Source organism: Homarus americanus, unplaced genomic scaffold (genome assembly GCF_018991925.1).
Source record: "Homarus americanus isolate GMGI-L3 unplaced genomic scaffold, GMGI_Hamer_2.0 scaffold16894, whole genome shotgun sequence".
NCBI classification, from domain to species: domain Eukaryota; kingdom Metazoa; phylum Arthropoda; class Malacostraca; order Decapoda; family Nephropidae; genus Homarus; species Homarus americanus.
The window spans coordinates 1,610,935-1,755,113 of NW_024746541.1; the positions used below are offsets into that span (position 1 = coordinate 1,610,935).

The window sequence follows — 144,179 nt, forward strand, 5'->3', positions numbered from 1 at the left end:
TTGAAACATAAATACTACCAAAATTTCCAATATGCACACTACCGAAAATTGTAGAAAAAGATTATATATATGTGTTGTTTATTGTTTGAATTGAATCAAAGGGCTGATCTAAGAATTGCTGTGTCTGTAAAAAAACATCAAAAATAAGTCACTTTAATGATCAGCTATGTTAATACACTAGGAGGTTTAGTCACTTAGTGACATTCTCCCCAGGTCTCTCCCATCATAATTTTTAACTTTAAATATTTAATTAAATAAACTGTTTCAAATGCTAAATATAAATGATTAATGTACCAGAATCGGTATGGACGGCGTTTTACTTGTGTTTGATTCAATATTTAATTTAACTCTGTAATGCAAACCATTTGCTCGAGTGGCTGAGGTTTAGCTTTGTGTGTGAACTTTGACACAAATCCATTTAATAAAGGATATTAAATCCCAATAATACCAAAAATGAGCATCATCTCTCATCACAAGAAACATAATTTCTAGCCAGCACGTATTAACAATTGTCAAACATTTTTTTTTTCAACTATAACAGGAAACCTGGTCATCAATTCATGAATTTTGGTGTGCCATATGTCTGATCTCGTGGGTGGTCGATCAAACGGGTCTCATAACAACATACAATTAAATAATTGGGAGTAGACGCTGTTTAAGGCCCGTCTAGTAAGGCTCAAAATGAGTTTTGTCTATTTGTTAACAACGTTGCCCACTATATCTACACGAGAAGAAGAGAAGAGAAGTCTCATTATATCGTGTGGGTGAGGCGACGATTCGCCTTCTTAACTCCTCCATGTTCTGGCTGGTCTTCATGAATTAGAGAAGGATAAGAAACATATCGTCGTAGGACCAGAGAACACAGTGCCGGTATAAGAAAACACTTGATAGGAAGAAATGGTAACTATGAAAATTGTTTTGAATCAGTACTCATTTTTCTCCTGGTTGCGAATGTCACTATATTAATTCTGTCCGCCTGAGAAAGCGGACGACGAAATTATGCCTCCAGACATTCGATATTCAATTTATCTTCCCCTCACCTAAAGTTCTTCATTAAATAGAAGGTGAGCAAGTTATATTGTTGCTCAGTTCCCACGTCCTACAAACGTTAAGGATGGTTTCTTTTGTTGGTCTGGAGCGTTATCGTTCTTTTGGCTGCGTCCAGGAAAATTGCGCCACCTTTAACCAAGCTATTGGTGCTGATGTAATTTTTGTGATGGAATGTTGAATAAGAAGATAGTTTCTTGTATTGACGGCAGTGACTTACTAATCATATTTTAGCATTTCCTGACCATTCTCAAGAATTTATTTGCACTCATGGACAAGAATCGGTTGTTTGGACGCGAGAAAATTAGAGCACTGTTTTCGCAAGTCAAACTTAATATGCTGAATGACGTTATTCAATTAACGGCATTAGAAGGAAGCAGTCAGCCGTTGTTTGGTGCATTGAGGAAGCCAAAGATATAATTTTGGTTATAAAGAATTTATGGCGGATCGCAGCAAGAACTGTTCTATGTAGCAAAAATTTTCTCGTGTGAGATTACACGCTGTATCCGACTATTCAAGCGAACCTGGAATCTAGAGTTCGGCGCATTTTACCGAAGAGCGAAAATGGTCGCATAAGCCAACGGTGAAATATAAATTACATGTTTCTGGTACCATGTCTACTCTTCTTTAATTAGGGAGATAATACGATGATCCATTGTGGTCTGGCAAGCTGCTTGCCTTAGAGTGAGGAGGAAACTAATCTTCCATGTTAATCTCCTTCCGCTCAGTCAGTTTGAATTACGACACAATATACCCATCGCCCGCAGATAATCTAAATGTATTGAGCCACATATCAAATTCGTCAGCATCGACATGTTGCAAAATGATTATAAAGAATATTCATGATGTTCTCGCCAGGACCACGGACGTGACAAATGCCCTATGGAATCAGAAAGACATTGGGGAATACAGTTTATCAAAGAAGGTAATTTCACATTGCCAAGGTTTGGCTGCGTGCCCAGCATATGGGTGTACCATTAAGGTCACCGGCTCCAATTCTACAGTATCTCATAATTGTAATGCCTGTTTGGTTAGTTAAAGTCAAGTGATAGATTCTGCTACAAATCAAGTGGAGCTGCCAGATCCTCGTATTGTCCTAGTGTGTGTGGATCATTTTCTAGATTTGTGGTTTTAGTCCCAATTTATGATGCAAAAACCGCTATCTGTGGCTTATGCCTTGCGATGAATCTTATATGTCCTTTTTACTACTCCTGCCAGTTCTTTTTCCTGAGTAACGGATTAGAGTTCAAGAACCAGCCAGAAAAGATGTTCTAGGGTAGCTGCCATGTAATTATGTCGTTTGTCACAGCCTACCACATCCACAGTGGCTAATGGCTTTGTTGAGAGAAACCAATATCCAAATTTAGAGATATCGTTCAATAATAGTATGTCAAATGTACTATATGGAGATTACACGTTGCTGACGTATTAAATGGGTCGATCATTATTTCTCCTGCAAGTCACTCCACATTAAGCCAGCAGGTATAGACAAACACTCACCGACAAGCTGTATGACCCGTCTAGCAATGGACACTGGCTGACCTGGATATTCCATTTAAGCACAGAAAATGATTTTAGCAGTTGTCACGTGCTGGGAAATGATTTATACAACATAAAACAAGTTGAAGCTTCCGTCGTGTTGTGTAGAAATAGAAAAGGATGTTGTTACAAAGTAGGAACTTAAATTGAAAGTCTGAAACCATTTAAATTTGATGGTCCATTTCAAGATACCAAAGAGGCATGTCAAAAATTTTTGGCCAATGCACAAAACCGGTAGATGTAGTAAGACAGACCTAAAAAGGGCTATACAGATTTATTAATATGTTGGTATTGTATACATCTTTTCAAACAGTAATGAAACCATTGATTTATCGCATAAATTGTTCTGCGAAACAATACAAGAGATATTGACTATTTGAGCAGAATGGCTTGGATCATTGTAGCAATGTCTGACTCCTTTGTGCAGGGACGCTGAAGGTCATTGAAAGAAGATGTGATGAATAGAAGTAAGATGCTGCACGGACTGGCAAGGTCAAGCTTCAGTGCCAGATGAAGTCATTAGATGCCCAGTTCTGTATGCTGTAGTCCTGATGATCTAAGCAGGAAGCTTCCAACATTTCTACAAATGGTAATGCAACCAAATAATCTTCAGCTACTTCGTCTCAATAATCTTCCCAAACTATCGTTTCCAGCTGGACGTCTATTCCATCTCAGGATGATTTGGCAAGTAATGATAATGATATTTGAATTTTGCCATCCTATATAAAGCACTTGTTTAAAAGGGCGATTGTCGAAGATGTAGCTAAATTAGGAGACTGCATAAAACGTTGTTAGTCAGTACTGTATTTAAACAAAATTGCGAGAGACCGACTTTCCATGCATGCGTTGAATCAAAAGTTAATGATGGTTGGAAAGCCCAACCACGGTAAAGGGTGTTGGTACCGTGCCTAATTCAGTCCTCATATTGAAGTGGGCCTTTTCTGAAAATTTGCATGGCAGAAAATCTCTAGCTCCAGCTTCAGCCATTGCAAAAACGGTTTAATTTTTATGCGTTGTAGATGCAGGAAGAGATTTATAAGGTAAAAGGCACCGCAGCAAAGATTCTTTTTCTGAAGCTACAACCAAGACGTGATGACGGCAACCTAATTTTCACAGATCATGAGGGGAACATTATTACCTTTCTGTTGAGCCACCCCTAGGCAGAAAAGCAGAGGATGCAAATTAATGTATGGTATTTGGAATTTCTCCCTTATTTTAATGATGTTATTTGAGTCACTTGATAAACTAAATCGAAATTTTAAGCACTGATGAAGATTATTTCCTCTTTGTTAAATTGGTGATCCTAGGTAATATCACGGTAAAAAAAACATTTTATTTACATTTACACATATGTCTAAATGGCGCATTGAGATATATATTCAGCCAGAAAAGGGATATGTGAATTGGCAGTCATACAAACCAATTACGTTGAAAGCGCTAATATTAAATGTAGTTATAGAATAAATCATTAGAAAACTGTGTTTCAAGTACCGATAATGCATTTTTTCTTCCCAATGAAACCTGGTGTCATTTTAATAAAACAGACGTAGTAATGCCAATAAAGTTAGTATAAGGCTCCGGATTACTGCACCAACGCAGTTCGTTGAAGGATCTTATTTCATCAGCATTTTGTATTAATTTCGAAATTGTCAGACGATCTCTTTCATCGTAAGTCTTAATTCCACCTATTAGTAAACCCAATATTGTCCTATAGCTTAAGTTGCCTTATTTATGGTCAACATTATCAGTCCCCCTGGGTAACACATGCTGGGTAGAGGAAATGTGGTTCATAGGTATGACGATTCTAACAGGACAGAAGGGATAATATTATCGATAATGAAACCCAGCCAGTCACAGAACTAGCACCGCGAGTACTGTATCCACTCAGCGGACGCGATCCTGACCATTATCCCACCCAGCACAATGATTTCTTTTATTGTTGAATCTGGCCAATCCAACTGTGAGAATAGATGCTGACGTTAAAGTGCATGAATACACTGCCAGAAAGCCGTTGCTTCGCCCGTAAAGCCGAAATTAATAAACCCTATGTTGCAATCCATGGATTTTTGCACAATCAGATTGAGTATTTCACAAAGAACTAATTTTGCTGTTGCCAGCCACACTTTTCCTTTTTTTCTTGATATTCTTCACCTTCCAATGGGCTGTTAATGCGAAACTTGATTTTCAATTCATTGTCAAAATCTTCGTATATTTACCCCAAATTTTTCAGGTTTTCTAATTTTATTAGCAACTATTATAGAATAGCAGCCTCCGGGCATCATCATTAGGCAATTTGCAGGACGCCCGGAGCACGCCCCACATTGTCTCACTGTTCAGTCCCCAAAACTTCTTCTTCCATCAATAGTTCATTGGCGGTGTATGTAAATTCCACGATGTTTTTCACTACAACGGTACAGCAGAGTATATTTTTTTAGCATCAAACTGTTATTATTTTATTGTCTAATCATCACTACATATAACATCATCCATCATCACTACATCTAACACCATCCATCATCACTACAGATCGGTAAAGTAGTTTCCGAGATTCTCGTGCGGACACGCACACAAACAAACACACTCACAAACAGACATACTTCTTTGTTTTATTTAGACTGATAGATATAGCAGAAACGATTCGTGAGGCCACAGTAGGACGCCATCCTCCGGGAGGCTCCACATTGTCTCACTGTTCAATCCCCAAAACTTCTTCTTCCATCAATAGTTCATTAACGGTGTATGTAAGTTCCACCATGTTTTTCGCTACAACGGTACAGCAGAGTATATTTTTTAGCATTAAACTGTTATTATTTTATTGTCTAATAATCACTACATATAACACCACCTGCTTGGCCAACACAAGCAAACAAATAAATGCTGTAGGATGTACAAAATGGAGAATCATATTTAGGGAGTTCCTTGATACTTGAAAAACATAATGAAGTTTATAGCCCTTAGGATTTTAATATTTCATAAACCTATATTACTGTAGATGTTGCCTTCATGACGTTGGTGTGTTTATGAATTTCGTTGCTGTTATTCCATTTGTAGCATGAAGCACCGAAGAATGTGCAGCTGGAGGGAACGAGGTGCTTGTGGAAGTGTGACAACCCTTGAAGAGCAGCCATACACTCTGGTAGGCCCGGGCACAGGGACGGTACACCACTCCCTCTCTTAAGTCCGTGGGGCTGTTAGGACCTGTCGTTAACAAGAAATCGTTGATCAATATTACAAATAATGTAAAATTTCGTTTTATGATACGTGAATAATAAGTAAAAAGAATCAATTTCATACAATCATACTAGTAGTGATAATGAAACAGTCTTTTTTATTTGGGGGAAGGAAATATTAAACTCAGAGTGGTGACCAGTAATTGATGATACAATATAGAAGCTGTGTCGAGGTGGTCATCTTAGGCCTGAATTAAAAAAACTGGTTTGAAACTGCATGCAGGTTTAAACCAAGGAACGAACAAAGATTGAAGATTGCTGGTATTCAGAACGCTGGCTTGAGCCAACACAAACATTCAAATCGGGTTTGAGATCGGAATTTTCGATCCTGGCGTTAATCTAGCCTGGATGCAGGTTTGGCGGTTTGACAGAGATCGCGCTTTTCGGTGATATCGTCAAATTGGAAATTTTGTAGAGAGAAGACTGATGGTAGTTAGGCAGAATCCTATAAATTTTTATGATGACACGCAATTTAAACAACGATATAGGTTCAGCAAGGGAGATTTCCTTGATATTTTCTGTGATATGGAGCATCTACTTGACAGACCTGTTGGCTATGGTTCACCTCTACCTCCCATTCATCAGCTGATGATTGCTTTGAGATTCTTAGCAACGAATAGTTTCCGTGTAAGAAAGATTCTGGTTACTGATTAATTTATGGTAATGTGTTGTCACACTTTCGTGTTTAGGATCCATGAAGATCCAGCAGGTAAATGTAAAGAACGCTGACGCTTCTTTATTTTGAGTGTTTTTCTTTGGGGAAAACTATTGTGATGTATTTTTAATATAATTGAATCAATGTTGAGTGCATTTTTACTTTAACGTATTAATAAAGGAATGTCTTTTTTTAACATTACTAACCAAACCGAACCTAGCGAGATCACTATGCCTTCCATTGATTCATCGTGCTTTGGTTATGAATAATGACACCTGTCCCGGATTATATCTACAATTTGTATGTAATTGTTCTTCCTCTATGAAATTCTTTGTTATCATATAACAACACAGCCACGTTGTAACACAGTACCATAATCATTATAATTTGATCATAATTCAATTGTAATTATAGTAATAAAAGTAACTTTTGATGCGCAAGGAGAGATTTCTTCTCCTCCGTGAAAGCTCATCGAGTCATAGTTGCCGCTATAATCTTGTAAACATTACTACTCCCGATGGTGATTGGTTGTCATCATGGTGTAACCGAAGCGTGATTCGCTGGAATTTCAGTGTTCAAATCCTTGCTCGTAATTGAAGAAAATGCAACAGATTACCCGATCCGGGGTTCAAGCTGATGTTCTGAATATGGATAATCCACTGCAGGAAATCTCGGATCGAGGAATTCCGATTTGCAAGCCTGAGCAGAGCTCAAATCCCAGGCTCAAACCACCATTCTGAATTCGGGTCTAGTGACCAGGAACATCTACAGTGGCGGGCATGAAAAAATTCTTACCTGTAAAAAGTGAGACGAAGGTGCTAACGACAAGTGTTATCGCAACACCAGTAGGGCCGGCGTAGCAGTAGGATATGTCGTAGATGGTTTTGGGTTCATACCTTTAGAGAAAATGTAATTGTAATGAATAATTGTAATCGACATATATTCTAATATGCTGCCTACTGGTGTCCCTTTCCCACCATGGCAGTCTATGACGACGCTTATACAACATTTAATTTGATCACTAACTATGAGCTTCCAGTGGGATTATAGCAGTTAGTCAAAACATCAAGGCAAACATAGAAATGATTTAATATGGGACTGCTAACAGAGAGAGAAAAACAGCACTGGACAAGGGATGAAATACACCTTGTGACTTAATAAACCAGCAGAGGAAACTCATAGGCTACTACACAACCCCCCCCCCCATAGCCTCCACCACCAGAGAAAAAATATATAAAATATCTAAAGTTGTACAAATGATCAACAGTGTACCAAATATTGTTGATGTATATTATTGCAAAGTAAACTGTACTTAGGTGAGGTACGTACAGTAAACTAGTAGACTGTCTCACCTTGAAAGGTTTTCCACATAATAAAGTGTTTATGTGGGTTAGAAAGTGTTATTGTCAGTGTGTGTGTCAAGACTACTTCTTGATAGTATCTACACTGTAAAAAAATGTTGGGCAAAAAATAGTATTTTAGGCAAAAGGGGATATATTTACTGCATGATACTCCATCGTTTGTAAAATATCCTTTTTTCGGTCATGATAGAGTGTCTTACTGTAGGTAATATCTTTATGTTACTACAGGTTCTAACATTCTCGTCTGCAAGTATCTCTTTCTGTCTCCAGATTTCTTCGATTCATTCTTTGTGAAATACTTGGAATATAATACTAGTTATGTACTCAAACATCAATACCCATAAATTTTCCTTTAAAAGATCTAAATCGTATTTTATTAGAATACAATTAGTTTTATTGCGACATGTGGCATAATTATCAATTAAAGTTGACAGATACCACTTCCATCCCACAATGAGTTTTGATGACATAACATATACTGTGTTCTGTTTTTCTTAAATTTCTTTGTGAAGTAATGAGCAGTAAAAAATAGTTTGGATTGAAAATTCTTTCTGATTAATTGCATGCGTTACTTGAGTCATCTTCGCAGAGTATAACCATAACGATGTGTGGAGAAGAAATGGTAAAAGTAAGATAGTAGTAATTTGATGACTAAATTTAACACGTAACTTCCAATCTTAATGATCATAATTAAACTAAATAACTACGGTACACGTGTACGCCACGAGGATGAGAGATAATGAAGTAAGACGGGAAAGAAAGATAAATGCGATAAGGGAAGATTTTCAAAATACCTTCGGTTTAGAATATGCCAAGCACCCTAATGGGCGCCATGCTGACCCTGCTGCGGAATCTATTTCTTTGCCGTGCGAAAAACAAAAAACAAAAAAAATCTTAAGTGACATTAAGATCGTCAGAGTGATAGTGTTGTGAATAGCGAGGACTTGCTGGAAAGGAAAACCATGATATTTCTTTGTAGAAAATTACTATTGTTAAGTCGAAAAGTGATGTGGTAAATGTGCAGCCAGCGGTCAGGGGTCTCATAAGACAAGCACCACGTCATACTCAGTTGTGTACATTTACAAAACTTATAGTGTTTACAGTACTGCTTTTTACAGCACCCACGGTAAACCATCTAAACGTGTGAGGACCGCCTTGGACAATACAAACGCTAATGTGAAGAATATCAGTGCCGAGTTATTTTCAAATGACTTCTCTTAATCTTGATAAACCCTTTTGTAACTTGAAGGTTTTAAATGTACTGACGTACCCTTTGTCTGATAAAGTCTTGGAAAGCTTGAAAAATTTTGGCATGCTAAAGGTTTGGAAGATGGTTGTATACTCTTTGTTGAGTAAGAATTATGAGAATGATAAGATACACATTGTTAAATTTAGGTTTTGAAAATGATAATATAACCTTTATATCTGCAAGGGTTTATGGGTAATCAACCCTTAAAAGGGTTTGCCTTTATGGACACTCAGAAAACACCCTTCATAACTCCCCTCCCCTTTTTTTACCGAGTACTTCAATATCATCGTTGTATCGGACACAGAAGAAGCAGATGGGCATACAGGATTAAATATGATTTATACGGTGGGCATTATTGAAACTTAAGTTTGGTGCAACTAACATCTGGTCAACAGTGATGTTGGCGAGAACAACGTCAGGTAAGGCTGTGGTCATCAACGCAATGTCAGTCAATGTGGTGTTGTTAATAAGGCTGCCGATGGTGGCGTTGGCAAGGTTGTCCTGGCACCCCACGGTGGACAATGGCATTAGAGTTGGGGTTCCTCCGACGGTCAAAAACTTCCCAGTAACTAGCCAGATATTGAACCCAAACGCCACAGTGAATCCAGTCACGGCCCCCTGCAATAAAGATTAGTAACTAACAGAGAATGAGCATTATCATGCATAACCAGAACAGTCAAATTAATTTGAATAAAATTGTATTAATTTACTCATTATTTTTTATTACCGTGAAGGAAGAGACTAACTTTACCAGGTTATTTTTACCTTCCAGTTGACCCATGGTGCACAGATACCAGTAAGATAAATGCCAACAAGGGGACCAGTCACCGCTGAAATAATGCTGTTATATACGTAAAGGATGCTGCCCATGTTCTCCAATAACAGACCAATACATATGGCTGCCACACCGGCTAGAAAAGCTGAAAATTTTAAATGTTAATACTGATCCTCCTGACGTAGAGTATATTTTAATCTATCTATGTAAAACAAAGAGGTATGTGTGTTTGGTTGTGTGTGTGTCCACACGAGAATCTCGGAAACTACTTTACCGATGTGTAGTGATGATGGATGTTGTTATATGTAGTGATGATGGGTGGTGATATATGTAGTGATGATGGGTGGTGTGATATGTAGTGATGATGGATGTTGTTATATGTAGTGATGATGGGTGGTGATATATGTAGTGATGATGGGTGGTGTTATATGTAGTGATGATGGATGTTGTTATATGTAGTGATGATGGGTGGTGATATATGTAGTGATGATGGATGTTGTTATATGTAGTGATGATGGATGTTGTTATATGTAGTGATGATGGATGGTGATATATGTAGTGATGATGGATGGTGATATATGTAGTGATGATGGATGTTGTTATATGTAGTGATGATGGATGTTGTTATATGTAGTGATGATGGGTGGTGATATATGTAGTGATGATAAGTGGTGTTATATGTAGTGATGATGGATGTTGTTATATGTAGTGATGATGGGTGGTGCTATATGTAGTGATGATGGATGTTGTTATATGTAGTGATGATGATGGATGTAGTGATGATATATGTAGTGATGATGGATGTTGTTATATGTAGTGATGATGGATGGTGATATATGTAGTGATGATGGATGATGATGTAGTGATGGGATGGTGTTATATGTAGTGATGATGGATGTTGTTATATGTAGTGATGATTGGTGATATATGTAGTGATGATGGATGATGTTTATATGTAGTGATGATGGGTGGTGATATATGTAGATGATGATATGATGATGGATGTTGTTATATGTAGTGATGATGGGTGGTGTTATATGTAGTGATGATGGATGTTGTTATATGTAGTGATGATGGGTGGTGTTATATGTAGTGATGATGGATGCTGTTATATGTAGTGATGATGGGTGGTGTTATATGTAGTGATGATGGATGTTGTTATATGTAGTGATGATGGATGGTGTTATATGTAGTGATAACGGGTGGTGTTATATGTAGTGATGATGGATGTTATTATATGTAGTGATAATGGATGTTGTTATATGTAGTGATGATGGATGGTGTTATATGTAGTGATGATGGATGTTGTTATGTGAAGTGATGATGGGTGGTGTTATATGTAGTGATGATAAATGTTGTTATATGTAGTGATGATGGATGTTATTATATGTAGTGATGATGGATGTTGTTATATGTAGTGATGATGGGTGGTATTATATGTAGTGATGATGGATGTTGTTATATGTAGTGATGATGGGTGGTGTTATATGTAGTGATAATGGATGTTGTTATATGTAGTGGTAATGGGTGGTGTTATATGTAGTGGTGATGGATGGTGTTATATGTAGTGATGATGGATGGTGTTATATGTAGTGATGATGGGTGGTGAGATATGTAGTGATGATGGATGATGTTATATGTAGTAATGATGGGTGGTGTTATATGTAGTGATGATGGATGTTGTTATATGTAGTGATGATGGGTGGTGATATATGTAGTGATGATGGATGATGTTTTATGTAGTGATGATGGGTGGTGATATATGTAGTGATGATAGGTGGTGTTATATGTAGTGATGATGGGTGGTGATATATGTAGTGATGATAGGTGGTGTTATATGTAGTGATGATGGGTGGTGATATATGTAGTGATGATAGGTGGTGTGATATGTAGTGATGATGGGTGGTGATATATGTAGTGATGATGGATGTTGTTATATGTAGTGATGATGGGTGGTGATATATGTAGTGATGATGGATGTTGTTATATGTAGTGATGATGGGTGGTGATATATGTAGTGATGATCGGTGGTGATATATGTAGTGATGATAGGTGCTGTTATATGTAGTGATGATGGGTGGTGATATATGTAGTGATGAGTGATGATGGGTGGTGATATATGTAGTGATGATGGATGGTGTTATATGTAGTGATGATGGGTGGTGATATATGTAGTGATGATAGGTGGTGTTATATGTAGTGATGATGGATGTTGTTATATGTAGTGATGATGGGTGGTGTTATATGTAGTGATGATGGATGTGTTATATGTAGTGATGATGGATGGTGTTATATGTAGTGATGATGGGTGGTGATATATGTAGTGATGATGGGTGGTGTTATGTAGTGATGATGGTGGTGTTATATGTAGTGATGATGGATGGTGTTATATGTAGTGATGATGGGTGGTGTTATATGTAGTGATGATGAGTGATGTAGTGATGATGTTGTTATATGTAGTGTTATATGATGGATGGTGTTATATGTAGTGATGATGGATGTTGTTATATGTAGTGATGATGGATGTTGTTATATGTAGTGATGATGGGTGGTGTTATATGTAGTGATGATGGATGTTGTTATATGTAGTGATGATGGGTGGTGTTATATGTAGTGATGATTGATGTTGTTATATGTAGTGATAATGGGTGGTGTTATATGTAGTGATGATGGCTGTTGTTATATGTAGTGATGATGGATGGTGTTATATGTAGTGATGATGGGTGGTGTTACATGTAGTGATGATGGATGTTATTATATGTAGTGATAATGGATGTTGTTATATGTAGTGATGATGGATGTTGTTATATGTAGTGATGATGGATGATGTTATATGTATTGATGATAGGTGGTGTTATATGTAGTGATGATGGATGTTATTATATGTAGTGATGATGGGTGGTATTATATGTTGTGATGATGAATGTTGTTATATGTAGTGATGATGGATGTTATTATATGTAGTGATGGTGGGTGGTTTTATATGTAGTGATGATGGATGATGTTATATATAGTGTTGGTGGGTGGTGTTATATTTAGTGATGATGGATGGTGTTATGTGTAGTGATGATGGATGTTGTTAAGTGTAGTGATGATGGGTGGTGTTATATGTAGTGATAATGGATGTTATTATATGTAGTGATGATGGGTGGTATTATATGTAGTGATGATGAATGTTGTTATATGTAGTGATGATGGATGTTATTATATGTGGTGATGATGGATGTTGTTATATGTAGTGATGATGGGTGGTATTATATGTAGTGATGATGGATGTTGTTATATGTAGTGATAATGGATGTTGTTATATGTAGTGATGATGGATGTTGTTATATGTAGTGATGATGGATGTTGTTATATGTAGTGATGATGGATGTTGTTATATGTAGTGATGATGGGTGGTGTTATATGTAGTGATGATGGATGTTGTTATATGTAGTGGTGATGGGTGGTGTTATATGTAGTGATGATGGATGTTGTTATATGTAGTGATGATGGATGGTGTTATATGTAGTGATGATGGGTGGTGTTATATGTAGTGGTGATGGATGGTGTTATATGTAGTGATGATGGATGTTGTTATATGTAGTGATGATGTATGGTGTTATATGTAGTGATGATGGGTGGTATATGTAGTGGTGATGGATGGTGTTATATGTAGTGATGATGGATGTTGTTATATGTAGTGATGGTGGGTGGTGTTATATGTAGTGATGATGGATGATGTTATATATAGTGATGGTGGGTGGTGTTATATGTAGTGGTGATGGATGATGTTATATGTAGTGATGGTGGGTGGTGTTATATGTAGTGATGATCGATGATGTTATATATAGTGATGGTGGGTGGTGTTATATGTAGTGGTGATGGATGGTGTTATATGCAGTGATGATGGATGGTGTTATATGTAGTGATGATGGATGGTTTTATATGTAGTAATGATGGATGGTATTATATGTAGTGATGATTAGACAATAAAATAATAACAGTTTAATGCTAAAAAAATATACTTTGCTGTACCGTTGTAGTGAAAAACATGGTGGAACTTACATACACCGTTAATGAACTATTGATGGAAGAAGAAGTTTTGGGAACTGAACAGTGAGACAATGTGGAGCGTCTCGGAGGGTGGCGTTCTACTGTGGCCTAGTGGATGAGCCGCCCAGAGGGCGGCGATTCTGCTAGTTTTCTATAAATTAAAAGAGTCTGCTTATTCTATCTTATTTATTGTAAACTTAATATGTAATTTTAAATCAATTTATTTGTATATACTCGTCTTTTCTTTGATATGTGATTGTATAGACTCGGACATTTCCACGTCAGACACTCACTCACATATGTTATGCAAGTGAATGTCAGAATAGGAAATTCGAAGTAACAGGCAGAGATTCATTTATCTAATGACAACAATGCGTGTGTGACGGGATTGGGGGGTAGTGGAGGTGCGGGTGTCACTGGGTTTTGTGGTGCTTGGAGTAGCCTATACTGTTTTAGTGTATGATGGATAAATGGAAATGAAAGAGATTGATTAGGATTTAAGAATACGGGTATGCACTTGTATTAAATTATTAATATGAATAGAGAATGTTTGCATAACTGATTTATAATTGTGAAAAGCAGAATTTAGTGACACTTATATTTGATCTTCGATCTTTCTTTTCTTCCTTTTAACCATAATTTATCAATTCCTAACAAGCAATGAACCTCAACTGTTATAAAAGTTTTGTAACGATCGATTCATTGTACATGTAGATGTTACAATGCTGAAGAAAAAAATCCTAGATGAAAATGACCAATATGTTAGACGAGATGTAGCAAGGAACATAAACAAACCTTGGTAGAAGACAATACTCACAGAGGAGTTTGATGACGTTAGTAGCGCCAGCATCACTCAATCTGCTGAAGTAGGGCCTCTCCTTCAGGAAGTCCTCCCAGATGAGACAGGCAACTGAGTTACCGCATGACGAAAGTGTACTAGTGGTGGATATAGCGGTGTTCAGGAACAACAACAATAGTGTATTAGAGGTGGATACGTCACTATAATGAGGGAAATCTCATCTGAAGATAAATTAAGAATTTATAGTAGAGTAAGAAAAGCTGGTCGCAGGATCATCGCACTACTACCGGCTACACAGCCAACGCTTACTTTGACGGACGAGATGAGTAGATGGCACGCCGTCGATGGACTAGGTTGAGACCTCATTGCATTTATTGTCGGTAATCTCGATGCAGCTGGTGAGACGAGACACTGACCTCAACGGGGGAGACGGGCGGGACTGGGGAGTGAGTGTTGCTGGTCCCTTCACCGTTATGACTGGCCCTCTCTGCCTCTGTTTGCCTTCTTTTATTGGAGGTTTCAGGGCACTCTTTCCGTGTGCTTATCGTCTCCTAATTATCACTAATATGAGAATGTTTAGACCTGTGTGCTTGATCAAGTGTGCGGTCATGTCACTTATCGTGGTGTGCCGGTCGGTAATGCTTCTTAATTATTACGACCCTGGGTGTGTCTGGCCAGGTGTGTCTGGCCAGGTGTGTTTGGTCAGGTGTGTCTGGCCAGGTGTGTTTGGTCAGGTGTCGGTGTACTGGCTGGAGGGCAATTTCTTGAATTGACACGCTAATGTCGCCGGTTCTCTCATCATGGGCTGGCGAGAACTTTTTTTTCCTTCCTCACCATGACCTTTGTTGGGTCAGGTGTTCATCTCACTTTAATTACCGTAGAGAGGCTCAACTTACGTGGGTGTATACCTGCTCCTCAAGTTACTGCTATGTGTAAGCTATTTTACTGGCTTGGATGCTTTGGTCTGATAAACATTATACCTCCCGAGAAGACCAAAGCTTCCATGTCATGAGCAGCCGAGGCTCACAGTGAGTGACAGTTGCAAGTGCCCAACCTGAAGAAATAGCTACCGAGGTCAAAAATATGCACTTCACATCCTACCATACTCTAATAATGTTTGCATATTTTAAGCGGCTAACTAATGATACGGAAAAGAAAAGATGAATGGAGATATGAGGAGGAATGACAGTGCCCAAGCAGGTTCTTGCAGGAGAGCATAACTAGAGGAAGGTAGATGAGAGCACACCGTTGGAGTCTTGAAGGGTTATGTAATGGTGCTTCTTGCCCTAGCTTATCCTTGCTTAGCTTTCCCTAAAGTTAGCATCTCTGTGAAGCTTGGAACAAGCTTGGAACAGATTAAATACGTGTTGCTTCGAAGGCTATACTCTTGCTCAGGGCAGCTCACACAATATATACAATATGGGATACATGGCCTACGTGAAGGGGGGGGGGGTGGTAAGGGTTAGATACAACTTGTGAACAAAGAAAAAGATTATTTGTACATACTAAAAGAGCAGCAGATGTTATTAACAAGCTTCAATAACAAAAAAATACTCGTGGTCAGTATTTTTCGAGGTTCAGGGTAGTGCCTGGTCCACCTCCATCAGTCAAGGCCGGCACCAGGGTGGCTGGCGCAGCAGATGCAGTTGTTGACGTTTCCAGTCCTGTCCGGTAGTTTGCCTTAGTGTTTGTTGCGTGCTTTATTTCCTCCACGTGAATTTCCTCTATGTACAGAGCGTCAGTTCCCGACGTATTCCAGATGGGTTTTTCCCTCTCCATCTGGCGTGTAGGGCAGGATACGCGTACCTAGGTTCGCCCTCTGTCCACGAATGTCGGCGAGACCCTTGACTGCCCTGTCCCATACCCTTACAGTGGGGAATCCCTCCCTGGATGGGCTCACCAGGGTTTGTTTCTTCCTCCACTTGTAGTCAGGCCAATGGTGAACACAGGAGCGACGGTGCTGATTGAGAGGAGGATCTCGGGAAGGGCCGTGATCTGCCATTACTTGTCTGGTACCTGGTGGTTCCATTCCAGGTGTGGAAGTGAGTAGGGCCAGTTGACAGGTCCTGGAACGTAGGGAGCTGTCGTCTGCGTCGCCACTTGCACCTCTTGCTGCTTGCTGCCACTGCAGTTCGCAGGTCGGGGTTCCGAAACTCACACCCGGGTTCTAAGGGAACGACCTGATTTCCTGCCTAGAGCTAGTTGCTGCGCTGGTCTGGCGTGGCGTAGTTTGTTCAGGATGATGGTAGTGGGTGTTGCTATGTAAAAGTAGCCGCTGCCGGTCAGTATTGTGGGTTGTGAGACCATAGCCTCGGTGCGTGTCTCATCGTCCTGCAAGCGAGTGATGAGACGTTTCACAGTGTCGGCAACTGGATCGAGGGCCAGCATTGAGCAAGACCCGTTTCACCTGGTGCTGGTGGTTTTGAGGTGTTAACCATATCCGCCGCGAGGTTGACCGCTGTGTGTCCCGCCCGCGTCGGGCATCCATTATTGACTACGGATGAGTTGGCCTCAGCTCATCTTGTAGGGGTTCAGCTGCAGTCGGAGTGGTGCCATTTCCACTGTAAAGATAGCCGCCGAATTGTGTGCAGTCAGGAAAACCTCATCCAGGTTCGCGGAGAGCAAGGGCGGTACTGAGAGCCATGAAACTGGGATACGATTCGACTTTTAGAAGTGCCACTCGTAACTTGTTATCTTAATCTATGTTCTGTGATCTGGTCTTATATCTATGAGCACTAATCTGATCAGGTATTACTGGGACAGGCGCGGTAGTGGTTTGGGCAACTCTCTGGTTATTACTTGGAGTGTGAGCACCTAATTTTTCTGAGGGAGATGGTCAGCCGCTGGTAGAGAAATAGGGTGTTGGGAAGGGAAGGTTACTTCTAGAGGGGGTTGGTTTGTTGGGCCTAATTTGTTTAAGACGTCATCGTCGACAGTTGCCAGTTTCAATCTATTTACATACACAGTTTCCTACGTCCCATCTGGTAAAGCGGGGAAATAGGAAAGTTAACCTTGACGGATTGGGCGGTACTCTATATGCAACTTAGAAGGGGTGTTGGAGGAGGGAGATTCTTTAGTAGGTAGCGTTGTGTAAGTGGCCTTTCCTGTTTAGTTCCTGGACCCGAGTAAAGGCAAGATAGAAGGATAGTTCTCGTCATTGAACAGGGGTGGGGGATTGATGACACATGAGGGGAGATTAGGGTCCCTTCCAAAGTGAAGAAAATAAGGAGTGTTATGCAGGGTAGTATTAATTGCAGTGTTCATGGGCAGTTGTGCAAGAGGTAGCAGATCGTCCCAACCGCCGCCCTGATTATTAACCAAAAACGACAAGTGATCTTTCAACGTGCGGTGGGAACGCTCAACCATGGCATTAGCCTGTGGGTGGTAACTAGTGGTGAGATTTGACTTAGCCCGCAGCAAGTCGCATGCCTTCTGGAAGATGCTAGAGGTAAACTCTGTCCCTCGATCACTGACGATGACCCGGGGACACCCATGATTACCAGTGTATTGTAACAGAACTTCACAAACCGTCTCCGCGCATTAATCAGGGATGGTTATATAGGTTGCAAAGCGTGAATAGTGATCGGCGATTGAAACCACGTATCTATTTCCTCGATGTGAGCTTGTTGTCATGTCAGTTAGATCGATCGATATCCGTTCCAAGGGTTGGGAGGCTGGTGGGAACTCCTGCAGCTCTCCCTGTCTCTTTGGGGTACCCTTCCTTAACTGACATGGCAGACATCCTTTGACAAACGTCCCAACTCTCCGCGCTAAATTAGGCATGAAAAACATAGAACGTGCACGTGCAATGTTCGACATTCACCCGGGTGGGCTGAGAATTGGGAGGAGTGAGCTGCTTCTCGAGCCGCGTTTTCTAAGGATGTGGGGACGACTACGATTTCCGTGGGTTGTTCATCATCATGTCTTATAGTAACAAGATAAAATACTCTGTTTTAATGACTGAAGACACAAAGTGAAGCTTTGTTTACCTTCTTGGGGAACAGACCACCTTTAAGGAAACCAATGAAGGGTCCCCCACTGTGGGTTTTCAAGTTGGCGTTGGCGCACCTGATCAGGTGAGAGGTCACCAAAAATTGGCTGTGTAGTGAGTGTCGTGACCAGTACAATATCTATCTGTGATTCCCCTAAGTAGATATATTTATCAATTTGCTGGTGAATCTGTGTCTACGAAGTGAGCTGTAGGCCCGCCAAGCAGCTCCCCTCATTGCCACGGCTTGTAATCGTAGCCCTGCCCACCCCCACCGTCCACCCACCCCCACCATCCCACAGGCCACCCAGCTGAACCACACAACTAGATCCTCCAACTTGGACTTCCCACCAACATTGAAAAGTTGCTTTGCAACTTTCTTGACGGCACGAATGCCAGACTGAGGGTAGGACAACACACAGGAGAGACCTTCCCACTCATGAGTGGAGTCCCTCAGGGTAGCGTCCTCTCCCCCACCCTAAATATTATCTACACAAGTGACACTCCGCCTCCCACTAGAATTGGTAACGAAGAAATTATGTATGCAGATGACATCACTCAAATAACAACACATCAAGGAAAATCGCGAGCGCTACAGGCCGACAACACCAGGCGGGAATTAGAAAGGGTAAATAATTACGAAAAACAATGGAAAATCCTAACCAGTCTCCCGAAATTCACAGTGATACCCTTATGCAGAAGGAAAACCCATCCATTAGTAACCAATAATGCCCAGATAGAATACAAAAGCAGAGGCACCCTCCTGGGCCTGCATATATATCCACGACAGGTTACTCCCATCATGTCCACACCAGGATGGAAAAGCAAGAAGAGAGCTGAGAAAACTATACAGCTTTAAAGCGCTTCCTGAGAAAATAAAACTCCGCCTAGTGACATCATTTATCACACCGATATTAACTTACCCAGCAATACCTCTTCATACTATGAGCGCCACTCAAATATTAAAATTACAGGTGGTTCAAAATGAAGCCCTAAGATTCGTCAGATGTGAAAGATACCCTTTCACCAGAACCACAGCCGAGATACATAGAGACCTGAGAATGAAACCCATCAACCAGCAGCTGCACACCCTGGCCAGCAGAATCTGGCAAAAGATAGAACGATCAGAGCAAGAACTCCTTCAAAGACTCCCACCAGATAACGACAACAACCATACATGGTTCCCAACAAGTTACCAAATCTCAAAAGGTCCATTACCACCCCCGATCTACACGGCCAGGCAATAGACAACCTCCCTAGACCAGCATCCGTCAGTAGGGTCGGCGGAATATGAAATAAGGCCCTTAAAACACCCATATATGGGACAGGGTAGGATGTCTAGTGCCTGTACCGACAGACAATAACTAACCCATGACACAACCCTAACACACTATTCGCATATATGGATGTGCTTGTGGTTATCCTTGCTTGTATATGTGATTATGTTTGTGTAAATGTGTATATATATATATATATATATATATATATATATATATATATATATATATATATATATATATATATATATATATATATATATATATATATATATATATATATATTTCTCTTTCAATTTTGAATGTGATATATATATATATATATATATATATATATATATATATATATATATATATCTGGGAATCACCCTCAACAGTACCGGTCATCCTAATTCTGTTGGTTGTAGCACTTGTGAGTACGTTACCTCCCCCCCCCCACTATTATAATTTTCATAGATCTTCCTTTTTCACACCTCAGTGACCCTGAGATTTTACTATTCCTGAATCAATAACAATGTTCCCACATTGATGATGCTAGTGTCATTCCCTTAGATATGCTAGATCGTATGTGTTACACCCCATTTACCCATGGTGTCGACACAATACTCCCTCATATCGATCATGATGCCTTTCTACAAAGCTCACTAGGTTACACCAACCCCAACTGTAACTATTACTTTCCCGACTCCCCCGACTTTAGTTCTCGTCTCCTACTACAACATTCCTTCTCCTTGATTCGCCATAACATCAGCAGTATTCCCCTTCATCTAGATACCATTTTAGATCAGTGTTTATCTTCTATTGCCCACAAATTTGATGTACTTGGATTCTGTGACACCAAACTCACAAACGATATTGACCATTTGTATAACATTCCTAATTATAATAGACACTGCGTCAACACGTCACCCTATATGGTGTCGCCCTATATGTTGATATCAAGTATAACACTTCTGTAAGAGATGATTTAAAGGTTCAGGAGGAGTACATGGAGAGTGTTTTCACTGAATTACGTAACAACACACGAAATATCCTAGTAGAAGTAATCTACAGAATACCCCACACTAATGTAAGGAATTTTCTTGATAAATTTTCGGAGCTTATCTCTATCATAAGTTCAGAGAGGAAACATTGCTACATTACAGGAGATTTCAACCTTGATCTATTAAAATCAGAAACCGACACCTTACTATTAGACCATCTTGCTACCTGTCATTCTAAACTCTTCTTCAACACTATAATCAAACCCACTAGTCTAGAGTAACTGCCACCTCTGCCACTGTGATAAATCATATCTGGACTAACAACACTCCTAACAATTTTGCAAGTGGAATTATTTATAACAATATCTCAGATCACTTCCCACTTTTCGCCATGTATAAAACAGCCACAAGACCTGAAAGGTCTAGTAGAGTCTCAATACAATACAGAGACTACTGCACCGACAACATGCTCCTTCTTTAAAAAACCGAATGAATGCTAACTGGGATCTTGTCTATGCCTCCGACAACCCTAACGTGAACAGCTGTAACTTCTCTAGCATCTTCAATGCTTGCTTTGATAAATGCTTCCCGCTCAAGACTAAGTCAGTGAAAACTGTATCCATTTCCAAACCCTGTAACACAAAAGAAATTATAATAATGATAAAGGAAAAACACAAACTCCAAAGGAAATTTGCAAAAAGACCCATAACTTTCGGTGATGCTTACCGAAGTATCAGAAATAGAGTAACTCAAGCAGTTAGAAATGCCAGACGTAACTATTATACAAATAAGCTCCAGTCAGCATCAGGCGACAGTAAGAAAACCTGGAATGTCATAAATTCTATTCAGAACAGGAACACTCAGCCTTCGGCCCCCCACTCAGCTTTTATGATAAACGATTCAGTTATAACGGAAACCTCCCTCATTGCCAACCACTTCAATGAATATTTTATTAATGTTGGGAAAATCTTGCAGAGAGCATCCCTGATCACCATGAGGAATTTAGAGCCTACCTGCAAAACAGACAGCAAAATGAACTATTCTTATTCCCTGTCACAGTAGATGAATTACTGGCCATCATAAAAATGTCCAAAGATGCAGCAGCAGGCGAAGACAATATACCAATGAGCATCATTAAAAAAGTGGCCCACTTATTACTACCTGTTCTCCTACACATTTGTAACTCCTCCTTCACTAGTGGTGTCTTTCCTGATAAACTGAAAATTGCTAAAGTCCACCCGGCATATAAAAAATCTGGGGACAAAGGTCTCTTCAAGAACTACCGCCCCATATCAGTCCTCCCAGCCTTGAGTAAGATACTGGAAAAGCTAGCATGTAATAGACTAAATTCCTTCTGCAATGCCAATAACATCTTTACAGACTCCCAGTTTGGATTTAGAGCTAGAAGGTCGACTGAGAGTGCTCTGCTATCCTTTACTAATGACATCTTAAATTCCTTTGATGACAGTCAGTTCACAGTCGGTATATTCTTAGACCTCTCTAAAGCCTTCGATACTGTCGACCATACCATCCTCCTTTCAAAGCTTGAACATTACGGCGTTAGGGGCCTGTGCCACTATTGGTTTACCTCATATCTGTCCAACAGGATGCAGCATGTCTGCTATACTAATCACCAATCTGACTCCTCGCCAATCTTGTATGGTGTCCCCCAAGGTTCCATTCTCGGTCCAGTACTGTTTTTGTTGTACATAAACGGCATAGTCCACGCCAGCACACTCATAAAATACAACTTATTTGCAGACGATAAAAATCTCTATTCCAGCAATTCAGACCTCCATTCCTTGATGAGAACTATGAACACTGAATTGACTAAAGTCAGGACCTGGGTAATACGTAATAAACTGACCTTAAACCTTGACAGCACCCACTACACGATCTTTCACAGAAGAAAAAACTTACCTCCAGACTTGAGCCCTCTGTACCTTGGTAATATAGTCCTCAAACGCGAACAAAATACTAAATTCCTCAGAGTTATTGTTGATGAGAAACTTAACTGGAGAAACCACATACAAGCCATTCACAGTAAAATCAATAAACAGTGCGGTATCATGTATCACACTCGACAGTCACTCACTCTCACAGCAATGAAAGAAATCTGTCATGATCTTGTTTACCAACACCTGATACACTGTCACACACTATGGGGGGCCTCTGGCTCTTCAAAAACACAATCCCTGGTTACTGCATAAAAAAAAAATTACGGATAATGACCTACTTGAAAAAAAAAAAACAGATCACACAAACGAAAAATTTGCTAAATTGAAAATGTTAAAATTCGAAGATATTAACACCGACTGCTGTGCCCTCTTTGTTTACAAATCTATCAATTATTTACTTGACAATAATTATTTCCAGTTTCGGAATAATCAGAGATACAACTTAAGGCACCAAGAGCTACTAAGACCACCCCCCATGCGCTGCTCTCAGTCCCAGACCTTCATAAAATATCACGGTGTGAAGGTGTGGAAGAACTTACCTCCACCCATCCGAGGAAAGACTACGCTCCCTTCCTTTAAATCATCTCTTAAAAAATATCTGTTGTCTAAGTATTAATATTTCTTGTAACACTTACTATATTTACAGTACCTGCTTTTATTGTACCATAAAAACCGTTTGATAGGAAATTATCATGTAAATAGATAAGTAATTACCATTGCAATAAACATAATTGCCAACTAGACATAATCCTGACAGCTCTGTCCTCTTGGTCAACTTTAACACTGTACAACCCAGGTTGTACTGCTCCCCCATTATACTTATGTTTTTCAATTGCACTGCGATTTATGTATATGCTTTTAATAAAAAATAAATAAAAAAAATAAAAAAATAAATAGATATTGAAGTGATAACCGTCGTAACATTAAGAGATGTTCTTATCACCACCATGCTATTGTACTTTTCCAGATGATACTAAATGTTACATAATACTTCCTTGAGATAAATGTATAGTATATATCAGGTGCCTCAAAGAGAGCTCAGGTTCTCAACTGGCTCAGCCATGTTATTATTGTTATTATTATCCGCTCTGTATCTGTGTTTTTCTGGCTAAGTAAACTGTTTCAATTCATTTCAATTCAGTTTGAGAGAGCCAGCCAAGGTTGCCACCCCAGCCCTAGACAAGTGTACCCCATTCCTAGCATAAAGGTCCCTTCTGCCGTAGAAGTTGTCCCAGTTGTCAATGAATGTGACTGAACTTGATTTGCAATATCTGTCAAGACGGCCGTTGACAACAACTGTTCTTGACAACCATTCATTGCCAACTCTCCTTCTAGGCAGGACACCACATATGATAGGGATCACTTCCTTCAACCTAACATGTTCTATAGCTGTCTTGAACTTATCAAGGAGCTCCTCACTCCTACACCGGCCAATATCATTGCCTCTTGCACTGAGGCAGATAATGGGTTTGTTCATATTACCAGACAAGATATTGTCAATCCTGTCAACTATATCCTCCACTCCAGCTCCTGGCAAACAAACCCTCATTACATTTTTATTGTTACCACGAAAAACTCTATCGAGGTACCGTACCTGGGAATCGCCAACAATTAGGTTTTCGTACCTTCCTTGTCAGCCCTGACTATGTTAACGTCCAATTCGTCTATCAAAGGAATAAAAGAGAGTTTTTACACTTAAATGTTGTCGTTTTGGTGTCTTTTCTCACCACCAGTTTGATCGTCACAGCCCTCACAACCCTCCATTCGCCTGTGTCCTCATCAGACACGGGCTTTCCTTGTCTCGTGTCTTCTTCCTTCATCCTCGCAATCACTTCCTTTAATTTCAAGTTTTCGTCCTTGACCTTCACTAACCCGGCCACTAACTCGGCCCTCAAAAGGGCACAGCCCTGCTCACAACTAGCACTAGCCATTACTGACTTATTTGACTTACGTTAACAAAAAAAATCCAAAAGACTTTCTTTGGCACTTAGTGGACTTGTCTGACTGTGAACCAGTAAGATAACTTCTATTGGATACTTTTAATTAAATATATTTTCAGTTTACCTGTCGGTTTTTCAAGGTGTTTTTATTCATAATGGAGTTTGTAAACCATAAGATGGGTAAGAGGATTTTTTCGGGGGGAGGGGGAGGGAGGGGGGGGGCATTACATAAGATCTGCTGCGGATGCGATGGTCATACATCTAGCAGGCTGATAAGAGGCATTGTTGGTGAGGGAAAATATTAACATAGTGTATGGTTCCCGTCACTCCCTGCTCCCTCTCTCACATGATCAACTCCCCAAATATCACCTTCCGGACACTCCTTGGGTATATGAACATCTTCATGTAAAATCCCAGCTCTCTGTTTTCAAAACTGTAGCCGTACAGTCACCCAAAAAAGTCCTGTCGCCTTTCACCCTAAACCACGAACCCCGAGATTCAGACTCTTGAATCCGAAGCATTTATGGGCAGAATATATTATCAGTGTCAACTGCTTCGGGTTCACGAGTCTGAATCTCGGGGTTCGTGGTTCAGGGTGAAAGGCGACAGGACTTTTTGGGTGACTGTACAATAGCGAACAGACAAACAAAATATTTTTTTTAATAGTACAATAACTTCAATATTCATGCTATGTAAAATGTATTAGTACAGTACTTGACCATCATTTCATTTCATTTCATTTCGCTCAATTTAGTAATGGGGATACAGTTAAAAGCTATTTATGTTACACATAAAAAACTAACCGAATTTGACCGAACAATTCATTCCAGAAACATTCCCGCCTGAGTGTTGAGAAGTGAGGAACATGAATGCTATAAGGATCTGATAATTTTGCCTTGATAGAAAAAATGATGTAATCGTTAATTAAGAAGCACTAGATTAAGAAAAATGACTTGGTATTTTGTCATGGTTCTGTACAACTCACAAACAATGTAGCTGGTTGTCTCGTGAGGGGGTAAAGACGTTGTCTGCATCCCTGGAGCGTGAAATTGTAACTCCGAAAGGGGGGTTTTGCCAGTAGAGAGAGGTCGGGGAAAGTGGGAGTCAAAAAACAAGCAGGTCCTGGGAAGTAAAATTAGTTGCTCAGGACAAGGGGTAAAACAGGACCAGGGAAGGGTAGGTTTAAATGTATACTATACAAACAGTAGGAGCGTTAGAAATAAAATAGACTTGCTGAGAGCTGTTGTATGTACCGAGAATGTAGACGTCATAGCAATCACCGAAAGTTGGATGAATCTGGCGAGCAAAATTTTTTTATCAGAGTACCACATAGAAGGGTACAACCTTTTTCACAAGGACAGGGAAGGTAGGAAGGGGGGAGGGGTCGCACTCTTCGTCAAGGATACATTAAAATGTTGTATTAATAATTCAATAAAGGGTGAAATAGGAACCGAGTCTGTATGGGTAGAAATCACGGAAGAAAGAGAAAAACTAATTATGGGAGTGATTTACAGGACCCCAAGTCTTGGCAAAGAAGCAGCTCAGCCAATATGGCAGGAAATGAGTAGGGCAGCAAAATATAACAACCTATGCATTATGGGGGATTTCAACTTCAGTATTATTGACTGGGACAACATTGTAGGTGTTACGAACCCCTCCACCCAGCACTACGAAGCACGCCATCTATTGTCCTGATCTACCTACCCAGCACCACGAGCAACGCCATCTAGGGACGAGACACGAGTATGACTCGTCTTAGTTACCACTCCGAGGTTTCCCTTCTCCCTATCCTGGGTTGCGTCACCTCCTCAAAGTCTTCTTTGTCGGCTCCAATTCGAGGAGAGGGACTTGGCTCTGGGAAGTGACCACAGGATCATCTATCCTCTAAACCTACGTGCAGTGACTACCTACCGTCTTCTACAATACTCAGCCTTACTCGTCAGCCATCTCAGCTCCTCACTTAAGTACTAGTATCTTGTATTAATTTCCCCACGTCCACTTGCTTCGAGATTGTTTTATGTTTATTAATATGTATATACTGTTAATGTTTAGGTTAAGTTTGGTTAAGGGTAATTTATAAGCTGAATATTTTGTTAAGGGATTTATGGTACTTTATTATATACAACGAAAACTCGCATCCTTTGTCTACCCTTTTATAGTCCGATTGTCTTTGTTTTTTTTTTTATTGTTGTTACCTGTTGGGATCTGGGTAGACGTATAACTATATTCTAAATCCCCAACTCGTAACAGTAGGTGACTATGAATATGAAGACTTCCTAGATGCAGAACAGGACAATTTTTTGAAACAACTAATTACAGAACCTACTAAAGGTGACAATATATTAGACCTAGTATTAACAAATAAAGAAAATATTATCAGAGATATCACAGTAGGGGAAGAACTAGGTAACAGTGATCACAGAGAAATCAGGTTCACCCTAAATTGGGAAACGAAAAACAATGACAATATGGTCAGAGTCCCAAACTTTCGGTTGGCGGATTATCAGGGGTTAAGAAGGTACCTAGGTGAGGTCACCTGAGAACAATCACGTCAGTCCCCAGTAGGAAGGGGTGAGGTCATAGATGACACAACAATTGATCATGACTATAATAAATTCACAAGTATACTACATAAAGCATAAGAACAAAATATACCATACAGAAAAATTAGGTCAAATAAGAATGAGCCAAGGTGGATGACCAGAAATCTTAAACATGTCATAGGAATAAAGAAAGGAATATATAAGAAATTAAAGGGAGGAGAGGAGCAGCTCAGAAATAGGTATGATGAACTATCTAGGAATGTTAAGAAAAGTGTAAGGAAAGCAAAGAGAGACTATGAAATCAAAATAGCAAGAGAATCCAAGGCGAATTCCAAGGGATTTTTCCAGGTATATAGGACAAAGGTCAAGGACAAAGTTGGGCCTTTAAAGTCAGGGAGGGGAGAAGTGATAAATGGCAGTGAAGAAAAAAGCAAAGCATTGAACAGCTACTTCTTATCAGTTTTCACAGAAGAAATTTGAGATGAAATTCCAGAGGTGGAACTGATATTTAAGGGAAAAGAAGAAGAGAAATTAAAGAATATCACTATCCGAAAAGAGGAGGTTCTTAAGAGGATAAATAAACTAAAGAAAACAAAATCCCCAGGGCCAGATGAAGTTTTCCCTCGAGTCTTGAAAGAGTGTAGGGAACAGATTAGCGGACCCCTCGTAAACTTATTTACAAAATCATTAGACACTGGAGTTGTGCCAGACTTGTGGAAACAGGCAAATGTAGTACCCATATTCAAAAAGGGAGACAGAGCATCAGTAGTGGGGAAATTTCTTGAATCAATTATAGCAGATAGCATCCGATCGCATCTAGAGAAAAGCAAATTAATCTACGACTCTCAACATGGGTTTACAAAGGGAAAATCTTTTCTAACAAATCTGCTAACGTTTTTTAGGAAAGTCTCCGAGGTAGTAGATAATGACGAAAATTACGATGTTATTTACTTAGACTTTAGCAAAGCATTTGACAGAGTACCGCATCAGAGGCTTCTGAGAAAAATTAAGGCTCATGGTATCGAGGGGAAAGTTTTAAATTGGATAAAATCATGGCTCACAGATAGAACGCAGAGGGTCAGCGTAGATGGTGTTAAATCTGAGTGGGGCCGTGTAACCAGTGGGGTTCCCCAGGGGTCAGTACTAGGCCCATTCTTGTTCATAATCTACATAAACGATCTAGATACTGGGATCAGCAGTGACATAAGCAAGTTTGCGGATGACACCAAAATAGGGCGGCAAATTAATTCAGGGCAGGATGCAAATGCATTACAGGAGGATCTAAATAAATTGCAGGGGTGGTCTGAAAAATGGCAAACGAAATTCAACACCAGCAAGTGCAGCGTACTTAATATTGGAAGAACAAATACTTATAATGTATACAGACTTAACAACATCAACCTAGAGAAGTCGACTTGTGAAAGAGACCTAGGGGTACTTGTAAGCCCGGACCTACGGCCTAGAAAACAGTGCGTTAATGTTCGAAATAAGGCAAACAGAGTATTGGGTTTTATATCTAGAAGTGTAAGTAACAAGAGTGCAGAGGTCTTATTGCAACTATATCTTGCGCTAGTCAGGCCACACCTCGATAATGCGGTTCAGTTCTGGTGCCCCTATTATAGAATGGATATAAATTCACTGGAGTCTGTGCAGCGAAGAATGACAAAAATGATTCCGGGACTTAGAAACCTTCCATATCAGGATAGGCTAAAGAAACTTAACTTGCATTCCCTAGAAAGACGAAGAGTGCGGGGAGATATGATAGTAGTATTTAAGTGGGTGAAAGGAATCAATAAAGGGGATATGGATAAAGTTCTTATAATATCCGAGCAGGATAGGACTCGGAGCAACGGATTCAAGTTGGATAAGTTTAGGTTTAGGAGGGAGATAGGAAGAAACTGGTTCACAAATAGGGTGGTGGACGAGTGGAACAAGCTTAGCAACTTTGTAGTAAGTGCGGGAACTCTGGAAAGTTTCAAAAGGAGGTAGATGGATTCATGGATGATAGAGAGTGGTAGTAACTCTCGACAGGAGCTGCCATGCACAGGCGGCCAACCGGCCTATTGCAGACTCCTTATTTTCTTATGTTCTTATGTTCTTATGAGTCTAACTTGTTTTGTTTTGATATTTACAGCTGTGGTCAAGCCAGTACTCATAAATGTCATCGTAATTTTTGTTATAAAAAAGATATCCTTAACACAAACTAAGCAATGGTCACGACACTCAACCCTCGATAAACCACCTTACAGGAGGCTTGTTAACTATCCTTCATATTAAGGGTTCCTCCAGCTACAGAATGAACAATTTACTACTCTACTAAACATACACTAGAAGTACCAGTCTATTTGCACTGATGAACTATCTACCTTCTTGACACAGAACATACTTAACAATGAAGCAGTTGAATTATAAGATCATGTGTCTTCTAATTTATTTTATTTGTCAGGTGATATTAGACAGAAGTTAATATTGTTTTGTACTAAACAAAAAGTTGAGAAATATGGGTATTGGGCGTGTCTTTAATAACGACTAATAGAATTTCTAGGAATTTAAGAATTTACCAATAAGTGTAAATATCCAACTATTGGATAAAACCTAATGGACTAACACAAAACCTTTTTCAATTTCACATCAGTATACAGTGTCTGGTCTTCAGTCAGGGGTACGATATTCAAAATATGCTACAACAAAATTCTCTAAGCATTTATCAATTATTGTGAATAATAACTCTAAAAGGTTTCGTACTTCTTCAATAAATTAGACAACACATATCTACTTTTAACTGTAAATATTTCTTAATTGACAAATTACTTTAAATAAGAAGACATACCTGAGAACACCGCTATATATGGAGGCCACATAGATCCCAGCCATTCCAATCAAGTGACTCAACTTGTCAGTCACCAAGAATGGCAGAATCTGGTCAGGTTTTTCGATCTTACCGGAGGTGAGTGGATCACAATCAGTGTAGACAGCGAAAGCAACAAGTCCCGAGAAGAAGTACAATGTTGATAATACGATTATCCCCAGAATGAAGAATGCGACCAATCTGACAACAAAAATGATGGTTGTTATTAATGAAACTTACCTAATACATCATATGAAGCATTACAATGGAGATCGTTTATGACTAATGTCAAATTTATAATGCATTTTTTCTAGAATGCCCTCTCTCCCGACTATATTACGGCCTCTCTACCCACTGTATTATGGCTTCTCTACCCACTATATTATGGCTTCTCTACCCACTGTATTATGGCCTCTCTCCCCACTATATTATGGCCTCTCTACCCACTATATTATGGCCTCTCTACCCACTGTATTATGGCCTCTCTACCCACTGTATTATGGCCTGTGTACCCACTATATTACGGCCTCTCTACCCACTGTATTATGGCTTCTCTACCCACTGTATTATGGCCTCTCTCCCCACTATATTATGGCCTCTCTACCCACTATATTATGGCCTCTCTACTGCCACTTTTATTAGCTCTCTCTACCCACTATATTATGGCCTCTCTCCCACTATTATGGCCTCTCTACCATTATGGCCTCTCTACCCACTATATTATGGCCTCTCTACCCACTGTATTATGGCTTCTCTACCCACTATATTATGGCCTCTCTACCCACTATATTATGGCCTCTCTACCCACTGTATTATGGCCTCTCTACCCACTATATTATGGCCTCTCTACCCACTATATTATGGCCTCTCTACCCACTATATTATGGCCTCTCTACCCACTATATTATGGCCTCTCTACCCACTATATTATGGCTTCTCTACCCACTATATTATGGCCTCTCTACCCACTATATAATGGCTTGGGCTAAATGAAAATAGATGTTTGATCCCTTCACTGCATGTGGTGGTTCATAAATTATATCAAGATTGGAATTTTAGTTCTCCTTATTTATAAATACTGTACACACGGAACCAATGGTTTGTAGAGGACCTTAAATGACTACTACTGTTTCTGTGGTGTGTCCCGAGTCCTAGACGTGTTTGTGTCAAGACACAGGGCCATTAGATGACATGTCCAGTACCTGTCCAGTTTAACGCTCACTCAGCTTAGCCAGCTGCACACACATCAATACTTATTAACCATTCAGGACTTTTTATGCTAAATTATCCATTGAATTAAGAAGCATTAACAATTAATTATATTTTAATTTGAGAAACAGTAATGAATACCACCAGAGAAAGTTCCGATTACAACCGGTTATTTTACTGAAGTTCCGGACGTATTTATTTTTTTTATTTTTTTTTACGGGGATAAGCCCACCCAAGCATATGTAACTGACCCAGATCGGGGCCCGGGGCGAAAATGTAGTACTACTACTACTACTAGTACTAGTACTACTTTTTTTTCAACATGGCCTCCAGCCTCCCCCAATAGCCACACCTTCGCCGCCATTTTATTACCTGCTACTGCTACTACTACTACTACTACGTGGCCTCCAGCCTCCCCCAATAGCCACACCTTTGCCACCATTTATTTACCTTAATATTAAATATCCTAATACATAAGAAGCTATCCTATCTGTGTTGAGTTAGTTGAGCCGCAGATCTATGCGGCATTCAGTGACTGTAGCCTCATAGTCAATATCTGCAGCAGTTGTCGGAGTAGGGGCGGAAGCTCTCGTTCCCCTGAGGCAGAGCAAAGCCGACCGAAGGAGAGAGAAGGACAGTCGACATCTCATCCAGGCTGTAACATAACTTCTGGGCTGCTGCTTCTGTTCGGAGATCAGCTCCGCGAGTCTGGCGTAGAAACATCTTGCACTTGGGCCCATCCCACCCGAGGTTGTGAACACTAGAGGAGTGAAGCTGCCTTGATCAACATTTTGTATTCTCTCCCCGTATGCCCTTCTCTTGTCGTTCTCGTTCCTCCTATGCGCAGCATCGAGAGCTAGGTTACGGTGACAAACGGCCATGGGATCAAAAATCCTGATGTCGAAGAAAGCTCGCTGTCCCCGCGTCCAGAATCCTCGAGCACTGACGTCCACACGGGCTTCGTTAGAAGTGTTTGAAGTCCTATGTTGGAAGATCTCGCCATCCAGTGGAAGGAGGGTCGGTTCTACCATGACGTCCCGGCAGATTTCCTTCAACATATTTGCTGTGAGATCCCTTACCTCGTCATGCCTCATGCATATGAAGCCCCCCTTCTTGCAGACCATGGCGTGATCGCCATCATAGGGAGAGCCACACACGCATTGGGAGGGCAAACCATCTACTGGCCAACCGTACCTTAGAGCAATGGCATCTGTAAATTCTTGTTTGTTAAGGCTGAAACCATTTGCCCTTATCGGTAACGTAGTTAACCAGTTCGAGGCGCCCACCTCCTGCGCTATAGCAACTTTTTTTGTCAAATTTTCTGGAACCAGCAGCAATAGTTGCTGCAACATGTCATTTTGGCAGTGCTGCCGATCTGTTGTAATGGACCTACGGATCTTATTAACTTCGCTGGTGTCCACTTCCCCTGTTGCATTCTGGGCTATTATGTGGTCAGTGAGGGCTGCCGTGAGCTTAAGTGAATTTTGATGTTCAGAGTCAGCAATCTCCTCTGGATTAGTTAGTCCCATCCCTCCCAGTCTTGGTGGAAGTGCAAGAAGTGTTCTTTCTGCTCGGGTTAAGTCAGGGTGTTTCACTAGTTTGGGAATGAACTTGACACTGATTGCTTCTTCCAAAGGGTGGAGGAGGGGTCCGATCTCAGGGATGGTACGCATCAGGTAGTTCCAACGATGCTTGACTCCATGGGTGAATGCTGCAAAGGCCGCATGTGGCTCTGTGTTAGCGATCTCCGATAGAGCTTGGATTTCGCTAACCCACTCATTCACCTTTCCCGATACGTACTGGGTCTTGAAGTCCGTAGTGCCAATCACTGCGCCTAGATGTCTTTGGCCGTCCTTAGTTATTTTGACCTCACTTTCGCCGAAAACCTCCAAAGCCCGATCATAATGATCTGGCTTCACGATGAGGAAGGATTTACTGGCGTTTGGGTGGTACCCTATTTGTGGACCTCGCGATGTTACCAGGTCCCACCACTTTTTGATGTCCTCCACTTTTCCTGCTCCTGTGAGGTCATCAGCATATGCCACTTGTTTGACCCCAGTTGTTTCAAACTTTATTTCTTGTTGGAGCACTGATAGGCCTATTGCATACATTGCCATTGCAACGGGGTCCCCCTGTGTTGTTCCCTCAGTCGACTGCAGGATGGTATCACCTCGTAGAGCCTTGTTGTTTACTATGTAGAGGTCTGATGGATTCCTATACGAATTTTCAACATACATCGCAAAGCTAGGACACTTGATCTTGATGTTGTGCAGTGCAGCCTTGCGGTTAAGTATGTTGAATGCGTTTGAAGCATCCACCAGGAGAACGGCCTCACAATCACGCTGCTCGAATATCAATCTCATGGCGTGAATGGCCGCCTCCCCACCAGCCTGGTGGCCAGCACACACTTGTAAGTTCCCTGCTGCTGCCCTGACATCGTCCTTTACCACCTCCATTATGCACTTTCCGATAATCCGCCTCAGCACTTCCCCCACCCCTATAGGTCTACATCCTGGTTTCTTTTCCAGAGGAATAAGGCGGCAGGCCGTCAGGGCCTGGAGATGATGGCAGCAAGAGGATGCAAGCTTTCTTGCAAGGGCGGCAATGGCAGTGCAGAGATCGCTTGCTACAGGGCCAAACTTGTTTGTGCTGAGGATGACTCTCCAACCGTTTGCATCCAGACCTGAAGGGCCGGCTCCTCCACGAGTCTTCAGTGCCTTTTTCCACACCATCTCTCCTGTTATTTTCTCGAACAGGACAGCATTTGGTGGGATATAGTCACCATGGAGCCTGATGCCTTCAACTTCACTTGCAGGGGGATGTTTCTCTTTCAGTAGGTTTAAAGTCGCTCTGTTTATTGGCATCACCCCACCGGAAGATTCCTGAGTGAGAGATCTTACCGCGAGAGACACTTTTCCCACACGCATTTTGTTTCCAAATTTTCTTGCCACGTCATCGGTGTTTTGCTTTCCGTCACCCGTAGATTTTAGTCTCTCCTGCAGTGTTCTTGCTTCACATAGGAGATCATCTAGGGCCCCAGTCCGCCACATTGTCGATCTTCTCTTCATTGCTGCCACATTTTCTTTGTGCTTAGCCTTTGTGTGTGTCCTCTGACAAAATAGATGTGGTATTATTGCCAGTATTTGAAGAGCTAGGGGGGCGAGGAAGCGGTCCTGAGTGTAATCGGTCATGAAGAAAGTCATCTCCCGAATCATTTCTTTGGTGGCCGCACACTTGGGTGGTTCAAATAAGTTACCGGGCGACCACTTGACAATTTCTGAGTAGGTTTCTTTGACCCATACGCCTGCATTTTCCATCGACATGCCTTTCCACTGATGCGGCAGTCTCTCATTCTCCACCTGGACACCTGCTACTGAGGGAGCAGCATTTATTAGTACTACATTTTCGGGTTGAGTAGACTCACTGCTATCATTTGGGATATCATCGGGTGGTTGGGTCCCGGCGATATCCACTGTGGCCGCCTGTGTCGGCTCCCTGCCACGTGGGTTCCGACACTGGTCTAGCTTCCTGCAATCCACACATGATCGATTGTTTCTCGCACAAAGACAGTTTGTGCAGTTTTGGTTCGGGCTAGCACAGACGCAGCAAAGAATGTTACCAGGCATAGTGACCAGCACCTTGGGCGACAGATACTTCCGCCTCCGACCTCTGCTATTGGGCCCATACGGACGAAGAAACTAGATCTTATGCGTATGAGGCACAGAGGTGACGGCCTGGCCTGTGGTGTCCGTTTAGTAAGGGCATACGCTCGCGTGTGGTTGTGTCGGGCACCCCCCATGTGGACGATAATCCACACATGAGAATAATCCACTGGGAGCAAGAATTGTCACACCTAACACTTGATTATGTCACTTTGGTAGAGATAGCCACCATTTCTATGGTCTCGCTGATGTAACATTAGTTATATATACTCACTTGGTCAGCCGACACTACATGGAGTGGCCGTTACTTGAGGCGACGAAAGCGCGAGGCACTTGGCCCCATAGGGGCGAGAGTCGCGATGCCACCCTTGCTAGGGTAGGCCTATCGACACACTGGCACTGACACTTGGCAACTCCAGCCACCCACCATTCAAACACTCACAGGCTTACTTGAAGATCGCCGGTGAACACGAGCAATATTTGCGTTTAATGTCGTAAGGAATGAGAAGAGCCGTCGGCGATGATGCTCAAGGTGACATCCAACGTTCATCGACACACTGTGAAATTCTCGCTCCCACAAACTGAGTATATCCCCACCAATAACACTTCAGAGGCTTGATGGCGAGTAATGGATCGTGACTCGCTTGTCCCTCCCTCCCCCTTCTCTACTACTACTTTTTTATTTTAAGTTAACATGGCCTCCAGCCTCCCCCAATAGTCACACCTTCGTCGCTATTTTATTACCTTAATAATAAATATCCTAATACATAAGTAGTTATCCTATCTGTGTTGAATTAGTTGAGCTGCAGATCTATGCGGCATTCAGTGACTGTTGCCTCATAGTCAATATTAGCACCAGTTGTCGGCATTGGGGCAGAAGCTCTCGTTCCCCTGAAGCAGAGCAAAGCCGACCGAAGAAGAGAGAAAGACAGTCGACATCTCATCCAGGCTGTAACATAACTTCTGGGCTGCTGCTTCTGTTCTGAGATCACCTCCGCGAGTCTGGCGTAGAAACATCTTGCAGTTGGTCCCATCCCACCAGAGTTTGTGAACACTAGAGGATGAAGCTGCCTTGATCAACGTTTTGAATTCTCTCCCATATGTCCTTATCTTGTCGTTCTCGTTCCTCCTGTGTGCAGCATCGAGCGCTAGGTTACAGTGACATGCGGCCATGGGATAAAAAATCCTGATGTCGAAGAAAGCTCGCTGTCCCTGCGTCCAGAATCCTCGAGCACTGACTTCAACACGGGCTTCGTTAGATTTGTTTGAAGTCCTATGTTGGAAAATCTCACCATCCTGGATACTAAAAGCAGTCCAAGACTCTGTTATATATCACACAAAGCCTGTTCAACGAGCTTATGGCGCAGTGAACCTCTAATGGGGGACTACCCGTATCACGTAGGTGGTCGGAGTAACGTTTTACCAAATCCTGGTGGTCCAGCGGTTAGCGTTCCCCGGTCACAGTCATGGGCTCGTGGGCCGTGGGTTCGAATCCTGGCGGGTTGAGGTGTTGATTGTATGTAGAAGTCTGCGTGTTTATTGGGCTAATGAAATATATATGGATCCTCGTGTTTCGAAGCTGGATTTGGTAAAACGTTACTCTGACCACGTACGTGATACGGGTAGTCCCCATTAGAGGTTCACGGTGTAGGTTATGCATCTAAGCTACTGTGCCGAGTAGCAACCTTGTAAATAAGCTACTGTGCCGAGTAGCATTTATATATATAATTACGTGGCAACACTGCACTCTTTATGTGGCAACATTGCCCCGAGGCTGCCATATGGCAAGGCACCCTCAGTCTAACTGTGTGAGCCGTGCATGGCACACGCGAGTCACCACTTGTATTTCTCTCATCCATAATAAACGGACTTCAGTGTTACACGGTGTTTCCCTACCCATCACTGCATTCTTCAGGGAACACTTGTAACCACCACACGGCGCCATAAGCTTGTTGAACAGGCTTTGTGTGAAATATAACAGAGTCTAGGACTGCTTTTAGTATCCTGGTGGTCCAGGGGTTAGCGTTCCCCGGTGACAGTCATGGGCTCGTGGGCCGTGGGTTCGAATCCTGGCGGGTTGAGGTGTTGATTTTATATATACATATATATATGTATATATATATATATATATATGTATACTTCATTTTTAGTCCATATAACACGCGGACTTTGAACATATAATCAACGACCTCACCAGCAAGGAATCGAACCCTCGACCTACTGGGTGTGACTAGGGAACGCTTACCGGCTAGGCCACAAGGACACTAAAAGCAGTTCTAGACTCTGTTATATTTCACACAAAGCCTGTTCAACGAGCTGATGGTCGTTGATTATATATATGTATATATATATATTCATATATATATATATATATATATATATATATATTCATATATATATATATATATATATATATATATATATATATATATATATATATATATATATATATATATATATATATATATATATATATATATATATATATATATATATATATATATATATATATATATATATATATATATATATATATATATATATATATATATATATATATATATATATATATATATATATATATATATATATATATATATCTTGATAAAATCACAAGAGAAAAGGGAAACAACGGAGCACCTTAGCTTTCGTCTTTATTCAAGACATCTTCAGACATCTTCTGAAGATGTCTGAAGATGTCTTGAATAAAGACGAAAGCTAAGGTGCTCCGTTGTTTCCCTTTTCCCGTGTGATTTTATCAAGATTTATCTTATCCACGTTTTCATTGTGGATCTACATGATATATATATATATATATATATATATATATATATATATATATATATATATATATATATATATATATATATATATATATATATATATATATATATATATATATATATATATATATATATATATATATATATATATATATATGTAATATTCAGAAACTTTTGTGTAATATCAAACGTCGCGCCATTGGAGATGCTGAGTTCAAGGTCGTCTGAGGGAAGACCGCGCTCCCGCTACATGCGAGAATTTGTGGAACTAGGCCTATACGATATTGAATGTAGTTTTCCGAATTAATAATGATGCGATTCATGAAGTTAAGGGACTATTATTGAATTTGAAATTATTATAGATCGTTTACCAGTCTGAAGAATGTTACGGGTGTCCCAAGAAAGTTATTAGTTAGGTAGAAAATATGTCACTAGGCCTAAGCTAACGCCTTGAGAGGACACAAGGCTCGCTAGTCCTCACTCACGCGTCCGTCCACAGAAATAGTCACGTGGCCTAGTCACCTGTGTTGCGCTATTGCAGTATACCAAGTAAGTCTCATTCGATCTCAAATAGGGGTTAGATAGGGCAGTGATAGAGTTATCAAGAGCTAACAGTGAGTTAATTTCAGGGTTTCCGTCAGAACCCACTTGACTGCAAGAATGATGACTGCGAGAGATTGACTGCCGTTTGAGACTGCCGTTGATGATTGAGGATTTGCGATTGTCGCCATTGGACCGATCAGTGTAGGCCTGTCACTGTTTAGCGGGGTATCAAAGGATCTCTTGAGTGAATCTAGCCGTCTGGGTGCCCAGCTGACGACGGGACGAGCGTTGGGGTCATCAGCTCTCCTCTACCTCGGCTCACAATACCACATATCTCAAGCAGCTTAGTGAAACCTTTTTGCTAACGGGAAGCTAAAGCTTCTCTCAACTGTACAAGGTCTGATTGGCTCACTCCCTTCCGCTTCATGGATGTACTGGGAGTAAAGTGAAGCCAGCTGAGTGATACAGGGTCGCACACTGGGGCCAAGAGTCAGTGGAGTTTAGAGGTACACTTTCCAAGGTGGAGAAAGGCTGATTTGGGCCTTAAACTACGGGTGCCTGTTGGTTGTGCCTTAAGCGACTACGGAGTGCAGGTGGAATCTGTGTGTGTGTTAGGTTAGGCAGCATGGTTCACGGGTATTGGTGGACTCAGTAACTTTTTAATAATAGTGACAATATTTTTGTGTGTAATTAATACTATTTTTCAGTTACTTATGTATGCTGTGTGCATTTAATATTTCTTTATAATCTCAATCTCGGGTATAACCTTTGTTCCCCAGAGTAGTGTTTAAGTTAGGTTAGGAGGTGTGTATCTGTTGGGGTAATATAATTTTGTTGAGCGCCCTGAAGGCCTATTCCGGGTGGAGTTAATAAGTTCTGATTTTTATACCATTTTCTCAGTGCTGGATATAATTTTGGTGAGTGCCCTTAAGGCCTATTCATTGTAGAGTTATTAATTTCTTATTTTTTTAATACCATTTTCTCGGTGATTGATATTTTGTTGAAAGCCCTCAAGGCCTGGTTCATGTGTGCAAGCAACATTTCTTAATACTTTAAACTTATTATCCTCTAATGAGGCATTGCCTGAGTTTCTAATAATTTCAACATCATGCATAACTTTTATTCCCCAGAGTATTATTTTAAGTTCAGGTTAAGAGGTGCGCATATTGGTGTACCATTATTTGATCGTGTCTGTAGTGTTGGAGGGAGTATAAGTGTAGATTTTACAGTGTGTCTCATTCATCCCAGTCACAGACGCTATCCTTCCACAGGTCACGGACAATTCATTTTGTTTAGTTAATTTAAGTGTTCTTGTGCTGGTTCGGGATTTCTCACTAAGGGGCGCTTCCACTGCAATAACCATCTAATAATCTTTAATAAACCCCAAGTCAAATGAGAAATTTAAAGTCCAATAAATTCCGACCAGTTACATATATATATATATATATATATATATATATATATATATATATATATATATATATATATATATATATATATATATATATATATATATATATATATATATATATATATATAATATATATATATATATATATATATATATATATATATATATATACACAATCATCACCTCAACCCGCCAGGATTCGAACCCCCGGCCCACAAGCCCATGACTGTGACCGGTACGAGTACGAAGTCTTTAGTTAAGAGGTGAAAGAAGATTATTAGGGGTTGAGGGGAAAAGTGGTGAAACTGAAATACAGCAGAAGTAGAAAGAATCTGGGCTCAACCAGATCGCTTCATCTTTCTTATTGGTGTTTTATCTTTGTTCTGCTCCCTTGGGTCGTCAGACCTTTGTATTAATATTGGTTTATTTATATAATGCTGCTTATTATTATTATTTTTATTATTGTTGGAGTTAGTGAGCCCGCCCAGGTCCTTGTGTAACTGGGAGGGTAGTCACATTTTTATATTTTTTTTTTTGAGGTGTTAGTTAAGTGTTAGTTGTGTTAGTCTAAAGGTACACTGTATGGAGAGGCCTGCCAGGTTCTTAGTGGAGCTGGTAGGTCACTCTCATCTTTATTCCTCTATTAATGTTTTATGTGTAAATGTGTATATTGGGGCAGGAGGTGGTTCAATTACTTCTTCCTAGCTGATGTAGCTGGGAGGGTAATCACATTATTATTATTATTATTATTTTTTTTTTTCGGAGTTAGTGAGCCCGCCCAGGTCCTTGTGTAGCTGGGAGGGTAGTCACATTTTTTTTTTTTGCTAAGATGTTAGTTCAATGTTAAATGTTAAATGTTAAATATTAGTTATGTTAGTCTAAAGGTACACTGTATGGAGAGGCCTGCCAGGTTCTTAGTGGAGCTGGTAGGTCACTCTCATCTTTTATTCTCTCTATTAATGTTTTATATGTATATTGGGGCAGGAGATGGTTCAATTACTTTCTTCCTGGCTGATTTAAACCAACTGTGTTCTTGGAATTCTTCGTTGTCTATATTATTTATCCAGTTTTGATATGTTTCTGTGTTAAGTTCAGTCACTTTTTTCCAAATATTTACAGCTTTGTTGTGTATATCTACATTGATTGCTAAGAGATTTGCTCTCTTGTGTAGCTGTTCATTATTGATGTGGTCTGTATATTTTATGTTATATATAAATCTAAGGGCTATATTTTGTACTGTTTGTAACCTTTTAATGCACGTTTTACTAAGGGTGTTCAATGGGATGGATGGGTAGTCCATAATTGATTTGACAAGGGCAATATATATCTTTCTCTTGTTATTAATGCTAAGGTTCTTAAAGCGTTTTATTTTTGATAATCTTATTCTTGCCTGTCGTTCTTTATCTTTTAAGTATGTTATATATCCTCTTTTTGTTAGTTTTAATCCAAGCATCCTGCCTTCAGTGTCGTATGGGTATAGTTCCTGGTCGACTATTACTGGACTTGTTTTAATCTTGGCTATTGGTATTATCTTGAATTTGTTCTTATTTGTCCTGATTTTCCATTTTTTCTCAAAATCATTTATGTTTTTTATCGCTCTTACCGTGTAGAGTGCCATAAATTGGGTTGATTTTCCTGGGTATGATACTATTTGAGTAATATCATCAGCAAACATTACATATTCGCTAAAGGGGGTAGGTTGAGGTGTGTCTGAAGTATAAATTGTATATAGTGTTGGAGAAAGGCATCCTCCTTGAGGTACTCCACTCTCAAGATTAAACATAGTTCCCAAAAAGTTTCCAATTTGAATTTGTGCTCTCCTACCATCTAAATAGTTACACAATATTCTTAGAAAGTATTCATTAAGTCCCAGTTTTAATATTTTATATTTTAAGCCTAAATGCCAAACCTTATCAAAGGCCTTAGAAACATCCCTTAAAATTATATTGATCTGGTTACCCTTGCTTTTTTCTATTGCAATTATTTCCGTTATTATAGCTATTGCAGTTAGGGTATTTCTATTGGGCATAAATCCATGTTGTCTGTTGTTAGTTTTCCCATGTTGTGTTAAAAAGGCTATAAGTCTTGTATTTAAAATTTTTTCCAATAGTTTCCCAGTAATTTCTAATAAAGATATTGGCCTGTAGTTTAATATTTCCTTATTGTCCTTACCCTCCTTCGGAATAAATATCATTTTAGCATATTTTAGTTTGTCTGGAAAGTAACCAGTTATTAAGCATGCGTTATAAATGTTTAATAGTGTATTTAAAATGTTTTCAGGTAGATTCATGATCATATTTCGTGTAATACCTGTGAGCCCAGGGGCTTTTTCCTTAAACTTCCTCAGACAGTGCATCATTTCTCCCATGGTTATTATTTGATTATTAGGTAATAAGTTATAGTCTATATATTGCCTTGGGGTGATTCTATGTATATGTCTTCCCATTTCTTCTTCTATCCTTTCTTCGTGTTCACTATCAAAATCTTCATTTTCCTCATCTGATATTTTAAAAACTTTTACCCATTCCCTTTTGAATGCTGACTCTTGTTCATTTTCCTCGTACAATTTTGTTCCATTTTGGTCTTTAATGTATGGTGTTTTTTGCTTGTTGTGCCCCATCATCTTGTTTATGGAAGTCCAAAATGTTTTTGTGTCTTTAGTCATGTCATGTAGTGCTATCTGTGTCGTATATAGCCATCTGTTACTGCCGTGCCTTTCCATATACCTGTTTATTTCATTGTAATAGGTCTGGATTAATTTAACTTCTTCTGATAGTCTGTTGTTGGGTAATGTTCTAAAGTGTGAAGTAGGAGTGTGTTTGGTTATAGATGTTTTTATTGCTGAGTGCAGTCTGTCCATTTCTGAGTCTATATCTTCTGTTGTTTTCCCTTGTAGGTTAATCGAGTGGTGATTACCTAAGTCGTCTTTGAAGCTGTCCCAGTCTGTTTTACTCATTTTCAGTCTCTTTTTTATTGGTATCTGTATGGGGCTTGTTGACAGTGTTAGTATAATTGGCAGATGGTCACTGCCTGTAAGAGGTCCCTGTATTATATGGTAATTGAAAAAGGCTTTGTTGTTGGTAAAAATTTTGTCAGGTGTCGATTGTGTATTGTGATTTCTCCAGGTTGGAAAGTTAGGACCCAGATGGTTGATTTTCCCTAAATTTATTAATTGATTAAGGGCGTTTCCCACGACGTTATTATTTGTATTGTCAAAGATCCTATGTCTGGCGTTAAAGTCTCCTAAGATGTACATCGGATGACTATTGTTAGCCAATTTTAATAGGTCTTCTATAGGTAAGTAGGGTCGTCTCGGTGGCAGATAAGTAGTAGCAATAATTACGTCTCCTTGAGTTGTATTTATTTTTATTGCTAGAAATTCATCCTGGAAGTCATCGATTAGTTTAAATTTTAAGTTTCTTTTAACCGCTATAGCTACTCCGTCATTTTTCTCGCCCGATTTATTTCTTTGGTTTACATAATAGTTAAAGAGTTTTATGTTGTTGTTTTCTGTCTCACCGTGACTGTTTATTAGTATAATGTCAGGGTCAATTTCTTGATATATATTACTTAGGTTAATTCTCTCGGTCTTGCAGTTTCTCACTTTGTGTTGTATTATTCTTAAAGTTCTTACTGTTTGTCTATTGTCCATTATTTCTTATACTTGGATTGTAACTGTTGAAGTGGAGACCTATCATCCTGTTTCCCGCTTCTGACTCTTCTAAACTCTGACCGGTCTACTATTTTAAAGTCATTGGTCGTAATCTTTAGTTTGTCCGTAGTAATTAGTGAGCAGACATAATCTTCACTTCGGGATTTTTCTTGATATGTCCACTTGTATATCCCTCCTTCACAGTTTTTTACTATTGTCCCTCCTGTTGGTCTCGATGTTGGGATTCCATGTTTTGTTGTAGTGATAACTTTTAATCCAATATCTTCAGCAGATTCAGGTTGTATATTGTGTTCAGTTTCCATCTTATCTTCTCTCCTCCTACTCCTTTGTCTTATAGTCTGTCCTTTTGTTATTTCTATCTTCTCTTTGTCACTTCTAGTCATTTGTCTGGGATCTCTATCAGTCGCTTGTGTTCCTTGTGTATCAGCTGTTGCTCCTTGCTCAAACCTTTGTTTGTCTAGCTGTAGTCTTTCTCTCAGTTCGCTTGCGTATGTTGCCTGAAATAGTTTTTCGGATTGTGGATTCTCTGGAAATATCATCTCTGGTAGGCTATTCAATTTAAACATTTTCCTTAATTCCTCATTGTATGATCCGGGTGCAATGATATTGTGCAAATGTGCGTGGATCATACTAATCATTACCTTATCATGTATTGGCTCACTTAAGTTTAATATGGTGGATTCTGGTCTATGAGCCTCTTGGACCGCTCTCTTGGCTATTTCGACGTATGTCGTATCCTTCTTGTCTTGTTCCTTTTTCCTTGTTTCTTGTTCCTTGTACTTTATCATGTGTTTTTTTTATTGGGCATGCCATTGCTAACGTCCTGTGTCCTATGTATACATTCCCGTTTCTCTTACAGTTGAGACAGCCAACATGTGTATTCTTACATTCAGTGTAGGTATGGTCGTCGCCTGCACAATCTGAGCAGTACTTTTTTTTCTTTTTCCGGACAGTCTCTCGTTGTGTGTTCTTCATATTTGTAGCAGGAGAAGCAAGTTTGCAGACTGATGAATGTCTCCTTCTTTATTTGATGTGGTGTGACTGACATGTTGAATATTAGAAAGCCCTGTTGTAAAACTTTCTCAGCCATTGACACTTCTTCAAAAGTAATCTTAAAAACATGAGTATAGTCTTTTATCTTAATGACTTCTTCAATCTTCATCCACCTGTTTTGGCGTTCCAGTTCATCTTTCAGGTCTTCAGATGTCTTCCTCCCGATCTCTTGGTCGACTTGACGAACGAAAACTGATCTTTTTGCTTTTTGTTCTGGTGGCATGACAACAACAAGGCCTTCATTGTAAAATATATCTCTGGCTTCTTTTGAAAGGATTTTATCTGAATCAAAGTCATCTTTACAGATTACTTTAAAACCTTCATTGGTGCTGAATATTCTTGTTAGTGGGACTTGCAATTTGTTGTAAGTGATTTCTGCCACTTTTCCCCTTCCAATAGAGTGTCCCTTATCTCTATGTTTTATTCTAATGCTTGTTGTCATCTTCTTGATTACATCTAATCCTACCTATAACACAGGGCTCCTGCCTGGGAGCAGTGACCCCGCCCCCCCCTCTTGGACGGGGGTCGGGCTCGTAGGGTTCTGCACCCAGGTTACCTGTGACTATAGTTATGTCTAAGAAAGTTGCCACCTACCGGTGACCCCCGGACAAGGGGTGCCCTGCACTATCACAGGTTCCCTTGCCGGATCGACCGTATCGCTAAGTCCCGCCTCCCGTTCAAAGAACGGAGTGCATGAGGGGGATGAAAAAAGGAAAGAAGAGGACTTAGAGAGTAGAAACAGCCTACCTACCACGCCACGTTCGGTTAGCCAATCAGAGCACCGCAGTAAACGTGCATGTATCACGCCACCGTGGGGCACCACTGATTGGCCAATCCAGGACGTAGACGCACGAGTAGTAGTCAAAATTTGGGGAGCCCAAATATTTGTTTTCCAGAAGTTGGAATTTTCCGTACAATCTGTGATGGTAATTACACCGTCACTATGTTGAGTAAGTACAATCACTAGGATTGAGTGTCCTATCACAACAAAGTTGCAGACTGCTCAAACATGCAGCAAAAGAGGCAGGTCTTCGCAGCTCCGGGTCCAGCAGTGTTCACTGTGACCGGGGAATGCTAACCACTGGACCACCAGGATACTAAAAGCAGTCCTAGACTTTGTTATATTTCACACAAAGCCTGTTCAACGAGCTTAAGGCGCCGTGAACCTCTAATGGGGACTACCTTTATCATATAGGTGGTCAGAGTAACGTTTTACCATATCCGGCTTCGAAACACGAGGATCCATATGGGTAATCCACTCTCACCTGTATTAAGCAACCTATATGTGGAATTCTTTGATACTGGGATCAGCAGTGACATAAGCAAGTTTGCGGATGACACCAAAATAGGGCGGCAGATTAATTCAGGGCAGGATGCAAATGCATTACAGGAGCATCTAAATAAACTGCAGGGGTGGTCTGAAAAATGACAAATGAAATTCAACACCAGCAAGTGCAGTGTACTTAATATTAGAAGAACAAATACTGATAATGTATACAGCCTTAACAACATCAACCTAGAGAAGTCGACTTGTGAAAGAGACCTAGGGGTACTTGTAAGCCCGGACCTACGGCCTAGAAAACAGTGCGTTAATGTTCGAAATAAGGCAAACAGAGTATTGGGTTTTATATCTAAAAGTGTCAGTAACAAGAGTGCAGAGGTCTTATTGCAACTATATCTTGCGCTAGTCAGGCCGCACCTCGATTATGCGGTTCAGTTCTGGTGCCCTTGTTGTAGAATGGATATAAATTCACTAGCGTCGGTGCAGCGAAGAATGACAAAAATGATTCCGGGACTTAGAAACCTTCCATAAGAGGATAGGTTAAAGAAACTTAACTTGCATTCCCTAGAAAGACGAAGAGTGCGGGGAGATATGATAGAAGTATTTAAGTGGGTGAAAGGAATCAATAAAGGGGATAGGGATAAAGTTCTTATAATATCCGAGCAGGATAGGACTCGGAGCAACAGATTCAAGTTGGATAAGTTTAGGTTTAGGAGGGAGATAGGAAGAAACTGGTTCACAAATAGGGTGGTGGACGAGTGAAACAAGCTTAGCAGCTTTGTAGTAAGTGCAGGAACTCTGGAAAGTTTCAAAAGGAGGCTAGATAGATTCATGGATGATAGAGAGTGGTAGTAACTCTCGACAGGAGCTGCCATGCACAGGCCAACCGGCCTATTGCAGACTCTTTATTTTCTTATGTTCTTATGTTCTTAAGATAAACTATTAAGTAATATTTTACCACCTTCATCAGTCTGGTTTAGATATGTAGATGATGTGTTATGTCTCTGGCCATGTAATGAGGACCTAGAAGCTTTCCTGCCACAACTTAACAACTTAGCCCCCTCGATCAAATTCACTGTGGAATTAGAGCATGACTGTAAATTGCCTTTCCTAGACTGTCTGATCCACAGAATAGGTAACACGTTTAAGTTCATTATTTATAGGAAACCTACTAATGTGTGTTCATACATTCATTATTATTCTGCCCACCATAATAGAGTCAAACAGTCAGTATTTTCAACAATGTTTTTACGTGCTTTGAGAATTTGCAGCCCGGAATTCATTGACGAGGAATGTAAATATATCTATAATATTGGCTTGAAACTTAAGTCCCCTAGATCTTTCATAGACGAATGCCTTAACATTACTAAGAAATCTTTCTATAGAACCGATCCCAAGCTCACCCATGGCCATAAGAATATCTTAGTATTCCTATTTCACAAAAATTTCTCTCAAATTCCTTTACAACTAAAAACCTGAAACGTCAATGTGGCATTTAAAAACACATGCACTGTTAAACAAATGTTAATCAAGAATTCCCCCAACAACAGAGTATTAAAGGAATGTAAGGAAGAGCTTAGTATGCCCTTAGCAAAGTTGTTTAACATGTCCTTAAAAACAGGTGTAGTACCAGAATCCTGGAGGATAGCGAATGTAATACCGATTTTCAAGAAGGGGGATAGATCACTATCCTCTAACTACCGCCCAATCAATCTAACATCAATAGTAGGCAAATTACTGGAAGCAATCATTTCAAACTCTATTCGAAATCACCTGGAGAAGCACCGATTGATCAATGATTCCCAGCATGGCTTCACAAGCGGACGTTCTTGCCTAACTAATCTATTAACATTCTTTTCATCAGTTTTCGAATCGGTGGACGGGGGGCACAATTATGATGTGGTATATCTCGACTTTAGCAAAGCCTTCGACAGAGTCCCCCACGAAAGACTAATTAGAAAGGTAGAAGCTCATGGCATCAAACGTGACATCCTTAAATGGATTAGGGCGTGGTTACAGGACAGGAAACAGCGAGTGAGCATTAACGGCACTAAGTCCCATTGGAGCAACGTCACAAGTGGAGTTCCCCAAGGCTCAGTACTTGGACCATTATTATTTATCATATACATAAACGATATAGATATCGGCATAGACAGCAACATAAGTAAATTTGCTGATGACACTAAAATAGGACGTGTTATCAAATCTGACGAGGACTCGGCAAAACTACATGAAGATCTAAACAAATTTTTCGAATGGTCTGAAAAATGGCAGATGAAATTCAACGTCGACAAATGTAAAGTACTCAGTATAGGAGATGTAAACAGGGAAACCAGATAACAGATGAACAACGATGCCATAGAGAAATCCGACTGCGAGAGAGATTTAGGAGTAATGATAAGTAGGAACCTTAAGCCAAGTAAACAATGTGTTTTTGCTCGTAACACGGCTAATAAAGTACTTGGGTTCATACAAAGGAGTGTTAGTTACAAGACTAGCGAGGTCATCCTAAAACTGTAGCTTGCTCTTGTGAGACCACACCTGGATTACGCAGTTCAGTTCTGGTCACCTTATTACAGAATGGATATAGAATCCTTGGAAAGAATTCAGAGGAGAATGACAAGACTAATCCCGGGCATTAGGAACCTTGAGTATAGAGACAGGTTAAAGCATCTTAATTTGCACTCCCTTGAGAGACGTAGAGCGAGGGGCGACCTGATTGAGGTGTATAAGTGGAAGGCAGGGCTAAACAAAGGGGACATTACAAAGGTACTCAAATTATCCAACCAGGAGCGAACTCGTAACAATGGTTTTAAATTAGACAAATTTAGATTTAGGGGTGAAATAGGTAAACACTGGTTTGGAAACAGAGTAGTGGATGAATAGAACAAGTTACCAAATATCATCATTAACTCGAATACGCTGAATAGCTTCAAACATAGGTTGGATGCTCATATGAGCAATAGGGGTTGGGTGTAAACGGGACTGCCCAGTATGGGCCAATAGGCCCGCTGCAGTTTCCTCCATTCTTATGTTCTTATGTTCTTAATACAAGTGGCTGCATTTATAAAGTTCCTTGCAAGGAATGTAATATGTTTTACTTAGGCCAGACAGGTAAAGATCTTGCAACTAGAATTAAACAACACAAATACAGTGTTAGGACAGGCCAGGAATCCAATGCTCTGTTTGTTCATTTTAGGGATAACAAGCATTGCATTGACTGGGATAATGCCTCCTCAATATTACCATGTAATTCAATTGATAGTAGGAACATCATAGAATCTAGTCTTATTAAACATACCGAAACATTCAACATGAATTTGAGTAACGGCATGTACAAGCTGGACAATTTTGTAATTAAGAAGATTTGTAACCAGGTGAGAAGGCCGGGTCACCTGACCATCTGACCTGACCACCAACCGTTGTGTGCTATTTAAAGATTAGTAGGGTCATTACCTAATACCTGACCATTGTGGACCTGGTCTCACCCTCCTCTGTATATATACACCTTGATTCGTATTTCTCTCTGTAGTCTGTACTCACCCCTGAAGATGTGAATTACACGAAAGCGCTTGGGAACTTCGTGTTTTCTTCTTTCCTTGTGGTTATCAGTATGTATCTAGATCAAGCGCACCTACAGTGATTTACTTGCATATATATATATATATATATATATATATATATATATATATATATATATATATATATATATATATATATATATATATATATATATATATATATATTACCTTTGTGATATCTGAAGTGTCCTCACGGATGCAAGTCTTTGGTAAGTGACTTGATCAACTCCAACGGAGCTGAACATCATATAGAAGCCGTATACCAGAGTAGACAGTAGAGTGTGACGCTCGTAGGGGCTTGTGTCAAGACTGTGGAAAAGTACACAACATTAATCCATCAGTTTTATTTTCACTCAGAATTTTTAGGCAGGTGAGAACCTGAAGGGGTACCAGCTAGTGTAATAAATTTTTGGGCTTTCACAAGCACAACTCGAGTATAGATCCCTGATCGTAGTACTTCGCTTCATGTGTCACCACACACTCTGGAGGTGTAATGTGAAGTATCTAATTTTATAGGAAGAACAATTGTGGCGTCACGGAGCCATCATAGGACACTGTGATGCACCTAGAGGACATGCTATCTTTTTCAGTATCTAGAAGGAGTCAAAGTTATTCTCCTTTGTTAGTGCTCAATGAAAAACAGCAGATTTGCATTGGAGATTCAGATTGTGAGAATTGAAATGATGCAGACTTTGGCAGGACGTGGGGACCTCCCCATCAACTAATGATCCTGTGGCACTAACCAAAGTCGGATGAGTGGTGATTTATTCCTTAAGTCAGATATAATGTCTCTGGGCTGCCAGATATTTTGCCTTAGTCCTACCAGATATAATAATTATAACAACCACGACTATGATCATAACCACAACCATGATTATAACAACCACGACCATGATTATAACAACCACGACCATGATTATAACAACCACGACCATGATTATAACAACCACGACCATGATTATAACAACCACGACCATAATTATACCAACCACGACCATGATTATAGCAACCACGACCATGATTATAACAACCACGACCGTGATTATAACAACCACGACCGTGATTATAACAACGATGCCCACGAATATAACAACCACGACCATGATTATACCAACCACGACCATAATTATACCAACCATGACCATGATTATAGCAACCACGATCGTGATTATAACAACCACGACCATGATTATAACAACCACGACCATGATTATAACAACCACGACCATGATTATAACAACCACGACCGTGATTATAACAACCACGACCATGATTATAACAACCACGTCCGTGATTATAACAACCATGCTCACGAATATAACAACCACGACTATGATCATAACAACCACGCCCATAATTATACCAACCACGACCATGATTATAGCAACCACGACCATGATTATAATAACCGACCATGATTATAACACGTGATTATGTAACCACGACTGTGATTATAACAACGATGCCCACAGATAACAACCGACCATGATTATAACAACCCGACCATGACTATAACAACCACGACCTTGATTATAACAACCACGACCATGATTATAACAACCACGACCATGACTCTAACAACCACGACCATGAGTATAACAACCACGACCATGACTATAACAACCACGACCATGATTAAAACAACCACGACTATGATTATAACAACCACGATCATGATTATAACAACCACGACCATGATTATAACAACCAGGACCATGATTATAACAACCACGACCATGATTATAACAACCACGATCATGATTATAACAACAACGACCATGATTATAACAACCACTACCATGACTATTACAACCAGGACCATGATTATAACACCTATGACCATGATTATACTTACCACGACCATTATTACAACAACCACGACTATAATCATAACCACGACCATGATTATGACATCCACGACCATGATTATAATAACCACGACCGTGATTATAACAACCACGACCATGATTATAACAACCACGACCATGATTATAACAACCCGACCATGATTATAACAACCACGCAACCATGATTATAACAACCACCATGATTATAACAACCCACGACCGTGATTATAACAACCATGCTCACGAATATAACAACCACGACTATGATCATAACAACCACGACCCGATTATACCAACCACGACCATGATTATAGCACGACCATGATATATGATTATAACAACCACGACCATGATTATAACAACCACGACCATGATTATAACAACCACGACCGTGATTATAACAACCACGACCATGATTATAACAACCACGACCGTGATTATAACAACCATGCTCACGAATATAGCAACCACGACTATGATCATAACAACCACGACCATAATTATACCAACCACGACCATGATTATAGCAACCACGACCATGATTATAATAACCACGACCATGATTATAACAATCACGTCTATGATTATAACAACCACTACCATGATTATAACAACCACGACCATGATTCTAACAACCACGACCATGATTATAACAACCACGACCGTGATTATAACAACGATGCCCACGAATATAACAACCACGCCCATGATTATAATAACCACGACCATGATTATAACAATCACGTCTATGATTATAACAACGACTAAAATGATCATAACAACCACGACTATGATTATAACAACCACGACCATGATTATAACAACCAGGACTATGATTATAACAACCACAACCATGATTATAACAACCAGGACCATGATTATAACAACCACGACCATGATTATAACAGCCATTCGATCATTAACAGACTGTGCGACACCGGCTCTTAACACACTGTCTGAGTGGCAGTGTGAGAAATTGGAGGTTGCCTAGAATAACGCTGTGAGAGTCACTGTCAAGGCACCTATGTGGACAAAAATTGAAAACTTACACATGGAGACAGGTCTCACATCTCTCCAAACCAGGACGGAACGATTAACAGCGTGCTTTGCAACAAAACTGATTACCAAAGCTCAGGAAAGTGACATCAAGAATGGACTCTTACGAGCATTAACAGAGATGTCTTTAACAAGAAAACATGGCTATTGTGCGCAGCTGAAGCTGTAAATCGACTGGAAGTGAAAGACACAATCCTCAGCAAGGGACCTGATACAATGAGTCCAGACTACAGCACCTCAGCACCGTGGGAGTCCCCGCCATCAGTCTTTAACATTCTACAAACTGGGACAAGAAAGGCTGACTGTAACCCACAAGAGCTCCGACAGGTAGCAGAGAGAAACATGAAGGCTCTAACACCACACAAAAGTACAGTGTATTACACAGACGGTTCAGTAGAGCCTGTAGGTTATGTACCTAAGCTACTGTGCCAAGTAGCAACCTTGTATATAAGCTACTCTGCCGAGTAGCATTTATATATGTAATTACGTGGCAACACTGCACGTGTTATGTGGCACATTGCCCCGAGGCTGCCATATGGCAATGCAGCCTCAGTTTGGCTCCGTGGGTCGTGCAAGGCACACGCTAGTCACTACTTGTATTTCTTTTATCAGTTAATAAATGAACATCAGTGTTACCCAGTGTTTTCCTACCCATCACTGCCTTCTTCAGGGAACACTTGGAACCTTCATGGCTCAGTGAGTAGGATTTGTTGACTTACAAGTGCAAAAAAAATGGCGACTGCCGGCGATGTGCGCATCGACTCTTAGTGTGTTGTGTTGCGTTGTGATTCGCCGCGATGTGCAGTGTTGCGCAGTCACAGTGCGTTTTAGTGACGGTGGCAGTGTTAGTGTCAGTGTATTAGTGTGTCCAGAGCTGAGAGTTGAGCATTGGCCTGTTTTTTGTGGTACCCACGGAGCACGCAGGCGTATACCCTCCTCGTGTGACATCCGCGGAGACACTAACGTCTTACCTCCGCGGCGGCTTTAGCCGCCGGCATTAAGGCCATCACGATCTGCTCTCTCAGACACACACAAACACACACACGCACGCATGCACTTACGGACAGAACAGTGGAATCTATGCATTATTTCTGCACTTTTTACGTCATATACATGTGGTTCGCGCTGATGAGGCGCCACTTTATATACTAAACAGCGCAGTTAAAGCATACTAAGATGGGTGGTAAGAAGGGACAACGTCAAGATGGGAGACACGACTCCCCACCTTCCCCTCTACCGGGCGCAGAAGCTCCCTCTCATCCTCCACCTCCAGCGACGGACATTGCCACAATTCTGAGGTGGATGGACGACAGGGACGAGAGACGCAGAGAGATGGAACTTCAGAGGGAGGAGATACGAAGAGAGGAGGAAAAGGCGCGCTTTGATGCGATATTGGCGACCCTGGTGCTAACCCACCCTCACTCACTCGCAGGTAGTGCGCACCAAGGCGCCAGTACCCTTCCTCTTCCACCACACCAGCTTCCTCCAGGCACTCTTGCTACTCCAACAGCTCCCAAGGCATCTGTTCAACCCCCACCCGCCCTCTCACCAGACGTCACGTTTCAGCCTTTTCGAGAGTGGAGGCGGCGGTGGACAGATTACTCCACGATGGTGGACCTTGATAGCATTCCTCCAAACAAACAGCTCATCCAACTGCGGATGTGTTTGTCGCTGGGGACCCAGAGAGTTTTGAAACACACGTTGCAAGTGCCTCCCGATTCTACGTCTTCAATGACAGATGTGCTCGACCTTTTGCAGGAGCACTTTAAAGGTCAGTGTCACAGTGAAGTCAGTTGGTGCAGGTATTGTGGCGATTACCGAGGCCTGGCAAATTGTTCCTGAGATCTGTGCCATAGAAAACTATGAGTTATTTTACCATCTTAGAAAGGACAGGAGAGGTGGTGGTGTAGTTCTGTACTGTCGCACTGCGACACTACACCACTGCGACAGTGTCGCAGTGACCTCAAACCATCAACCCTAGGTGTTAATGTACCTGAAGATGTAGAATAGGGTTGGTCATTTTTTCACACTTTTTTAAAATTGTGGGTGGGGGTGTTTTTTCCCATTTTTTTGTTACTCCTGAATTCATTGGTGCCAGAAATAATGAAATCCAACATGTTCTAGGGGTCGCGAATCCAAATATAAAAAATGAATTTTTGCGAAAAAACGTCAAAACTCAAGCTTTTTCTCTTATAGATCAGCAATCGCGCTGCTTTTCACTACTTAACCCTAATGGCTGGCTAGAGCAGCTATTCAGCTTTCCATTGACACCTAATTCGATTGCATGCACCTCTTATTTGACCTTCTAAGTCAGGTCAAAGGCTGTAGCCTACCTGCGTTAACGGAGTTATAAATTCACTAGGTTCACATTGGCAGCTTTAAAACCCTGCGCTTCTTTGCAGTGTTTTGACATGTGTTGTGTTGTAGTTGGTACTGTGGTGTTATTTTATAATTTACTCAAATCTGCAATATAGTGTGGCAGTAAATTTATGGTTATCTATTTATGTTGTATTTTCTACAGGTGATTAAATTGCTCTTATGTGACCCTATTTTGTTTGCCTATTTTGTTTTATTACAAAACGTTTTTTTCTTACAGAGTTCATCTGTTTATATACATACAATCATGGAAGAGAGTGAGTCGCAGTCGGGGGAGAATGCTAAGGGGACTGTCAGGCCAACATCATCCACTACCCGTTCTGCCACTGAAATCTATCTAGTAGGCCAGCCAGCATCGTCAATTAGAGGCAGTAAACTCCCGACGATGCGTCAAGTCCTGAAGTTCTTCTTTCACACAGTGAATGAATCTGATGACAGACAGGAGACGTTTAAAGAAACAGTGAGAAACGTACTCACGTTCTGGAATTTAGCTCGCATCAAGACTATCTCAGAGAGGGGGTGCCGGGAGAAGCTGACAAGGTTATGGGAGCACTGGAGAAGTCTACAAAAAAGTCGGGACAGGTCTGCAAAGGACAAGGTTGAAAACTTCAAGTCTCAACTTGACCTGTTGTGGGACATCGGAGCACCGGACGCCGTAGAGGACATCGAGAAGAACCGGCTGCTTACACCGGCCGACAAACAACAAGACATCGCCTTCTATCAAGACCAACGCGGAGAAAGAAAAGCGTTCATGAGTGGTAACGATAAGATTTTTGCCGCTAAGAAGAGAAAGCAGGAGGAACGAGTCGAGAAGCAAAGGTCGAAACAGGGAAGGTTCGCAGCCTGTGAACCAAGCAGCAGTGATTCGAGACCTCAAACCTCTGTGGTGGCTGACACCCCAACGGAAGTAGAAATGGAGAAAAAGGACACAGCGATACAACCTGGCAGGTACACATCAAAGCACCCTTATGTGACGGTTCAGCTTCCACGTCGCATTCTCCAAAAGCCAGCATTAAAGGAACTCGCTGACCGTCTTCGGATATCCAATAACGAAGTAAGTGTATCCATAAATGTGTTTGGAATGTTTGAAATTTCTGTTACTTATTTGATAAGCACTTAAACAGTCGACATTTTCTACTGACACCCTTGCCTGCTTTTGCTCGCAGATAGTTTCGGTGGTCGCAGCAGTGCTGCGCTCTGCTAACCCGCCAGGCGATCTGTCTGAGTTCCGGATCTCGAGAGAGACTGCGAGACGGGCGCGAGCTTCACACCGTCGTCAGGTAGCTGCCGCACAAAGGGAAGCCTTCACGCCTCCACCACATGCAGTGGTGCACTGGGATGGTAAGCTGGTTAAGGTGAGAACACGTTTAGGTACTACATTAATATTTTACCAAAGCCTAGACTATTGTAATATATTGTTAGAAATGTATCAAATCATTAACAAAAAGCTTGGAGAAAAAGGCAGCCTTGATAATTCTTCATTATCTGTCTGAATTTTTATATTTCTCTCATTTCAGAACGTCGTGGGAGAAGAAGAACACCGACAGGCCATCTTCATCTCAGGGCGCGGCCATGAGGAAGGGAAGCTGCTTGCTGTCTTGCCAGTGAAGGACGGCACTGGCCTGACCCAGGCACGCGCAACAGCTCGTGCTATCGAGGACTGGAGCTGCGCTTCAAACGTCAAGGCACTGTGCTTTGATACAACGTCGTCCAACACAGGGCGAGTCCAAGGTGCGGTTGTCCATCTGGAGGCGCTGCTGGAAAAACAGCTGTTGAGGCTTGGGTGCAGACACCACGTCATGGAACTGGTGGTGAGAGCCGCTGCCAGCAACATCTTCGGCAAAACATCGGCCCCTACGGACCCTCTCTTCCAGACTCTTAAGAAAAGGTGGAGTCAACTAGATCACTCTCAGTATCTCAGGCTCCAATTCGAGGAAAGAGCAGTTCACTCTGGGAAGTGACCACAGGATCACCTATCCTGGAAACCTACGGCACAGTGACTACCTACCGTCTTCTACAATACTCAGCCTTACTCGTCAGCTATCTCAGCTCCGCACTTAAGTATTTGTAATCTTATATTGCCTCCCCCACGTCCACTTGCTTCAAAATTGTTTATGTTGTATAAATATGTATATACTGTTAATGTGTAGGTTAAGTATGGTTAAGGGTAAATTATAGAACGCTGAATATTTTGTTTAGTAATTTATGGCACTTTATTATACACAACAAAAACTCGCATCCTTTGTCTACCCTTTTATAGTCCGATTGTCTTTGTTTTTTTTTGTTGTTGCCTGTTGGGATCTGGGTAGACTTTTAACTATATTCTAAATCCCCAACTCGTAACAAATGGCGACCGTGACAGGACCCGAAGATTGCAGGTTCGGGTCTAAGATCAGGGACCTTGATCTTGGCACGCCTCAGGGAGGTGTACTCAGCCCTACACTCTTCAATGTTCTCATGAACTCCATCTGCCGCCTCAACGACATCTTTGCTGAGCGCCCTAGACGGTCACATCATAAGCTACGCTGATGATATCCTCCTCCAAATTACTACAGTGCAACATGAACATCCTATACTCTCCACGTTCGCCCGAACCTGTCAAACACTCGGGTTAGTCATCTCACACACTAAAACCAAGTTCATCTCACGCTTCCGGCGTCAGACACCACTGATTCTGCAAGGACAAGACATCGATCAAGTACGCACCTACAGGTACCTTGGTCTACCTGTGCGAGCCACTACCAGAGCCACGACCTCCGCTGTCGCCGCCCACGTCATCTCCCAGTGCCGCCAACGAACGAGGCCCCTCCAGTCCCTCACTCACGGCCTCAAAGGAGCCTCTGTCAGGGTCCTACGTCTCCTGTACATTGCCATCGTCAGAGCTGTCATAGATTATGCCTCTCCTGTCCTTGTAGTTGCCTCCCAGCGCGAGAAACAAAGCATAGAGAAAATCCAAAACAGAGCGATGAGACTCATCTTCGGCTGCCCTATGACCACTAGAATAGAAGTCATGCAGCGCGAACTAATCCTGCTTCCCGTCTGCGATCGAATTACTGCTCTCAATGCCATCCTTGGTGTTAAACTTCTTCGCAGTGAGCAACCGACTCCCCTGTCGCGCTCACTGAACTCACATCTTAACACCCTCCTGTGCCGGCCTGTCCCCATTACTTTCCCCCCTCCCTCTCAACTCTGGCCCGTCCACACTGCTGCTGACATCCTGCGTTATCACCTCTACACCCCCTCGACCTCTCTCCCTCCCGAGTACACTCATCTGCCTCTACCGCCGTGGACCTCCCCGTGTGTTGATGTTGTCGTCCACACCTTTCTGGTCGTAAATCCACCCAACTGAGGTATATGCTCAAACTTAACTGCCTTGAGCAGATTAATGATGTCGCTTCCTCTCTAAAGACCTCCCACCCTCCTATACTCGTCTACTGTGATGGGTCTGTTACCACGCTGGGCAGCGCTGGGGCAGCTGTGTGGATTCCTGAGCGCCAGGCCTGCAGGAAAATCAGGGTCCACGACTGGGCCTCCTCCACTGATGCTGAAAGCATAGCCATCCTCGCGGGCATTCATGAGGGGGCGACCTATGCTCGCACTGAACGCCGGAACCTCCTTATAATCAGTGACAGCACTTCTGCGCTAGCGAGGCTCAAATTACCCTCCCCCTCCTCCCCTGCCGCCCAACACACCCTAGCCTCCGTTGCCGGGCTAGAACAAACTGATGACATCCGTGTCAAGTTTCTTTGGATCCCGTCACATATAGGAATAACTGCCTGTGACACTGTTGATCGGCTTGCCAAAGAAGCTACACAAGAAGAAGATACTGAAGCCACTCTCGCCCTCTCCCTGAATCATCTCAAATCTCGCATACACGCCACACAACAAGAGGCATTCAACGAAAATTGGACACACCTGAAACAACGGGGTAGCGTCACACTTTGCCACTATGACGCTGTAACCGGTGACGACAACCGCCACTACAAAGAGTATCAATCCCTGACTCGATCTCAACAGCTTATATACATGAGACTGCGCCTAGGGTACAGGTACCTATGGGAGTACATTGGCAACCCTGAGCCTCACCGCACTGTTTGTAAACTTTGTGGCCAACCCGGCTCTCACACCCTCTCTCACTACATCCTCACTTGCCCTATGACCTCCTCCTATAGGTCCCCAGCCGTTACCAACACCTCTTCCCTCCCAGACCAGATATCCCTCCTCCTAGTGACAGGCCTGGCATTTGACATTATTAGGGACCTGCCACTCTTTGCCATAAACAGATAAAATGTACCGGGAACTTTCCCCCCACACACTCATCATTCTCTCACTTTATGTAACTTGACAAAACCTATGACCCTTCAGGCTTTTACGCCCTTAATGTACGAGTCATAAAGGCAAGTATGAACTTTTCATACTTCCCTGTTGGGCGCTGTAAACGCTTCTGCGCTTCACCTTGCACAGGATGTAAGGGGGTGCCCATTGCCCAATAAACTAGCCCCCTCGGGGGCAAATCTGAATCTTGCCAACTCCCACTCACTCCCAGGGACTCCCCCCCCCCTCTCTCTCGTCCTGCGCCATCTATGGGTTAACTTAACGGCTGCTGCTGACTGACAACTCAATGAGTCTTGTGGTTCACGGAGGGAGAGGATGACCTGACTATTTTTCCAGCATGTACACACGAACACACACAAGCGCTGGTGCCACGTTAGCCATATCTTGCGTCCAGGTGAACCAGCCGGAACTGTTGCAGAGTGTACCTATGTCTTTAACATGTGTCTCAGTGGTGGAATGTGGTGTACCTGTGTCTTTAACATGTGTCTCAGTGGTGGAGTGTAGTGTACCTGTGTCTTTAACATTTGTCTCAGTGGTGGAGTGTGGTGTACCTGTGTCTTTAACATGTCTCTCAGTGGTGGAGTGTGGTGTACCTGTGTCTTTAACATTTGTCTCAGTGGTGGAGTGTGGTGTACCTGTGTCTTTAACATGTGTCTCAGTGGTGGAGTGTGGTGTACCTGTGTCTTTAACATTTGTCTCAGTGGTGGAGTGTAGTGTACCTGTGTCTTTAACATGTGTCTCAGTGGTGGAGTGTAGTGTACCTGTGTCTTTAACATGTGTCTCAGTGGTGGAGTGTGGTGTACCTGTGTCTTTAACATGTGTCTCAGTGGTGGAGTGTGGTGTACCTATGTCTTTAACATATGTCTCAGTGGTGGAGTGTGGTGTACCTGTGTCTTTAACATGTGTCTCAGTGGTGGAGTGTAGTGTACCTGTGTCTTTAACATGTGTCTCAGTGGTGGAGTGTAGTGTACCTGTGTCTTTAACATGTGTCTCAGTGGTGGAGTGTGGTGCCCCTCAAAAGACTTGATCTGATGCTAGCCACAACGTAAAGCCGATGCACCTGAGGGTCGAAAAACATGCACCAGAAGGAAGTGCCATTCTGAACCAATAGATGACGCACCGTGTATGAGTGGGATGGGGGAGGCGGCGGAGGGGTGAAAGAGAGGGAGGCTGTGTGTGTGGGGGGTGAAGAATAACCTAAGAAAATCTTCAGTTTGTGGTGTCGGAGGATATCAGAATGATAAGGATGATGAAAATTTAATTATAATAACTGTAATCTCATATGCATGACAAAGAACAAATATTACAAGTTGTAGCAGACAGGACCGGATTGCACTGATGCCTAGATCCCAGTGCATAAATGACCATCTTATCTATGCTGGCCATGTGCTGAGTTATGCATAGAGACACTCGGCAGTCATCTTTGCTTGTCCCCGTCGCCACTCGTCTGTCACCATAGGACTTTTAAGGGTGTAGGGGTGTTGACGATGACTAGAAGTATGATGAGCTGGATGATGGCTGTGCGTGAGTTGATTTATGTGGTGAGGCAGGAGCGCAGGCTGCAACCACAAATATTGGCTCTCCCTTTTCCTAATCCAGTGGTGCAAGTGTTGCAACGACTGGGGAGAGGGGGAGTTGCAGTGGACTGCCGATGCCCAGTCTGTTGGGGTTTACCTTAGTAGCCTGTCCATCATGCATTGCCTCCGTCTGGCAGTGTAGTCGTTGGGTTTCCGTGTTGGTCTTCTCTTCCGCCTTTACCGTCGTTTTTTTTTTTTTTTTTAGGTTAAGGTGGGGAAAGGATGGAAGGCATGCTGGGGCTCAATACTCAGCCAGACATAAGGATAGAGAAGTCACAACAGATAATCGTGGGGGTATTAGGTTGGAAAAGAAGTTTAATGAGTTATACATAGGGGGACGACACCCCTTGTTTTACATATTACAGAGTTTGTTGGCTAATTAAGCTAACCTAGGATTTAGGATGAGGTTGCACGATGGTTACTTTGGTAGACAATGACTAGATTGATTTTACAATTACAAGTTTATTAAAATCTTATACTGTATTACGTTTTGGATTCACTAGATTGTGACTTGTTAAATGTGAACTTATATCATCTAAGTTTTAATCTAAGGTGGATCACTGTGGCGGACATAGATGGGTCGCGGGTTGGGTTGTTGTAGTGCGGGCAAACTCCGTGGCCACCAGGCGTAGGGAGTCTGGGCTGTGAGGGTCGTCCAGGAGCTTATCACAAACATTCTTCCCAAGGAGATGGAACCTGACTTTGAGGGCCTCTGTTTTATTTCTCAAGTGGATGGTTTCCACAGTCTCCTGGTAGGGTGGTGGTTGGCCACTGGCTGACCTCAGTCAGAAACCGGCGAGCTAACTGATAACGACGGAGAAATGAGCAATAATCTTAATAAATATTTTTCAACAGTTTTCACCACCGAAAATTTAAACATGATACCCGAGGCACCGACTCTATTCAGAGATAGTGAAGAAAACAAATTAAGCGAGATAGTAGTGACGAGTAACGATGTTAGTAAGAAAATAGACAAACTAAAGCCTTACAAGTAACCTGGTCCCGATGAGATATTTGCCAGAGTATTAAAGGAATGTAAGGAAGAGCTTAGTATGCCCTTTGCAAAGTTGTTTAACATGTCCTTAAAAACAGGTGCAGTACCTGTAGGTTATGTATCTATGCTACTGTGCCGAGTAGCAACCTTGTATATAAGCTACTGTGCCGAGTAGCATCTATGTATATAATTACGTGGCAAAACTGCACGTGTTATGTGGCAACATTGCCCCGAGGCTGCCATATGGCAAGGCAGTCTCAGTCTGACTGTGTGAGCCGTGCATGGCACACGCTAGTCACCGCTTGTATTTCTCCTATCCGAATAAACGGACTTCAGTGTTACCCGGTGTTTCCCTACCCATCACTGCATTCTTCGGGGAACACTTGGAACCTTCCGTACCAGAATCCAGGAGGATAGCGAATATGTAATAACTATATTCAAGAAGGGGGATAGATCACTATCCTCTAACTACCGCCCAATCAGTCTAACATCAATTGTAGGCAAATTACTGGAAACAATCATTTCAAACTCTATTCGAAACCACCTGGAGAAGCACAAATTTGATCAATGATTCCCACATGGCTTCACAAGCGGGCGTTCATGTCTAACTAATCTATTAACATTCTTTTCAATAGTTTTCGAATCGGTAGATGAGGGGCACAATTATGAAGTGGTATATCTCGACTTTAGCAAAGCCTTTGACAGAGTCCCCCACGAAAGACTAATAAGAAAGGTAGAAGCACATGGAATTAAAGGTAATATTCTAAAATGGATTAGGGCGTCGGTACAGGACAGAAAACAGCGAGTGAGCATTAACGGCACTAAATCCCATTGGAGCAACGTCACTAGTGGAGTTCCCCAAGGCTCAGTACTTGGACCATTATAATGTATTATATACATAAACGACATAGATATCGACATAGACAGCAACATAAGTAAATTTGCTAATGACACTAAAATAGGATGTGTAATTAAATCTGACGAAGACTCCGCAAAACTACAGGAAGATCTAAACAAATTTTTCGAATGGTCTGAAAAATGGCAGATGAAATTCAATGTGGACAAATGTAAAGTACTCAGTATAGGAGATGTAAACAGGGAAACTAGTTCCCAGTTGAACAACGATGCCATTGAGAAATCCGACTGCTAGCGAGATTTAGGAGTAATGATAAGTAGAAACCTTAAGCCAAGTAAACAATGTGTTTTTGCTCGTAACAAGGCTAATAAAGTACTTGGGTTCATACAAAGGAGTGTTAGTTACAAGACTAGCAAGGTCATCCTAAAACTGTATCCTGCTCTTGTGAGACCGCACCTGGATTACGCAGTTCAGTTCTGGTCACCGTATTACAGAATGGATATAGAATCCTTGGAAAGAATTCAGAGGAGAATGACAAGACTAATCCCGGGCATTAGGAACCTTGAGTATAGAGACAGGTTAAAGGATCTTAATTTGCACTCCCTTGAGAGACGTAGAGCGAGGGGCGCCCTGATAAAGGTGTATAAGTGGAAAGCAGGGCTAAACAAAGGGGACATTACAAAGGTACTCAAACTATCCAACCAGGAGCGAACTCGTAAAAATGGTTTTAAATTAGACAAATTTAGATTTAGGCGTGAAATAGGTAAACACTGGTTTGGAAACAGAGTTGTGGATGAATGGAACAAGTTACCAAATATCATAATTAACTCGAATACGCTGAATTGTTTCAAACATAGGTTGGATGCTCATATGAGCAATAGGGGTTGGGTGTAAACGGGACTGCCCAGTATGGGCCAATAGGCCCGCTGCAGTTTCCTCCATTCTTATGTTCTATATATATATATATATATATATATATATATATATATATATATATATATATATATATATATATATATATATATATATATATATATATATATATATATATATATTTTGACAAGCATACAGAGGGAAAAGGGAAAGAATGGTACACCTTAGCTTTCGTCTTTATTCAAGACATCTTCAGAGGCAACCGAGTTACATGGACAGAGAGAGGCTTAAATACCCAGGGTGACCTTACCAAACATGAAGTCAGGTCATAAACATTACATCCACTAATCCGCACACCAACACCACCACACACGCAAAGGAGCTTAAGAAAAAGGGCGACGTGACTAGTCAAGTTAAGTCAGATAAGAAAATAAGGGACCCACTAATCATCTATCCTACGTCTAACGCCAATGCCTTAAAAGCATTTTTAACCTTGGGCCACTGACAAAAAAATTTGTGTAACATATTATCAGTTTTGTACTGACCATCACTCAGTACAATATAACAACCTATGCATTATGGGGGATTTCAACTTCAGAAATATTGACTGGGACAACATTGTAGGCGACTATGAATCTGAAGACTTCCTAGACGCAGTACAGGACAATTTTTTGAAACAACTAATTACAGAACCTACTAGAGGTGACAATATATTAGACCTAGTATTAACAAATAAAGAAAATATTATCAGAGATATCACAGTAGGGGAAGAACTAGGTAACAGTGATCACAGAGAAATCAGGTTCACCCTAAATTGGGAAACGAAAAACAATGACAATATGGTCAGAGTCCCAAACTTTCGGTTGGCGGATTATCAGGGGTTAAGAAGGTACCTAGGTGAGGTCACCTGGGAAAAGTCACATCAGTCACCAGTAGGAAGGAGTGAGGTCATAGATGACATAACCATTGATCATGACTATAATATATTCACTAGTATACTACATAAAGCACAAGAACAAAATATACCATACAGAAAAATTAGGTCAAATAAGAATCAGCCAAGGTGGATGAGCAGAAAACTAAAACATGACATAGGAATAAAGAAAGGAATATATAAGAAATTAAAGGGAGGGGAGGAGCAGCTCAGAAATAGGTATAATGAACTATCTAGGAATGTTAAGAAAAGTGTAAGGAAAGCAAAGAGAGATGTAAGGGCGGAAACGATCCTCCGGCTGGTTACCGCTGCTAACTCGCTCGTTTGCTGGTGCAGACGACACTTGGGGTGGTTGGACGGAGGTGAGAACTGCAGCGACTATCTGCGCCACCGGCAGATTCAACCCAGCCGCCATACCGTCAGTATCTAGCTACCCTGCTGTCCGTCAAATTCTGGCTGTGATCTCATCATAGGTCCTGGACTCGTGGGCTGTGTTCCCAGACCTTCACCTATCAACTGCCAACTCTCTGGTCATCTACCACTACCGCATACCACGACCATCAGTTCAACACATTCCGTCGGTGCCCCGGTGTTCTCCTGCCTTTTCAAGACGTCGCTGAGTGTGGAGTCGAAGTGGACGTTTCGTTACCCGGAGTGTGCATCACCGTGTTCCAGAACCTTCCCCCAGGGCCACTGCCGTAGGAAATATTTGTTCATGGTTTGATTCTATAATTGTTTGATTCCTTTAAGTGTTTGCTTCCTTTAATTGTTTGACTCCCGTAATTATTTGATGTTTGTTGAGTGGTGTCAGAGTTTTGTGTTATATTTTTATAGTAAAGAGATGCCAATCTCAAACGGTTGTTTGTTATTCCTCAGAAAACCATGGTCCTTGACTTTCCTTTATTAAGATCCTGATTAGCCTGGTAAGGGATTTCTATCCCTAAGTCCCAGGCCTTTACAAGAGACTATGAAATCAAAATAGCAAGAGAATCCAAGGCAAATCCCAAGGGATTTTTCCAGGTATATAGGACAAAGGTCAAGGACAAACTTGGGCCTTTAAATTCAAGGAGGGGAGAAGTGATAAATGGCAGTGAAGAATTATGCAAAGCATTGAACAGCTACTTCTTATCAGTTTTCACAGAAGAAATTTGAGATGAAATTCCAGAGGTGGAACTGATATTTAAGGGAAATGAAGAAGAGAAATTAAAGAATATCACTATCAGAAAAGAGGATGTTCTTAAGAAGATAAAAAAACTATAGAAAACAAAATCCCCAGGGCCGGATGAAATTTTCCCTCGAGTCTTGAAAGAGTGTAGGGAACAGATTAGCCGACCCCTCGTAAACTTATTTACAAATTCATTCGACACTGGAGTTGTGCCAGACTTGTGGAAACAGGCAAATGTAGTACCCATATTCAAAAAGGGAGACAGAGCATCAGCGTCAAATTACCGGCCGATCAGTTTGACGTCAGTAGTGGGGAAATTTCTTGAATCAATTATAGCAGATAGCATCCGATCGCATCTAGAGAAAAGCAAATTAATCTACGACTCTCAACATGGGTTTACAAAGGGAAAATCTTGTCTAACAAATCTGCTAACGTTTTTTAGGAAAGTCTTCGAGGTAGTAGATAATGACGAAAATTACGATGTTATTTACTTAGACTTTAGCAAAGCATTTGACAGAGTACCGCATCAGAGGCTTCTGAGAAAAATTAAGGCTCATGGTATCGAGGGGAAAGTTTTAAATTGGATAAAATCATGGCTCACCGATAGAACGCAGAGGGTCAGCGTAGATGGTGTTAAATCTGAGTGGGGCCGTGTAACCAGTGGGGTTCCCCAGGGGTCAGTACTAGGCCCACTCTTGTTCATAATCTACATAAACGATCTAGATACTGGGATCAGCAGTGACATAAGCAAGTTTGCGGATGACACCAAAATAGGGCGGCAAATTAATTCAGGGCAGGATGCAAATGAATAACAGGAGGATCTAAATAAACTGCAGGGGTGGTCTGAAAAATGGCAAATGAAATTCAACACCAGCAAGTGCAGCGAACTTTATATTGGAAGAACAAATACTTATAGTATATACAGCCTTAACAACATCAACCTAGAGAAGTCGACTTGTGAAAGAGACCTAGGGGTACTTGTAAGCCCGGACCTACAGCCTAGAAAACAGTGCGTTAATGTTCGAAATAAGGCAAACAGAGTATTGGGTTTTATATCTAGAAGTGTAAGTAATAAGAGTGCAGAGGTCTTATTGCAGCTATATCTTGCGCTAGTCAGGCCGCACCTCGATTATGCGGTTCAGTTCTGGAGCCCCTATTATAGAAGCGATATAAATTCACTAGAGTCGGTGCAGCGAAGAATGACAAAAATGTTTCCGGGTCTTAGAAACCTTCCATATCAGGATAGGTTAAAGAAACTTAACTTGCATTTCCTAGAAAGACGAAGAGTGCGGGGAGATATGATAGAAGTATTTAAGTGGGTGAAAGGAATCAATAAGGGGATATGGATAAAGTTCTTATAATATCCGAGCAGGATAGGACTCGGAACAACGGATTCAAGTTGGATAAGTTTAGGTTTAGGAGGGAGATAGGAAGAAACTGGTTCACAAATAGGGTGGTGGACGAGTGGAACAAGCTTAGCAACTTTGTAGTAAGTGCTGGAACTCTGGAAAGTTTCAAAAGGATGCTTTTTAGATTCATGGATGATAGAGAGTGGTAGTAACTCTCGACAGGAGCTGCCATACACAGGCCAACCGGCCTATTGCAGACTCCTTATTTTCTTATGTTCTTATGTTCTTATCAAACTAGCTTCAACCTGAAGTCTTTCTGTGACACATGGTGATTTATACATTTCTAAGCTGTTTTTCCAATCCATGGGATGATTATTGTTCCTAACATGAACGAACAGTTCACTGTTTTCAGATGTTGTTCTAATCTTGTACTTGTGCTGTTTAACTCAGTTGCAATGCTTTCCCAGTCTGACCTTCATAATTCCCATTACAGTTGCTATATGGAATTCAGTAAACACTTCCATTTACATTCAGTGTTGGGCTATTCTTGATTAATATATTGGTAATGGTTGAGTCATACTTAAAAACAACATTAATATTCAATAATTTAAGGGAATGAACTAACGGGACAAATTAATTGCGATAAGGCAGAGTCAAAATATTCTTAAGCGTAGGAATTTGCCTGTTTTGAGTAGCCCTTTTAAAACAATGATCAACAAACAATGAAGGGTACCCAAGTATATTAAAAAAAACTCACTTGAAAAATTGGATGCGTCCACCTTGATCAGCGATGGCCCACACGTTGCCAACGCCGCCCAGGTCGATACAACAGATGATCACCACCACCAGGACCCCGCCAAACATGACCAGTGTCTGTAACACATCTGTGTACACCACAGCCTTCGTACCTCCCTGAGGGGCAAAAATATTACATCATGGTCATATGAAGAATACTGCCTTTTTCATATCCAATGCACATCTCATTATCATGCTTACTAATTAGTCTCACAGTAATGCTCAATAATTGCATACTCAAAAGAATAAATTTGATGCACCTCTTCTCAATTTGTTTTAAAATATTTACATCACCAAGACTCCACTAAATTTTGATAGATTTTTATAATTTATTTTTTTGGGAATCCTTAAGTTTCTCTGCCCAATCAGTCCAAGTAGCTACTTCATAAGTTTATTATTCTATTTTTTTCACGTGTTTCTTTTGAGCGGCTGAAATAATTTTAGATACTTCGTAAAGTACCCTCATAATCCAAGTTGCTCATTCATAAGCTTTTTCATTTCTTACTTAATTTTCAAACATTTGTTTTTCTCAGACAAAACTTGCTAGGTTTCGGAGGCACACTACCAACAAGCGCAGGAGGAAATTAAGTTAAACCTTTAGTTGATGATAATCTAACTGTAACATCTAGATATCGTCTATAATACCTATCCATCACTGGTCTAAGATATGATTTTTTTTATTGAATTAGGAAACCAATTAATTTGTCTATTAGATATAAAATTAGGAATAATCAATGGGATGAAAGAGTAGTTCACCTTCATTATGGTAAGCTATAGTTTTTCAAGCCTCTCGTTTCCTTTGATCCCTACAGCTGAAGACAAGGGTACAGAGTCTGCCAAAGGCTTGAGATGCACATCTGATCCAATGTTGAATCTCTTCATCGATGTCCGAAGTGGTGGACAGGTGGGAGCCGAGATATCGAAGTGGGTAACATAGAGAGGGTAGTACCGTTAAGCTGGATTGATGGTGGAGGTGTGGCTGAACCAGGGGCAGGTTGAATGAGAATATAGGTCTTACGTACATTCACCTCAAGAGTGAAGTGTGTATACGCATCGTGCGTAGGTGTTCAGGATCCCCTGTGGGTGGCATTCAGCGTGAGCAATGAGGGCGAGGTAGTCTGCACACTGAAGTTCAGTAATGGAAGCTGCCGATACGTTTGTTTCTGCCTGGAGTCGTATTATGTTTAAAAGACCCTTCATCCGGTACTCATTAATGGTTACCCATTGGCGTCAACAGGCCACAAGCTAGGCCCGTTGAATTTAAAAGCCGCTGGTTATGTCATGTTTCGCCACATTGTACTAAAAGATGGAGTGGAGTGCTCGAAGTGTGTTTTCTGTTAAGAGATACTCTCCAATGAATGTTAGAAACCATCGAAACCACAAAGACACTTCCAACAGAAACACCTCACTAAGGCCATAAAATCTGTTGAGTTCTTCAAACGAAAAGAATCATCACTAGTCAGACAGGCAAATACATTCAGACAGCAAGCCAGAGTTCCTGAGAGGGGACTCAAAGCATCCTCTTTAGCTTCCTTTCGTATTGGTAACGATAAGAAACCACATATAATCAGGGGAAATTTCCTGTTACCAGGAACCAGAGACATTGTTCAGGAGTTATTTGGGAAGAATGCCGCCAAGCAAGTCGATGTGGTGCCCTTATCGAACAATACTGTGAGTAGAAGGATACATGACATGGCCGAGGACGTCACTGTACAACTTTTGGAGTAAGTGAGAGCCAGTGAGTACTTTACATTGCAGCTGGACGAGAGCACAGACATCGCAAACGAAGCACAGCTGCTTGTGTATATCAGATTTATCAGTGAGATTTATTGAAAAATACAGGGCAGGACATTGTTCGGATCTTAGATGAGTACATGGAGTATAATTCAATTGACTGGTCTCGTTGTGTGGGTGGGTGTACTGATGGCGCCGCTGCTATGATAGGTAAAAGTAAAGGAGTCGTTGCCTTCGTAAAAGCTAAAGCCCCAAATGTCGTCAACACACTGCATGCTCCATCGTGAGGCACTTGTTGCAAAATGCATTGCTGATGAATTGCATCAGGTTCTGTAGGTTGTTGTGAAACTAGTGAACTATGTAAAAGCACACCCTCTGAAACACAGACTGTTTGAAACACTTTGCCATGAAATGGGGGCTGACTTTGAGGTCTTGCTGCTCCACTCTAAAGTGCGCTGGTTATCACTTGGGACAGTTTTGAATCGTGTGTTTACCCTACAGAGAGAGCTGGCTGACTTTGTTTCATCGGAGAAGTCAGACTTTGGTAGCTGTTTCGAGGATGAGTCATTGATGATGAAGTTAACATATCTAGCAGACGTCTTCCAGCATCTAAATGTACTAAACCAGAGCATGCAAGGCCGTGAAGTATGCATTTTGTATGTGCAGGACAAACTTCGTGCATTCACGCAAAAAGTTTTCCTATGGGAAAGTAAACTCCAGGAAGGAGTCACTGAAATGTTCCAACTTTATCACCAGGAATGTATGACGTCCAGTGCAGACAGCATCACGCCCCTTATTATTTCCCATCTAGCGCATCTGCAAGACTACTTCAGGGACTGTTTTCCCTGACCTTGACAACTCCCACCTGAACTGGATTAGAGACCCTTTAGCAGTCGGGGTAAGTCCACATGTTGATCTGAAGACGCAAAAGGAACTCATTGAAATGTTAATTGAGGGGGGTATGAAAATCAAATCTTATGCCCATCCACTGTCAGAGTTCTGGATCTACGCAAGAAATATTTTGCCCTGGCTGAGAAGGCTCTGAAATACCTTTTGCTATTTGCTACAATCTACTTGTGAGAGGCAGGATATTTTACAGGCCACGCCTGCAGGTGGACAACAACATGCGTCTGGCACTCACTAATATCAAGCCCCGCATTGACAAATTCTGCAAGAGCCACCAAGTCCATCCACCCCACTGGACAGGATATGCCTGGTAGCCTGATTTGTGTTTATTTATGCACTTTTTGATATGAAGGTAAATTTGTTTACTTTGGGTTTTGGTGGTGCCACGATATTGTGTTTGTGCATTGTGGTTGTGTTTGTACAGAATTTACATTGCTTTGAATTTAAAACATCAATACAAACATTAAAAAGGAAAATGGTCTTATTTATTACTAATTACTTCATGTAAGAATAAGTAAATATTACATGTATAGGGTGGATAATTATTTTACTTTATTTTTTTTTTTAGGTGGGGGTCCTCGACTGGGGCTCATCTTATTTTGGGGTCCTTGATATGAAAAAGTTTTAGGAACCCCTGGCTAAAGCCACATTGAAATTATGGCAGGAAGTTTTCCGCCTCAGGAAGAAGTCTGTTCAGAAGGACTCAGGCGATAATCTTGCCAGCTACGGTGAGCAGCGATATCCCGCAGTAGTTACCACAGTCTGACTGGTGTCCCTTGTCCTTATAAATATTAACGATGGAGGCGTCTTTAGAGCTTGCAGGATTTCCTCCTTTTCCCATATATTCTCCAGGAGAGAGCGGGGACAGCTGGTTAGCAGAGGTCCTCCTGTTTTATACACCTCGGCTGGGATTCCATCAGGCCCTAAGTCTTTGTTATTCTTTTTTCTGTTTGATGGCAGTAGCTACCTCATCCAGGGATGAAGGATAGCTGAGGTTGGCCAGCTCTGGATGCTGAGGGACCTGCTGGGTAGTCAGGACATTCATATCGGTTTTTGGTTGAGCAGTGATTGGTAGTGCTCTTTCCAGCGCTGAAGGAGGCCTTCATCGTCTTTAATTAGGGAGTTACTGTCGGATGTGCGGAGGGAAGCTCCACCACGAGTAGCCAGCTGAGAGCAAACTGATAATTTGCCAGTGACTCGCCGGTCGACGTTCTTATGCGTCCACCTTAGGCTAAGTGTGGAGTAGTGGCCAAACACTATTGCCACTACCGCTTCATCACACCGTATTGATTTTCACAACTCTAATAAACATATTACAGGATGGACAAATTACATTCTATCCAATAATTCATTCTTAATTTTTTATCAATTAGTAGTGATTTTTTTTTCAAGAATGGTAGTTGTGAGAGGTAGAACTGGTTAAATAACAGCTTAGGTTAGTGTTACTGGTGGTGAGCAGGCCACGATCCCTCCTCTCATATGTTATCATATCAGGGGGTTTCCCTTAAGAAAGACAGATGCCTTATCAACGTTAAAGACACATTACCTACCAAAATCTCATTTGCATTCCTCCCCAGAATCTCATGCACGGGTATAGGTAATTAAGGGAAAGTTAAGTCCATATTACACCTCCCGGACACCCGCCCTCCTGGCTGGTTGGTTGTTTGGGCTTTAGGCCTATCAACTGCCAGGGTCATTAAGGCCGTCAACATCAAGCTACATCCACCAACCTTAACACCTTCTTCAGGAGTCAAGGATAATTTTAAGACAACATATAGTCTCACTACGTATGTGACCCATAGCGCCCTCCTACCTTACCCGAGTCCGCCACCTCAAGCTGTCTCCCCCACCTTCTTGTGATTCGTCATGTAGAAGCCTTGAGCTCACAAGTATGGCAGTAGGAAGTGAGGATGATTACTTTTGACCTCGACTTTATGTTTGTTATGAGTCCTTCCTTGTACTACTCAAAGACCTTCAGCTACTCAATCCTCCGATATATTATAGCACATATCCCTCTATTTTGGTTTACGAGCTTAATCAATCTCTCACTTATGTTTACATTTTTAATCAGTTCATCCTTGACTTTATCGTTCCTAACATTACAGGAGATATATACAACTGTCATTGATCTCAGAATCTAACATTTAACATTGTAATATTTTGGTATTTACATGTAAATATTTATTTGAACATTTATCTGTACATTACCATTTAACATCAGACATACATCACCTCATATCTTGCAAACATTTATTATTTACAAGTTATATGTTTAATATGATCAAATTATTATTCTAAAATTATTGGAAAATTTTTCCTAAAAATTTCCATAACTGCTGGATGTCTACAGTAGAAGTTATAGGAAATAAATCTGAGCATTAAACATAAACTAGCAGTTCAGTGTTTTCCTGAAAGGTTCTTTTGTCAGTTTCCTTTCAATATAACCTGCCATCAGTGTTTACCTTCCACGATGGCTGCTCGAATTAAAGATAGCTAAAAAATCAAAGGCATTTAATAGAAAAAAATTATCTAGTTGAAGATAAACGTGTTAGTGAACTCATGATAATCAGTAAATTTACCAATAAAGAACAAAACAGAAAGAAGCGGAACAGTAAAAATTATCACACTAACTGTCCTGTTGTTCATGGGCAGATGGAAGTCAGTTCTGTAACAACCGAACCTCATACACGGAAATGAAGCTCTATTTGTGGGTAATGGAACATAACTTTTCTCAAACCTATATTACTAATGAACTTGAATACACACCAGTATCTCCCAAATTCAGAAATGTTGTATAGGCTTTTCTAATAGAGGGTATTTTTTTTATTCGAGACCCTAAATTATTACAATATTTTAGAACGTGCAAGGATCAGATTTTATTCCTATTTTTAGGTTGGCCTATATTACTCGTCCTAAAACACGGTAATAATTTAGGGCTCTCGAATAATAAATGCCCCATTATATATATAATGTATCATTAATAAAAAAAAATACGTTTCACTACTTAGAAATGAAAGTCCATAGGTCAGTAAAGGGTTAGAGATCGGTTCGTCAGTGGAACTCATCGATGACCACAGATAGCGCTGTGACTCACCCAGCGGGTGGCGCAAACACGTTGTTTGAGTTGAATAAAAAATAAAAAGGACCATTTGAAGCGAAGAATCACTCGTCTTAAGTAAATTGAAAAACTCATTTAATAGTTGATGTTCAATTTATTAATGAACAACTATTGAACACAAATTAATTACCAAAAGAACAAAGACTAACGAAAATAATGCGAAATAACTATAACAAAATGGCGGAGTCCTGCAAACTTGGAGACGGTAAATTACATATGACGACAGATGCAATAAATGAGCCAAATCAAACCTAACTTAATTAAGAAATATTGTGAGAAGATTAGGTGTAAGGGCGGAAACGATCTTCCTGCTCGTTACCGCTGCTTATTCGCTTATTTGCTGGTGCGACCAACACTTAGGGGGGTTGGACAGAAGTGAGAACGGCAGCGACTACCTGTGTCACGGGCAGATCCACTCCAGCAGCCATACAGTCACTATCTAGCTACCCCGCTGTTCGTCAAATTCTGGCTGTGATCTCATCAAGGCTCTCGACTCGTGGGCTGTGTCACCAGACCTTCACCTATCGACTGTCAATTCCTGGACCCCATACCACTACCACCCCATACCACTACCGCAGCTGTTACGACCGTCAGTTCATCTCCTCCATCTGTGCCGCCTGTGTCTCTCTGTAGCAAGACATCGGCCGCTGCCGCTCGAGTGAGGAAGCCTGTCTGGACCATCCCCAGGGCCGCTGCCGTAGGAAATATCTGTTCATTATTTGATTCTTTTGTTGTTTGATTCCTTTAATTGCTGACTCTCCTTAATTGTTTGCTCCCTTTGTTTGCTTCCATTTATTGTTTGACCCCATTAATTGTTTGACTCCCGTAATTGTTATTTGATGTTTGTTGAGTGGTGTCAGAGTTTTGTGTTATATTTTTTATAGTAAAGAGATGTCAATCTCAAACGGTTGTTTGTTATTCCTCAGAAAACCTTGGTCCTTGACTTTCCTTTATTAAGACCCTGATTGGTCTGGTAAGGGATTTCTATCCGTAAGTCCCAGGCCCTTACATTAGGTTACTCTTTGGTTGGTTCGGATGTTTCATTTTGTCCACCATGACAATGGTAAAGGAAGGTAGGTGTGGCTTGACCAGGGGACATGTGTTGCGTGTACAGTATATAGAGCTGTCTCGGGAATCATAAACCATAAAAGTGTGTATCGGCCTCTGCTTCCCTACTGCCTGCTTGTAGCAACTCATCACTCGGATATTATCCCAAATGAGCTTCTAAATCATCACATGGCTCTTGTTTGTATCTATGAATTTGTCTGAAATATTTTACTTACAATTGTGATGTAGAAGGTACTTATCGATCCTGTGAGGATTGTAGACACCCAGGTAGGGATGCCCGTGACTGTAGACAGAGCTAATGAAGGAGCATACAGGTTCATGCCCATGTAGCCGAATTTAGTGAGGAGGCAACATAAAGTTGTCAACAATCGCATCAGTCTTGATCCATACCTAAGCTGGATATACTGCAAGACAAAGCAACAATCAGATACTGTATTAGTAAAATGTATACAAAATGAAAAGGAATATTTGACATTTGATAATGAATACGATTCATCAGAGAATTAACCAACAAGGGGACTCTTATTAACAACATATTGTAAAATTTAACAGAAAACATCGGCAAAAACCTTACGTTGACCTACTAACTTGCCTCATTAATGGAGACGAGTTTGAGTTCGGAGAAAATCGGAATTACTACTGTACCGACAAAGAGACCACCTGGGATGTGGCTAAGCATGGTCATGCAGAATTGTGTGCCAAAGAAATACATCTCCGTTGGACAACCTGAAAAAAGCGCTGATTGTTAATAGGAGGCAAATTAATAGGCACAAAAATTTATTTAAACATTGAGTTACCTCCTTCCGTGCCAGCTAATAAAATATTGATCATGATCAGATTTGCCCTTCATTTCTTCCATCAACCCTCACAACATAAGTGGATCCTTTTAAAGTTCTAGACTATCAACCAAAGTCTACTTTAAGTGTTTCACAGAACATTTTTACATCGTTCTACCTATTGTATAATCGAATTTCTTCTTTTTTTTGTGCAAGTCTAATCTCAAATTATTATGATGGAATATTTACAGTGTTTCTCTAAAGAACTATATTAGAATATGATGACTGACTGGCGCCTCCAAAATTAACAATACATAATGGGAGTGGCACCATCCTATTAATGCTACACTTAAGAGTGGCACCTTCCTATTAATGCTACTCATTGGAGTAGCACCATCCTATTAATGCTACACTTAAGAGTGGCACCTTCCTATTAATGCTACTCATTGGAGTAGCACCATCCTATTAATGCTACACTTGGGAGTGGCACCTTCTAATTAATGCTACACTTGGGAGTGGCACCTTCTAATTAATGCTACACTTGGGAGTGGCACCATCCTATTAATGCTACACTTGGGAGTGGCACCATCCTATTAATGCTACACTTGGGAGTGGCACCATGCTATTAATGTAACACTTGGGAGTGGCACCTTCTAATTAATGCTACACTTGGGAGTGGCACCATCCTATTAATGCTACACTTGGGAGTGGCACCATGCTATTAATGCTACACTTGGGAGTGGCACCTTCTAATTAATGCTACACTTGGGAGTGGCACCATCCTATTAATGCTACACTTGGGAGTGGCACCATGCTATTAATGCTACACTTGGGAGTGGCACCATGCTATTAATGCAACACTTGGGAGTGGCCCCATCCTATTAATGCCACACTTGGGAGTGGCACCATCCTATTAATGCTACACTTGGGAATGGCACTTTCCTATTAATGCTACATTTGGGAGTGGCAATTTCCTATTAATGCTACATTTGGGAGTGGCAGTTTCCTATTAATGCTACACTTGGGAGTGGCACCTTCCTATTAATGCTACATTTAGGAGTGGCAATTTCCTATTAATGCTACATTTGGGAGTGGCGGTTTCCTATTAATGCTACACTTGGGAGCGGCACCTTCCAATTAATACTACACTTGGGAGTGACACCTTCCTATTAAAGCTACACTTAGCAGTGGCACCTTCCAATTAATGCTACACTAAGGAGTGGCAGGTTCCTATTAATGCTACAATTGGGAGTGGCACCGTCCAATTAATGCTACAATTGGGAGTGGCTCCATCCTATTTATGCTACACTTGGGTATGGCACCTTTCTATTAATGCTACACTTGGGAGTGGCAGTACCTATTAATGCTACACTTGGGTGTGGTAGCATCATATTAATGCTACACTTGGGAGTTCACCTTCCTCTCAATGCTACATTTGGGACTGGCACCTTCCTCTTAATGCTACACTTGGGTGTGGCAATTTTCTATTAACGATATACTTGGGAGTGGCAGCTTCCTAGTAATGCTACACTTGGGAGAGGCACCTTCCTATTAATGCTACACTTGGGAGTGGCACCATCCTATTAATGCTACACTTGCGAGTGGCACCTTCCTATTAATGCGACTCTTGGGAGTGGCACCTTCCTGTTAATGCTACACTTGGGACTGGCAGCTTCCTATCAATGCTACACTTGCGAGTGGCACCTTCCTATTAATGTGACTCTTGGGAGTGGCACCTTCCTGTTAATGCTACACTTGGGAGTGGCAGCTTCCTATTAATGCTACACTTGGGAGTGGCACCTTTCTATTAATGCTACACTTGGGAGTGGCACCTTCCTATTAATGCTACACTTGGGAGTGGCACCTTCCAATTAATGCTACACTTGGGAGTGGCAGTTTCCAATTAATGCTACACTTGGGAGTGGCAGTTTCATATTAATGCTACACTTGGGAGTGCAGTTTCCTATTAAACTTTCCTATTAATGCTACACTTGGGAGTGGCAGGAGTGGCACCATCCTATTAATGCTAAACTTGGGAGTGGCAGTTTCATATTAATGCTACACTTGGGAGTGGCAGTTTCCTATTAATGCTACACTTGGGAGTGGCACCATCCTATTAATGCTAAACTTGGGAGTGGCAGTATCCTATTAATGCTACTTCTGGGAGTGGCAGCCTTATTACACGCTACACTTGGGAGTGGCACCATCCTATTAATGTTACACTTGGGTATGGCACCATCCTATTAATGCTACACTTGGGGCGGGCACCATCCTATTAATGCTACACTTGGGAGTGGCACCATCCTATTAATGCTACACTTGGGAGTGGCAGCTTCCTATTAATGCGACACTTGGGAGTAACACCTTCCTGTTAGCTACACTTGTGAGTGACAGTTTCCTATTAATGTACACTTGGGAGTGGCAACTTCCTATTAATGCTACACTTGAGAGTGGCAGTTTCCTAATAATAGTACACTTGGGAGTGGCACCATCCTATTAATGCTTCACTTGGGAGTGGCAGCTTCCTATTAATGCTACAATTGGGCGTGGCACCTTCCTATTAATGCTACACTTGGGAGTGGCAGATTCTTTATTAAAGCTACACTTGGGAGTGGCTTCTTCCTATTAATGCTACTCTTTGCAGTGGCACCTTCTTATTAATGCTACATTTGGGAATGGTACTTTCCTAATATTACTACACTTGGGAGTGGCACCTTCCTATTAATACTACACTTGGGAGTGGCACCTTCCAATTAATGCCACACTTGGGAGTGGCACCTTCCTATGAATGCTACACTTGGGAGTGGCACCATGCTATTAATGCTACACTTGGGAGTGGCCCCATCCTATTAATGCTACACTTGGGAGTGGCACCATCCTATTAATGCTACACTTGGGAGTGGCACCTTCCTATTAATGAGACACTTATTAAAGCTACACTTAGGAGTGGCACCTTCCTATTAATGTTACACTTGGGAGTGGCACCTTCCTCTTAATGCTACATTTGGGACTGGCAGCTTCCTATTAATGCTACACTTGGGAGAGGCACCTTCCTATAAATGCTACACTTGGGAGTGGCACCTTCCTATTAATGCTACACTTGGGAGTGGTACCTTCCAATTAATGCTAGACTTGGGAGTGGCACCTTCCTATTAATGCTACACATTGGGATTGGCAGTTTCCTATTAATGCTACACTTTGGGAGTGGCATCGTCCTATTAATGCTATACTTGGAGTGGCACCATCCTATTAATGCTAAAATGGGAGTGGCAGTTTCCTATTAATGCTACACTTGGGAGTGGCACCTTCTTATTAATGCTACACTTGGGAGTCGCACCATCCTATTAATGATACATTTGTGAGTGGCAGTTTCCTATTAAGCGCTACACTTGAGGGTGGCACCATCGTATTAATGCTGCACTTAGGAGTGGCACCTTCCGATTAATGCTACACTTGGGAGTGGCACCTTCCTATTAATGCTACACTTGGGAGTGGCACCCTATTAATGCGACGCTTGGGAGGGCACCTTCCTATTAATGCTACACTTGGAGTGGCAGTTTCCTATGAATGTACACTTGGGAGTGGCAGTTTATTATTGCCATACTTGGGAGGGCAGTTTTATTAATGCTACACTTGTGAGTGGCAGCCTATTAATGTACACTTGGGATTGCAGTTTCATATTAATGCCATACTTGGGGAGTGGCAGTTTCAATTAATGCTACACTTGAGAGTGGCAGTTTCCATTAATGCTGCACTTGGGAGTGGCACCATCCTATTAATGTTTCACTTGGGAGTGGCAGTTTCCTATTAATGCTACTCTTGGGAGTGGCAGCTTCCTATTCATGCTACACATGGGAGTGGCACCATCCTATTAATGCTACACTTGGGTATGGCACCTTTCTATTAATGCTACACTTGGGAGTGGCAGCTTCATATTAATGCTACACTTGGGAGTGGCACCTTCCTCATAACGCTACACTTGGGAGTGGCACCTTCCTCTTAATGCTACACTTGGGAGTGGCACCTTCCGATTAACGCTACACTTGGGAGTGGCAACTTCCTATTAATGCTACACTTGGGAGTGGCACCTTCCTATTAATGCTACACTTGGGAGTGGCACCTTCCTATTAATGCTACACTTGGGAGTGGCACCTTCCGATTGCTACACTTGGGAGTGGCACCTTCCTATTAATGCTACACTTGGGATTGGTACCTTCCAATTAATGCTAAACTTGGGAGTGGTAGTTTCACATGCTACACTTGGGAGTGGCACCGTCCTATTAATGCTACATTTGGGAGTGGCACCATCCTATTAATGCTAAAATTTGAGTGGCAGTTTCCTATTATTGCTACACTTCGGAGTGGCAGTTTCCTATTAATGCTACACTTGGGAGTGGCAGTCCTATTTGTGGTACAATTGGGAGTGGCACCTTCCTATGATGCTACACTTGGGAGTGGCACCTTCTTATTAATGCAACGCTTGGGAGTGGCACCATCCTATTAATGATACATTTGGAGTGGCAGTTTCCTATTAATGAGCACTTGGGAGTGGCACCTTCCTATTAATGCTACACTTGGGAGTGGCAGTTTCCTATTAATGTACACTTGGGAGTGGCAGTTTCAACACATGGGGAGTGGCAGTTTGCTATTAATGCTACACTTGTGAGTGGCACCTTCCTATTAATGCTACACTTGTGAGTGGCACCTTCCTATTAATGCTACACTTGTGAGTGGCAGTTTCCTATTAATGTACACTTGGGAGTGGCAGTTTCTTATTAATGCCATACTTGGGGAGTGGCAGTTTTCCATTAATGCTACACTTGTGAGTGGCAGTTTCCTATTAATGTACACTTGGGAGTGGCAGTTTCTTATTAATGCCATACTTGGGGAGTGGCAGTTTCCTATTAATGCTAAACTTGAGAGTGGCAGTTTCCTATTAATGCTACACTTGGGAGTGGCAGCTTCCTATTAATGCTACACTTGGGAGTGGCACCTTCCTATTAATGCTACACTTGGGAGTGGCAGCTTCCTATTAATGCGACACTTGGGAGTAACACCTTCCTGTTAGCTACACTTGTGAGTGACAGTTTCCTATTAATGTACACTTGGGAGCGGCAACTTCCTATTAATGCTACACTTGAGAGTGGCAGTTTCCTAATAATAGTACACTTGGGAGTGGCACCATCCTATTAATGCTTCACTTGGGAGTGGCAGCTTCCTATTAATGCTACAATTGGGCGTGGCAGCTTCCTATTAATGCTACAATTGGGCGTGGCACCTTCCTATTAATGCTACACTTGGGAGTGGCAGATTCTTTATTAAAGCTACACTTGGGAGTGGCTTCTACCTATTAATGCTATTCTTTGCAGTGGCACCTTCTTATTAATGCTACATTTGGGAATGGTACTTTCCTAATATTACTACACTTGGGAGTGGCACCTTCCTATTAATACTACACTTGGGAGTGGCACCTTCCAATTAATGCCACACTTGGGAGTGGCACCTTCCTATGAATGCTACACTTGGGAGTGGCACCTTCCCATTAATGCTACTATAGGGAGTGGCTACACTTGGGTGTGGCAGTTTCCTATTAATGCTACACTTGGAAGTGGCACCTTCCTATTATTGTTACACTTGGGAGTGGCACCTTCCTCTTAATGCTTCACTTGGGAGTGGCACCTTCCTATTACTGCTGCAATAGGGAGTGGCACCTTCCTATTAATGCTACACTTGGGTGTGGCAGCTTCCTATTAATGCTACACTTGGGAGTGGCAACTTCCTATTACTGCTACTCTTGGGAGTGGCAGCTTCCTATTAACGCTACACTTGGGAGTGGCACCTTCCTGTTAATGTTACACTTGGGAGTGGCACTCTTCCTATTAATGCTACACTTGGGAGTGGCACCTTCCAATATAATGCTACTCTTGGGAGTGGCACCTTCCTATTAATGATACACTTGGGAGTGGCACCTTCCTATTAATGCTACACTTGGGAGTGGCAGCTTCCTATTAATGTTTCACTTGGGAGTGGCACCTTCCTATTAATGCTACACTTGGGAATGGTACCTTCCTATTAATGCTACACTTGGGAGTGGCAGCTTCCTATTAATGATTCACTTGGGAGTGGCACCTTCCTATTAATGCTACACTTGGGAATGGTACCTTCCTATTAATGCTACACTTGGGAGTGGCAGCTTCCTATTAATGTTTCACTTGGGAGTGGCACCTTCCTATTAATGCTACACTTGGGAATGGTACCTTCCTATTAATGCTACACTTGGGAGTGGCAGCTTCCTATTAATGATTCACTTGGGAGTGGCACCTTCCTATTAATGCTACACTTGGGAATGGTACCTTCCTATTAATGCTATGACTTGGGAGGGTAGCCCTATTAATGTTTCACTTGGGAGTGGCACCTTCCTATTAATGTTACACTTGGGAATGGTACCTCCTATTAATGTATACACTTGGGAGTGGCAGCTCCTATTAATGATCCACTTGGGAGTGGCACCTTCCTATTAATGCTAAGACTTGGGGAATGGTACCTTCCTATTAATGTTTCATAGAATTAGCTGCCTTCTATTAATGCTACACTTGGGAATGGTGCCTTCTATTAATGCTACACTTGGGAGTGGCAGCTTCCTATTAATGATTCACTTGAATTGGCACCTTCTATTAATGCTACACTTGGGGAGTGGCACCTTCTATTAATGCTACACTTGGGGAGTGGCACCTTCTATTTTATTGCTACACTTGGGAGTGGCGGCTTCTATTAATAATGCTACAATAAGGGAGTGGCAGCTTCGTAATCTTCTACAATGAGGAGTGGCACCTTCTATTAATGCTACCACACTTGGGTGGCGGCTTCTGTAATGCTACTCTTGGGAGTCGTACCTTTCTATTAATGCTACTTGGGAGTGGCACCTTCACAATAATACTACACTTGGGAGTGGCACCTTCCTATTAATGCTACACTTGGGAGTGGCACCTTCCTAATGCTACACTTGAGTGGCACCTTCCTATTTTATTGCTACACTTGGGAGTGGCAGCCTGTGGCTAATAGGGAGTGGCAGCTTCCTATTAATGCTACAATAAGGTGGCACCTTCCTATTAATGCTACACTTGGTAGTGGTTCCTTCCTATTAATACCTCTGAGTCGTACCTTTCTATTAATGCTACTTGGGGTAGCACCTTCTAATAATGCTACATGGGGTATGGCAGCTTTATTAATGCTACAATAGGGAGTGGCACCTTCCTATTAATGCTACACTTGGGAGTGGCACTTTCCTATTTTATTGCTACACTTGGGAGTGACTCCTTCCTATTAATGATACACTTGGGAGTGGCTCCTTCCTATATAATGCTTCTCTTGGGAGTGGTACCTTCCTATTAATGCTACAATAGGGAGTGGCACCTTCTTATTAATGCTACACTTGGAAATGGCACTTTCCTAATATTACTACACTTGGGAGTGGCACCTTCCTATTAATGCTACACTTGGGAGTGGCACCTATCTATTAATAGTACACACTTGGGAGTGGCAGCTTCCTATTAATGCTACTATAGGGAGTGGCTACACTTGGGAGTGCACTTTCCCTTTAATGCTACACTTGGGAGTGGCTCCTTCCTATAATATACACTTGCTAATGCTCACTTGGGAGTGGTACCTTCCTATTAATGCTACAATAGGGAGTGGCACCATCCTATTAATGCTACACTTGGGAGTGGCACATTCCTTTTAATGCTACAGTTGGGAGTGGCATCTTCCTATTAATGCTACACTTGTGAGTGGCAGCTTCCTATTTATGCTACACTTGGGAGTGGCAGCTTCCTATTGATGATACACTTGGGAGTGGTAGCTTCCTATTAATATTACACTTGGGAATGGTACCTTCCTATTAATGCTACACTTGGGAGTGGCACCTTCCTATTAATGCTACACTTGGGAGTGGCACCTTCCTATTAATGCTACACTTGGGAGTGGCACCTTCCTATTTTATTGCTACACTTGGGAGTGGCAGCTTCCTATTAATGCTACAATAGCGAGTGGCATCTTCCTATTAATGCTACACTTGGGAGTGGCACTTTCATATTTTATTGCTACACTTGGGAGTGACTCCTTACTATTAATGCTACACTTGGGAGTGGTACCTTCCTATTAATGCTGCACTTGGGAGTGGCACCTTCCTGTTAATGCTACTGTTGGGAGTGGCACCTTCCTATTAATGTTACACTTGGGAGTGGCACCTTCCTGTTAATACCACAGTTGGGAGTGGCACCTTCCTATTATTGCTACACTTGGGAGTGGCACCTTCCTATTAATGATACACTTGGGAGTGGGAGCTTCCTATTAAAGCTACACTTGGGAGTGGCTTCTTCCTATTAATGCTACTCTTTGCAGAGGAACCTTCTTATTAATGCTACACTTGGGAATGGCACTTTCCAAATATTGCTACACTTGGGAGTGGCACTTTCCTATTAATGCTACACTTGGTTGTGGCAGTTTTCTATTAATGCTACACTTGGGAGTGCCAGTTTCCTATTAATGCTACACTTGGAAGTGGCAGTTTCCTATTAATGCTACATTTGGGATTGGCATTTTCCTATTAATGCTACACTTGGGAGTGTCATTTTCCTATTAATGCTACAATTGGGAGTGGCACCTTCCTGTTAATGCTACAATTGGGAGTGGCTCCTTCCTATTAATGCTACAATTGGGAGTGGCACCTTCCTGTTAATGCTACACTTGGGAGTGGCACCTTCCTATAAATACTACACTTGGGAGTGGCACCATCCATTTAATGCTACACTTTGGAGTGGCACCTTCCTATTAATGCTACACTTGGGAGTGGCACCATCCTATTAATGCTACACTTAAGAGTGGCACCTTCCTGTTAATGCTACAGTTGGGAGTGGCACCTTCCTATTAATGCTACCTTGGGAGTGGCAGCTTCCTATTTATGCTACACTTGGGAGTGGCAGCATCCATTAATGATACACTTGGGAGTGGCACCTTCCTATTGATGCTACACTTGGGAATGGTACCTTCCTATTGATGCTACTTGGGAGTGGCAGCTTCCTATTACTGCTTCTTGGGAGTGGCACCTTCCTATTTGCTACACTTGGGAGTACACTTGGGAGTGGCACCTTCCTATTTTATTGCTACACTTGGGAGTGGTTCCTTCCTCTTAATGACACTTGGGAGTGGCACCTTCCTTTATTAAGTGCTACAATAGGGAGTGGCATCTTCCTATTAATGCTACACTTGGGAGTGGCACTTTCATATTTTATTGCTACACTTGGGAGTGACTCCTTCCTATTAATGATACACTTGGGAGTGGCTCCTTCCTATTTAATGCTTCTCTTGGGAGTGGTACCTTCCTATCAATGCTGCACTTGGGAGTGGCACCTTCCTGTTAATGCTACAGTTGGGAGTGGCATCCTTCCTATTAATGCTACAGTTGGGAGTGGCACCTTCCTATTATTGCTACACTTGGTAGTGGCACCTTCCTATTAATGCTACACTTTGGAGTGGCAGCTTCCTATTAAAGCTACACTTGGGAGTGGTTTCTTCCTATTAATGCTACTCTTTGCAGTGGCACCTTCTTATTAATGCTACACTTGGGAATGGCACTTTCCTAATATTAATACAATTGGGAGTGGCACTTTCCTATTAATGCTGCACTCGGGAGTTGCAGCTTCCTATTAATGGTACTCTTGGGAGTGGCACCTTTCTATTAATTCTACACTCGGGAGTAGCACCTTCCTATTAATGCTACTCTTGGGAGTGGCAGCTTCCTATTAACGCTACACATGGGAGTGGCACTTTCCTATTAATGCTACACTTAGGTGTGGCAGTTTCCTATTAATGCTACACTTGGAAGTGGCATTTTCCTATTAATGTTACAATTGGGAGTGGCACCTTCCTGTTAATGCTACAATTGGGAGTGGCACCTTCCTATTAACGCTACACATGGGAGTGGCACTTTCCTATTAATGCTACACTTGGGATTGGCATTTTCCTATTAATGCTACACTTGGGAGTGGCATTTTCCTATTAATGCTACAATTGGGAGTGGCACCTTCCTGTTAATGCTACAATTGGGAGTGGCACCTTCCTATTAATGCTACACTTAGGAGTGGCACCTTCCTATTAATGCTACACTTGGGAGTGGCTTCACAGCGGACAAGTCGCTGGCATTTTCTGCCCAGTGTTCTCGCATATCCTAGACTAAATCGTGTATATGTGTTTACACTAAATGTCCTTGAATGTGTGTGTGTGTGTGTGTGTGTGTGTGTGTGTGTGGTCCTCCTCTTGGTCATGCTAATAGTCTTACGACCAATATTCTCTTGATAAGGTATATGTATTATGAAATCATTACGCAGAAGGGTATAGTCCAATGTCATGGGTTGCGTTGGGCCTCCCACACAACCCATCCCAAATGTTTGTTTAGGCAGAGTTAAGGTACCCGGCCAGCCGATAAGGGTGGTCAGTGAGACAGTGTTGTACTGATCATCTTTTCACGCCTCAAAAACCTCATTTTAGTCAGTGGGCTTTAGATCGTGGGTGAGAGTAGACCTCCTTCTCCGCAGACTTACAATAGAACAGGGGCCAGACAGTCCTACCAGTGCTACGAGTCTGTGTGTGTGCAAATCCCCGAGATTGTTGTTAAGTCCAGCGAAAAGTTAACGTGCCCTGTAAAGGAAGTGATCACTGGTGAGGGCCTGTTTGCTACAAGAGCACTCCAGGCCAGCCAAATAGATCTAACGATTAATTCTCCAGGTTGACAAACTCTCCCTTATAACTTACGGTGCTATGGAATTGTGCCAAATAAGCGTAAGTGCAATCATCTGCCCGTATCTGTGATCCCTCTATTATTATTATTACCAAAGGTAATGACTGATTGGTTATGACAAAGTATAACCAATAACTTAGATGGATGTTGGAAATTAATGGAATTCATTAAATCATCATTTATAAAGTACACAACGCATTGAATGCCGGAAGCAGAGTGAAATTCTACGTAGTGATACACCATAATCTCCTGGGTGAGTAATCATTGTGAAGGTATCTGAGTTCTACGGTAAGAAAACCACTTTCTTGCATTTAAAACGTAACATCGAATATTACCATCTAATGCACAGGAAGTATATGGTTAAATTACGTCAGTCTATCATCATACAGACTGACTGAATTATGGTGGATTGTTTGGTTATTAATGACTGTAAATCTTTGACTATGTTAACGGCATAAAAAAGGTTTCAAATTTGAAATTATTATTGGAACTCTTAGTGTATAGATACATTAATTACGCCAAAAGACTGTCAAGTCATCTATGATAAAATTAAAAAAACAAAAACAATCTCGGCTTCAAGTACAAAGTTTGACTTAGTCCACATGAATCAGGGAAAAGCGGGGACAAAATTGCCTCAAGATTAAAAAAACAAACAAAAGAAAAACAAGAAATTGCATCAGTAGTCAAGCAGATTAACAAATTGGACTGAAATTAGGGATAAGTCAAGGAATTTTCTGGAGGTCCCCGTCATTTGTTAAAATAAATGCAAAACCTTATGGAAGATAACTGTCATGTAATTATCACTTTCTAGTGCATAGAATGACAATGAAGAAAAACATTCTATACTTTATACACATTTTTCCTCTCACGCTGCTCAGTAACTGAGAGCAACTTAGCTTTGAATTTGTGTTTAAAAAGAATTTTGATTCTTCATAAGTAGTGATAACGCGTTATTTTTCAATGAATACCTGTAACGGTAGCGGTAGTAGTAGCGGCGATATTTTCAAGAGGCACTGTCGTGCGCACGACACTGTCATGTAACCAAATACCCAACTTCCAGGCAGCAGTCTTTACTCTCCTACTAGCCCTGTTTTTTGTTTCTTGTCACCAAGACAAATCAGCCAAGGAAAATTTCTTTAGAAGATCTTAGATCATATTTTATGATTGGAAACATATGTCATGTGTGTGGAGTTATTTCATTAACACATAAAAATACATGTTATTTTTCATCGCCAAACAGTGTGCATAGTTACAACTTTTTGTTGAATTAAATTTTTATGGACCTTTGAGTATTATTTTCACAGATAATTCATACTAACCTAACATTGATATTGCAGACATGCGGCCGCCGATGAGAGAGAACAACACAGCCACCGGTGACATGGTCCTGCCTCCTAACAGGAATTCCTGCGTGGACTTTTTGTCACGGTTCCTGATGGTGCTGATCACCCCGATGCTGAAAGACGCCACCAACAAGAGGCTGAAGAGCGTGTAGTCCACTACTGTGAACGTTACCTCTGACTCTTCCCCAGCCGTCGTCACTGGTTCTTCCGTCGCCTCCATCCCTGAGATAACCATTAGTTCAGTGACATAGTTACTGTATATAATACTGTGCCAAGAATACAGAAAATGTGAGGTGTATATGAAGATGTTTTACATAAAGAAGTATTATAGGGTGAATGACAATAGTGATAGACAATTCAAGTTTTACATGATTTTAAATTATATTATTATTAGATAACATGAAGTTGGTAATTAAAATATTCTCTACATCCGAATTAGTAAAATGGACAAAAGATTTATTGTTCAAAAATAAAGTTAAAGTTACATTTGATCCAAAGACGAGAATCCCTGTAATAACAATTTTAAATGTCTTTATAAAACTGATTACAATACAAGCAGTGTTCTTAACTAATTGGAGGCCACAGTGGTGACCCGCCTGATCCTAATGCCAGATTGCACTTCCGGGAATTTCTTATGAAATCACTTGTGTAGTGAGGTGAAAGAGTTATAAATTATTTACTCCTGTAATTACAAGAAGAAAATATATATTTTTTAGTTGGTGCATTATTATTATTACTTATTATTATCCTATTGAACTTCTGAGTGTTTTACATTTGTAATTTGTATTATTAGAAGTGTTCAATGTATGTCGTATAGATAACGTTTTTGTTTTGGAGGTACAAAGCAGTACTGTTTTAGAGTAACCTTAAGTACAAAGGGTTTTGTGTGAAGGATGTAATGGTTACTCTCTAGTCCTCCGTGAAGATACGAGATATATTCCTAAATTTTTAGGGCTAGAGAACTTTTGTTGTGTAATACATATTTACGGTTCTGTTTGTCGGTAGGTGCTCTACTCATTGCTGGGTGACTTAACAGGTAAAACATTAAGGAAGAAATAAAGGAAATGTGACTTGACCGACCTTTCTATTGCCATTGTATTTAGCTACTGTGACCAGGTTAACTTCTCCGGGCTACACTTGCAGACTATCAGTTAATGTGGACATAATTTATCATTGATAGAAAGATTAATCACTAAGACTTATGCAATTTCTGGAAAAAAATCCTATAAGTGAAAATTTTAAATTTTCCCAAAGTAGACACGATATTAAGCAGTTCTTGCAAGTTTAAGTTAACAAAATATATGAAAATTTTATGTTGCCTATGAAGTGAAAACGACAACTTCATATGAAATTGGGCACAATGTTATCACTGGACTTAACACCTTTGAGGATGAAGTTGGTCAAACTCTGATTATGAACACTAAAAGTTACCTTCCCTTTTTTAAGGTGCGTATTTTGTGTAAATATAAATGTTTTCCAGGAAGCAAGAAGCTGGAATTCCTCATATAGATGAATTATGATGAAATACCCGACTCCAAATTTTATTGAAGATCACTACATCCTGTAAACAACTGGTGGTTACCTTAGTCTTTTTGATAAGTGAATACGTCCCAACACTGGATGCAGAACATATCAAGGAGGCCTTTTATGCCGACCTTGAAAGAGTGCTAATATCTATCCCCAGAGAAAATAAGGTTGTACTCATTGGTGACTTCTATGCCAGAGTTGGGAAAGATGCTGACATTTGGCAGGGAATCATAGGGAGAAATGGACTAGGCAAGTGTAATCCCAACGGCAAATGTGCTCCACACAACCTCACTATCACCAATATCTTGTTTAGGCAGGCCGACAAGTTTAAGGGTTCCTGGCAATACCCACAGTCTAAACACTGGCAACTCATTGACTACATTATTGTAAGAGGAAGAGATCGCCGAGATGTCCTCATTACCTGACCCATGTGTGGCTCAGACTAGTGCGATATTGGTCATCGTCTCGTTAGAGCCACGCTCTCACTTCACGTCGCCCCAATACGGCGAAGGCAACAAGCCTCTAGAAAAGATTTTAACACAAAGCATCTGGAGGATCCAGAAGTAGCACATGATTTCAGAAAAAACCTCTAACCTGGGCTGAAAAATAACTCGAAAAAAAATCCCAGTGCCGAAAGCCTGCAGAGAGACCCTCGGCCAGATCGATAGAATACACCAGAAATGGTTTGATGAAAATAACCTGGAAATCAATATACTTGTCGATGATAAACATGCTGCGTTAACTGACTGGCTGAACAACCCTCAGTCTCGGAACAAAACTATACCTTCTGCAAGAAGAAAGTGGATGCCCAGCGTGAACTTCGCAAATTAAAGAATGACTGGCTTAAAAATAAAGCTTGTGAAATGCAAAAACATGCAGAGCAACACAAGATGCACGATTTTACATTTCCACTAAAACATTTTATGGTCACTCGCTCATGGCGCAGCCCCTCTCTTCTCATCCGGCGGTAACTCCCTAATTAAAGACAAAGGAGGCATCCTTTACTGCTGGAAAGAGCACTACCATTTGATGATCATCCGAAACATCAATGTGGATGTCCTGACTATCCAGAAGGTCCCTCAGCTATCCTTCATCCCTGGATGAGGTAGCTACTGCCATCAAACAGATAAAAATAACAAAGCCTCAGGGCCTGATGGGATCCCAGCCGAGGTGTATAAAACTGCAGGACCTCTGCTTACCAGCCGTCTCCACTCTTTCCTGGAGAATATATGGGAAAAGGAGTAAATTCCCCAAGCTATTAAAGGCACCTCCGTCGTCAATATTTATAAGAACAAGAGAGACAGGTCAGACTATGGCAACTACCACAGAATCTCGCTGCTCTACGTAGCTGGCAAGATTATCGCCCGAGTCTTCCTAAACAGACTTCTTCCTGAGGAGGAAAAATTCTTCCCAGAATCTCAATGTGGCTTTAGACCATCACGTGGTACCACTGACATAATCTTTGTTGCCCGCCAGATACAGGAAAAGTGCAGACAACAGCATCGTGACATGTACATGGCCTTCATCGACCTAAACAAGGCCTTTGACTCGGTCAACAGGGAAGCCTCTGGCGGACCCTCAACCATATTGTCTGCCAACCAAAATTCATCCCTATTGTAAGGCAACTCCACGATGGCATGAACGGCAGTGTCCTGCACAACGGCACCCAGACTGAGTTTTTCCCCATCCAAATGAGGGTAAAACAAATATGTTTACTAGCACCAACTCTCTTTTCCATTTTCTTGCCTGCCTTCCTTATTCATTCCAGTGGTAATTTAGCCAGGGGGTTGGACATCGGGTACCAAATGAAGTGTCTTTTCAACATAAGACGACTCCAGGCAGGAACAGAGGTATGCAGATTCGTATACAAACTTCGGCCTTGAGGTGAATGTACGTAAGATTCAGATTCTCTTTCAGTCTGCCCCTGGTTCAGCCACACCTCCACCATCCATCCATCTTAATGGTACTACCCTCTCTAATGTTACCAACTTTCATTATCTCGGTTCCCACCTGTCCATCACCGTGGACATCGAATGAAGAGATTTAAAAATCGGATCAGATGTGCACCTCAAGCCTTTGGCAGACTCTGTACCCTATTTTTCAGCTGTAGGGAGCTAAAATTATCTACAGAGTTGCAAGTATATCGAGCATTGGTCCTCCCCACCCTGCTGTATGGTAGCTAGACAAGGGTCACATTTATGAGACACCTCAAGGCACTTGAAAACTTTCACCCATGTACTGTAGTCTACTTTCCATGAACAACTACACTGGACTGGCCATAATACTCACATGGACGACATTACACTGCCAAAGCAGCTACTTTACAGTTACCTTACGAATAGTAAAAGTATCGGTGGAGGGCAACTGAAAAGGTATAATGATAACCTTAAGACTAATCTGGAAAAAGTGCCAAATCGACCCCCTCACCCGGGAGACGATTACTCCACACCGTAACTCTTAGAGGAGCACTCTACAAGAAGGTGTCAATACTTTCGAGTTTGCCAGATTGCATTCCGAGGCAGAAAAAGCGCCAACGCCGGAAAGACGCTGCCGCAGCCCCTCTCGCACTAGATGGAGCCATCCACATGTGCAATATCTGTTGATGACCTGCCGGTCCCGCATCGGTCTCTCTAGTCACCTCAGAGCTCACCAACAAAGGTGACATCTTTAATAAGTCACATCATTTTATCATAGCTGGATGATCGTCATACTAGATTCCGAGTGACAATAAAGTAGTAGTAGTAGTAGTAGTAGTGTGTGAATGCACACTCTCATCACTCAGCTGGAAGCGCACGGGCCATCATTTGGTCGTCAGTCTCTTTTCATACAAGTAAACACACCAAAGATAAGAAGACAGATAAATACTAATGCTCAATACTGACCCCAACACAAGAGAGGAAGTAATCTGACTATGTTTGGTGGGATATTAGAGTGTCTTAAAGTAAGAATATTGCCATATCAGACCTTTTCCTACTGACATTAAATTTAAAGGTTGTACCAGGTACGTCCTTCGGATGTGATTCTTAGATTAATCTTTTTGTAGGACAGGTGGGAAACACAAACAAAGAAGACCACATGGAGTCCATTAGACCCTAAATTTAATTTATATAATAATAAAGTATTCATTGTTGTTTAAGGCCATGAGAAGTTTCCAAATGTTCGTATATCTGTTTATATAATGAAAATTTGATGTGAGAATCTTGTGGCAGCTGTGGTTGTAGTTGAGTTGCTAATTCATTAATATAATTTTCTTCATAATTTAAGCAAATATACGAAAATTTGGAAACTTCCCATGACCTTAAATAATAATGAATAGTTTATTATTATAAAAATTCTACCTTTGGTTTGTTTAACAATTATCCTGACAGATCCACCAATCACAATCACCTTGACATACAGCCTTACTTTACCAAGTGTTGCCAGGTAAAATTGCGAGCACGAGACCCAGGGTGGGGTCAGTGCATCTTTGGCTGACTGTACACCGTGAATTCAATCTTCGAAAAGAGTCTCCAATGTAAACAACAATATTAGAAATTACACTGAACCAATACAATTCACAAATACATAAGATAAACTTATTTCAAAAGACACTCATCTTTTACAACTTTCATAAAAAAAAACGCTCTTACAAGGTTGACTGCTATACGGCACACATCTAAGTATATTAACGGCATGTAAATACGTAACCATATGAAACAATATGGGCCTGTAGCATGGAAAAATTGCGGTACAGGGGGTCAGGGGGGAGGAAGAGACGCCAGGATCAGTGCCAGTGTGTCAGCAATGGCTTTCCCATCAAAATGTGATGGCAAGACGTAACAGGAACACATCCCCAATGTATTGTTACAACCCTCCTCCTTTCACCGCTTACCCAGCTTCCACCACTAGTTACCAGCGGCTAGGGTCGTATGTACAGAGCAGTAGATATCATCTCACAATAGTTGTCGAATTACCACTGGCTGTCCCGCCAGTCTCCGGTAATTCCCCGACGATCGGTATCAGTGTACAGACAAACAACAGGCGGGTAGATTTCCACCAGGTCACAGAAACACACTTGTGCACTGTAGTCTTCTTTAATAAACAGTAATTCTTCACAGCACTACTTGTTATCGCCACGTGTCGGCCACATGTTGAGTGAAGAAACTGTTTACAACTCATAATCTATATATATAAAACAAAGAAGTATGTGTGTGTGTGTGTCTGCACGAGAATCTCGGAACCTACTTTACCGATCTGTAGTGATGATGGGTGGTGTTATATGTAGTGATGATGGATGATGTTATATGTAGTGATGATGGGTGGTGTCATATGTAGTGATGATGGATGATGTTATATGTAGTGATGATGGGTGGTGTTGTATATAGTGATGATGGATAATGTCATATGTAGTGATGATGGATAATGTCATATCTAGTGATGATGGATGTTGTTGTATGTAGTGATGATGGATGGTGTTAAATGTAGTGATGATGATGGATGGTGTTATATGTAGTGATGATGGATAATGTCATATGTAGTGATGATGGATGTTGTTATATGTAGTGATGATGGGTGGTGTTATATGTAGTGATGATTAGACAATAAAATAATAACAGTTTAATGCTAAAAAAATATACTTTGCTGTACTGTTGTAGTGGAACATACATACACCGTTAATGAACTATTGATGGAAGAAGAAGTTTTGGGGACTGAACAGTGAGACAATGTGGAGCCTCCCGGAGGATGGCGTCCTACCGTGGCCTAGCGAATGAGCCGCCCGGACCAAACTTGGCATGGATAGCAAGTGTCATGTGGGGATCTCAAAAAAAAACCAACCAACCCGATCCGACGCACCGGAGGGCGGCGATTCCGCTAGTAGCTTACTAAGCGAGATGGAGCTGGTAGCAGCTGTGTGACTGCCTGAGGACCAGAGTCTCGCCTTCTACCGTAGAGATAGCATCTTGAATTTTCGTTCAGCCAACATCTACCAGGAGGATATTATATTTGTTCTCATTGGTCAAACCCTAGACCCCAAAACGTGAGTGTGAACTATTAAACCCTCTAAGAACTCTAAATAACTTTAATAAGTGTATTTATGTACTGTATATTGATCATATTATACAAACTGTGTCCTGATGTATCAACAGTTGTAACATGTGAGTAATATTTAAGGGGTTAATAGGTTATGTACTGTATATTGATCGTACTATTCAAACTGTGTGTCCTGATATACCAGCAGTTATTATATGTGAATTGTGTTTTAACAGGTTTTGACCGAATTATACTCATCGCGTCAACGACAAGGGTCTTATTGTCCTGCACAAACCAAAATCGCTCCTATGAGCGGTTACACTGCGAACAGGGTAATGTCTTCACAGCTTAACTCCGCACTCCAAATATATAGTCATCACACTACCAGTGTACAATTCCTTAGTCTTCTCACGTTATATTAATAACAATAATTGCACAATAATTGTCTTCAGTTGTTCTGCTAGGCTTAGTCTTTACACTATGAGCAGGGGCGACCGACTAACTGTCCCTAGGACATACATAACATAAAGGCTAGTGACAGGGGAAGGAGGTTAAGGGGAAGGCTAAAGGGAAGGAGAGGAAAGGTGCAGTGGCTAGGCAACCCGCCCCAGCATATATACGGTTCGTCAGACGCCTAGAACATTCTAACAAAGTCCAGACGCGGGAGGTCGGCTCGAGACCTTCCTGGAGAATTCTAGAATGATCTCGGCTTACAGTAAGAGGCAAATTAAAAAAAAATGATGCAATACATTCTAGAATATTCTTACATAATGAATTAATACATCACGATATAAACGAAAATTTGACTAAATTTGTCAAAAAAGCTGCTGCATGAGACAGAAAACAATTAAAACAGCTAGGTTACAAGATTACTGTATAATACGAAATTATGCCTCAGCATAACAGTGTATTGAGGACCCCCTGCATACAGTACTAATTGGTTGTTAAAGCCAAATAATATGATATTGGAGTTTGGACAGCATTACAGAATATAAGCTTCATGCTGGTGATGATAGCTGGCTTGGAAAAGAAAATCAATGCACAAAATGCATATGGAATAAGAATCACATTTATAAATAAAAAAAACACACCTTGACACTTACCAGATATTCTATCAACACGTAGGTAATAGAATATTTAGAGCAGTACTGGAGGCCAGAAATGTCAGTTCGGTTTTCACGGCAGTCGGGATGATATATAATGTGGCATAGCAATATTAAGCCATTGGAAGTGCTGAGCTGATGATCAAGTTGGTTGAACTACCAGACACACTGAGTAGAGATGGTAACTGGGCTAGTCTTACTAGTGGACTGATTACAAGAAGACTTGAAGGAGGTACGAAGCATGGAGCCCCTGTGATGGCGCATTAATGTGACCACGTACTTATCCATCTCTTGATTCTTATCCCGTCACTTCAGTGCAAGCTTCAGTCATCACTTTTATGCCTCTCTCGACCGCCTGAGTGCTGTTTGGCCACTTGGGCACCACTAATGGTGTCTCAAGAATGTCATTAACCTGTAGATTTGACAGAGAAGCAATGTAAGGAGGCTCAGTCTTGAGTTCATTCCTCCAGTTAATCATGGAATGATAGTTTTTTGCTTGCCACTTTAGTTTCGGAGTCACCACCTTTCTCATGTTGACTACAGGAGGCACATCCTCATTCCCATCTCCATCTTTACCCTCCTCATCAGTATAGTTTAACAAATTCTCGTCAACAGCAGCATCAGAATCTTCCTCCTCCTCTTCAGATCTGCCAGTGCATTCTTCCTTTTGCTGATTCTCCTCTCTAATTTTTCTTATCATTGAGACAGCTTTTTCTCTAACAGTCATGTCCTCATCTGCACACATACCAAGAAGAAGTTGATCTGTGTGGGCGAAGTATGCATTTCTCTGGACAGCCTTCTTCACTATCGTCTCCTCCTCACTATTCAGGTGTTTCATATATAGCAGGGACTGGAATACGTTCCTTGAGCCGTGTGTTACGTAAGGGTGTATCTTGATGTAAAACCACATTGGAGCACTGAACTTTATTATTGTAATGACAATTCTTTTCAACTCATGGCTGGGTCTTGATGTTGCTACATACAGCCTGAGGATTCTACTCCATAAGGTGTTCCACCTTGACACACAGGGAGGACCTGGCTCAATAGCAGCCAAGTCATCTTCAACAACACCTGTGATAACTCCTTTACAAATCCTATACAGGTATTTCTGATCCCAGGACAGATCTTTCTCCACTTCATCATTAAACACAGGGAAATCAGGGAAACTGACTGGCTGGAAGGCGACAACTGGAAGCTCAGACAAAGACTCCTTGATCTGCTTTCCAATGGGACCACGCCAATGCTCAGGACCACTTGGTTTACCATCATAGTGATAAAAAACTGCGCGGAAAGGCAGCTCATTTCCGTGAAGCTGACATATGAAATAATGGAGCGGGTGACCAAGTAACATTTCAAGATGATGAATGACTCCATTTTCTGATCCTACATTTACATTGGTTCCATCACAACCAACACACACAATGGGCTGCTGGGTTAGATTTTTCTCCACCAGAAACTCGTGAATAGTTTTGGCAATCTGCTTTCCGTGTCCAGTCTTGGGAGTCACATGTGTGAGATATTCATTGCCAGGCTCAACCATGATGACATAATGATCTTTCACCATCATCCTCGAACTCCATTTCTCGGTCTTCTCATTCTTTATCATCACACGAGTGGCGGTCTTCTTACCATCAAAATAGAGTGACGTCAAATTATCTAAACTAGCCATCTCAATTTCTTGCCTCTTAAATCGGTATTTTTGTCTCGCATCCCGCAGCTTATGTGGTCCAATAACCTGACTCTTGTCATCCTTTGTGATAATGCCATAGTCAGTTAAGGTGGCAGTAGCAATGGCAGCTCCAGCATAATCACTAATCAAGTATCGGTCACAAGCGGCAACCAGTGTAGGGAGTCTTGTCCGGTTCTGTGAACTGGTGTCTGTCAGAGCCCTTGGATCAGGGACAAAATCAGCATCAGTATTGACGAGAGGAATATCTCTTGAATCATCTGAATTATCCTCAACATAAGGAATATCTCCAGCTACCAGATATCTATGTTTTTGCTCAAGCTGTCTCCTAACTCTGTCCGCATCATGCTTCTCTCTTGCCGTCACTCTGTCCCACATCGTCGTCACTTTCATGTCAACCCCTGCAATCTTCATCTTCCTATCACCTCGCTGGTCAAGGAGAAACTGCACCTCACGTTTGGGAACTTTTATAACACAATTACATGCCAGGTGATATCCGTCACACTCCTTAACTATGCACCTCACATCCTGACAGGAGGCAACGGGACAATAACAGCTACAGATATCAAACAACTCTTTCATTTCTACCTGAAATGCAGCTTTTTTGCCTACATTCTTGTTCTTATTTAGTTCAATTCCTCTACTGTACAATTTTCTCAACCTTTCCTCAATAGTTTTTTGGCTAAGAAGGAACATTCTGCCTATCTCCAATTGCTTTTTCCCATTGAGAAATGAAATGAGAAAAGGCTGATAATCAATATAGACATAGCACCATACTCATCTGCAACAAGACAACTTAAATGAAATAAGAGATATGAAAAAAAAGTTGATAAACACTGAACAGAACATTGCACCGCCACAGCGGCTGTTTGGCTAGTACTGTAGGTAAATTAAAAAATTTCAGTAGAAAATGCGGCAGACTAAACATCGACATATCAGCTTCAAATTTGGCATGGAGTCTTAGATATGTATAAGGAACAATGCCTGAAGAGTGCAGCTTTGAGCAAAATTTCACTGCCCCCTAACGTACAGTCACATACCAGCACTGTTCGTAATCATTTTTATTGTGCATTTTCTTTTAAAATTACTTTAATAATTTAAGTTTCTTTTTTTTTACTCATTCCGGTGTTACTCTTAAATAATTAAGCTTTGTGTTAATTTCGGTCTTATAAGCGTAATATTGTAATTGTTATCACTCAGTATATGTAACTAAGCAGTTTCAGAAGGAAATAACCTTAACATAGCTATATTAAGGTCTGCTCCTTGAAGGAATGAAGTCCATTTTTTGTTAATTTACTTTGTCCAGGAAAGTTCTGACATACGCACACATGCACAAGCGTGGTCGAAGGGACAGATAATTTCTGAGTCTTCTGATGTTAACTTTCAGTGTAACTGATTGAACAGTAAGTGTACTCTGATGGCTGAGTTTATTGTCAAGTGACAAAAAAAAAAAATCTATTATCTCTTCAAAGACGCATATTTATATTTCTTGTTATGTATTTCAGTCACTGTAAGGGTTGGTCACACCCTCTTGCACCTCTGACCTATTCTATCTTCTAGCTCCGTACGAAGCTTGATACACGTATGAAATGTTACTCTGTGTGCTTTACGTATCTCGGTACATTGACACTATAAATGTGGACTCTATAAGTAACATAGCTAAGCTGTAAGAAGGTAAATACAGTGTGACGTTAAGATTATTTTTTTTTAGATTGCCCCCGAGGGGTCTAATTTATTGGGCACCCCCTTACATCCTACTCGATCTTTCACAGAAGGAAAAACTTACCCCCAGACTTAGACCCCCTGTACCTTGGTAATACAGTCCTCAAACGAGAACAAAATACTAAATTCCTCGTAGTTATTGTTGATGAGAAACTTGACTGGAGAAACCACATACAAACCATTCACAGTAAAGTCAATAAACAGTGCGGTATCATGTATCACTCTCACAGCAAAGAAAGAAATCTATCATGATCTTGTTTACCAACACCTGATACACTGTCACACTCTATGGGAGGCCTCTGGCTCTTCAAAAACACAATCTCTGGTTACTGCACAAAAGAGATTTGTACGGACAATGACCAATTAAAAAAAAACGGATCACACAAACGAAACATTTGCTAAATTTAAAATGTTAAAATTCAAAGATTATTTACACCTACTGCTATCAATCACTTGCTTGACACTAATTATTTCCAGTTCCGGAATAATCAGAGATACAACTTAAGGCACCCAGAGCTACTAAGACCACCCCCCATGCGCTCCTCTCAGTCCCAGACCTCCATAAAATATCATGGTGTGAAGGTGTGGAACAACCTACCCCCACCCATCTGAGCAAAGACAGAGCTCCCTTCCTTTAAATCATCTCTTAAAAAAATATCTATTGTTTAAGTATTAATATTTCTTGTAATCCCTAGTACATTTACAGTACCTGCTTTTATTGTACCATCAAAACCGTTTTATCAGAAATTATCATGTAAATTGATTAGAAATTACCATTGCAATAAACATAATTGCCAGCTAGACATAATCCTGACAGCTCTGTCCTCTTGTTCAACCTTAATACTGTACAACCCATGTTGTACTGCTCCCCATTTATAATTATGTCTTTAAATTCCACTGTAATTTATGTATATACTTAAAATATAAATAAAAAAATAAACTAAAAATTAATAAATAAATAAATAAAATAAATAAATATTGAAGTGATAACCGTGGTAACATTATGAGATGTTCTTATTACCACCATGCTATTGTACTATTCCAGATGTTACTAAATTTTACATAATACTTCCTTGAGATAAATGGATAGTATATATCAGGTGCCTAAAAGAGAGCGCAGGTTCTCAACTGGCTCAGCCATGTTAATATTGGTGTTATTATCCACTCTGTATCTGTGTTTTTATGGCTAAATAAACTGTTTTAGTTCAATTTCAATTCCTGTGCAAGGTGAAGCGCAGAAGCGTTTACAGCGCCGATCTGGGAAGCATGCAGAATTCATGCTTGCTTTTATGATCCTTGCATTAAGGGCGTGAAAGCCTGAAGGGTCATGGGTTTTGTCAGAGAGTTACAGAAAGTGACAGAATGATGAGTGTGTGGAAAAAATCACGGCACAATTTATCTGTTTATGGTAAAGTGTGGCAGGTCCCGAATAATGTCAAGTGCAAGGCCTGTCACTAGGAGGAGGAATATCTGGTCAGGGAGTGAAGAGGTGTTGGTAACGGCTGGGGACCTGTTGGAGGAGGTCATAGGGCAAGTGAGGATGTAGTGAGAGAGGGTGTGAGAGTCGGTTGACCACAAAGTTTACAAACAGTGCTGCCAAGCCCAGGGTTGCCAATGTACTAGGCGTGGTGAAGTACAGTAGGGGTGGAGGTGATATGGTGTGGTGGGACAGGTACAGTAGGGGTGGAGGGAGGCACATAGGCATTGACAATATTGAGGGACATACCTTTTAGTGTGACTGTGATGGCGTGTGCTTTTTTTTTTTTTTTTTATTGGGCACCCCTACATCCTTGTGTAAGGTGAAGCGCAGAAGCGTTTACAGTGCCCAACAGGGAAGCATGCTAAGTTCATGCTTGCCTTTATGTCTCACGAGTTAAGGGCGTAGAAGCCTGAAGAGTCAAGGGCGTAGAAGCCTGAAGAGTCAGTGGTTTATGTCATGAAGTTATTGGAAGCTCCAACAATTTTCCCTGAACACGAATTCGCAATTTTCGATTTACACCAGGTACCTACTTTACTGCTAGGTGAACAGGGACTGGTGGGGGCTAGGAAGTAAGTCCAAACAACTTCCACCGGCCCGGGAATCGAACCCGTGACATCTCGCTTGCGAGGCAAGAACGGTACCGCATCTACCACCGATCCCAGGCGTGTGCGTCGACATGCCGGTGAGGTACAGGTAGTCAGGGGTGGTGTCCTCAGGTCCAATAGGTAGCCCTGGAACACGGGCCTCGGTTCTCAAGGTTGAGGTCAGAGGTCAGGCACTGGGACGCCTGCGACTCATTGCCTATCCTCTGGGGTGTTGGGCATTGAGGTCCCCCACAAGGAGGGTGGGGGTGGAGGTGATATGGTGTGGTAGGACAGGTACAGTAGGGGTGGAGGGAGGCACATAGACATTGACAATATTGAGGGACAAACCTTTTAGTGTGATTGTGATGGCGTGTGCGTCGGTGGTATCGTCCCAGGGGCCCCACTCAAACTCCCGGGGTAATTCCTGGCTCTCCTACCTACAAACCACTGATGACCCTGTACGTCTTCTCTGCCCTCCTTCACCCACCCACATCGGGGGAGGGAAACTTGACTACATCGCCCTCTACTCTGACCCTCACCGCCCACACTCCACCCGCATCCTCCACTCCCCCACAGTGACCATTTCCCTATCCACACTACTCTCCAGTACGTGAGAATACCCCCCACCCAAGGGCCCTAGGCTCAGCCTACCCCCTGCCAACATACCTGCCTTCATCGCTACCATTGCTGAATGGTTTCAGGGTTACACTGTCACCACTGCAGACCAACTCTACCTTGATCTGTCCAAACAATGCACTACCCTCCTCCGCCCTGCCCCAAAACACCGCCGCCCTAACCGCCAGCCCAGGAGTCATTGGAATGTTAACCGCGACCCTCATGTTAAGTCTATCCGAGTATGGCACCGACTAGCAGTCGACCAGTGGAAGAAATCTCCCAGCTCCACTGACGCTCTACGCTTCCTGATGCGCACAAATAAAGAGCTCCAATCTGCCATCACTTTCGCACGAGAGAAGCAATGGTTTGACTTTGCTTCTTCTATTGACCAGTCTACATCTATAGGTGATATATGGCGCGCCCATTAACCGTGCCCTGGGCATCAACGCCAGACCCGCGCTTCACCCCAGACCAGCTGCCCGAGTCGAGGCGCTCTCCCAGACGTGGCAGGAGGCCGCCTCCATTGTTGCACTACCTCCCGCTGTACGGGATCTCACCCTCGCACTGCAACCACAATGCCGACAGCGCATCTCCGAGTACCAAGACCTATCTGCAGACACTGACGTGCCTTTCACACAGTGTGAACTACTAAATGCTGTTAAGCGCGGCCGGTCCACCGCCCCTGGCGATGACGGCGTCACATATGATGTGCCAAATGCCCTTATTGCCACCCCAGGTAACCCCCTCCTCTGTCTATTTAACCTCTCTTATGATACTGGTCAGCTGCCTCACTTATGGAAGACTGCCACCATCATCCCAGTCCCTAAACCAGACAGACAAGATGAATATCGTCCAATCTCCCTCATCTCCTGCTTCTCAAAGATGATGGAGCGTATGATACGCCACCGCCTCCATTGGAAAATTGAAGCCCACCTGCACCCTGACCTCTATGGTTTCCGCCCCGGAGAGAGTACTGCTCACTGCATCGCTCACTACATGGCGAACACCCAGCCAAAACCTCCCTCTTCGTCGACTTCAAGGGTGCTTTTGATAAAGCCAATAGAGAAGTGATCCTTGAGGGCCTCACTCACATTGATATGAAGGGCAAACTCCTCACGTGGATTGCTGACTACCTCTCCCGTCGACAGGCCCGTGTCCGGTTTCAGGGCCACTACTCTACGATCAGGGACCTTGATCTTGGCACGCCTCAGGGAGGTGTACTCAGCCCTACACTCTTTAATGTACTCATGAACTCCATCTGCCGCCTCAACGACATCTTTGCTGATCGAGTCCTAGACGGTCACACCATAAGCTACGCCGATGATATTCTCCTCCAGATCAAGTTCACCTCACACTTCCCGCGTCAGACTCCGCTGACTCTGCAAGGACAAGACATCGATCAAGTAAGCACCTACAGGTACCTTGGTCTACCCATGCGAGCCACTACCAGCGCCACCACCTCCGCTGTCGCCGCCCACGTCATGTCCCAGTGCCGCCAACGAATGAGGCCCCTCCAGTCCCTCACTCACGGCCTCAAAGGAGCCTCTGTCAGGGTCCTACGTCTCATGTACATTGCTATCGTCAGAGCTGTCATAGATTATGCCTCTCCTGTCCTTGTAGTTGCCTCCCAACGCGAGAAACAAAGCATAGAGAAAATCCAAAACAGAGCGATGAGACTCATCCTCGGCTGCCCTATGACCACCAGAATAGAAGTCATGCAGCGTGAACTAATCCTGCTTCCTGTCTGCGATCGAATTACTGCTCTCAATGCCATCCTTGGTGTTAAACTCCTTCGCAGTGAGAAACCGACTCCCCTGTCTCGCTCACTGAACTCACATCTTGACTCCCTCCTGCGCCGGCCTGCCCCCACTACCTCTCCCTCCCTCTCTCAACACTGGCCCGTCCACACTGCTGCTGACATCCTGCGTTATCACCTCTACACCCCTCGACCTCTCTCCCTCCCGAGTACACTCATCCGCCTCTACCGCCGTGGACCTCCCCGTGTGTTGATGTTGTCGTCCACACCTTCCCTGGTCGTAAATCCACCCAACTGCGGTATATGCTCAAACTTAACTGCCTTGAGCAGATTGATGATGTCGCCTCTTCTCTTACGACCTCCCTCCCTGCTATCCTTGTCTACTGTGATAGGTCTGTCACCACGCTGGGCTGCGTTGGGGCAGCTGTGTGGATTCCTGAGCGCCAGACCCGCAAGAAAATCAGTGTCCACGACTGGGCCTCCTCCACTGACACTGAAAGCATAGCCATCCTCGCGGGCATTCATGAGGGGGCGACCTATGCTCGCACTATGGGAGCACATTGGCAACCCTGAGCCTGGCCGCACTGTTTGTCAACTTTGTGGCCAACCCGACTCTCACACCCTCCGTCACAACATCCTTACTTGCCCTATGACCTCTTCCTACAGGTCCCCAGCCATTACCATCACCTCTTCCCATCCTGACCAGATATCCCTCCTCTTAGTCACAGGCCTGGCACTTGACATTATTAGGGACCTGCCATGCTTTGCTATAAACAGATGAAATGTACCGGGAATTCCCCACACACTCATCATTCTGTCACTTTATGTAACTTGCTGACAAAACCTATGACCCTTCAGGCTTCCACGCCCTTAATGCACGAGTCATAAAGGCAAGCATGAACTTAGCATGTTTCCCAGTTGGGCACTGTAAACGCTTCTGCGTTTCACCTTGCACAGGATGTAAGGGGGTGCCCAATAGACAATAGACTAGCCCCCTCACTACTATCCTCTTATGTTTGCGCATGCTTCCCTGTTGGGCGCTGTAAACGGTTTTGCGCTTCACCTTACACAGGATCCAAGGGGTGACCAATAAACTAGCCCCTTGCTGGCCAAATTGTAAAATTGACCCCTTACGTATGGGACTATAAGGCCCAACATACCCCACATCGTTAATGGTTTACGCCTCCCAGTCACAGTTGACTGTCTGTGTGCCACACACTTCAGGATAACTAAACTTATACATGGCACATTGTGAAACAAAGTACAATACTTAGTGACTTTACATCAGTGTCAGTCAGCTATGACTATGTGTAAAGTGTCATTAGTGAGTGTAGTGCAGTCACCAATGTGACAGCTGCTGGCACTCCGTAGTGCCCCTACACTTATGACCCTATTCCACTCTAGCGGTACTTGTAATAAAAGCCTCACGGCCATGTGTCACTCCACCATGCCTGAGTCAGCCACTGAGGACACCGCTGATCATTCCCAAAAATAGCAGCAGGGGCGTGGGGGAGGGGGGTGATACAGTCAATAGCGATTCTGACCAAAGAGATAACACCGATACCATGGAGGAATATCAGATAGTCCAATCTAAGAATTAGAAGTTACAACGTGCAGAGAGGAAACAACACCTGCCCTCTCTTTTACCCAAGAGAGCATGCCTAGACTTCCCTGATGCAATGCCAACCACTATCAAATATGTGTAGTTAAAGGATGCAACAGCGAGATACCCAGAGCCTCAGTTCTCTCTCAGAGTTTATTTACAGGGATATGTTGTTCCGAAGAGTGATCTAGACACCCTAAGAGACTCTGTCAAAAATGAACTAGCAGGAATAACTATGCAACACCCACCATTGACATCAAACAGGACTGCTATAATGATTAAAGGACTCGCCCAGTTCCCAGGAAACTGTAATCGATTAGAATCGATTACAGTTTTTGAAGTGTCCGTAATCGTAATCGATTACATTCTTTTATTTGGCAAAGTGATCGTAATCACGATTACTTTCATGATTACAATAGTAAGTACATACTGGTACTTCATTTCCTTTTCTTACAATACTGAGCTCATGATTTTCAGTACAGTCATCTACAGTACATTGGGTCCTTTGTATGACTCGGGCAACATTCACCATGCATATTATATCTGTAATACTTTAGCTTCTAGCAACAATATATCGAGTCAGTAAGATACATTTCTGTATTTATAATTTCCACATTAATCTTTTTAAAATTTAGAGCCATCTATTAAAGATTTTGATTTTTTCTTGTCGATTAAATGACCGCACCATTATGTATAAGTCATTATGTGTACCTTCTTCATCTCTCAGAAAATATGATTCAATTGTATTAGTACAGTAAATTCAGTGTTTGTAGAGTGTCAGGCAATGCTTACACAAGATGCCCGACACCACTAGCCAACAAATTATGGTAGCTTGGCTCAGTTTCAAAGACCCAGGAAAAGTATATTTAGAAAACGTTCTAGTATGTGAATGACCAGAGATAGTATCATTGGCGATCACGTACGTGAATGTGAATGGCCAGCTGCGGGTTAAGATTGATATAATTTACTAAATCAGTTGGGCCACAAGGCCTTACAGTGTTAATGTCTGTACTCTATGTTTTATTGTGAATATAATAGTTGTTAATTGTTATAAATTAGTATTTCTCAATCCTAACCCAATTTGTACAGGATAAAGAATAGTTTTCCTTGGATGTTTTCTCTCAGTGTGTCTAATTAATGAGCCTAGGAGTTGGAGCACTGCTGAAAGAGGAAGGCTATTCAGTAGTGGCCGTGATACCATGTGAATTAATTGAATTGATTTGATTTCTTGTGAATGTAGACTTGGAACTTGCACATATATACGACTTTCGAGTTGGGCCATGGCACGCACTTGTGACTTGCTGTTGTATCGAGGTCTAATTACATATTCCACCGTCACCTGATCATGACAACATAAGAGAGGAGGGGGCGTGGCTTGCTCACCATCGGTAATACTTAACGAGGCTGTTACTTGATCACTTCCATCTCTCTCCTTAAAAAAAAATATCAATATCAATTGAAGAAAAAATAAATAATAAATTGTTGGATAGAATGTGAGTTGATCACGGGAGTAAGTGTGCCGAGTGTGGGAGAAGCAGAGGGAGGTGAAGGTCTGGGGCCTCATCCTCCCCTACTAGAGCCAAAAGCTGTGAGCTGCATTATTGTTTTTTTTTTTCAACTTGTAATTTCGGGTAAAGATTCATTATTTTCATCATTTCATTTTTTACTCTGTTGGGTGCAAACACAGTCGTTCATACAGAATGTGGCCACCAAAAATAAGTAAAAGAAATTAATTATCATAAGGTCAAAAACATAAAAGAAATAAACATTTCTTACGTGCACGGTAGTTAGCCCACAGATTGTTAGGGGAAGGAGTAGTGTTGGTGATCTGAGCCTCTCCAGCGGGTAGTGAAACTATTGCCAACTGGTAATGTATTTTTTTATGCACTGGTATAATTTGTATTTCATTCTTCGCATTTACTTGTACTACACGACCCTGGTCCTTAATAGCCTTGGTTAATGAAGAATATCTATCGATAAATATGTGGTGAAAGTTACCAGCTGGGAACACACTCTCCCCCCCCCCTACCATTTACATTAATTTCTATGGAAAATTTTGCACCGATATTCACAATTTCGTTACTTACAATGACTTTTAGGAACGCATTCCTTGCGATAAAAAGGAAATTTCTGTAATATGAAGTGTGAATATGGATAACATGACAGTATATGTTTTATACTGGTGATGATAGCGGATTTGGAAGAAAAAATCCAGGACATAAACTGCATATGTAATAAAAAAAACATTTATAAATAAGAAAAAAACAAGCTGACACTTATCAGATATCTTATCATGTAGGTACTAGAATATGTAGAGCAGTATTCGAGGCCCAAATTGCCAGTTCGGTTCTCTGGACCGTCAGGATGATATAGAATGAATATTTTGATTGTGGTGTAACAAAGTTAGACCATTGGTAGTGCCAAGTTGATAAAGTTGGTCGAACCACCAGACACCCACTGAATAAAGATGGTAACTGGGCTGGTTTATTTGTGAAATGAGTACAGCACAAGAACAATGGGAACAGGCACGTGTCATGGAGCCCCTGTGAGGACACATTAATGTGACACCTGCATGCACATACCAACACGCTGTTCATGAAAATTTTAAATGGGTTATTCTTAATTTAATTATTAAGATTTGTTTTATTTTCAAGTTTAAAAACTTAATATTGCAGATGTTATCCATCAGTATAAGTGACTAAGACCTATCCCCTGGGCTATGGTCGGCACCCCCTCACCCATACGGTTATATTCGGGAATATTTAATAAAAAAACCAATTAAACTCTTGTAAACAGATCATGCTTGATGTAAACAGAGGGGGTGGGGGGGACCCTCCCATCTTTTCCCACAGTCAAGACCACGATTTTTTTTTATGGGATTAGCCAATCCGGGCACAGGTCACGAAATCACTTCGGGGCCTGGGGACGAAATGAAGGATGTACTATAACACTGGTAGGGTGTGTCATACGGAGGCGAATTTTTTTTTTTTTAGTTTGAAAAATCGGCCCATGGTATTAATGATGTAGTTCTATGTGCAGAATCATGTGATATCTTCAGATTTGAAAAGTTTTCATTTTTTGCTAGGTAAATTTTAACTTGAAATCTTAAGAAAATTCAGGATTCCCACCCTTTTACCAACACCACTAAATAGCTTATTTAAAGTAAAGTAAATATATTAGGTTAATTTATTAGGATGAAAATGATCCAGAATAGTGAAACGAATGATCTTGACACATTTATTAAATTTAATATTCCTTTAGAAAACAAAATCATCAAATACAAAAACCGATTTTACCACTACGACCCGGTGTTGCTGCACACCATAGAGAACATGTCTTTCTTGCTTTTGTTTCTACTCATCACCTCCCTGCTAACCACCTGAGCTCGGATGTAGCCTTCCCTCCTCTCCTGGCTGTACACGTGACTGCTGGCCTCGCTCACTTGCTGTACACAACGCTCTATACTCTGGGTGTGCGAGGGCCAGGCAGGGACATGCATGGGGTTGTCCAGGAAAGCTCTGACTTGAACATTGGTGAGGCTGCAGGTAAGAGGGGGCTCACTGCCAGCCTGGATGTTAATCCAGATCTATGAGATCAGTGAGGGTCTGGCACTGATTGATTTCAGAGTCTTCTCCTGACTTCTGAAGGAATTTCTGTCACTAACTGATTTGTCATGCCTAGATCTCTTTCTCATAAGTCTTTATCCATCTTGACCGCCACTCTTCCTCCTCCTCATCCTTACTGCAGAGCATTGTCTGCAGAACTGCTCGATGACATACCTGGTGAAGACCTCCTGGCCAGCCTGCTCCACAATCTGAACAACCTTCCTTGGCTGACTCTCAGAGCTCAAGCTGGAAGAGAACATGCCTCGACCTTCGGAGAATGTATGATTTCGATTCTTAAAGCTGGAAAAACCAATTTGGCAAGTAGACACTACGATGAATTGGACAATAAGTCCAGGTTGTGAAGCTGGTTCCTTTCGCTTATGATGAGCCACCCACCCTGCAGAAAGAACCTGAGAGCCGCCAGAGCTACCCAGAATGTGAGACTGACCCATCTGCAGTGTAAGGTTCTACTTAAGCGACCGTTTTGATGGTGGTATCAAATCATGTAACCATGGTATCATTAAGTACTCTGTGGGTCGTCAATGACAGTATGTGCAAGTTCTGTTCCAGTGGAGGTCAATCATTTTTTTCAAAGCTCGGATTTATTTCTAACCAGTGCAGAGTCCAGCATCTTGCCAAGAGGACCAGACCATCTGTTGTTTGAAAAGAGCTCCTGCCATCCAGCCCTGGATCAGATGTCTGGAGTGGCAACCTGCTGGTGTGGAGGTCACAAACAATCCAGACTAGCCTCCCAATCTTCCGCTTCTATCCACTGATGACCCCCCTTGCCACCCTGTGTTCAAGGAAGTGTCCCTCCAATGGCCTGTGCAGGGTCTGGTCTACGCTCCTCTCTGAGCCAGTTCACAATGTTATCTGCCACTATCTCCATGGGTTTCTGATGTCATCTTTCTGGAGGAAATGCTACAACATTCCCTCCTGGTTCACTGCAGCAGGAGTAGTGTTCTCCTTCACTACATGGCAGGAACAAACTTGTCAGAATTCCAACTTTCATGAACACTTTAGTGTCATCCTTTCTCCCATCAAAGAACAAATAATTGGATTCCATTTTCTCTTATCCCTTATCAAACCTCTTTAGGTTACTGACAAGTTTCCTCCTGAGCTCTCCTTACTTTGCTATGATCTATCACCAGGTGAACATCATCAGGTGTTATCAAACCACCGCCAATCCAGGCAAAGCTGTTGCTATCTCTCAGGTGCTCTGACACCAGTGTGGTGTCAGATGCTACCAGAGCTATGCTCGGATATCTTCCTATTTCGAATCTTTTAAGTGCCTGAAGGTTTGGGATCATTATTTTCGTTAGGGACAAGTCACCATTCTCCCCTGGTCAGCACTCGGATCAGCCATGGAAGCTATTAAACTCTGAATCAGCTTTGACCTCCAATCATCGGCCTTTTTTACCCCACCCTGCCTCTCAAGCCCTTTCCTCGCAACTCTTCTCCTCTTCTGTCTCTCTGTGGCAGCCTCCTTGTCTCTTGGACTCTGGAATATCTTGGCTAGAAATCATGATGAGCCCTTTATACTGCTGTTGGGGTCTTCTCTCTCTGTGCTTTGACAAATGCCAGTTCGATCACAGGAATCTTCTAAGTCACGCTTGCAAATACAGGAGATGTGGAATTCCTGACTTCACAGTCACGATTTGCATCCAAACCCAGGAGCAGAGAACAATTAAATTAAAAGTAATTATGTCAAATAACTGGTCCAGTTGCTTGGCAAAGCTGTCCTTAACTGTGTGCTTTCCCTCCCAAGAGAGATATCTCGGCTCTTCCCTAAACTGGCTAGCAGTCTCTCACCAATCTTTCTTCTGACTTGTTATGACTGAGGCTTGAACTGAGCTGCCAGGCCAGAGTGCATTGTGCCAAGACAGCTTTATCATATCACTGGCAATGTCTTTGTTTGTGTAAGTTTTGGTTCTTTTTTCACTGATTTGCCTGATTGGGGTACCAGATCTCAAAAAGCATCTCAAAGGAGGCAACCCACTTCAGGAGCTCTCTCCAGACCAAGATAGTGACTTTGAGATGGCTGATTTTGGTTCCTGTCCCAAGGTTGCTGAGCCATCGCAAATATTATCAACTTATAAATGCACTGTGAATCTGAAACAGAAAAATATTGTTAGTTGGGTTGTTGGAAGAATGAAGCCAGAAAGGTCGTTCACTATTTAATTGTACGCACTAATGCAGCCAGATTTGTTAGATATTCAGAAGAATTTCACGCTAAAATTTACTCAGCAAAAGGTTGCAAAATATTGAAACTGGAAATCCTCCTATGACACACCCTGTTATAGTATAACAGGTTATTATTCTAGTGTGACCAACCTCCACAGAGAAACGGTGGGCGCCGCGGTCAAGATGAGTGTTACGAGCCCACGGCCTTGCCGGCGGTACACAGGATGCCAAATCCACCGAACATTGACCGTTAAAGTACCTGTAAAAGAGAGAGAGTGAAGCAACATAGCGGCGAAGAGAAAGGGAAGAAAGGGAAGATTATCAACTAAAGGAGGAAAGTCAATAAGACGAAATGTCTTTGATTCCATCCCTATCTAACAGTTGGAAAAATATTGTGCAAATTTTCATTCCTAATCCTAGCTAGGAATATCTAAAATTATTAGAATATGAAATTGACAATACAAATCATATTTCTTAATATTTGCACACCAAACTGTAATTCGCTAGATATCACTTAACTCACAATAGGTATGCCGGTAGATTTGAACTAATGACTCAGGCTGACACAAATGCAAAGAAAATAAATTCTAGTAAATGTCAAAATAATATTAAAATGTTCTAGTCATTAATGTAATAAACAAGAAATTGTTGAAAAGAAACAATAAAAATTTCAAATATGAATCACACAAAATCATGAGTACTAAAATGGTGGATAAATTCAGTACAAGAAAATCAGCAATGAGAGCACTCTAAAATAAAAATCATGAACATTGGTAAATCAAAATACTCTAGTAAAACTTAATTAAATCAGGTATCAACCCCAAATAAAAATAAATGAGGTATCAACTTAATGAATAGTAATCATAATAAGATAACTCAACTGAAAAACAAAAGGCTTAATTACTAGTCAGGCACAAATGATTATATATAGAAGAAGTTTTTTTTAGTTTCTCTTTCTTTTAAAACAATTAAAATTATCAACTCTTCATCAATCTTCAACATCAATTTTCCAAATTACTAACATTTCAATATATAACTTTTCAAGGTTAATTTACAGAACTTATCAAAACCAATTTTCTTCACTTCTTATCTTACTTACTTACTTAAAATTCTGGTTGTCACTGTTTTCAATCTCACGAGTGATTTCACATATTTTTTTTTATTACATATCCTGGTGGAACTTATAGCACACACACACACACGCGCACACACACACACACACACACACACACACACACTGAATCGGCTGCTTGTCCAATTAACCAGTCCGTTCACACATATTTATATTTGGGTTTTAAGTAACGAAACCCAGACGGTAGTTCCTTTGTTTTATTATAAAAGGTTGTATATGTATATATAATTCCTGAGTGTATATCAACCGTAAGTCTCACTGTCTAGGAGTGAATGAGAAGGGAACGGCGTTTATGTATAATAAACGTTAGGTCACGTCCTTACGATATGAGTTGAGGTGAGCTACTGAAGCTTAAGGGCATCGCAGTGCGTGCTTACAGAAATGCTGAGCTATGGGTCTCGCCCTCTTGGGTGAGTTGCCCGCTCACGTGTCCATATCATGTCTTACTCATAGACAGTGGAAAGTTACAGGGTGGTGAATCTGAATATAATATCAGATGTATTGACCCATTTATATAATATGTTCTGTTGATGAGACAGGGGCCTATTACATCGCTCGGTCACCTACCAGCCGAGCTCCGTGAGGCCTAAATAACTCACAGAGTACAGTACATCCTAGACAACCCTAACCATGTTATAAACAGATATGTAGACACTAAGCTGGGGAATCTATTACTGTAGGGGTATTTGCTACTACAGGGGACCTAGACATTTGTGTCGTACGGGTTAGTATGTTATGAACAATGTTGAATTTGGATGATACTGCCCGGTAATAACAGAACAGGAACATAATTGCCAGAATTAACAGAATAGAGGGAATCGTAAGACTTGGTAGTGCAAATTCCCGTGACAGGTAAAATGGCAAGTTATTATTCAAATTAGCAAAATGTGTCTCGTTCAAGAAAGCTAAAACTATAATTTCTCTGATACTATTTGAATATCCTTGATAGTGAAATTCATTATAGGAAGTGGAATTAAAGCAGACTTGAGTTTTCGATTTAACGCAAAATGCTGATGAGTAGGCAAGGTCCGTAATGTACTACAAGTGATTTCACAGTAATCAGGAGCCTTGTAATGCCCTTTCACAACTAGCTGCTTAACACCATTTTGGCATTTTAAAATTACAGTAGTGAGATTTGGAAAGAACAAATACTGCACATTGTGAAGGTGAGCGTGGAACACAGTCTTTAGACTAACTGGCCTATAACTGCATTGCGCTAACGCTGTGCGTACATTTGGTTGTATGACTGCCAATTCACATATTCCCTCTGCAGCAGGAATAAATGCAAACATGTAGGCTGGACATACGTGTAGGTGTAGATAAGACGACTTACACCGTGACAGTACCTCAGAATCCTCTATTGATAACAATGAATATTCTTCATCTACTAAGAAAAGTTCTTTAGGCCTATCTAGGGTATGCAGTGTGTCGTTCACAAACCAGGGGAAGAGTTCTAAATGCCATGCATTAAACTCATGTTGCCCTCACATAGGAATGTGGATCAGAATTGCATTGTGCGTGAGGGTTGACTCCAACAGTGGGTAATAATATTGAACCTCATTGTCATTGAAAATCGGAGTTAAATGATACTGCAACTTGGCTATTTTTAAAGCTTCAAGAAGCGTCTGCACAGGCACAAGCTTCGCTGTGCACGTCCAATCCCGGCATCTACAATGCTGTCTATTAGTTCATTTTTAGAGGTTACAATTTTATGAACTGAAATTTCAGCAGCATGCAAATATTCTGTGAAGTAAAGGAGCCATTCTAACGTCGGGATTGCTTTCTGTAACCTAGTAACAATCCTCGAAACTTGGTTAGACTCCATTATGATTGCATTAACCTTTGATTCTAGAGCAGTAATCGCGTGAAAGGTTTGAGAAATAACGCGATTCTGTTGAGATACAGCTTGAACGGCAACGTCCATGAAACTATTGTCGAATTCATCGAAGCTGTGCTGAGACTATGAAGGATGTCCAATGCTGATTGTAGTTGGCCGTCGACGTTTTCCATCTGACGCGAAAGTACGAGTTAACTTCTACCGAGTAAACGTAGCGAAATAAACGTAAGGATGTATCACCGCCATTATCAACAACTTGAGGTAAGACATTTATCTGGCCTTTCTAGACAGATCCGCTGCAAAATGCATATTCAAGTATCTGCATTAGCTTCCATATTTTGAATTTGTTGCCTGCTTCTTTTGGAGATTATGCGGAATGGACCACAGAAAATTTCGCCTAAAAGCTTGGAGTTCCTTTCAGGGTTCCTGTAACATAAATACGTCTCAACGGCTTCCAGTGCGCGAGGGTTTAGCATGTTTATGCCAGCCTGGATGATCATTTTCCTGGGCGCCGTGACTTTTAGCTGTGATCGCATTTGGTTGGTGAATTTCTGTAAAGACATGAATTTGTTTGGCCTAAAATCATCCGTGATATATTAGGGGTGTGTCATAGGAGGGAAGATCAGCCAAAACCACGGCCCATCACTTTTTGGTAGATTTTAGTGTACATAAACAGAAAATAATTTCAGTTTCAATATTTTGCAACCTTTTTGCTAGGTAAATTTTAGCGTGAAATTTTATCGAAAATCTAACGCATAGCTGCATAGAGTATTACAATTAGAATAACATTGCTGACTTCATTCTTAAATATCCAACCAATAACATTTTTCTTGTTTCAGATTCTGAGATGCATTTATAAGTTGATAATATTTATGGCGTATTGCTTGTGTCGGTGAGATTTATGAACCCAAATCCAGCCATATCTCAGTCACTATCTTGGGTCTGGGAGAGAGAGCTCCTGCCGGAGTTGCTCTACATTGAGATGCTTGAGATACGTGTTTCAATCAGGCAACCAGTGAAAAGAACCAAAGAACTTACACAAACAAAGACATTGCTGGCAGTGATATGACCAAAGCCTGGGCACAGTACACTCTGGCCAGCCAGTTCAAGCCTCCAGTCATAAATAAGTCAGAAGAAGATTAGTGTGAGACTGCTAGCCAGTTGGGGGAAAGGCAAAGAGATATCTCTCTTGGGAGAGGGAAAACTTGCAGTTATGACAGCTTGCCAAGCAACCCTAACCAGTTATTTGACATAACACTACTTGCAAGTGCCCAATTGTTCTCAAGGTCCTGAGTTTGATGATCGACTGTAAACTGGAGAAAATTATTACATTCCCTGTAAGTTTAAAAAAGCGTGAACTGAAGATTCCTGTGATCGAACTGGCATTTATCAAAGCACAGAGAGAGAAGACTGGCAGTATAGGGGCTCTCATGATTTCTAGCCAAGATATTCCGGAGTCCAAGAGACAGGAGGCTGCCACAGAGAGACAGAAGAGGAGAAGAGTTGCCGAGGAAAAGAGACTTGAGAAGGCCCAGGGTGAGGTAAAAAGGCCGATGATTGGAGTCAAGCTGATTCAGAGTTTAATGACTTCCCCATGGCTGATCCGAGTGCTGACCAGGAGAATGGTGACTTTGTCCCTAACCCAGAAAATAATGATCCCAAACCTTCCAGGCATAAGATTCGAAATAGAAAAGATATCCCGAGCATAGCTCTGGCCAGCATGTTACACCACACTGGTCTCAGAGAAACTGCAGAGATAGCAACAGCTGCCTGGATTGACGGTGGTTTGATAACACCTGATGATGTTCACCTGGTGATAGATCATAACAAAGTAAGGAGAGCTCAGGAGAAACTTGTCAGTAACCTAGAAGAGGAGTTTGATAAGGGATAAGAGAAAATGGAATCAATTGTTTGTTCTTTGATGGGAGAAGGGATGACACTAAAGTGTTCATGAAAGTTGGAGATTCTGACAAGTTGTTCCCTGCCATGGTGAAGGAGGAACACTACTCCTGCTGCAGTGAACCAGGAGGGAAGTATTTGTGGCATTTCACTCCAGAGAAAGATGACATCAGGAAACCAGCTGAGATAGTGGCAGATAACATTGTGAACTGGCTCAGAGAGAGGAACGTAGACCAGACCCTGCAGGCCATTGGAGGGGACAGCACCAACACGAACACAGGGTGGCAAGGGGGGGTCATACAGTGGATAGAGCGGAAGATTGGGAGGAAGCTGGTCTGGATTGTTTGTGACCTCCACACCAACGAGTTGCCACTCAGACATCTGATCCAGGAGCTGGATAGCAAGACTCTTTCAAACAACAGATGGTCTGGTTCTCTTAGCAAGATGCTGGACTCTGCCACTGAGTTAGAAATAAATCCGAGCTTTGAAAAAATCACAGTTGGCCCTCCACTCGTTGAGCTTGCACATACTGTCATTGACGACCTGAGTACTGACCAGTACTATGGTTACATGATTTGCAGTGCCATCAAAACTGGGGTCATGCCTGATAGACTTGCTTTCCTGCAGATAGGTCCAGTCTCACATTCTAGGTGGCTCACAACGGCTCTCAGGTTCTGCAGAATTTGGGTCGCTCATCATAAACTGAAAGGGAACCAGCTTCACAACCTGAGACTTATTGTCCAATTCATCGTGAATGTCTACTTGCCAAATTGGTTCAACACCAAGGTCAAGTCATCGTTCTCCGAAGGTCCGAGGCATGTTCTCTTCCAGCTTGAGCTCCTGAGGAGTCAGCCAAGGAAGGTTGTTCAGATTGTGGAGCAGACTGTGAGATCTTCCTGGTATGCTCATCCCGAGGCAGTTCTGCAGACAATGCTCTGCAGTAAGGATGAGGAGGAGAGAAGAGTGGCAGTCAAAAAGATCTTGGATATGAGACTTATGAGAGGATCTGGGCATGACGAATCATTTGGTGACGATTCCTTCAGGGTCAGGAAGACTCCTGAAGTCAATCTAGGTGCCAAGACCCTCACTGATCTCATAGATCTGGATAACATCCAGGCTGGCAATGAGCCCCCTCTTACCTGCAGCCTCACCAATGTTCAAGTCAGAGCTTTCCTGGACAACCCCATGCATGTCCCTGCCTGGCCCTCGCACACCCAGAGTATAGAGCGTTGTGTACAGCAAGTGAGCGAGGCCAGCAGTCACGTGTACAGCCAGGAGAGGAGGGAAGGCTACATCCGAGCCCAGGTGGTCAGCAGGGAGGTGATGAGTAGAAACAGAAGCAAGAAAGACATGTTCTCTATGGTGTGCAGCAACACCGGGTCGTAGTAGTAAAACCGGTTTTTGTATTTGATGATTTTGTTTTCTAAAGGAATATTAAATTTAATAAATGTGTCAAGATCATTCGTTTCACTATTCTGGATAATTTTCAGCCTAATAAATTAACCTGATACATTTACTTTACTTTAAATAAACTATTTAGTGGTGTTGGTAAAAGGATGGGAATACTGAATTTTCATAAGTTTTCAAGTTAAAATTTACCTAGCAAAAAATGAAAACTTTTCAAATCTGAAGATATCACATGATTCTGCACATAGAACTACATCATTAATACCATGGGCCGATTTTTCAAACTCAAAAAAAATAATTCGCCTTCGTATGACACACCCTAGTATTATATACCGGGTATGGCGCCTCTGTAAGGATGTCGTAAGGCAGACGTTTATCTGTACCATAGACAATATAGTAGGGTGTTTTACCCGTAGAGCTATTAACTGACCCATTAATCGACGCTGCAACCTGGGGTAACCAATCCTCCCATGCGTATTGAAAACCACTAACAATTGGACGCAGTATTTCTAGGATTTTACGATTGGTTCTTTCAACAAGGCCATTAGCCTGTGGATGATAAGCTGTCACAAAAGTTTGTTTAATTCCATATTATGCACATATATGCTCTATTAGCTCATTCTTGAACTCTGTTCCATTGTCAGAGAGTAGAACTTTAGGCGTAGTATATGGACATATGAGATTCATCACAAATGCATAGGCTACTGCTTCGGCCGTTTTGCTTTTTAGTGGGACCAAGACCACGAACCTGGAAATATGATCCACACACACTAAGACGTATCCTGATCCCTGATGACTCATTGGGAGTTGTAACAAGTCAACAGCGACTGTGTCAAACGGACGGTCTGGTGTAGGATATTGTAGAATCGGGGCAGGTGATCCTGTTGATCCTTTATGTTGAGCACATGCCAAACAATTAGCTATGTGTAATTCTATGTCTTTCTTCATAGTGTTCCAGAAATACTTCTTTCGTAAATCCGCTATGCATTTATCACGACCTTGGTGACCTGGGAAAGTTTTATGGCCAGTCAATACTAAGGAAGGTGAACTTAATGAATTGTAAAATTCACTGAAACATAAGTTGGTATTTAATAACTATTTAGGTAGAGGATAGAGTGCAAATGAAAGCAACATCTACGCCTGGCAGTAGTTAACCATATCCGGTAGAGCAGCGTGGTTTAGATTTAATTGGAATATTTCCCTGCTTAGTATAGTTAAGACGTTGCTCTCGGAAGCTTCCTCTAAATGACTATCGAAACAAGTTTCCTTGAATTTATTCTAATATGAGTCGGTACTTACTGGCTTCCTCACCAAATCTCAGTAAATATAGTGCTGTCATTTGAAAGTCGTTTACCAAGAGAAATAATTATGCGAGCCAATCCAAAGGGTAATTAATGCATACCTTCCTTCTATACACGCCACTGTTTGCATAGGCTGCCCTCAGCCTGTTTGAATGAATTAGGAATATTGAAAAGTTTTGCATACAGTTTATGGCAACTTCTTTTCTGAATGTTTATTTACATCACGCAGTAACCTTTGAGGATGATGGAGAATAAGTAAACACTGAGTCCAGCCATGGCCGGCCACTGGCTAGCATATACACCACTGTAGATTGTCATGTCTTATTATTCAATTGCTTCTTAAATATGCAACAGCCATATTACACCTAGTAACATAATCTTTGTGTTATTTGACAATGCTATGAATTAAACAAGTCTTATAATTCCCTTGTCATACTTGGTTATACAGCCAGTGTCAAGGATATTCACTAAACAAATATCAGTAGTTCCCTATAATTAAGCTCTGCCAGGCTTAATTACTTAAAATACAGGTTAATGCCTATCGACTGCACAAGGGTCATTAAGGCAAATAAGACTCCCGCCACACCCCAGGGGGGGGTTGCATTCTCCCATCTCATAGCAGTGCTTCATGGCCTCTGATGCCTAGAGATGAAGATTCCAAGTGTTCCCTGAAGAAGGCAGTGATGGGTAGGGAAACACCGGGTAACACTGAAGTCCATTTATTAACGGATAGGAGAAATACAAGTACTGACTAGCGTGTGCCATGCACGAGGCACGGAGTCAGACTGAGGCTGCCTTGCCATATGGCAGCCTCGAGGCAATGTTGCCACATAACACGTGCAGTGTTGCCACGTAATTACATATATAAATGCTACTCGGCACAGTAGCTTATATACAAGGTTGCTACTCGGCACAGTAGCTTAGATACATAACTACATCTCCCTCCCCCCCCCTCACGTGCTCATAGTCTTTGTCTTGAGCGGACTTCTTAGTCCTATGTCGCTCCGAGCGTCGAGGTGCACTGTGGGGCGGATCGTCGTCAGGTGTAGGGGACTCGTCCTCCGTCAGGGGGCCAGCAGCAGAGGGTGGGACTGGCCGGAGGAAGCAGCGGTTCCTCCACCAGACGCGGCCGCTCGGCATCCTGACCTTGTAGTCCCGCGACCGGCCGACGCCCATCACTATGCCCACCTTGTCCCAACGTGTCGTCGTCGGGTCCTGGACGCGGACAAGGGCACCAATCTCCAGTGGCTGAAGAGGGCGGGCGCGGTCGTCATACCGAGCCTTGGCGTCCTGGGCACGTGTAGCGGCGCGGCAGTCGCAGCTCTCGGCTCTGGTCTGCCACTCCTTCGCAAAGGCCTTGGCGTGTGCAGGAACGCAAGAGCGGAGAGGGTGACCATACAGGATCTGGGCAGGGGAGCGTCCTGTTTGGGTAGGAGTTTTACTTAACTCCAGGAGTCCTTTGTCAAACGCCTCACAGTCTATGTTGCCTGAAGGGGCCACCTTGAGGATGAGGTGCTTGACTGTCTTGACCGCAGCCTCAGCATGGCCGTTTGACTGTGGGTAGTGGGGTGTTGACACGATGTGGCGGACTACCCAACGCTCCAGGAATCCTGTGAAGTCCCGGCTGTTGAACTGTGGCCCACCGTCCGTCCGCAGACGTACGGGGACGCCCAGGTTACGAAAGGAGGTGCCGGAAGTGGCGAATGGTGGCCGCGGACGTCGTGTCCGAGCCACAGATTACCACTACAGGCCAGCCAGAGAGTCGGTTGGTGACAACTAGGAAATGTTTCCCAGCTGTGCTGAAGAAATCAGCCGACACGGACTCGAAGGGCCTGGTGGGTTCGTCGTCGCACAAGAGGGGCTCCTGCTGTTGACTGGGCTGCATGATCTGGCACGGTTTACAGGCACGGACCGTATTGACGATATCCGCATCAATGCCGGGCCAGTACACAGCCTGCCTTGCGCTTCGCTTAGTGGCCTCTGCTCCACGATGGATGTCGTGTGAGCGGGCCAGAACGCGACGACGGAGAGCTGCAGGGACGACCACACAGTCACCACAAAGGACGAGGTCCCCATCTGCGTAGAGGTCCTCACGTATCTTCCAATATGGGCGTTGGGCGTTGTGGAGGTCAAAACGGTCGCGAGGGAATCCAGTCCTCACACTCTCCAAGAGCTGAGTGTAGGAGGGGTCGTTGCGTGCCGCGGTCCGTAGTTCCTCAAGGGCCAGATCGCTGTCGGGTGGCGACACTGAGGCTTGGGTGCTGGCGAGGGACTGTACGGCCTGCAAAGTGACGATGTTGCTGACGGAGAAACCGGCGTCGGTGCTGAAACCGGCGTCGGTGCTGAGTATCTCGTCTTCAGGTGTCGGGCGGCTGACTGGGGAGCGGGAAAGGGCATCCGGGATGCACAACTCCTTACCTGCGCGCCAAGCCGCGATGAAGACGAAGACCTAAATATTCTCCTTCAGGCGCTGGAGGCTAGGACTCTCGACGTCGTCCAGCGAATAGTGGTTAAGAATGGGGACCAAGGGCCTGTGGTCTGTGATGAGGTCGAAGTGCTGTGGGCCAATCAAGTAAAACTTGCACTTCGATAAGGCCCATACCACTGCCAGCAGTTCCAGCTCGATGGTAGCGTAGCGAGACTCAGCATCGGTGAGAAAGCGAGAGCCACACTGTACGAGCCGGTACTTTCCTCCACCGTGATCCTGGAGAAGGGCTTAACCAACCCCGTACAGGTGCGAGGCGTCTGTCTGGAGGACGGTGGGGAGCGCTGGGTCGAAAGTAGCGAGGATAGGTGGACTTGACAGGGCCTCCTTCACCTTATGAAAGGCGAGGTCGTGGTCTGGGGTCCACGTGAAAGTCCTCTTGGGGCTCATCAGGGGGCGGAGAGGCCCGGCAGCGGCGGAGACGTCAGGAGCAAATTCTGCCAGCTGGTTCATCAGGCCCATGAAAGACCTGAGATCCGTAAGGTTGGCAGGTTTGGCAAAGTCCGCTATGGCGCGAACTTTCTCCGGGTCTGCAGCAATGCCATCCCTTGAGAGTCGGTAGCCGCAGAAAGACACAGCAGGTGCGGCCAAGACGAACTTCTCGGCATTCAGAGTGATGCCGTGCGTCCTACACCTGGTCAGTACCTCGTCGATGCAGCGAAGATGCGTCAGGTAGTCCTCATCGTAGAGGAGGACGTCATCCACTACCTTCACGCAGTTGGTCACGCCTTGAAGTGCCATGTCACCACACAGACAGAAGGCGTCCCCCGTAGCAGCGAATCCCATAGGGCCACGGCAGTAGCGGAAGCGTCCGTAAGGCGTGATGAAAGTGGTCAGTGGCTGATCCTCCTTCTTCAGTGGGATCTGCCAGTAACCACAGACGGCGTCCATTGTCGAAAAGTACCGTACCTTCGGGTCCACACTCCATATAGCTGCAAAAGGTGTTGTTGAAGGGTGGGCGGGATGGGACACCTTGCTGTTAAGCTTCGACAAGTCGGTAGTAATCCGTACTCCACCGTTAGTCTTAGCCACAGCGACTGGAGGGTAGCACCAAGGGGACGGGTCGTCACCAACGGGTACGATGACACCCTGGGCCACCATGGAATCCAGTTCCTTCTTGACTGAATCCCTGAAGGCGAGAGGGATCAACCGGGGAGTGTGTATGGCAAACGGCTGCTCATCTTCCCGCAGGTGTATCCTCATAGGCGGACCCGCCATAGCCTTCAGTGGCGCGGTCCATAGGTCCTCCTTTGTCACCAGCACTTCTGAGTACTCCTTCAGGAAGTAGGCCCTTGCGGCTGAAGGAGACGTCTCGCTGTGAAGAGGAAGCAGCCGTGACTTGGGTGGAGGCGGGGCGGGAGTGGACGCGGGTTCTGGGCAGCTCTGTGTGGCAGCGCCAGGCGCGTCGCTCGTTGACTCACGCACCCTGCTGGTGGTGTACCGAGCAGCTGGGATCTGCTTAGGAAAGTCTCTGGGCACCACGCCTAACTCCTTGCAGTGCTCCCACGACAACAAGGGTGTAGCGAGAGTAGGCATCTGGGAACCGTCCGCATTGTAGTACTGCAGCTGCGGCGGTGGTCCCAGGTCGCGTTTGGTGAAGCCCAGTTTCTGGAGGTGCTTCAGGCCTATCACCGTAGTATCTGCGCCGGTGTCCGGTATCACCTTGATGTGACCCGACACATCACCGTGTGTGACGGCGACGCGGATGGTAGGGGAAGGGGTAGCCCTGGGGCGTGTGGTCGATTCCACCCTCCTGATGTGACTCAGCTGCTGCTTGGGGCTGCGTGGGCCATCTGAAGGGGGCTGCGTGCGAACCACCCCGAGGGAAGTGCGCTGCTTTCCTCCTCGTCTCGGGCTTTTGGGCTTGGGTTGGAGGCAGCACTTGTCGCAGTGTCCATAGAGACCGCAGGCCTGACACTTGTGGCCTCGTGCAGGGCACCTGTCTGTGTTAGACCAGTGGCCCTTACGGTCACATCCACGATACAGTGCGTCGGCGGCCGGGCATGTCTTGGGGCCATGCTTCTTTCCACAGCTGCCACATGAAGCACTAGGCAGAGGCGTGGAAGAACGTGCGGCAGCCTTCACGTTGTTGGCCTCCTTATTACCCTTCTTGTACTGTGAGATAGCTCTCACAGCAGGTAGGGCCCGTAAGGCGAGGTGGCGGACTTGGTGGCCTCGTATGACCAACATTCAGTCACTACCACCTGGAGTGTGGAGGAAGCGTCCAGGGAGATGAGTCGCTGCACCAACTCTTCTTGCCTGACATATGTCAAGATCCCGTGCTTGATCCAGGCTTCCTCACATTCCCGGCTGTGCGCCTTGCAGACGTCGATCTCCTCTGACAAACTCTTCAAACGTACAAAAAAGTCGTCATAGGATTCATTCTCCGCCTGCTTGCAGCTGGTGAAGGCGCGGCGACACAAAGCCTTGTTATTCCGACCCTTAACGTGCTCCTGTAAAAGGTCGAGCACATCCGTCACTGAAGACGTACAATCGGGAGGCACTTGCAACGTGTGCTCCAAAACTCTCTGGGTCTCCAGCGACAAACACATCCGCAGTTGGATGAGCTGTTTGTTTGGAGGCTTGCTATCAAGGTCCACCATCGTGGAGTACTCTGTCCACCGCCGCCTCCACTCACGAAAAAGCTGAAGCGTGACGTCTGGTGAGAGGGCGGGCGGTGGTTGAACAGATGCCTTGGGAGCTGTTAGAGTAGCAAGAGTACCTGGAGGACGCTGGTGTGGTGGGGGAGAGAAGGTAGTGGCGCCTTGGTGCGCGATACCTGCGAGTGAGGGAGAGTGGGTTAGCATCAGGGTGGCCAATAGTGCATCAAAACGTGCCTTTTCCTCCTCACTTCGTATCTCCTCCCTCTGAAATTCCATCTCTCTGCGTCTCTCGTCCCTGTCGTCCATCCACCTCAGAATTGTGGCAATGTCCGTCGCTGGAGGTGGAGGATGAGAGGCGGTGGGCGTAGAAGTTGGGGAGTCGTGTCTCCCAACTTGACGTTGTCCCTTCTTACCGCCTGTATGTATATTATGTATGCTGGATTATGTATTATGTATGTATATTATGTATGTGCTCCATTTATATTTATTCAGCCTAGCTAGCAGCGTGTGGCAATGTTATTACCATATCCCACACGCTTAATTAATGTGCCTGGCGACGTATGGAAGCTGCTAATGTATCACTTGCCATACGTCGTCTATGGTAGTTGACCAAGAGCTTAGCTAGGGAGCAGTGCTACCCACCTCTGTGTACATACTCTTATCCAGTAAACCGAACCTACAAAACTATACAGGTGTTTGTGTTCTCTCCTGTATGTAGAACTTATCACCCAGAACACCTAACATGGCGCAGTGCGTAGTTTTACTGGATTATTACGAGTGATTAGTGCAAGTTTGTGGAAAGCCGGCTTATGCGGCTTATGACTCCCGCCTTCGTGTCAACCCCGCGTCATCCCTCGAAGAATTTCGCAACTTTGAGCAGTGTCAGTGACAGTGATTTTCTGTGAAGTGTTAAGTGCATTGTGTGTTTCGTGCCATTCATGTGTGACCTTGTTCGAAAGGATTCCAAGGTATACGGCATGTTCTGGGCATTTGTGGGGAGTAGAGTTCAGCGCACCCTTCTCTAACCGTTCCCAGAGGGTGACTGAGCTCCTCACTGTCTCCACCCCCCTCCCTCACAGCGCCGCCTCCACCCCCCCCTCACAGCTGGGGCGAGACGCTCTGCCTGCCTGGGACACACACACACACACACACATACATGTACTAACACTTGCTGACCGCGCGGCTGTCTTATAAATATTTTATATATATAACCTACTTATCTGTGTATTTAATTAAATTTTTTTGTCTGAAATCTTGTTGATACGACGGGCTGACCGGTCAACACTGATTTAAGACACAGTACACAGATAAAGTAGTTATGGCTCATGCCTTACGTAGCCGTGGACCCAGCGCCTGGATGAGTCAAGCGGATGATAGTCCCCCAGAGATGGATGACCAGGCCGGCCACGACGCTCCAGCTCCCACAACATCGCGCAGCCCTTCACCTCAACATTCAGCGTTATCTCCTGAGATAATTGCCTTAATGAAGTTTATGAGAGATGAGAGACGCGAGGATGAAGCTCACAGACGTTTGGCGGATGAGCACAGAAGGCAAGCAGAGGCAGAACGAGACCACCAACGGAGAATGGAAGACAGTGCACGGTTTGAAGCCTTGATATCTCGCCTCACTGTTAACCAAGCCCCTGGCTCTAACACTGCCTCGGTACTGAATGGTTCAGATACCTCATCCATGCTTCCTTCACGCCCCCCAGCCCCACCTAAAGCAGCAGCTCAAACACCGCCCATCTTGGAGCCTGATGTAAATTTCCAGACTTTTCGCGAATGGCGGCGGCGGTGGGCTGATTATGCTACAATGGTGGATCTCCAGAGTTTGTCACAGCCTAAACAACTCATCCAGCTGCGTATGTGCCTGTCCTTGGAAGTTCAGCGTGTCTTAGAACATACGTTGCAGGTACCCCCAACCTCTTCGCTGTCTGTAGAGGAGGTACTGGACGTTCTACAACGGCACATCAAAGGACAGCAGAATGAAGCTCTGCGCAGGAGGGAATTGTTTAGCTGCAGACAGATGGAGGGTGAGTCTTTTGACGCTTTTTATGTACGTCTTAAGAGAGCCTCGGAAGAGGTAGATATATGTTTAGGCCACCACCAGCAGTGCGAGGAGACCCAGTTGAAGCAGGTGATCCTGATGGGTGTTAAGGACGAGGAACTTGTCCAACGCCTCACCTCCCTCGACTCTTCCTCTTCTCTTCAGGATGTGTTGACGATATGTCGCTCCTATGAGGCTGCCAGGTGTGCCACCTCTGCCATCCGTGCTCCCCCTACAGCTGTACGCGCTGTTTCCCGGTACAAGAAGGACAAGAAGTCTGCTCCTACGCCTTCGCCCACCACGTCCACGCCCGGTTCATTTTGCAACAACTGTGGTAAGCAGCACGGAACACAGGTATGTCCAGCTGCTGAGTCTACCTGCAACAGTTGTGACCGTAAGGGCCACTGGTCACTCACAGTACGGTGCCCAGCCAAACGCGTCCAGTGCAATGTGTGCGGTCGTCTGGGCCACTATGACAAGTGTTGCCCTTCCAACAAACCCAAGGAACAGCGTCAACGGAAGCTTCAGCGCCCTTCTACCAGAGAGGGCCGCCCACAGTCTTCCAATCAGAGGCACGACGACCCTGGACAACGCTGGAGCCATATTAGGAATGTGTGCTCCCCCCCGCGTCCCAGGACCAAAGTCCCCCAGTACATCAGTGTCATTGTGACCTACCGCAGTGTGTCATCCCGTCTCCAGATGTTGCCCGACACCGGCGCTGATGCTACAGTCATCGGTCCCCAGCATTTGCAATGCTTGGGGCTCTCTCCAAGTGATCTAGGACCGCCCCCCAAGGATCTCCGCTTTATGGCAGATGGTTCACAGATGACCCCGGCCCTGGGTTCACTCCAAGCACAAGTCACCTTTGGCAACAGGTCGTGTCAAGCCTGGATTGATGTGCATAACGGTGTCCCGACTCCTTTGCTGTCCTACAGACATTGTCAAGAGTTGGCCATCATCTCCCAGGACTTCCCCAAACCTATTCTTGAGGTAAAACACGCCAACAGGGTGCAAAAAGGGAGCAGCAGCGACCCTGCTGCCGCCCTACCCCTGCCTCTTGCCAGTGACACCTCTCCTTCGGATGCTTGGAAGTACTTCCTGAAGGAATTCAGCGACGTTCTGGTGACCAAGTCCGCTCTGGAATCCAAGCCTCTCAAGAAGATGGTAGGTCCCCCCATGAGGATCCACCTGAGGGACGACGCGAAGCCCTTCGCTATTTACACCCCTCGACTGGTTCCCCTGGCCTTCCGCGAGGCGGTCAAAAACGAGCTGGACTCCATGGTCGCCCAAAAAATTATTGCACCAACCGGCGATGAACCGTCTCCATGGTGTCACCCGATGGTTGTCGTCGCAAAACCTAAAGGTGGTGTTCGGATCACCACTGACCTCTCCAAGCTCAACAGCCAGGTGTCTCGTCCTGCGCACCCTTCTCCCACGCCCTTTGCAGCTATACGCAGTGTGAACCCGAAGGCGCGCTTCTTCACGACGATGGACGCCCTGTATGGATACTGGCAGATAGAGCTTGCCGAAGAAGACCGACCACTCACAACTTTCATCACCCCGCATGGACGTTACAGTTATTGCCGTGGCCCCATGGGATTCGCCGCTACAGGAGACGCTTTCTGTCTTCGAGGTGACATGGCTCTACAAGGTCTGGCAAACTGCGTGAAAGTGGTCGACGACATACTCGTGTACGACGAGGATTATATGGATCACCTCTGCCGTATCTACGAGGTACTCAACAGGTGCCGGAAGCACGGCATTACCCTAAATGCCGACAAGTTTGTTCTGGCCAGCTCTTCAGCTGACTTTTGTGGGTACACCCTCTCAGGGAATGGTATCGCAGCTGACCCGGAAAAGGTCCGCGCCATCACGGATTTTCCCACCCCTGCTAACCTGACCGACTTGAGGTCCTTCATCGGTCTCGTCAACCAGTTAGCAGAGTTTTCGTCAGACATCTCCGCAGCTGCTCAACCACTTCGCCCCCTGATGAGCCCCAAGAGGACATTCCTGTGGACCCCCGACCACGACAAGGCCTTCCAGCAAGTGAAACAGGCCCTGTCTCGTCCACCTGTCCTCGCCACGTTTGACCCAGCCTTGCCGACAGTTCTGCAGACAGATGCCTCACGCTTGTATGGCGTGGGATACGCCCTACTGCAGGATCATGGTGGAGGGCAGTTCCGGCTCGTCCAGTGTGGCTCGCGTTTCCTCTCTGACACTGAGACGCGCTACGCCACTATTGAGTTGGAGCTGTTGGCTGTGGTTTGGGCGATGTCCAAGTGCAGGTTTTACCTCATAGGCCTGCAACACTTTCACCTAGTGACCGACCATCGCCCGCTTGTCCCGATCCTCAACCACTACACGCTAGACGCCGTTGAGAACCCTCGCCTCCAGCGTCTGAAAGAGAAGCTCTCGGCGTACATCTTCACAGCAGTGTGGCGTGCTGGTAAGGAGCTCTGCATCCCTGATGCCTTATCCCGCTCTCCTGTCAGCCGCCCTACTCCAGAAGACCATGTGCTCGACGCCGACCTCGCTCTTTCCGTCAGGACTGTGGTCACTCTCCATGCCGTCCAATCCCTTCGTTCGGACCTGTCACCAGATGACGACAAGGCAATGGAGGACCTTCGAACAGCGGCCCGAGATGACCCTTCCTACGTCCGACTTGTCGAGTGTGTGAGGAATGGATTTCCTAGCAACCGCTACGATCTTCACAACACCCTGCTCCCGTATTGGAAACTCCGCGATGAACTTTACTGCGACGGAGACCTTGTTCTGTACGGAGCACGTGTAGTTGTCCCTGCTGCATTACGTCCCCACGCCTTGGCTCGCCTTCACGACAGTCACCGTGGAGCTGAGGCCACCAAACGACGTGCACGACAGACTGTGTTCTGGCCCGGCATCAACTCCGACATCTCCAATGTTGTCCGTGCGTGTGAGCCCTGCCAAGTATTACAACCCAGCCAGCAGCAGGAACCCTTCATGAGTGACGACAACCCCACCCGCCCCTTTGAGTCTGTGTCGGCCGACTTTTTCTGTGTGTCAGGAAAGTCCTTCCTTGTTATCGTCGACCGTCTCTCTGGTTGGCCGGTTGTCATCAAGTGCGGTAATGACACGACGTCTGCCGCCACCATCAGCAAGTTCCGCCACTACTTCCGTGACGTGGGCGTTCCTGTACGCCTGCGAACCGACGGAGGGCCTCAGTTCACAAGCCGGGACTTTGCTGTGTTCCTTGACCGATGGGGAGTCCGGCATGTGTTGTCATCGCCCCATTACCCGCAGTCCAACGGCCACGCTGAGGCTGCTGTCAAATCCCTGAAGCACCTCATCCTTAAGGTGGCCCCTTCTGGGAATATTGACTGCGAGGCCTTCGACCGGGGTCTTCTTGAACTCCGCAACACACCTAACTACACCGGACGCTCCCCTGCCCAGGTTTTGTATGGACGCCCCCTTCGTTCTTGTGTCCCTGCTCACCCTCAATCCTTCTCCAAGGAGTGGCAGGCCAAGACAGAGGATTGTGATCGCCGAGCCGCCGAACGTGTTCAGGACGTCGTCGCCCGCTACAACGACCACGCCCGTTCTCTCCCCAGGTTGAGTGTCGGCACCCAAGTCCGTGTTCAGGACCCGACCTCCCTACGTTGGGACAAAGTAGGCGTAGTCATGGGTCTCGGTAGGTCACGGGACTACCAGGTGCGGTTACCCAGTGGTCGTGTGTGGTGGAGGAACCGCCGTTTTCTCCGCCCCGTAACAATGCCTTCTGCTGGCCCCGCCACCAGTGTTGAGTCCCATACCCTTCCCAGTGATGAAGTCCCTCGACGCTCAGAACGGATCCAGAAGAAAAGGTCCGCTCAAGACTTTGCTATGAGCGTATAGGGGGGAGGGAGGTGTATGTATATTATGTATGCTGGATTATGTATTATGTATGTATATTATGTATGTGCTCCATTTATATTTATTCAGCCTAGCTAGCAGCGTGTGGCAATGTTATTACCATATCCCACACGCTTAATTAATGTGCCTGGCGACGTATGGAAGCTGCTAATGTATCACTTGCCATACGTCGTCTATGGTAGTTGACCAAGAGCTTAGCTAGGGAGCAGTGCTACCCACCTCTGTGTACATACTCTTATCCAGTAAACCGAACCTACAAAACTATACAGGTGTTTGTGTTCTCTCCTGTATGTAGAACTTATCACCCAGAACACCTAACACCGCCCATCTTAGTATGCTTGAACTGTGCTGTTTAGTATATAAAGTGGAGCCTCATCAGCTCGAACCACATATATATGATGTAAACAGCGCAGAAATAACGCATAGAGTCCACTGTTCTGTCCATGAGTGCATGCGTGCATGCGAGAGTGTGTGTGTGTCTGAGAGAGCAGATCATGTTGGCCTTAATGTGGGTGGCTGGAGCTGCCGCGGAGGCGAGAACGTTAGTGTCTCCCCGGATGTCACACAAGAAGGGTGTACGCCTGCATGCTCCGTTGGTACCACAAAAAACAGGCCAATGCTCAACTCTCAGCTCTAGACACACTAATACACTGACACTGCCACTGCCACCATCACTAAAACGCACTGTGACGGCGCAACACTGCACGTCGCGGCAAAACACAACGCAACACAACACAAAGAGTTGACGCGCACATCAACCGGCAGACGTAACTGTCTCGGCATTGTTCACACACTTGTAAGTCCACAAATCCTACTCACTGCGCCATGAAGGTTCCAAGTGTTCCCTGAAGAAGGCAGTGATGGGTAGGGAAACACAGGGTAACACTGAAGTCCGTTTATTAACGGATAGGAGAAATACAAGTAGTGACTAGCGTGTGCCATGCACGAGGCACAGAGTCAGACTGAGGCTGCCTTGCCATATGGCAGCCTCGAGGCAATGTTGCCACATAACACGTGCACTGTTGCCACTTAATTACATATATAAATGCTACTCGGCACAATAGCTTATATACAAGGTTGCTACTCGGCTCAGTAGCTCAGATACATAACCTACAAGAGAAGTGGATTAATTTCCATTTTTCCCTGTAATTGGGGCAGGTGAAGACGACACAAATAACATAACAAGCATTATAGAAAATGTGAATATTGTTGGTCATTATCATGAGTGTGGTGTGAATATGGTTTGTGTGAGGATCTGTTCTGGTGAAAGTGTTTGCACGAAGCAAGAATAACTAAATACTAGCTCACAGCCAGAAGGAGTGAATCATGGTATTAAGCGACAGGTGAACTTATTTTGTTCTTCTAAATAATACAAAATCCAGTCTTGCTACCCTCACAAGTTCTGTAGCTCACCTCCACTCCTACCCTCTTTACCCCCAGCCACTAACCCTCCTCTCCCACCGGGGCCGATCCACCACTCCACGTCACGAGCGAATCCTTCGGACGGGGGTTCATATTCCCGTGGTTCACAGCTCTCTGAGACGATTGTTGACAACGCTGTCTGTCGCAGGTGGAGGTGTAGGAGGCTGTACATAAAAATAAAAAATAAAAATAGATAATGTGATCACATATTCGCAATTAGGGATGAAGGAATAAAAACAGGAAAAGGACCAGGAGGAGGCGAAGACTGAGATGTATGAATGAAATTAAAAACTGGGTCCTCAGAGAGATGCAAAATCTTGAAGGATTGGTGAAAAACAGCAAGAAAACGTTTAGAGTGGAGGACAGTGATTACCGCCCCTTAGATATGAGAACGGTTCTTTGATTGGTTGATTGATTGAGAATTCGTATTGTACTGTATCGATCTGTTAATGAATGTGTGTCCAAGTAATAGGTTTGTGTCTGACGGTTTTATGTGCTCAGGAAAATGTGTTGCTATCTCATATGTTTAATATGTACATTTAACCAAAGGAGCATCGACCACACCCTGGGTCTCGTACTCGCAATTTTACCTGGCAATACTTGGTGAAGTAAGTCTGTATGTAATGGGGAATGTGATTAGTGGATCTATTTTCGGCTGTATCACTGTCGGGATAAATATAAAAAAAATCCATAGGTAACAACTCTGTATTTTTAAACTATTAATCGTCATTTAAGATAAACAGAAATTTACAATTGGCAATTCAATTACAACCTGAGATGCCGAAAATAGATCCACCAAATCACATTCCCCATTACATACAGACTTACTTCACCAAGTATTGCCAGGTAAAATTGCGAGTACGAGACCCAGGGTGTGGTCGATGCTCCTTTGGCTGACTGTATATTATTGCAACTACCTGTTTATTTTTGTGTACAGGAAAATTAATGTCTTGCATCAGCCAGGATTATATTGTGTGTGTTGCATCTGTTGTTCTACATGTGTGAATGTGTTGCATCTATCTGTTTTACAAGCGAAGGCATCTTTGTGTTTGAGTGTTGCTTCTGTCTGTTTTACGAGTGTGTTACATTGGTACACTAAGTGTTTGGTCCATTGACTATGTCAGGGGTTCTCAACCGGGGGGGAATTTCCCCCCCTCAGGTTTTCAGGGGGGGAAAACTGATACTAATATGGAAAAAATAAAGGATTTTCAGTATTATATGCATATTATTTGGAATGCACTTTTTGAGGCAGACAATCTTGGAAAGGAGGGGGGAATGACATTCTGACATATGGTGAAAGGGGTGCATGGGGCAAACAAGGTTGAGAACCACTGGACTATGTTATAAAGATTGTGTCTGGTACACCGATTTTGCCTTGAGATACTAACTGGGTCTGGTGCACTGATTGTGTCTGGTACAGTGACTGTGTCTGGTAAACTGACTGTGAGTGGTACACTGAATTTCCCTTGGGATACTAACTGTGTCTGGTACATTAACTATGTCTGGTACAATGACCGTGACCGTGTCTGGTATACAGACTCTGGTACTGGGTACACTGAGTGCATCTTTGTACTGAATATCTGGGATACAGACTGTGTGTGTCCACTAACTGGCTGGTTGACTAAATCCTTATGGTATACCATCTGTGTCTTTATAGTGTGCAAGTGTGCATTAACTATGTCTGGTACATTGGATGTATCTTTACAATGATTGTTTATAGTGATACACATTGTGTCAGTATTGTAATTCCGCGCACGCGCGTGTGTGTGTGTGTGTGTGTGTGTGTGTGTGTGTGTGTGTGTGTGTGTGTGTGTGTGTGTGTGCTGCCCTGTCGATGCGTCTGTGGTACACTGTGTCCATAGTATACTGTGTCTCTGTGATACACTGTGTGTCTGAGATACACTATTTGTCTAGTGTGTATGTGTTAACAGCAGTGTGGTGACATCTATACTTCCCCCTGTACAGACATGAAGTACCTTTCACCTTCAGCTGGTGTCCCCGTTATAAGCGGTGTATCGTTATGTGTTTTGTCTCTCATTGTTTGCTTCACATGCGAGTTAAAATATACAAAATTGTTATAATTTTAATTGCTTTCTCCACATTCCCACGAATAAAGCTGCTCCATCATGTATGGCATCATAACCTAATATCCTCTAGGGAGAGGGTGAAGAGGACGTCTTTGTGAGTACGTTAATTGAATTTCACTCTTGTCACAGGACTCCCTCCCTTGTTAAGGTGAAGAACCGTAAAGAAACTAATATACAGTAAGACGCAACTGCAGTTGAAGTTTACGCTCATTCACATCAGTTTAGTCCTTTTACAAGCGAACATAATGATTATTTTTTTTTTGCATAAATAAAGTTTTTCACTTGTTCTGAGGTGTTTTACATGATAAACCTTAGTGATAACGCAACATAAAGCTTGTCATGTCTCGTGCCTACATTACTCCACCATCAAATCATTTATAATGTACATTCATCTCACCAAAACCACTGGACTAACGTGATACTTGGCAGCATTAAAGACTTCTGTTTACCTTTATTGATGGGGCGGGATATGCCATCTTTGAATCCCGTATTAGATTAAGATAGGTATTTCAGTGGTCTGTTCAAAACAAATAAAATTAGTACTACTTTTTTGCGAAAAATCAAAGAAAATCAGAATTAATTATTTTATAATCTACAAATTAGTTTTCAAGAAATATTCCCTATTATTCAAATATATCCTGAGATTTTGTTTTAAATTCAAGTACAAGTAATTTGACAAATAATGTAAAAAAGTAATTCTACGTTCGTCTTGGATACCCCCAAAATGTTCTACACTACTGAGGGTATATACAAACACTTGTTATCTTAAAAATAGGTTCTTATTCTCGTACGGGAGATATATACAGAGATGGACCAAGAAGCACGCTTCCGCACCACAAGAACTGGCAGTCTTCACTCTATGTATTACTGCGTGCTTGCATGTACAGATGCCAGCATTCACAAGCTGAATACATAAAATGTAAATATGATAATTTATATACATAACATGGTGCATAATAAATGGAGATATTACATTGAATTAATACATGTTCTGTAATACTTTACTATACATAATTAATACAGTAATATAAGGGTACACAGCTGAAGGTACTACTTCGTGTCCATATTATACAGTAATAATCTTAAATTGTGCTCAAACTAGAATCAAACGTATCTTATTTACAGTGTAGGCCTACTTTAGTTGTAGAGGTACTTACTACATGTGGGTCCCGGCAGAGAAACCTGACGGTTTTGAAATACAAAAAATAAATAAAAAATAGAATGAGTTTTTCCTGAATTTATTAACCCAACTGCAGTAAACCTCAAAGTATTTTATTCACAAGATTCACTTCTTAAAAATTACATCAGTGAGATGGCGTACATTGTTGAAGTCGGGAGCGAAAATTTTCCATTAATACTCGAAGTGTCATTTCGAAAGGTACTGCTGCTACTTTTCCCTTATATTCAGTTTCGATTTTTTTTTATAGTTTATTGGGCGCCCCCCTACATCCCGTGCAAGGTGAAGCGCAGAAGCGCATACAGCGTCCATCTGGGAAGCATGCTAAGTTCATGCTTGTCTTTATGTCTCACGAGTTAAGGGAGTAGAAGCCTGAAGAGTCATAGGTTTTTGTCAGCAAGTTATTGGAAGCTCCAACAACTTTCCCAGAATACGAATTCGCAACCTTTCGATTTACAACAGGTACCTACTTTACTGCTAGGTGAACAGGGACCAAGGGAGGCTAGGAAGTGTGTCCAAACAACTTTCCACCGGCCCGGGAATCGAACCCGTGACATCTCGCTTGCGAGGCAAGAGCGGTACCGCTATACCACCGGCGCCCCGTTCAGTTTCGTTCTGTTTCACTCAGTGCAGGTCAGTTCAGTTGAACTGCAAGTGCGCTCAAGGTCACTTCCTTCACTCCAACGGTTTCTAGTAGAGCTTTGTTTAAAAACCGGCAGGTGTCTCTGCCTGTCCCTGTACATAGTAACGTCTCACACTGTACACTAAAATTCCGATAATAATTTGTCTTGTTAGGGGCTCTACCCTCCTAACGTTACGGAAACTCCTGTATTATGAGTCTGTGTTTGTGCTGGGAGTCCCTAACTCTCCCCAGATCATTTCTTGTCAACCGGCGCTCAGAACCTGTCAAAATTAAAGACGCTCGGAGCTAAGAAACTGTTGAAAAAGCAGATGATATAGGCAAGATGACATATTTATTCGAGGAACCTAAATCTGGTACAACATTTACAATTTGCTGTGATTGAAATTGTCCGCTGAGCGCCAAGTTATTTTCAATCAAAACAGATCTATTTTCTAAATTTGTTACGATAATTTAAGCGAAAATAAAATACAAGGAAATCAAGTCCTTCTCCATTACCCATAAGTACTACTTACAGTAACTTAGAGCTTAAGAGTTAAAAGCATTATTGACCGAGGGTGAGAAATGTCTGATCTTATTTGGCATCCTCTCTGCAAGTTTATAATGTATTTCACTCACTCATTCAAATCCCATTTTTAAGATTCATAAGAGAAAACTCTTATGGTATCCTAACACTGTCAACAAGTAACAGCAGTATACCCATGGAAGTGAGAAATGGTAACACTCACTTGGACATAAGCAACTATTATAATAGTATGGTGAGTGAGTGGGTGAGAGCAGGTTAGGACGTCAGGGGCATCAAAGCTCCCTAAATTCTTTCACAAAGTTGAATGCATCCCTGCCTGTATCCGGCATATTGGCTGGATTTTCTCCGTTTCTTCACGACCATAATGCTTAGACGGAGGAAGAAGTTAGCTATTGCAAGGTACCAGAAGGCTGCCAAAGAGGGAGGTACCGCCTTCTGCAACCCTCACCTTAAAGAACATAATAACATAAAAAAATAAGGAGTCTGCAATAGGCCGGTTGGCCTGTTCATGGCAGCTCCTGTCGAGACTTAATACCACTCTCTATCACCCATGAATCTATCTAGCCTCCTGTTAAAACTTTCCAGCGTTCCAGCACTTACTACAAAGTTGCTAAGCTTGTTCCACTCGTCCACCACCCTATTTGTGAACCAGTTTCTTCCTATCTCCCTCCTAAACCTAAACTTATCCAACTTAAATCAGTTGCTCCGAGTCCTATCCTGCTCGGATATTATAAGAAATTTATCTATATCTCCTCTATTGATTCCTTTCACCCACTTAAATACTTCTATCATATCACCCCGCACTCTTGGGAACAATTTTATCATCTCTGCAATCTTTCAAAAACTTCAACTTGTTTTTGAGACTATGAGCCTTCAGCAAACTCTTCTTGTAGTTACGGTAGATGGGGCGAAGATGAGGATGTTGTTGACAGATTAAGGACACAGCGTAAGAGAGACGTGTAAGTTCCATATTTCATGTAAATCCACAATGAAAACGTGGATAGGATAAATCTTGATAAAATCACACGGGAAAATGGAAACAACGGAGTACCTTAGCTTTCGTCTTTATTCAAGACATCTTCAGAGGCAACTGGATTACATGGACAGAGAGAGGCTTAAATATACAGGGTGACCTACACTTAAGAATATTTTGACTCTGCCCTATCGTATTGAATTTGTCCCGTTAGTTCGGTCCCTCAAGCTTCTAAATATTAATGTTGTTTTCAAGTATGACTCAACCATTACCAATATGTTAATAAGGAATAGCCCAAGTTTGAATGTAAATGGAAGTGTTTATTGTATTCCATGTAGCAAATGTAATTGTAATTATGTAGGTCAGACAGGAAAAACACTGCAGCTCAGAATCAAACAACATAAGTATAATATCAGAACAGCATCTGAAAGCAGTGCCTTGTTCGTTCATGTTAGGAATAATAATCACCCCATTGCTTGGGAAAAAAGCTTGGAAGTATTCAAATCATCTTGTGTCACAGAAAGACTTCTGGTTGAAGCTAGTTTGATTAAGGAATTAAAATCAATAAACCTTAGTGATGGTCAGTTCAAAACTGATAATATGTTACATAAATTTATTTGTCAGTGGCCCAAGGTTAAAAATGCTTTGAAAACCTTTGATCTAGAATCTAGATCAAAGGTTTTCAAAGCATTTGAAGGAGAAGGAAGGCCTAGGGCCTAGGCCTTCCTTCTCCGCAATCTGCCTTATTTGACAAACCTTAACCCTCCCTTTCTCCCTCAACATTTCCTCCTCTTCACTCCGCTACCTCATCCTCCTTCCTCACTCTTGTATTCACTTAATCACCTGACACTGTGAAAGTCTGCTTCCTTCTATGTGCCTTTGTGATTTTTTTTTTACATTTTATTTTAGAGGTTACAAGCAGCAGTTACAAAAAGCAGAGCAACTACAAGAATATCCACAGCTATAACAACCATTTTGTCTCTCATAAATAAAGATGGGACGACAATAATTAACATGACATAATTACTATGAAATTGAAGAACCAAAGCTTTACAAGAGGCAGACTTCTGGTGGTGTGGTAGATGGAGACCCGTGCTTGGTGTTCGACATCGCCAGGAAGACTAGAACAGCAGAACAAGGAAATGGAATAAGATTAACATCACGAAATGAGGAGAAACTTGGGAAAAGACTCCTGCAAGATCTTCGCAATACTTATTAAGTTCAAAATATAGTATTGTCAGCTTCTGTTCCGAAAGTGATCTTAAGGGACTCGGAAAATAATACCAGTTATACACAATCATACAACGGCTCTTATAACAATAGTTTTTGTCATTCATTATAAATAGTGTTTGTATGGGTATAAGGAAAAAGAGATGAAAAAGATTGACTGATAACCACTTCGCCTGGAGAGATTGTTATTAGTAAAATATAACCCAACCACAATGTTCACACGTTTCTATCATTGTTCAGTGAGTCAGTCTGGCTATGTCTCTCGTCAGAGGAGCATCTCTCTTTGTTTTCTGGAGGTGAGTATGATGGGCAACTTTCACCGTCAAACGAAGTTAGTAATTGGCTCTCGTTTCTATGTAAGTAGGACAAACAAATATTTGAACTATAGTACTTTTGTGTCGGATCATAAGACAAGGAAACTGCTGTGTTCTTAAATATCGTAGACTTGGAAGACCGCCTGATATAATTCTTTCTCCTGGCAGAACCCGTACCGAGAAGGTCCTTCCCCCACATACTTGCTCAGCATCGTGTAATACCACTCATCACTTACGACGACAAGAACCAGTTTGCTGAGCCTTCATCACCGGACAACTGATCTGGATTACGTGAGCAAGAGCCGACTGTTGACTGCGCACACAACACTGTATTGACTTTCACTCTTTTCACATTCTGCCCTCTTTCGTCTTTAGCTTTACACCGAGGGCTCAGGCATATTTGTCTTGCGTCTGGGGTATAAAGTGATATTAATTTTTTACTCTGAAACATCCCAACTTCACTTTTGGGGTTGGAATATATCCACATAGTTTACACCGTATACAATTGTTCATCCCTGGTGATACACCCTATCGATATTATGATAGCTAAGGTAAATGATAGTAAAATATTTCATAAAAACAATTTGGTTTATTCTTATTTACATCTTGTTATTGTCTGTACAAATTTCCTTATTTCAGTGATATTTTATAGGTAAATTCTTCTTAAATACTATTTTAAACACAGAGTTTCATATTGCTACAACTGCCTAATCTTACCATTATCACGTGAAGGTTACGAATGCTTATGAACAATGAAGAAACACAGATGAAACGTCCTGACTCTATGTATAATTTCTCTATTGTTAAAGATGATAACACTTTTAACTGGCAAAGTTACACACGGAGTTAAAGACTTTTATGGTCAGTTTTACTTGGGAGCTCCAAGTTTGTTTTGTGATTAAGAGTGAAAGTGAAATTAATGTCAGTGGTTTTTAACTCCCCGCATGTTAATATCTATATATATAAAACAAAGAAGTATGTCTGTGTGTTTGTGTGTGTCCGCACGAGAATCTCGGAAACTACTTTACCGATCTGTAGTGATGATGGATGGTGTTATATGTAGTGATGATGGATGGTGTTATATGTAGTGATGATGGATGATGTTATATGTAGTGATGATGGATGATGTTATATGTAGTGATGATGGATGATGATGTTATATGTAGTGATGATGGATGATGTTATATGTAGTGATGATGGATGATGTTATATGTAGTGATGATGGATGATGTTATATGTGGTGATGATGGATGATGTTATATGTAGTGATGATGGATGATGTTATATGTAGTGATGATGGATGATGTTATATGTAGTGATGATGGGTGGTGTTATATGTAGTGATGATGGATGATGTTATATGTAGTGATGATGGGTGGTGTTATATGTAGTGATGATGGATGGTGTTATATGTAGTAGTGATGGGTGGTTTTATGTGAAGTGATGATGGATGTTGTTATGTAGTGATGATGGGTGGTGTTATGTGTAGTGATAATGGATGTTGTTATATGTAGTGATGATGGGTGGTGTTATGTGAGTGATGATGGATGTTGTTATATGTAGTGATGATGGGTGGTGTTATGTGAAGTGATGATGGATGTTGTTATATGTAGTGATGATGGGTGGTGTTATGTGTAGTGATGATGGATGGTGTTATATGTAGTGATGGATGGTGTTATATGTAGTGGTGGTGGTGACAGTGGTAGTGGTGGTGATGGTGATAGCGGCATGTTTGTGGTGATAGTGGTGGTGGTGCTATATGTAGTGATGATTGATGGTGTTATATGTAGTGATGATGGGTGGTGTTATATGTAGTGATGATGGATGATGTTATATGTAGTGATGATGGATGATGATGTTATATGTAGTGATGATGGATGATGTTATATGTAGTGATGATGGATGATGTTATATGTAGTGATGATGGATGATGTTATATGTGGTGATGATGGATGATGTTATATGTAGTGATGATGGATGATGTTATATGTAGTGATGATGGATGATGTTATATGTAGTGATGATGGGTGGTGTTATATGTAGTGATGATGGATGATGTTATATGTAGTGATGGGTGGTGTTATATGTAGTGATGATGGATGGTGTTATATGTAGTGATGATGGGTGGTGTTATGTGAAGTGATGATGGATGTTGTTATATGTAGTGATGATGGGTGGTGTTGTGTAGTGATAATGGATGTTGTTATATGTAGTGATGATGGGTGGTGTTATGTGAGTGATGATGGATGTTGTTATATGTAGTGATGATGGGTGGTGTTATGTGAAGTGATGATGGATGTTGTTATATGTAGTGATGATGGGTGGTGTTATGTGTAGTGATGATGGATGGTGTTATATGTAGTGATGATGGATGGTGTTATATGTAGTGGTGGTGGTGACAGTGGTAGTGGTGGTGATGGTGATAGCGGCATGTTTGTGGTGATAGTGGTGGTGGTAAAGACTGGTTGATAGTAATGGTAATGATGGTGGTGGTAATGATGATGGTGGTAGTAGTGATGGTAGTGATGGATGGTGTTAGATGTAGTGATGATGGGTGGTGTTATATGTAGTGATGATTGATATTGTTATATGTAGTGATGATTAGACAATAAATAATAACAGTTTAATGCTAAAAAAATATACTTTGCTGTACCGTTGTAGTGAAAAACATCGTGGAATTTACATACACCGTTAATGAACTATTGATGGAAGAAGTTTTGGGGACTGAACAGTGAGACAATGTGGAGCCTCCCGGAGGGTGGCGTCCTACCGTTGCCTAGCGGATGATCCGCCCGGAGGGCGGCTATTTTGATAGTTATTTAATAAGAATTAGAAAATAGAAAAATTTAAGTTAAATATCTTACAGAAGATTTTAAACAATAGTTAGGTCAAGTTTCATGATTGCTCATTGGAAGGTGAAGAATATCAAGAAGGAAAAAGTGTGGCTGACAACAACAAAATTAGTTCATACAACGAAATATGTTCCCATATAGATCTGAGGGCCCGTTATAAAGTGTGGATGTAACATAAGGTTTATTAATTCCGGCTTTTACACGGAGGCAGCGCGGCGGCTCTACACTTGATATCCTTCACTTCACAAAGACCTTCAACGTCAAGCATCTATTCACAGTTGGATTAGCCGGGTTGTCCTTCGAGTGAACCAGCAATAAAAGTGTTGTATGGAGTAGGATAATGGTCAGGATCGCGTCCGCTGAGTGGATACAGTACTCGCAAGGGTCGCTAGTTCGTGACTGGCTGGGTTTAGTATACAGTGTGGTACCGTGTATCCATACTGTCCCTGTGGGGTCGTCATACCTATGAACCACATTTCCTCTACTGTATGTGTTACTTAAGGACTAATGTGTGACTCTTTCAAATAAGAAATAACTTTTAACTTCTCTGAGACAATATTGGGTTTACTAATAGTCAAATTAGGAACTTGATAGAAAGGGATCAAATCTGACGTGAGATTTAAATTCAATGCAAAATGCTGATGAGAAGGCAAGGTCTTCAACGAACTACAGATTAGTTCACAGTAATCCGGAGCCTTATAATAACCTTAGACAGCTAACTGTTTACCTACATCCTGGCACCTTAAAATGACTTTAGTTTCATTAGGGAAGAAAAAATACTGCACATTATATCGATGCGCATGAAACACAGTTTTCCTAGTAATTGGCCTATAACTACATTGTGTTAGCGCTGTGCGTAAGTTAGTTTGTATGACTGCCAATTCACATATCCCTTCTGCAGCAGGAATATATGCGAATACATAGGCTGGACATATGTGTAAATGTAAATAAAATGTTTTTTACAGTGATAATACCCTAGGATCACCAACTGCTAACAAAGAGTAATAATCTTCATCAATTAGCAAAATTTCAGTTGGTTTATCCAAGGTAAATAGTGTGTCATTAAAATACAGAGGGGAGGGTTCCAAATATCATATATTAAATTTGCGTCGCCCTAGCTTAGGTGTGTGGATGAGAATAGCACTGTGCCTGAGAGTTGACTCCAACAGAAGGTAATAATATTCTACCTCATGATCTGTGAAAATTGGAGTTACATGATAACTCGTCTTGGTTATTTGTAAAGCTTCAAGAAGAATCTTCACAGGCACAAGTTGTGCAGCCACTCGTCCTAACCCTGCATCTACAACGCATAAAATTAGCTCGTTTTTACCATTAAATAAAGCCTGAGCTGAAGTTTCTGCTGCATGCAAATTTTCAGAAAAGGAAAGGAGCCACTCCAATGTAGGGACTGAATTAATTAAATTATAACCACCCCCCGCCCCCATAAATGGTTAGACTCAGAAATAATCGCATTAACTTTTGATTCCAACGCATGTATTGCATGGAAAGTCTGAATTATAACGCAATTTTGTTTAAATACAGTATGACTAACAACGTTTATACGGTCTCCTAATTTAGCTACATCTTCGACAATCGCTGTGCCAAACAGAGTGCTTTGTATAAGACCAACAAAATTTAACAATCCTCATTATCTTTGCGTTTGAGACCCCACCTTCTTTGCAAAATCATCCTGAGATGCTGGAATAGAACGTCCAGCTGCGACGATAGTTTAAGGAAGATTCTTGAGACGAAGTAGCTGAAGATTAACAGTTTGTGATACCATTGTAGAAATGTTGGGCTTCCTGCTTAGATCATCAAGGACACCCATAGCTGTCTGGAGCTGAGCATCTATTGACTTCATCTGGCACTGAAGCTTGTGCAGTCCGTGCAACTCTTACTTTATGTTCATCACATCTTCAACAATGACATCGCGTCCTACTACAAAGGAGTCGGAGCATTGCTACAATGATCCAAGCCATTCTGTAAAAGGTCAATATATCTTAATATTGTTTCGCAGAACGTAATTTTATACGATAAATCAATAGTTACACTTGGCGTGTTTACTGTTTGAAAGGATGTGTCTATGACACCATTACCATTCTTGGGTAATAAATCTGTATGGCCCTTTTTAAGTCTGTCCGCATGCACTACATCTGCAGTTTGCGCATTTGGCTTCAAAAATTTTATTTGCTGCCCGCCTCTTTGGCGATAATGCGAAATGGACCATCAAATTTGGGCAAAAGTTTAGACTTTCGTTCAGGTTCTCGCACCATAACAGCATCGCCTATTTCTAACACGACAGGCTTAGCTTGTTTATGTTGCTTATAAATCATTTCAGCACGTGACGCTGCTAAATGTTTCCGTACTTGACAATGAATATCTGTGAAAACGCTGATCTGTTTTGTGGCGAAATCATCCACATTATAGACAGGTCATGGCTTGTCGGTGAGTACGTTTGTCTATGCCATAAACAATAATAGGGTGACTTGCCGGGAGAGCTATTGATCGACCCATTAATAGATGCGGCAACTTGCAGTAACCAATCCTCCCATGCATAGTACATTTGACATACTATTGGACGAAGTATCTCTAAGATTTGGATATTGGTTCTCTCAACAAGGCCATTAGCCTGTGGATGGTAGGCTGTGATAAAACTTTGTTGTATTCCATATTGTACACAAATTTGTGCTACTAGCTGATTCTTGAACTCTAATCCGTTGTCGGAGAAAAGAACCTTGGGAGTAGTAAAAGGACATATAAGATTCATCACTAAGGCATAAGCCACAGATTCGGCAGTTTTATCCTTCAGTGGGACTAAAACCACAAATCTAGAAAATGATCCACACACACTAGGACGTACGAGGATCCCTGACGACTCCTCGGAAGTTGTAGCAAGTCTATCGCGACTGTGTCAAACGGACGTTCTGGTGTAGGATACTGTAGAATTGGAGCCGGTGACCTTGTAGTACCCTTATGCTGAGCACATGACAAACACTTAGCAATGTGAAATTCTATGTCTTTAATCATAATATTCCCAAAAAATGTCTTTCTGATTTCCGCAAGGCATTTGTCACGTCCGTGGTCACCTGCTTGAGGAACATCGTGGAACAATGTTATAATCGTTTCACACAACGTATTAGGTATGACAATTTGTGTAACAATACCCTCAGTTGTCTGCTTGGAGCGATGGAGTATGTTATGTCGTAATTCAAACTGACTGAGCGGAAGAGTTAACTTTGGAAGATTGATTTCCTCCCTGACTCTAGAGCAAAAATGACTGCAGACCACAATGGATCGCGTCGTCGTTCATCCTCTAATTAAGAAAGAGTGAACGTAGATACAGGCATCACTGGTGCTATATTTCTGGACAAAGCGTCCGCGACCACATTCACTCTTCCCGGTAAATACTTGAACTCTGGGTCAAATTCTTGAATGGTCGGATACCAGCGTGCTAATCTCCCTGAAAGGTTTTTACCATGGAACAGTTCTGTTACTGCCGCATGATCTGTATAAACGGTTATTTTATAACCAAAAATTATGTCTTTAAACTTCCTCAGTACCCAAACAACAGCTAGCGCTTCTAAATGCGTTAGTGAATAACGTGTTTCGGCATCATTAAGTTTACGACTTGCGAAAGCAATTACTCAAAATTTTTCTCGCGCGTCCAGCTGCATAAGACAGCGCCGATTCCTTGTCCTGAAGCATCGGTACACAGAGTAAATTCTTGAGAATAGTCAGGAAATGCTAAAACAGGGCATTGGTAAGTGCTGCCTTCAATGCAATAAAACTATCTTCTTGTTCAACATTCCATGCAAAAATTACATCCTTCCTAAGTAACTTAGTTAAGGGTGACGCCAATTTTCGCATAGTTTTTAATAAAAGAACGATAACGTCCAGATAAACCAAGAAAACTACGTACCTTATCAACAGTTGTAGGACGTGGGAACTGAGCAACAGCCTTAACTTTATCACCTTCATGTTGTGAGAACAAGTGAGGGAAGGATCGTTGAATATCCCGAATGTGGAGGAAGCATGGGCTAATCCGTCCCCTTTTCTCAGGCGGACAGGGTGTATAGTGATATTCATGACAGGGAGAAAAATAGTGCGGTGTAAACAATTTTTGCTCATATTATAGTCATTCTTTATGAAGTGTTTCTTA

General features: G+C 42.4%; 1 protein-coding gene across 1 annotated transcript; it reads right to left on the bottom strand.

Annotated features, from left to right (window-relative positions):
• Positions 1–5,371: 5,371 nt before the first annotated feature.
• LOC121879328 (sodium-coupled monocarboxylate transporter 1-like) lies at positions 5,372–95,158 on the bottom strand. The gene is made up of 12 exons (XM_042385933.1): positions 94,965–95,158; positions 87,301–87,546; positions 75,003–75,136; positions 74,626–74,814; positions 67,547–67,701; positions 49,596–49,736; positions 30,213–30,431; positions 14,712–14,830; positions 9,847–10,001; positions 9,464–9,699; positions 7,267–7,367; positions 5,372–5,784 (listed from the first exon to the last, which is right to left on the bottom strand). Exons 2-12 carry the CDS (start codon positions 87,542–87,544, stop codon positions 5,588–5,590), a joined length of 1,890 nt encoding a protein of 629 aa, XP_042241867.1. The 5' UTR covers positions 87,545–87,546; positions 94,965–95,158; the 3' UTR covers positions 5,372–5,587.
• Positions 95,159–144,179: the final 49,021 nt, after the last annotated feature.

Excerpts from the sequence above, each read along its gene's own strand:
- LOC121879328 (XM_042385933.1), bottom strand. The coding sequence starts at position 87,544 with ATGGAGGCGACGGAAGAACCAGTGACGACGGCTGGGGAAGAGTCAGAG. Across the intron at positions 75,137-87,300 it reads GTCTGCAATATCAATGTTAG|GTTGTCCAACGGAGATGTAT; the intron begins GTTAGTATGAAT and ends CGCTTTTTTCAG. Across the intron at positions 5,785-7,266 it reads CTTCGTCTCACTTTTTACAG|GTCCTAACAGCCCCACGGAC; the intron begins GTAAGAATTTTT and ends TGTTAACGACAG.